The sequence below is a fragment of the Hyperolius riggenbachi genome, chromosome 7 (genome assembly GCF_040937935.1).
Source record: "Hyperolius riggenbachi isolate aHypRig1 chromosome 7, aHypRig1.pri, whole genome shotgun sequence".
Taxonomy (NCBI): domain Eukaryota; kingdom Metazoa; phylum Chordata; class Amphibia; order Anura; family Hyperoliidae; genus Hyperolius; species Hyperolius riggenbachi.
Window position 1 is genome coordinate 17,757,492 of NC_090652.1, and position 108,068 is coordinate 17,865,559.

General features: G+C 44.5%; 1 pseudogene; it reads right to left on the bottom strand.

Annotated features, from left to right (window-relative positions):
- Positions 1-23,209: 23,209 nt before the first annotated feature.
- LOC137525930 (uncharacterized) lies at positions 23,210-87,379 on the bottom strand (annotated as a pseudogene).
- Positions 87,380-108,068: the final 20,689 nt, after the last annotated feature.

A 108,068-nucleotide genomic window follows, 5' to 3' on the forward strand; every position in this document is an offset into this window, starting at 1 on the left:
TGACATCTTCTGCAGCCCTTTACAGAGAACATAGTCATGTCACAGACTGTCCTCAGAGGAGCTCACAATCTAATCCTACCATAGTCATAGTCTAATGTCCTACCATAATATTATTATGTATTTATATAGCAATGACATCTTCTGAAGGACTGTACAGAATACATAGTCATGACACTGACTGTCCTCAGAGGAGCTCACAATATAATTCTTACCATAATCAAAGTTTAATGTCCTACCATATTATTATTATGTATTTATATAGCACTAACATCATCTGCAGCACTTTACAAAGTTCAGTCATGTCACTGACTGTCCTCAGAGGAGCTAACAATCTAATCCTACCATAGTCATAGTGTAATGTCCTACCATATTATTATTATGTATTTATATAGCACTAACATCATCTGCAGCACTTTACAGAGTTCAGTCATGTCACTGACTGTCCTCAGAGGATCTAACAATCTAATCCTACCATAGTCATAGTGTAATGTCCTACCATATTATTCTTATGATGATTATTATATAGCATTGACATCTTCTACAGCACTTTTCAAGGTACATAGCCATGTCACTGACTGTCCTCAGAGGAGCTCACAATCTAATCCTACCATAATCATATCTTATATCCTACCATATTATTAATAAATATTTATATAGCACTGACATCTTCTGCAGCACTTTTCAGAATACAGTCATGTCGCTGACTGCCCTTAGAGGAGCTCACAATCTAATCCCACCATAATCTTAGTCTTATGTCCTACCGTATTATTATTAGTATTTATATAGCACTGACATCTCCTGCAGCACTTTACTGAGTACATAGTCATGTCACTGACTGTCCTCAGAGGAGCTCACAATCTAATCCTACCATAGTCATAGCCTAATGTCCTACCATATTATTATTATTCGTATTCATATATCATTTTCATCTTCTGCAGCCCTTTACAGAGTACATAGTCATGTCACTGACTGTCCTCAGAGTAGCTCAAAATCTATACCTCCCATAGTCATAGTCTAATGTCCTACCATATTATTTTTATGTTTTTATATAGCACTGACCACTTCTGCAGCACTTTACAGAGTACATAGTCATGTCACTGACTGTCCTCAGAGGAGCTCACAATCTAATCTCACCATAATCTTAGTCTTATGTCCTACCATATTATTATTATTCGTATTCATATAGCATTTTCATCTTCTGCAGCCCTTTACAGAGTACATAGTCATGTCACTGACTGTCCTCAGAGTAGCTCAAAATCTATACCTCCCATAGTCATAGTCTAATGTCCTACCATATTATTTTTATGTTTTTATATAGCACTGACCACTTCTGCAGCACTTTACAGAGTACATAGTCATGTCACTGACTGTCCTCAGAGGAGCTCACAATCTAATCTCACCATAATCTTAGTCTTATGTCCTACCATATTATTATTATTCGTATTCATATAGCATTTTCATCTTCTGCAGCCCTTTACAGAGTACATAGTCATGTCACTGACTGTCCTCAGAGTAGCTCAAAATCTATACCTCCCATAGTCATAGTCTAATGTCCTACCATATTATTTTTATGTTTTTATATAGCACTGACCTCTTCTGCAGCACTTTACAGAGTACATAGCCATATCACTGACTGTCCTCAGAGTAGCTCAAAATCTATACCTCTCATAGTCATAGTCTAATGTCCTACCATATTATTATTATTATGTATTTATATAGCACTGACATCTTCTGTAGCACTTTACAGAGTACATAATCATGTCACTGACTGTCATCAGAGTAGCTCACAATCTACTCCTACCATAGTCATAGTCTAATGTCCTACCATATTAATATTATGCATTTATATAGCACTGACACCTTCTGCAGCACTTTACAGAGTACATAGTCATGTCACTGACTGTCCACCGAGGAGCTCACAATCTAATCCTACCATTGTCATAGTGTAATATCCTACCATATTAATATTATGTATTTATATAGCACTGACATCTCCTGCAGCACTTTACAGAGTACATAGTCATGTCACTGACTGTCCTCAGAGGAGCTCACAATCTAATCCTACCATAGTCATAGTCTAATGTCCTACCATATGATTATTATGTATTTATATAGCACTGACATCTCCTGCAGCACTTTACAGAGTACATAGTCATGTCACTGACTGTCCTCAGAGGAGCTCACACTCTAATCCTACCATAGGCATAGTGTAATGTCCTACCATATTATTATTATGTATTTATATAGCACTGACATCTTCTGCAGCACATTACAGAGTACATAGACATGTCACTGACTGTAATCAGAGGAACTCCCAATCTAATCCTACCATAGTCATAATCTAATGTCCTACCATATTATCATTATTATGTATTTATATAGCACTGACATCTCCTGCAGCACTTTACAGAGTACATAGTCATGTCACTGACTGTCCTCAGAGGAGCTCCCAATCTAATCCTACCATAGCCTTATTCTACTGTCCTACCATAATATTATTATGTATTTAAGTAGCACTGCCATCCTCTGCAGCACGTTTCAGAGTATATAGTGATGTCAATGACTGTCCTCACTGAATATATTCTGTAAAGTGCTAGAAAAAATAATGATGATACCCTGGTGCTAAATGCGTCCAGCATATGTAAATGCGCATACAACTGAACACACAAAGCCTGATCAGGAGTGCCCTTTTACACTATGACTATTTCAGATATTTCATATTCTTTTCTGTCTGTCATGACAAAGGGGTGGAGCTGAATTATATGGCAATCTGGAGCTGGATAAAGACTGCCCATCTCCCCTTTCAACCTCCACCCTCCAGCAGAGGAAGGGTTAAATTGCTGGACACACAGGCTGTCAGGGAGTCTTTTCTTTTGCCAATACATATACATATTCACCTGTCTGACGTCTTCTTCAGTTGTCCCTCGGCGCCTCCCACCATGCGTTCCATGCGGTGGTCACGTGAGTACAAACACTTCCTCCTTCTGGGTTGAAGTTTCTTTGTAGTCACGTGATGTGTGTGGACCGCATCGTGGGAGGCGCTGAGGGACAACTGAAGAAGACATCAGATAGGAAAGCTTGACCCCCCCGCCCACCCCGCACAGGTATCTGGGTGATATCCGGATAGCAACTATCCGGGTTTCACCCGAATTCGGATTTGAGCAGCCCTACTTACAATTCCAAAGAACCTACGGTAATTTGACAAACTACTCAAGACATTATATTCAGTTATTGTCACGTGTATTCCTTTTATTTTAAAGAGACTCTGTAACAAATTTTTCAGCCTTAGTTCTTCTATCCTATAAGTTCCTATGCCTGTTCTAATCTCCTCTGGCTTACTGCAGTCTTTCCTAACTGCACTGTCTCTGTAATAAATCAATGTATCTTTCCTCTGTCCTGTTTGTCGGGCTAAGGCTTGATTGTGTGGAATGTGCAGGGCTGCTTGTGATTGGTAGAAGCGATACACACCCTCTGCAGGCCCCCTGCACACTCTGAATGACTCACACACTATGTTTAGCTGAGCCTATTAGAAGCTGGTTAGTTTGTTTGTAAACACTGCCTAAAACTGTTAATTACAAGCCAGGATTGCAGCAGAGAGTGGCAGAAACAGCACAGAGGGGCACAGGAGAAAATAATGAATAGAATGGTATGCTTTTTATTGTAAGAATATTAGAGTACAGATTCTCTTTAACTGTATTCATCTGTTTCAACGCCTGTATTTTAGTTTATGCATTATTTTATTATGAAATAAAGTATTAAAAATCGTTTGTGTAAGGGCTTGTTCTGAAAATCTCTGCAAAGAGTTTGCATCTCCTGAGGGAAACGTTACCATGACTGTTTTGTTATTAATGTCGTTATGTTTTGCTATCTCTAGAAAGTTTGTTCAATCTACTCTTTTTCCTACAGGATTTAGCTAGAGTTAGAATTAGCGCATTCGCACGCTTATAGCAGATTGATGGCAGCAATCTGGTCTCTATATGAGATCACAGATTGTATCTATTGTACATACAATTGAAAATGGACTGTGTGTGGACCCACCAACCAATCCAAAAGGTTACTTTGCCTGCAGTGCTGAATACCTTCAGGATTCCCTCAGGGTCTGAGGCTGAATGGTAAACTGCAGCGAAGGTAACAGGAGTTGGAGGGAATTCACATTCCGTCAAAATATTTTTTAATATATACACTTTATGCTTGACTATAAGTCTTTAGATCTGACTTACTAAATAAAGTATAGGGGTAAACTTATACACGAGTCACCAGCAACACTGAGTAATGTATGTACTATTGTATGTGCTATTTGTGATATAACCATTTGCAGAAATTTACCCAGTGATGTCACTTTCTTGATAAAGGAAATGCCAAGAAAACGCAGTTCTGAAAGTCCTGGTCACACCAATTAACAAGGAAAGGGGCAGGAGGGAAATACTGGGCTGCAAGAGGGAGAGGGTATGGTTGCTGCACATGGGGGCCTGGAGGAGGTATTGGCAGCTTTTTAGGGACACGAGGGGTTAATGGCTAAAATACTTTATGCAGTGTAGTCAAGTGCAGCTGTTGATTTTTACTGGTCCCCAAGTGCAGCCATTAACATTCTGGGTAGACTTATATTTGAGTCAATAAAAAAATTCCAGCTTAAAGGCAACCCGGGGTGAAAGGTATATGGAGGCTGCCATATTTATTTCCTTGAAAATAATGCCAGTTGCCTGGCAGCCCTGTTGATCCTCTGGCATAAGTAGTGTCTGAGTCAAAACCCTGGAACACCCTGGCATCAGAGCACCTGATCTGCTGCATGCTTGTTCAGGGTCTTTAGCTAAAAGTATTAGAGACAGAGGATCAGAAGGATAGCCCGGCAACTGGTATTGTTTATAAAGAAATAAATATGGCAGCCTCCATACCCCTCTCACCTCGGGTTCCCTTTAAGAATGTCAAATATTGGAGTCAACTTATACACAAGGTCGAATGATATTTGAGGTTATATGGTAAGTACATAATATAAAAAAAAAATTGGCAGGCTGCCTATTTTTTTTTTTTTACGAGGACACTTGACATAATTATGCTGGGGTGTACTGCACAATTCTCCTGCCATTGGAGCTCACAGCCTCTTTGCTGTAAACCCCGAAAATCCAGGAATCCCTAATATGTAAATACAGGTAGTCCCCGACTTACGAACGACCTGCCGATACAAACGGCATGGGTTGTGTGTTTCCATGGGAACAAGTCAAACATTTTTCAAATTAGACTTGTAGTTTTTGAGAAAATGGATTTTAAAAAATTCAAAGAAAAAAATGGCTTTTAAACTTGTACAAGCAGAGGTGACACAGAGGGGGACACTGGAGGCACAGGGAGGGCACAGAGGAGGTACAGAGGGCAGAGATGGCACAGTGTTCTGACTTAAGAACAGATTCAGGTTAAGAACGAACCAACAGTCCCTATCTCATTCGTTAACCTGTACTGACCTTTGTAGACCAATTTGTGTTTCAATAAGATTTCCATCTCAAGCTTTCTTATTGCTCCTACTGTCTTTCATCAGAGAGCTAGGTCAGGGCAAAGTGTTGTGATAAGCAAGCCTCTTTTTATGACTTTGTTGGGGAGAGTTGGTGATAGGCTTGCTTTGTTTTTATTTATTTATTCACAAAAACTTTACATTATTTTTACAAAAATGTACACATGTAAACAATATCGGCATTTTCGCTTATCACTGATGTATTTAGAGAGTTTAGCCTGTCTAATTTCCCCTCATCTGTGACTAATCACAAGTGTTATATGACCTCTCAGTTGTGCCGGCTCAGGAATCTCGGCAGAGCAGCTAATTTGTAAACACAAGATGAAGGCAGTAAGTAGGCATACTGCAGATTTATTGCAGGAGTTGTATCAGCTGTAACAATGAAATATTTGTCTTTAAAGAGAGCCCGAGGTGGGTTTGTTAAATCCTATTAGGACACAGAGGCACGTTCTGTATACAATGACCAGCCTCTGTGTCCTTCCATTGTGCCTCCCCCCGGTCTCTGCTGTCCCCCATTTAAAAAAGTGCCAGGCTAGCGACACGCAGATTGTCACTAGCCTGCTATTTACCTCTGCTTGTCACTCACCGGCGCTCCACCGCCTCCTCCATAGCGCGGCTCCCTGCCCATGTCCCTTCCCTCCCCGCCTGTGTCCCTTCCCTCCCCGCCTCCTGTATAGCGCCGCTCCCCGCCTGTGTCCCTTCCCTCCCCGCCTGTGTCCCTTCCCTCCCCGCCTCCTGTATAGCGCCGCTCCCCGCCTGTGTCCCTTCCCTCCCCGCCTCTGTAAGCTTCCTCCAATCGGCTTATAGAGGTGGGGAGGGACGGAACACAGGTGGGGAGCTGCACTATACAGGAGGCGGGGAAGTGGCGGTGAGTGACAGGCTGAGGTAAATAGCAGGCTAGTGACAATATGCGTGTCGCTAGCCTAACGTTTTCTTATAATGTGGGACAGCAGAGCCTGGGGGGGGCTGGAGGCACAATGGAAGGACACAGAGGCAGGTCATTGTATACAGAATGTGCCTCAGTGTCCTAATATGATTTCACAACCCCACCTCAGGCTCTCTGTAAAAGGTTATTTTGCTGTTGCTTATCTTTGAGAGCAGAGAGGAAGTTCTGAACTCAGGTCCGCTTTAACGTGTGGCGTGCACGTGCACCAGGCGGATTTACTTTAGAAAGTTTAATTTTACTTCTTATGCATGAAATGTTGCTGCCAGCTAGCACATGAAGGCAGGGGACACACATTAAGGCCTGGGACCTACTTGGAGTAATTTTGCAGCACTTGCCGGCAGGGCCGGATTTGTACTCTTTACCGCCCAAGGCCAATGCCACTAGCCGCCCCCCTTCAATATAGGTAGCAAAATGACCTCCTATCCCGTTCCCTCCAGTATAGGTAGCCAGATGACCCCTCCCTCTTTCCCTCTAGTATAAGTAGCATGATGACCAGTTCCCCTCCCGTACAGGTAGCCTGATGACTCCCTTAAGCCCTCCCTTTCCCACTCCCCCTCTTTCAGTACAGCTCGCCTCCACACTGCAGCAGCCATCAGTGTCACTCACTTTTCTGCTCATCTCCAGTGCAGAAGCTTCCTTTTCTCCTACGTCTCCAATGCTGGCCGAGTCCGTAGCTGCCGGCCACAACGCCAACGTGCACACAGAGGAAGGTGGCCGCTGCATCAGGCGCTCGCCTGATCTCCCTGCATTGTAAGCTTGCAAATGCTGGCTGCACCAGTTTAGCCTGCTGCTTTGGTGCCCCTGCTCCTGTGGTGCCCTAGGCCATGGCCTAGGAGGCCTTGGCTTAAATCCAGCCCTGCCGGTCGCCTGCGATAGGCAAAGAGCTACAACTGTTCTTCCATATGGGGGTGGTCCCACTAGCAGTGTTGCAATCGTAGAGCAACCGTGGGTGATTGCATCAGTGGCTACAGTAGCTCCGTGAATTGTAGGGAAATCGCAGGTGCTTTGCCATTGTCGCTAAGCTCCTGGACCTACAATGGTAGGATTTGCCACAAAGTGGGAAACTAGCATGTCTGTGGAAGCCCTGTGACTGTGGTACATGACATGAAAAAAGGCGCTACTGAAAATGTTATCTTACTGCCTCTTCATTATTGGTGCTTGTCTGTCTATTCATGTACTGTTTATCTAAAATATAGATTCTTATTAAGTGCAAAATATTTATAAATGAAACTGGGACTGACTGGGCCATGGAATGTGAGAAGCAATAGAGGATGTGATGTCTATACTTTGAAATACCTTTTGTTGTGGCAAAACAATACTGTGGCGTAATGGTGGTTAAGGGCTTTGCCTCTGACACAGGAGACCAGGGTTCCAATCTCGGCTCTGCCTGTTCAGTAAGCCAGCACCTATTCAGTAGGAGACCCTAGGCAAATCTCCCTAACACTGCTACTGCCTATAGAGCACGTCCTAGTGGCTGCAGGTCTGACAGTTGAAAAGCGCGATATAAATGTTATTTGTCTTGTGAGAATACTGTACTTGGCATTATTTTAGTAGAATGCCCTTTTGGTTCTTTTTAACCTGCTACAGAATTATTACAGGTAGTCCCCGGTTATTGAATGAGATAGGGACTGTAGGTTCGTTCTGGACCTGAATCTGTCCATAAGTCGCCGGTGATTGGCAAAACGCTGTTCCACCTCTGTCCCCTGTACCTCTTCTGTGTTCCCCTGTGCCTCCAGTGTCCCCCTCTTTGTCACCTCTGTTGCCCAGTGCCTTCAGTGTCCCTCTCTGTGCCACATCTGTCCCCTTGTGCCCTCAGTGTACTGCAGCAAATTGTCATTTTACTGGTTTAAAAAACATTTTTTATTTGAATTTTTTGGAAAACTCAATTTTTCAGAAAAACAAAAAAACAGCAAGGTCTTTAATAACAAAACAAAACAACCAAACATTTTTTGACTTGTTCCTGCAGAATCAAATTTCACATTTCTGGCAAGTTGTTCTCAATTTGGGTGTTCGTAAATCAGGGACTACCTGTAGTGATTTAAGATCTCCCTGACTGAAATAGGTGCCGTAAATCCTCTAATCCAGTTATTCCCACCCCTGATCCATCTCCAATCCTTTGTGCTGATACAGCCCCAATCCTTTTGAGCATTTGGTAACTAGTGTGAGAGATCCCTACTCCACCTGGAAGCACAGTTTGAAGATAGATTGGCTGTGATGGCATCTTATTCTAATTCATAGAAATGATCAGTGTAATGTAATGTCATTTTTTTTGTTTATTTGATGCAATTATAGTTTCAGTTTCAGAGTACATAATCATGTCACTGACTGTCCTCAGAAGAGCTCACACTCACACACACACCCATAGTCATAGTCAAATGTCCTACCATATTATTATTATTATTATGTACTTACGGTATATAGAACTGACATCTTCTGCAGCACTGTACAGAGTACCTAGTCATGTCACTGACTGTCCTCAGAGGAGCTCACACTCTAATTCCCCCCATAGTCATAGTCAAATGTCCTACCATATTATTATTATGTACTTATATAGAACTGACATCTTCTGCAGCACTGTACAGAGTACACAGTGGCGTCCCTACCATAGAGCGCAGGGGGGCGGGGCGCACCGGGTGACAGACCCCACGCCAGGACCCCCCACAGCAGCACAGCAGGAGGCGGAAGCAGGGCTAGAAGGAGAGGCTGTGAAGGCAGCGGTGGAGAGGGGGGACATATCCCCCCCCCCTCCCTCACCTGGGACCCCTCCTTCTGCCTCTCTCCCCCCCTCCAGAAATTAGCGGCGACAAGTGCGGGGCGGTCAGAGGCGCATGGACAATTACTCACCTGATTTCCGCGTTCCAAGCGTGGAGCGCAGCGTCATGACGTTACAAGTCTCCGTCTTCAATGCCGCCCACTGTGTTTCCTGATTAGCGGAAGCACAGTGGGCGGCATTGGAGGCGGAGACCTGTAACGTCATGACGCTGCCAGCGCTTAGAACGCAGAAATCAGATGAGTAATTCTCTGTACGCCTCCGGCCGCCCCGCACTTGTCGCCGCTATGCTGGAGAGGGGAGAGAGAGGCAGAAGGAGGGGTCCCAGGTGAGGGACCCCTCCACAGCCCCTCCATCTAGCCCTGCTTCCCACTCCTGGGGCACCTGCACTGGGGGCATCTATACTAGCTTACTGGGGGCAACTATACTAGCCATACTGGGGGCAACTATACTAGCCATACTGGGGGCAACTATACTAGCCATACTGGGGGCAACTATACTAGCCATACTGGGGGCAGCTATACTAGCTTACTGGGGGCAACTATACTAGCTATACTGGGGACAACTATACTTACAGGGGGCAACTATACTAGCTATACTGGGGGCAACTAAACTATACTAGCTATACTGGGGGCAACTAAACTATACTAGCTATACTGAGGGCAACTATACTGGCTGGGGCAACTATACTGGCTGGGGCAACTAAACTAGCTATACTGGGGGCAGCTATCCTGGCTGGGGGCAGCTATACTAGCTATACTGGCTGGGGCAACTATACTAGCTATACTGGGGGCGGCTATCCTGGCTGGAGGCAACTATACTAGCTATACTGGGGGCAACTAAACTATACTAGCTATACTGGGGGCAACTATACTGGCTGGGGCAACTATACTGGCTGGGGCAACTAAACTAGCTATACTGGGGGCAGCTAGCGTGGCTGGGGGCAACTATACTAGCTATACTGGCTGGGGCAACTATACTAGCTATACTGGGGGCAGCTATCCTGGCTGGGGGCAACTATACTAGCTATACTGGCTGGGGGCAACTATACTAACTGTACTGGCTGGGGGCAACTATACTAGCTATACTGTCTGGGGGCAACTATACTAGCTATACTGGCTGGGGGCGACCATACTAGCTATACTGGGGCAACTATACTAACTATACTGGGGCAACTATACTAACTATACTGGGGCAACTATACTAGCTATACTGTGGGCAACTGTACTAGCTATACTGTGGGCAACTGTACTAGCTATACTAGGGGCAACTATACTAGCTATACTGGTGCAACTATATTACCTACACTAAGGGCAACTATACTAGCTATATTGGGGGCAACTATACTAGCTATACTGGGGCAATGGCAGCGACATTCTCCAAGCACCCCTAAAGCACCCCCCAGCGTGAACTGACTTTCGGCGTCTAATAGACGCGGTGTCAGTTCACTGACAGCAGCAGCCCACAGCTGCGGCAGAGCAGGGCTACAGTAAAATGGCGTCTGAAGCCCTGCTCTGGAGACTTTGAGTCTGCAGTGCAGGGCTTCGGGCGCCATTTTCCCATAGCCCTGCTCTAAGCGCGGGAGTTTCAGTTGCTGGCTGGCTGCAGAGGATTGTGGGAGCTGCGCCGGACGGAGGTCGGGACAGGAGGTCTGCTGCTGCTTCTGGTGAGTATATATTTTTTTTATTATTTATATTAGCAGGTGTATCGACTGTTCAGGCCCGGTCTGCTACATGATTGAAGTGTTTTCTGGTCAAATCTTCCACATGATTGCATGTATTTTCTGGTCAGGTCTGCCACATGATTGCACGTATTTTCTGGTCAAATCTTTCACATGCTTGCATGTATTTTCTGGCCAGGTCTGCTACATGATTGAAGTGTTTTCTGGTCAGGTTGGCCACATGATTGCATGTATTTTCTGGTCAAATCTTCCACATGATTGCATGTATTTTCTGGTCAGGTCTGCCACATGATTGCATGTATTTTCTGGTCAAATCTGCCGACATGATTGCATGTATTTTCTGGCCAATCTGCTACTCGATTGAAGTATTTTCTGGTCAGGTCTGCTACATGATTGAAGTGTTTTCTGGCCAGGTCGGCCACATGATTGCATGTATTTTCTGGTCAAATCTTCCACATGATTGCATGTATTTTCTAGGCAAATCTACCGCCATGATTGCATTCATTTTCTGGGCAAATCTACTCACTTTACGTGTATTTTCTTGAGAAAACCTGCACAATTATGTGAATTTTCTGGGAAAAGGCTCACTAAAACTTGGGTCCACTGTCTTTGCGTTGCACTTTTAAAGGGAACCCGAGGTGAGAATAATATTGAGGCTGCCATATTTATCTCCTTTTAAGCAATACCAGTTGCCTGGCTGCCGTGCTGGTCCTCTGCCTCTAATTCTTTCAACCACAGACCCTGAACAAGCATGCAGCAGGTCAGGGGTTTCTGACAATATTGTCAGAACTGACGAGATTATCTGCATGCTTGTTTCTGGTGTAATTCAGTTCACTACTGCAGCCAAATAGATCAGCAGGGCTCCCTATTGTTTAAAAGGAAATAAATATGGCAGCCTCCATATCACTCTCATCCCGGGTTCACTTTAAATTAGTTATGCCCATTTTTCACCGCAGTGCGCTTCGTGCGCCGTAGGTTATAGCCACACCCATTTTTTTTTTTTTTGGGGGGGGGGGGGTGTCTTTTAATACCCAGCACCGGGTGTCAAATGCCCTAGGTACGCCACTGAAAGTACATAGTCATGTCACTGACTGTCCTCAGAGGAGCTCACACTCTAATCCCCCCCCATAGTCGTAGTCAAATGTCCTACCATATTGTTGTTATTATTATGTACTTGTATAGAACTGGCATCTTATGCAGCACTGTACAGAGTACATAGTCATGTCACTGACTGTCCTCAGCGGAGCTCACATTCTAATCCTACCACCATAGTCATAGTCTAATGTCCTACCATATCATTAATACATATTTATATAGCACTAACATCTTCTGCAGCACTTTACAAAGTACATAGTCATGTCACTGACTGTCCTCAGGGGAGCTCACAATCTAATCCTACCATAGTCTTAGTCTAATGTCCTACCATATCATTAATACATATTTATATAGCACTAACATCTTCTGCAGCACTTTACAAAGTACATAGTCATGTCACTGACTGTCCTCAGGGGAGCTCACAATCTAATCCTACCATAGTCATAGTCTAATGTCCTACCATATCATTAATACATATTTATATAGCACTAACATCTTCTGCAGCACTTTACAAAGTACATAGTCATGTCACTGACTGTCCTCAGAGGAACTCACAATCTAATTTCTACCATAGTCTAATGTCCTACCATATTATTGTGTATAAATATAGCACTGACATCTACAGCGCTTTACAGAGTACATAGTGATGTCACTGACTGTCCTCAGAGGAGCTCACAGTCTAATCCTTACCATAGTCATATGTCCATCATACTCTAAGGCCTATTTAGGGGGAAGGCAGTTAAAATTATATGTATTTTTGTGATGTGGTAGGAAACCGTAGTGCCCAGAGGAAACCCACACATGAACAGAGAGAGAGTGTACAAACTCCATGCAGATATTGCCCTGCCTGGGATTTAAACTGGGTACCCTAACGCCTCAGAGTGAGATTGTGATCTGCTATGCCACCCCCACGCATGCCTCCTCTACAGGCACATCATCGTTATGTACTATCTCTTTTCTCCATCCCTTAGACACCATTTTAGGTTTCCAAAAATAAAAGTACCACACAACCATTTTTACTGCAAACTTCTCCCACTCTCCCCAAACATCACTTATAGTCTTACAGCCACAATTATTGGCTTAATGTGACCTGCACTGTACCCAACCTGAGCTGCACCCAGCCTGTACTGTAACCAGCTGCCATGCACTTGTCAGCCCTTGCACACATCTCCTTACATCACACTTCTGTTGTCTTTAGGCTCAGTGTTACACATCTAATGTCATTCATGCTCTTGGAAGCCGGAGAGAAAGCGGGATACTGGATTGCAGAATAATCTCCCATTTCCTTTCTCTCCCCGCCGTCTTTTTTCCAGCAGTCAGTTTTGCTAACGTGTGATCCCCGCTGAAATGGAGACTGCTGATGAAGCGGTTTCTGAAGGTCAATATACGATGCAGAAGCCGTCAAGTCAGCGTCACGACGTTGCTGATTATCAGCCAAAAATGAGGGACAGCCATGCACCACTAAATGATAATTTTATAACAAGTAGTCAGAACTAATCTGCCTCTCCCCCCCCCCCCCCCCCCCCTTACACACACACACACACACACACACACACACACACACACACACACACACACACACACACACACACACACACACACACACACACACACACACACACACACACACACACACACACACACACACACACACACACACACACACACTCTGAGGAGTCTATAGAACAGGCATATACCCCCCCCCCCCCCATTTACACACACACACACACACACGATTCTAGAGCACAGGCATACACCCGCCTACCCCCGGATTAGCAGGGAATACTCCAGGGATTGCCTATAGTAACACAGCATGCGATGCCCCGGGCTCTGGCACTGCAGCCGCACAGCAGTAAATACAATCCGAGGATCACCCTGTGGTGTGATGTATCCAGGCTGTGTCTGCAGCCAGATGCTGCTGCTGCTGATCTTCCAGCATCAATCTGTGATACAATGTCTGCATGCAAATAGCAGCACATCACAAGGACACAGTGATCCCATCCCAGCAGCATGGAGTGTCATCATCATCATCATACTCACAGGCAACTGTCACCAGCAGCACCAGCAGGATCAGCAGCTCAGGGGACATTGTACCCGCACAATAGGGAGAGAGGGGCCCTGGTCCTCCCAGAGCCACTACACAATATTGTCAGTCGCAGCACACCCAGCTACATAGCATGTCTCCTCCTACTGGGGCCGGCGGAGCACATATGTGAGGTGTGAGCCCCCAGCCAGCACACTGCAGCATCGCTGGGCAGCAGAGGGAACACCATGGGTGATGCAAGTATAAAGCTCGGAGGGTCTGAGCTTCTCTTGGCAGAAGACATTTTGTAGTGCATTCTATGAGCATGGCTAAAGAACCTGTGTTACACTCACCACCAGGGATCTAGTGCTGTCCCTGTCCCACACTGGTTTACAAACCATGGACAAGGGGCTCATTTCTACCACCAGTGCCCAGCAGATGGTGGGGGTGCAGAGCCGGATCATCCACAATGCAATCCTAGGTAGTTGCCTAGGGCACAGCAAGAGTCTAGGGGCCTGGTGGGTACTAGCACCAACCAAATCTTACTTAAAAAAAGCCATTTGATCATAATCCTTCTCTGCTTCTACACTTCTGGGAGTAGAGGCCAGGGAGGGTTCATGATGGCATTTGAGGGTTAGTTTAGTTAAGCAAGCGATGGCAGCAGGGAGTGACATGTGTGCAGACGTGGGATGGGCTTACACCCGCAGGCATGGAGGCAGTTACCCCAACCTTCTCCTGGGCACTGGAGATGGGGATGACCTTCTTGGGTTAGAGGGGGAGGCTTGACTTCCTCTCTCTTCCAGAGCCCCCTTATATGGACTATGCGGGCTGGTGTAGCTCAGGGGGCGGAGCCCCACATGGTCCGGTCTTCAAATTCTTGCTATACCAGTCTGCATGGATGACAAGGGGTTACAGAGGCTTCAGTGGGGGGACCCCGCGCTGTTTTCTTAAAATGTATATAATAATTACGGTTTGTATATGTTACGGCCAGAACCCGAAGTTTGGCCACTTCTAGTTCTGGCCGGCCACTTCGGGTTCTGGCCGGCCAATTTGCGAAGTGGCCGCTGCGCTGCGGCCAATGTTAGAAATGGATTGTTTACTCTGATATTAATGTATCTTCTGGCCGCAGCGCAGCGGCCAAACGTATTAATTTGTTGCAATTAAGCCGGCGGCAATGTAACAATTCAAGCCGCCGGCTTTTTCTCTGCCTCTCTCTCCTCCCCCCCCCCCCCCCGCCTCTCTCGCTATGGGCAGCCGGGCGGGGACACGAGTGTCCCCCCAGAGTCGTTCGTCGCGGCAGGGAAGCCTGCCGTTCTTGCAGAGCGGGTGCTGGCAGAAGCAATGTCTGCAGCCTCCCCGCTCTGCTGCCCCTGCTGCGACGAACGACTCTGGGGGACTCGCGTGTCCCCCGCCGGCTGGCCATAAGAGGAGAGAGAGAGAGGCAGATAAAAAGCCGGCGGCTTGAATTGTTACATTGCCGCCGGCTTAATTGCAACAAATTAGCTAAGTGGTTCTACGTTTTGCCGCTGCGCTGCGGCCAGAAGATACATTAATATCAGAGTAAACAATCCATTTCTAACATTGGCCGCAGCGCAGCGGCCACTTCGCAAATTGGCCGGCCAGAACCCGAAGTGGCCGGCCAGAACTAGAAGTGGCCAAACTTCGGGTTCTGGCCGTAACATATATAATAATCGGACACCCATATGTATTGAAGTGTACCGCAGCAAAATGTCATTTTACAAAGCTTAAAAAATATTTTTACCTTGAACTTTTTAAAAATGGATTTACTCAAGAATTATGTGGTCTTTTTGAAAACTTTTTTTAAGTTGTTCCCACTATTCTCCCTAACAATACCATGTATGGGGGGGGGGGGGCATTTACAGCTAATATCTGTTGTATTGGCTTTAAATCTCTTTTTAACAAAATAAGAAACCATTTTTTCTTTGAACTTCCGTAACATGCTTAGAAAATGTGTTGACAGTCAGTGCCATGACTGCATACTCTATAAAGTGCTGCAGAATTTGTTAGAGCTATATACATACATAATTACTGTATACAGTTACATGGTAAGACATTAGACTATGACTATGGTAGGATTAGGACTGGAAAAAACAAAAAAACACAGGACACAGGGAGCCCGATATCACGTAATATCGTCACAATATTTGGATTGAGGTCATAAAAATTATTATACTCACAAAAGTGGGTTGCTTAAGACGGCAACCACTCTCAGCACATGTGGAGAAGTACCGTCTCCACTCGGCCTTTAAGGTCGCTGCTCCTGGAAAAAGGTGTCCTGTGTAACAGGAGCACCGCCCTAACGCATAGGGTGAAGAGATTGAGCAATAATCCTACCTTAAATGAAGAGTTTCAAACCGATATAAGATTCAATCATTTATTTAGCACTTGGACGTTTCACGACCGTAAAGCCGCTTCCTGGCGCCCAGGATACTCTGCTCTTAACTATAGCACGATTACTTGACCTGAGGAAGCGGCTTTACGGTCGCGAAACGCGTTGTCCGAGTGCTAAATAAATGATTGAATCTTATATCGGTTTGAAACTCTTCATTTAAGGTAGGATTTCATACTGTTACCTTGTGAATCCGTATTATGCGGCAAAAATTGTGCATACCTAAAGGGCGCCTCCGAGTACAGTTATTGCTCAATATGGTAGGATTAGATTGTAAGCTCCTCTGAGGACAGTCAGTGACATGACTATGTACTCTGTAAAGTGCTGCAGAAGATGACAATGCTATATAAATACTACTACTAATAATATGGTAGGACATAAGACTAAGATTATGGTGAAATTAGATTGTGAGCTCCTCTGAGGGCAGTCAGTGACATGTCTGTATTCTGAAAAGTTCTGCAGAAGATGCCAATGCTATATAAATATTTATTAATAATATGGTAGGCTATAAAATATGACTATGGTGGGATTAGATAGGGATTAGATAGTGAGCTCCTCTGAGGACAGTCAGTGACATGAGTATGTACATTGTAAAGTGCTGCAGAAGATTGCAGTGCTATATAAATACATAATAATATGGCAGGACATTAGAGTATGACTGTGGTAGGATTAGATTGTGAGCTCCTCTGAGGACAGTCAGTGACATGACTATGTACTCTGTAAAGTGCTGCAGAAGATGTCAGTGCTATATAAATACATAATAATAATATGGTAGGACATTAGGCTATGACTATGGTAGGATTAGATTGTGAGCTCCTCTGAGGACAGTCAGTGACATGACTATGTACTCTGTAATATGCTGCAGAAGATGTCAGTGCTATATAAATACATAATAATATTATGATAGGACATTAGACTGTTACTATGGTAGGATTAGATTATGAGCTCCTCTGAGGACAGTCAGTGACATGACTATGTACTCTGTAATGTGCTGCAGGAGATGTCACTGCTATATAAATTAATAATAATAATAATAGTAATAATAATAATGTGGTAGGACATTAGACTATGACCATGGTAGGGATTCGATTGTGATCTCCTATGAGGACAGTCAGTGACATGACTATGTACTCTGTAAAGTGCTGCAGAAGATGTCAGTGCTATATAAATACATAATAATAATATGGTAGGACATTAGGCTATGACTATGGTAGGATTAGATTGTGATCTCCTATGAGGACAGTCAGTGACATGACTGTGTACTCTGTAATATGCTGCTGTAATATGCTGCAGAAGATGTCAGTGCTATATAAATACATAATAATAATACGATAGGACATTAGACTGTTACTATGGTAGGATTAGATTGTGAGCTCCTCTGAGGACAGTCAGTCACATGACTGTGTACTCTGTAATGTGCTGCAGAAGATATCAGTGCTATATAAATACATAATAATAATGTGGTAGGACATTAGACTATGACTATGGAAGGATTAGATTGTGAGCTCATCTGAGGACAGTCAGTGACATGACTATGTACTCTGTAATGTGCTGCAGGAGATGTCACTGCTATATAAATACATAATAATAATAATAATAATAATAATAATAATAATAATAATAATAATAACATGGTAGTACATTAGACTATGACCATGGTATGGATTAGATTGTGACCTCCTATGAGGACAGTCAGTGACATGACTATGTACTCTGTAATGTGCTGCAGAAGTTGCCAGTGCTATATAAATACATAATAATAATATGGTAGGACATTAGACTATGACTATGGTAGGATTAGATTGTGATCTCCTATGAGGACAGTCAGTGACATGACTATGTACTCTGTAATATGCTGCTGTAACATGCTGCAGAAGATGTCAGTGCTATATAAATACATAATAATAATATGATAGGACATTAGACTGTTACTATGGTAGGATTAGATTGTGAGCTCCTCTGAGGACAGTCAGTGACATGACTATGTACTCTGTAATGTGCTGCAGGAGATGTCAGTGCTATATAAATACATAATAATGATAATATGGTAGGACATTAGACAATGACTATGGTAGGATTAGATTGGGAGCTCCTCTGAGGACAGTCAGTGACATGATTATGTACTCTGTAACCTGCTGCAGAAGATGTCAGTGCTATATAAATACATAATAATATGGTAGGACATTACACTATGACTATGGTAGGATTAGAGTGTGAGCTCCTCTGAGGACAGTCAGTGACATGACTATGTACTCTGTAATGTGCTGCAGGAGATGTCACTGCTATATAAATACATAATAATAATAATAATAACATGGTAGTACATTAGACTATGACCATGGTAGGGATTAGATTGTGATCTCCTATGAGGACAGTCAGTGACATGACTATGTACTGTGTAATGTGCTGCAGAAGTTGCCAGTGCTATATAAATACATAATAATAACTTACCAGTATGTATTTGGTACGAAACGTAAGCAAACAAGAGGTGAATATACAAACTCCAGAGAGACAGAATCCTGGCAGTAAATGATACCTGGCCCGGTAGTGAAGAGAGTGATAGCTTCACCATTAGGCTGCAGAGATGTGATACTAAAGCAGCCCATACACTCAGCCGATTTTCTGGCCGACCGATCGATTCCGATCGATCGATCGATCAATCGATTGCAAATCGGTTGGCCAATCGACCGATCGACGGCCGATTTCGATCGATTTCGATGGATTTCCATCGAACTTGCAGGGTGGAAAATTTAGGTCGATCTGATGAGATTGCTTATCAGTTTGCATTGGCCTTAATGGAAATCTGATGGCAAAAAAATGCCATCAGATCGAATTTCAATAGATTTCAAACTGAAATCTATTGGAATTCTATCCTGGTAAAAAATGTTCTAAAAACGCATCAGATAGATCATCAGATGCATTTCTTATCTATCTGCTGCCAATCTGACGAGTGTATGGGCACCTTTACACACATCACAGCCAGCTCAATGTCAACACGTGGGAACATGAAATGAGCGCTTCAGGCACATAATGAGTTCTACGCTGAGCACAGTTACTGGAAGGAAAAGCCTTTGTGTCTGTAGAGAGAGAATCACAGTTTTCATCATTTAGAAAATGAGGTGTAATGAGTCCTTTGTATGTATCTGATTATGTGTATTTACTGTCCTTTCAGTATTTCGCATGAATTGCCTAACTGGAGTGCTGTAAGAATAAGATGCTGTTCCCTGGTACAGATGTCAGGCAGCAGGCATCTGTATTTGCTGTATACAGTGTAAGGTATAATGCACAGGCAGGATTACAGTACACTGTATACACTCCAACAGTTGCAAACCAGAAATCATTGTAGAATTATTATTATTATTATTAGTAGTAGTATTTATATAGCGCCGACCGGGACTGATTTACATCACAAGAGCCTATTGGCACAGACGTCCTGGCACCCTAGACTTCGGGCTCTGGGAAGCTGGCCCTTCTACAATCGGCACAAATAAAAATTCCGTCATGCTTAGTTAGGGCTACGTTTGTGCCCATTTGTGCTGCAAAGGTTAAGATTTGTGCTGCTTTCATTTTGAAGATAATAGCACTTATTTTTTCCAAAACAATACCATCACCCAGCCCCCATACAACAACCTACAGACATGAAACCGGTACAGGTGGATAGTGCTGTGCATGTGCTCATTTGTGTGGCAAACATCATCTATTTCCATCTTTTATAGTTTTTGAGATATTCAAGTTTTTATAAACGTCAAAAGTTCACTCAGCCTCGCTTATCTTTCGATGATGTTGTAGGGGGGCTGAGTGAACTTTTGACCTTTATAAAAATGTGAAGCCAATTAAGTTATCTGTATGTTTTTGAGATGTGGGAGGAAACCAGAGTGCCCAGAGGAAAACCACACCGACACGGGGAGAACGTACAGAATCCATGCAGATAGTGCTCTGGCTGGGATTCAAACCGGTGTCCCAGCGCTGTAAGACAAGAGTAAAAACCACTACGCCCTTGTGCTGCCCACCCATGCCTTACCTCAGGTTCTACTCTTAAACCCATCTCAAATTAAAAAGAAGCAGACTCAGCGGCCATTACCTTGTTACCCACATGATGATTGGTGTCATTTGTTGGGAGTGTGTTTCTCTGACTTACCTGAGACCATGGCTGCATGGTGACCTGAGGCAGGCAGAGAGTGACTGCTGACAAGGAAATAGCATTGGCTATTGATAGGCATATTACTAACTGGCAGCTTCCATTGACTAGTAAATTCAAGTGGCAGGCAGATACTCATAACACAGATTCTACACACAGGCAGATACTATGTTAGGATTCTACAGACAGCTAGAATACTGTATCTAACCCACCTTCAATAATGTTACTCATGATTTATCTCTACTTATCTAACATACCTCATGTTTTTGTGATTTATGTGATTTATCTCCCATGGGCTTGATTCACTAACCAGCGCTATGTGTTAGCGCCGGAGTGAAAAGCCACTTAGTGCCCAAAAAGTAGCTTTGTGGGCACTAATGGCCGCGCAAAGCTACATCGCACACAGCACCGCACACTGCGCGCGCAGCACCATTCCCATGCTTTAGTGCGCACTAAGTGCGACGTTATCGTCGCACTGCGCTGCACGCGATGTGTGCAGTGCTGTGCGCGGTGCGTGGGTGCAAACCACCTAACCCCTGGTTTGCGCCCACAAAGTATTAAGGCTCACTAACTGGCTTAGCGCCGGTTAGTGAATCTAACTCCTTATATGTTAATCTCATGCATTAGGTGTCCGTGCAGTTTAGGGGAAAATAAGTCAACTGTGATTTAACCCTAACGAGTAGAACAGGGTGCAATACATTGCATGCAATCCGTTACACTCTACTCATCGTGCGGTAAGACCTTGCACACGTAATTCTGCACAATGTAGTTTATTGCAAACGCCCCTTAGCCTCTTCCACCAAACAATACTTCTCACTGCTATTACTACTCTGAATCTTGAAGGGGTTCTCTGGGCTATAGAAAAAAACAAAAAGGGCTTGATTCACAAAGCGGTGCTAAGTGTTAGCACGCTTGTGAAAAGCCCCTTTTGTTTAGGCGTGATAATTAACTCTCGCGCACAAATTCCCACGCACAAAAGTTTGCACAGCGTGGTGCACGCGCAAAGTTTTGCACGCAGGAATCTGCGCGTGAACTGATTTTAAAAACAGTGCTAACCTAGTTAGCACCCTACTTTACACGCCCAAAGTCTTTAGGCGTGCTAAATAGGTAGCACCGCTTTGTGAATCAAACCCAAAGTGTCATTTACCTGCGGCTTCTACCAGCCCCCTGCAGCTATTAAAGGGAAGGTTCAGGGTGGCTCTTAAAAAAATAAAAATGCCCATCCACTTACCTGGGGCTTCCTCCAGCCGTGGGCAGCCAGGACGTGCCCTCGGCGCCGCTCCGCAGGCTCCCGGTCCCCTCCGGTGGCCGACCCGACCTGGCCAGGCCGGCTGCGTTTTAAAATGCGCCTCACGGGGGCGCGCTGACGTCATCGGACGTCCTCCGGGCTGCACTGCGCAGGCGCAGTAGTTCTGGGGTCAATGCAGCAGGGTCAATGCAGCTAGCTATCAGGAGATTTTAGAGCACTTCATGCTTCCATCTGTTGAAAAGCTTTATGGAGATGAAGATGTCATTTTTCAGCACGACCTGGCACCTGCTCACAGTGCCAAAACCACTGGTAAATGGTTTACTGACCATGGTATTACTGTGCTCAATTGGCCTGCCAACTCTCCTGACCTGAACCCCATAGAGAATCTGTGGGATATTGTGAAGAGAATGTTGAGAGACGCAAGACCCAACACTCTGGATGAGCTTAAGGCCGTTATCGAAGCATCCTGGGCCTCCATAACACCTGAGCAGTGCCACAGGCTGATTGCCTCCATGCCACGCCGCATTGAAGCAGCCATTTCTGCAAAAGGATTCCCAACCAAGTATTGAGCGCATAACTGAACATAATTATTTGAAGGTTGACTTTTTTTGTTTTAAAAACACTTTTCTTTTATTGGTCGGATGAAATATGCTAATTTTTTGAGATAGAAAATGTGGGTTTTCATGAGCTGTATGGCAAAATCATCAATAAGAATAACAATAAAAGGCTTGAACTACTTCAGTTGTGTGTAATGAATCTAAAATATATGAAAGTCTAATGTTTATCAGTACATTACAGAAAATAATGAACTTTGTCACAATATGCTAATTTTTTGAGAAGATCCTGTATATATACACACACACATACTGTATACACACACACACATACACACACACACACACACACACACACACACACACAGAAACACACACAGCCTCCCTCTCTCCTTCCCTGGCTGTCATACACAGGCTAGCTGTAATCATCCTGGCAGCAGGAGAGGTGGAACTACCTCTTGCCAGCGTGTGCTCCTCCCTTCCTTATCTACTGCATGTAAGAATAATTATAGAGGTGATAATTTAAGGGCTGGAGTGATAAGACAACACTCTCACTGTGAAAGTTTATCACTACATGTTAATAAGGCAAGATTTTTTAGTGAATTAATACTTGAAATACTGCTTGATGTGTGGTGATAACTTTTCACCTGCCTTTTTATTACTAGCATGATCTCAGTGAGTTGTGGCCATTGGTAGGTAAGTATCCGAATACCTAATAAATGATTTGTGTATGCAAGGAAGGCTGATTGGAATTTTTGAATGTGGATATTTTTTGGGATATAGCATTGAATCAACAGGGGGCAGCTATAGATTTAGGTCATGAATCAGGTCATTTGCTCATAGTTGAAAAGTATAAAATTGTATTCATAAAAACAATAAGCAAGTAACATCACATTTAGCCATACATGGTGTATGTTATACCTAGGGAACATATAGACACATATCCAGCTCCTGTTACTGGTGCATAGTACAATATAGTAGAGGGGTTTAGTATTGTTCACTTCCTCAGGAGTGATTTCCCTGCATTCATGTATATCTCTCATAATGGATGGAACATATCCATAATGGTCATGCACACAGCTGCACATAGTTAAAATTATATAAAGTGTCCTGGAACATCACAATTGGAAACACCGTCCTGATGTGGCCACAAGGTCTAGAGGAATTGCATGTACTAAGGTGTACTAGGAGCTTGGCATCCCATGATTACTCCACTGTTAAGTGTCTTGTCATGAGGAAGTCAAGAGGCATACATTTGAAAAAGGGCGCAGGATAGCGGTAGTATAATAGTAATTTTACCAAAATTCTACAACATAAATATAGTAAAATATTTGTAATATTTACCAATATTTTACTATGACCTAACCACTCCCTACTCCCAAACAGAACGCTGTGCTGGTGGAGCATAACCCTAAACCTTTAAATCTGCCTCATTCTAACAGCCTGTGATAACGTTAAGTTGGCTTTGGGTTGCTGCTCATATATTATATCCGATCTCCTGTGTTTGGCCTTTTATATTGACCTCTCTGTGGATTACTGCCTGAACTAACCCTGGATTGCATTGATTTTGCCTACTCCCATGTACTGCAATGTATCTGATCTACGGTGTATGACCTGGACTGTCCCTGGATTCTCTCATGTCTCGCGATTTTGATACTATATCTCTTGATCTTCTGTTGCTGACCTGGACTGCCTTTTTGTGCCTGCTTCATTTAGCGTGGTTTGGTAGCACTTTGGTCTTCTCGTCCTTTGTCTCTATAGCTTGCATGCCGTTGTTGGAGATAAAGGACCTAAGTAATCTGAATGACTCTACGCAGGTTACTGTAGATACATCTATGAATGTGTGTGTGTGTGTGTGGGGGGGGGGGGGGTGGAGGAGATTTCTCCAAAGTCTACCATTATCAGCATGGACACAAGAGCATTAAGTTCTAGGTTGTTGATGCCCCGGGAGGAAAGTCGTCCCACTACATGCCTGTGTGCAGACTCGTCCGCATTTTGTGTGAGACCAACTACTGCTGTGTCATCTGCAAACTTCAGAACCCTAAGGCCCCGTTCACATTACACACGTAAATGGCCATGCGTGTGGAACGCAACGCATACGAATGCACGCCATCCGCGTTTGTGTGCGTTGCGTGGCTGATCCTATCACTGAAAAGTGAATGAGACAGCCACGCGTTTTTACAAAAACCGCACAGGTCCGGAACGCATGCAGTGTGAACATCAGACAGTGCACTCTATGCACTGTCTGATGTCGAGCGTGTCTTCCTCCTGCACGCGTTTCCAAAACGCGGCTGGAAACGCGTGCAGGGCCTAACAGATGATCCATAGATGCATGTGGAGATGCATGGATCATCTCCAAGTTAAGTGTAGCGGTCCCCCCGGTTGTATGGAACATTGGGAAGCCTCCCCGTGGCGCTCCTGGATAGTGCTATTGCAGCATGAACTAATTCCCGCAGGGCGACCGCTTTGCGGCATTGGTTTTTGACCCTGCATAAGTTGGCATGCAAAAGCGAATGCATATTTGCATGAGCATTGTCTCATGAATAGCCAAGTAGGCCAAATTTGCTTAGCCAGATATGTCAGGTGTTCACTTGGTGTTTAATGCACACATTCAATTCTTTGTGTAGTGGTAAGTGTAGCTTATTACTAATTAGGCTAAACTTGTAAAAAAAAAGAAACAAATGTATTTTAAATAGTAACTACATACATACAGTATTGCTAAAATATCTATAAAACTTTTCAGGTATGTCAGTGTGTAGTGTTTAGGGCTGTATTGAACAGTTCCACTGGGAAATATGTGTTCACTTTTCCAAATACTAGTCCTGAAAGCTCATGAGGTGAGTACGCCCCACAGCAGATGCTGTTGCTGTATAAATCCACCAATAAGAATGATTAGGTGCAGAGCATTGTGCATTACATGACTGCAGTCCACAGCATTACCACAGGAGAGATCGAGGAGGTAGGAATGAGGTTTTCTTCATAGCTCTGTACTTCGATGTGAACTGAAATTGTTTTGGTTGTTCTTTGAGTAGAATTGCCAAACTGCAAAAAGAAAAAGAAAAATAACATGAAAAGAAGAATAACAAATGCTAATAAGAAGTTTAGAATCAGGATGATATAAACTGGACAAATTCGAACAAATCCTTGTAGTGTCAGCAGTAGAGGCAGCTGGAACAGTTCCCTTGAGGCTGGATTCACTTAGTTGAGCAGAGTTGAGTCACATTGCATCCCATTAGGGCCGGTTCTAGACTTTTTGCCGGCTGACGCAAACTTGTGAGGATGCCCCTCCCCCCCTCCGATCGGTAGCCTGGAGGGGGGAGAAACCAGGAAGGGGGAGCAGCACAGCGATGGGGAGGGGAGTCAGACCCCCTCCCTCACCTGGGGTTCCCCCGTCCATGCTCCTTTTCCAGCTGTTTTTGCTATAACCCCCTTCCCACCGTTGTGCCCACTGCTCCCCCTTCCTGGCTGCTACCCCATCCAGCTCGGTGCCCCCCCCCCCCCACTCACGGCCAGACCGGTGCCGTCCCCCATCACTTCTGCCACCTGAGGAATCTGCCTCATGGGCGGCCTGGGGCTGCATCCCAGGTCATCGCTTCTTCCGAAGGCTCCCATCGGGTCAGAGATTCCGGGCCATCCCCACCAGAACATCAAGGCACAGTGGGGGACATTTATCAAGAGTGTCTGAGACTAAACATTAGTAGGTTTTTAGTAATCCATGCAGAACTGTCTCAGACATCCTAAGAAATCACTAAATAGTGTAGATTCCTTCTTATGCTGTTAGGATTAGGAAGGTTTCTCAGGCAGTGCAGTGTGTGAGAAAAATTACTGTTGCTGAAGTAACCAACACATCTGTTGTCAGTAGGCTCTGAGTGAGGGGGGGGGGGGGAGGAGGAGCCCTTCACAAATCACATCTAGCCTGCAACGTTGCACTATCTGGAGAACTGCTATGAAGCACTTCTTAATCCGCCGCAGTTTAGGGATGGATTTGAATTTTTTTAAAGGGGCACTACAGTGAAAAATGTTAAAATTTAAAATATGTAAAAAGACATAAGAAGTACGTTTTTTCCAGAGTAAAATGAGCCATAAATTACTTTTCTCCTATGTTGCTGTCACTTACAGTAGGCAGTAGAAATCTGACATAAGTGACAGATTTTGGACTAGTCCATCTCTTCATAGGGGATTCTCAGCAAGGCTTTTATTCTTTATAAAGATATTCCCTAAAAAGGATTTATACAAAGATGCTGGCCAGCTTCCCTGCTCCCTACACAGTTTTTTGGCAGTTGGACAGAGCAACTGCCATTCACTAAGTGCTTTTGAAAATATATCACTGAGAATCCCCTATAAAGAAATGGACTAGTCCAAAACCTGTCACTTCTGTCAGATTTCTACAACCTACTGTAAGTGACAGCAACATAGTAGAAAAGTAATTTATGGCTCATTTTACTGTGGAAAAAAATGTACTTCCTATTTGTATATGTTTGTAAAAATTCTAAATTTTTCAGTTTTTCGCTGTAGTGCCCCTTTAACGTTAGTGCAGCTCTAGAAATCCACGCTAAACTGGCGCTATTACGTAGGATTTGAGAAGTTTCTTACTATCATGCAGAACTGTTCCTCTGCTGGTTAGAACAGTTTTAGAAGAAAAAACTGTCAGTAATGCTTTGATAAATCTGGCCCAGTGACACTTTCTTCCCCACAGCGGTGAGACTCTTGAACTCCCCATAAGCTCCATGGCGCCCCTCCCCCCCAAACCCCCCCCCCCCCCCCCCCCCCCGGTCTTCTTGCTCTGTTATGTTTATGTCTTGCAGTGTTTGCTTTCACAGTTGTTGCTGTAGCTTATTGTTTGCGAGCTGCCCTGTGTTGCTAAAACCAATTCCGAGCATGACCCAGTCATGCTTGGCGAAATAAAGGATTCTGATTCTGAAAAAAAGCATGCGGCAACGCTACACAGCACAACACATCTAAGTTTGAATCCAGGCTGAACCAAGACTTTACTTGGACGGGGGAGGCTTTGTAGGACCTCAGATAGGAAAATAGATTACTTCTCTCCATAAAAGAATAACGGATGTACCCTTCCCCATACATTTCTCTTGGGATAATAGAGTGATAATATAGTGGAAAAGCCCTGTTTTAGTGAATTACACAGCTGGCATTCTACACCTTCCTACCATTCATTCATTTGTCATTTACCCAGTAGGAAGTATTACTACCACAAGACTATCTGTTATTTAACTGACGGACGTTGGGGTGACATTGGAAGAGCTTTTATGCTGTAATTTCCCATAATTTCCCAGAAATGCCATAAGGAGAGCTCTGGGATGGTATATTGCATGAAGACTTAAACGAGGGACTGTGGTGAAAATGGGTATATTAAGGTCTTTAATGGTCTCTAGACAGATAGGTTTGTTTTTATCTCTGTCCAAAGTGATACGTTAAATAGTGTATGTTAAAGAGGAACTTCAGCCTAAACAAACATACTGTCATTAAGTTACATTAGTTATGTTAATTAAGATAGATAAGTAATGTAATCTCTTACCCACCCTGTTTTAAAAGAACAGGCAAATGTTTGATTTCATGAGGGCAGCCATCGTTTTGGTTGACAGGAGGTGACAGGGAGCATGAGACAGTTCCCACTGTCCTGTGTGCTGATCACCCCCTCCCAGTTGCTAGGCAACGTGAATAACAACATAGGAAATCCCATCACGCTTTGCACAGCAACAGGGAAAAAAAGCCCGGGCAGTTTTCTTTGATGGGTGGAGCTTAGCTAAAAATGCAGCTAAAAATGATACTTTGGTAAGAAAAACAAAGTTCTGATGCTGTGAAACTGTGAAAGAAACACCACGCCTTTTCAGTGCTGCTGAGTAGATTTTTAGTCCGGAGGTTCACTTTAATTTTCCTATATCAGCTGTTTTTTTCCTTCTCTGTTTACATACCTTAGGACATTTCTTTAGCTTTTATTGCATGTATGCATGATTTTTCCCCTCTTATTGACTGTGTGTTTACTCACCTCTTTTTGTATCCTTTTTTATCACGAATGGTGCAGTTGCTTTACATTTCCCCTTCTTCAGACTGGGATGAGTGACTTCACAGATATACTGTGTCTCCTTTTCTGTGGGCATCGGTGTGAAGAGCAGACTGGCTGTGCAGCTGTATGTGTTGTCTGGCTGCTGACCATGTCTGGTGATGTCCATCTCATAGCTGTTATCATTGCCAAGAGGGATGCATTCACCTTTATCCCCCTCCGTATGCCAGGTCACAATCACATCATCAGGAAAGTATTTATCAATTCTACATTGTATTCTAGCTTTGCCATTGGCAGTTAGATTAGGTGCATCTGGTGTTCCAATGTGTGGGCGCCAAGGAAGATCTATGGAATAATCAGGGAAAAAATAGTTCAGTTATTTTCACGGAAATGTAATGTATGAATGCAGTATACAGGATCTTCTCAAAAAATTAGCATATTGTGATAAAGTTCATTCTTTATTGTAATGTACTGATAAACATTAGACTTTCATATATTTTAGATTCATTACACACAACTGAAGTAGTTCAAGCCTTTTATTGTTTTAATATTGATGATTTTGGCATACAGCTCATGAAAACCCAAAATTCCTATCTCAAAAAATTAGCATCCGACCAATAAAAGAAAAGTGTTTTTAAAACAAAAAAAAGTCAACCTTCAAATAATTATGTTCAGTTATGCACTCAATACTTGGTCGGGAATCCTTTTGCAGAAATGACTGCTTCAATGCGGCGTGGCATGGAGGCAATCAGCCTGTGGCACTGCTCAGGTGTTATGGAGGCCCAGGATGCTTCGATAGCGGCCTTAAGCTCATCCAGAGTGTTAGGTCTTGCGTCTCTCAACTTTCTCTTCACAATATCCCACAGATTCTCTATGGGGTTCAGGTCAGGAGAGTTGGCAGGCCAATTGAGCACAGTAATACCATGGTCAGTAAACCATTTACCAGTGGTTTTGGCACTGTGAGCAGGTGCCAGGTTATGCTGAAAAATGAAATCTTCATCTCCATAAAGCTTTTCAGCAGATGGAAGCATGAAGTGCTCCAAAATCTCCTGATAGCTAGCTGCATTGACCCTGACCTTGATAAAACACAGTGGACCAACACCAGCGGCTGACATGGCACCCCAGACCATCACTGACCGTGGGTACTTGACACTGGACTTCAGGCATTTTGGCATTTCCCTCTCCCCAGTCTTCCTCCAGACTCTGGCACCTTGATTTCCGAATGACATGCAAAAGTTGCTTTCATCCGAAAAAAGTACTTTGGACCACTGAGCAACAGTCCAGTGCTGCTTCTCTGTAGCCCAGGTCAGGCGCTTCTGCCGCTGTTTCTGGTTCAAAAGTGGGTTCATGCTTGGGATAGGTCTTGGAAAATCAGGATTTAATTGTACATATCAGGAAGTGCCGTAGATTTACGCATAGCAAATAGGATGGCTTCTTTGACATGGAAGAAAGCCATTCTGAGGATTACATCTCTGGGTATGCTGTTAGTGAGTTGCTTGGGTTTGGGGACCCTGTGGGCTCTATCAATTATTCATTCTCTGTCCGGTATTTGTGGAGCGATTGTTTTGAATAGTTTTATCAGGTAAGGCTCCTCTCCTGCGATCGCCTCCGGGATCCCTCTAATTTTCAGATTCTGTCTCCTGTTTCTATCCTTCATGTCTATTAGCTTCAGTTTTACTTGGGATATCTCATCTGAGTTAGTGTCCACAGTGTCCACCATTTTATTGTGCTCTAATGTGAAGGTTGCAACTCTGTCTTCTGTGCCGGCAATTCTATCTTATAAGTTGTATGGTCATGCAGCGAGTTGTTAAAGCTGCAGTGTGCTGAATTGTAAAAAATGACCTGGTCACTAGGGGGTGTAAGCCTGTGGTCCTCAAGTGCTTAAAAAATGTGAATAAAGCTTACAGTCAAACACATTTTCAGTAGAAAATACATATGTTTACATAGATCTGTACATCAGTCCTGAAAGAGGGACACATGAGGAAGAAAGAGGGACAGAGGGACTGAGTTCCCAAAGAGGGACTGTGCCTCCAGAAGAGGGTCAGTTGGGAGCTATGGATGAGGACATTACCTGTTACAGTCAGAACTCTGGATCCAGGCTGTTGTAGTGACGGATGTGTCCAGGCCACTCCCACAGAGGACTTGAAATATTCCCAGGGGATTACACACTCACTTGTGGCATCGAATGTGCTTTCATCATTGGTTTGTATAATTCTCTTGGTTGCAGCTAAAGGTGCATTTCCATGGCTCCATGTGATATTAATTTCTGAAGGGTAAAACCTCCTTATGCTTACAGAACACAACACTGTGTCTGATCCCTGAATGGTGAAAGCCACATCTGTCTTCTCCTGGGGAGCCACTAGGGGGGAGCAGAGAGAAGCTGATATTCTATCCACATTAATACAATACAATACAATAACATTTCTATAGCGCTTTTCTCCCATAGGACTCAAAGCGCTTCATTAGTCCTAAACCAGTGCTTACATTTTCATTAGTGCCAACAGGTAGTATAACTTCTCATAATTATCCATTTATGCAGCAGTGTGAAATACATTTTACTCGTAAGCTAGATTAAGTAGTCAGAATGCATAATTGGTTATAACAATTAGATATCATTTTTTCAAAGGTTAAATGATGTCAGTATAATACAGTATACTAACGCTGCAGTAAAGTGCTGCACTCTGCACATCGATCATCTCAGGGCCCACAGCTTACTGGACAACCGATTTATTAAAAGTGCATGAGACCTAACTCATATGTGAGATGGCGAGGACATCACTGCTTATTATCTGAGTCCTGCAGGGGAAAGGCGCTTTACAAATGTTTGTTGTTTGTTTGCTATTATCTCTTGTGGCTGTCTGAGCTTTACAGGTCAGTTACTGCAGTGCAGGGGGCTTTCCTTAGAGGTTTTTTTTTAACTTTTTATTCTGAGAGTTATTTATAGGACCACTCCAGCAAAAAAACGTAAGCAGTTATAATCTGACAGAACCAACAGGTTTTGGACTAGTCCATGTCCCCATGGGGGGATTCTCAGGGTTGTCTTTGTTTTTAAAAGCATTTCCTGAACAGCAGGTTAACTGCCAAAAGAGTAAGATATTAGCCAGCCTCCCTACTCACTTGCACACTATTTTGGCAGTTAGACTTAGCAACTGCCATTTAGGAAATGCTTTTGAAAATAAAGAAAACCCTGAGGGCCAGAGCCCACTAAGGCAGTTGTGCGCAGTTGTGTCCGCTTTTCAGCATCTGTAACATTAATGTGTAACTGAAAAGCGGACACAACTGCGCTCAACTGCGTTAATGGGCTCAGGCCCTGAGAATCCCCAATGAGGAGATGGACTAGTCCAACACCTGTTACCTCTGTCAGATTATAACTGCCTATTTTTATTTTATTTTTTTGCTGGATTGGTCCTTTAAAGAGGAACTCCAGTGAAAATAATGTAATAAAAAAAGTGCTTCATTTTTACCATAATTATGTATAAATGATTTAGTCAGTGTTTGCCCATTGTAAAATCTTTCCTCTCCCTGATTTACATTCTGACATTTATTACATGGTGACATTTTTACTGTTGGCAGGTGATGTAGCTGCTGCATGCTTTTTTGGCAGTAAACAGCTATTTCCCACAATGCAACAAGGATCACAGATAGGAAACTGCCAGGAGTACCAAGGCCCTCAGAGTTTCTTGTGGGAGGGGTTTCACCACAATATCAGTCATACAGCGCCCCCTGATGGTCTGTTTGTGAAAAGCAATAGATTTCTCATGTAAAAGGAGGTATCAGCTACTGATTAGGATAAAGTTAAATTCTTGGTTGGAGTTTCTCTTTAAATAACTCTCAGGATAAACTGTTAAATAAAAACAAAAAACCTCCCAGGATAGCCCCCTGCATTGCAGTAACTGACCTGTAAAGCTCAGACCTGTAAAACTATAAATATAGCCTGATGCCAGTGGCAGTGCGGTAGATGAGAAGAAACATTCAAACTGCAAAGTCACTGAGTACGGTGGCTCTGCAGTTAGCATGGCGGGACTGCTGCAAGCAAGCCGACAAGATTCATCAAGAAAGATGACATAAAACTCTTATCAACATGGAAAACGTGCTGGATAAAGATGGGATGTTAAAGGAAACCTGTCATTTAAAATTAAACAAAAATCTGATACTTTCCTAGGAGGGGGAAGCCTCTGGATCTTAAAGAGGCTTCCTCCATCCTATGTCACCCCAATCCAGCGCTGGCAGCTGCAAAAAAAAACCCAAACAAAGCCAGTGGCACGCCTGCGCAGGCTCAGTAGCAGCTTCCTGATGGGCTCTGGTGGAAATAGCCGAGCTGGATCGGGTCCGCTGTACTGCACAGGTGCAAGCGCTTCATGCCTGCGCAGTGCCGCAGACCAAATCAACATACATATGAAAGCGTCACCTCGCCTGTATATGGCTGATCCTGCTGCTGCACAAGTCCCGGCGGCGGTAATTACTATTCCCCCTCCAGGCCGCTATGGATGGTGGGGAATGATGTAATTCGGCTTACAGCGATTGCTGGCGGCTGAATTACAGTGTTTTAAAAGTAACTTTAGCTCCGTCTTCTGGCGGCGCCAAAGTTACTCACTGCGCGCCGCTATAGCTGTAATTCCTATTACGGTCTATGGTGGCGCCGGCTGCGGCAAATATCCTGCGCTGTTATTACAGCACTCGGCAAATCGGGCTCTGCTATTTGCACCGGAGCTCATCAGAAAGCTGCTACTGTGTCTGAGCGAGGCTCCCAATAAGCTCCCGACAAGCAAATCTTGAGGGGTGCCAACAGCGCTGTATCCTCTCTGGTGAGGAGGGGGATACCTCTTTAGGATCCAGAGCCTTCCCCCTCCCAAGGAAAGTATCAGATTTTTGTTTAATTTAAAAGTACACACAAGCAGCACTTTTCCTTTTAGGTACACTTTAATGTGAACTCTGAAGACCTCTTGCAACATTAAAAAAAAAAAATCACCAAAGCTGAACTATCTTGCTGATTATAAGTTGCTATGACCATGGGTTCAGTGTGAGTTTACAGAAAGGCCTAGTGCACACCAGAGCGTTTCGGCTGCGGTTTGTGATCCAATTGCGGGTGCGGATCCGCTTGGGTAATGTATTTCAATGGGGTGGTGCACACCAGAGCGGGAGGCGTTTTGCAGAAACGCATACTCCCTGGCTGCTGCAGATTTTGGATTTCGGATGCGTTTCTGCCTCAATGTTAAGTATAGGAAAACCGCAAACCGCTCTGAAAAACGGCACTTCAGAGCGGTTTGCCAGGCGGTTTTTGTTACAGTAGCTGTTCAGTAACAGCTTTACTGTAACAATACATGAAATCTACTACACCAAAACCGCTACACAAAACCGCAAAATGCTAGCTGAAACGCTGCAGAAAAAGAAGAAAAAAAGCGTTTCAAAATCTGCTAGCATTTTGCGGATCTGCTAGCGGTTTTGGTGTGCACCAGGCCAAACAGACAAGTATACATTTTATAGTTGATTAAATTTGTAAATTTAAATCACTTAGGGCTTGATTCACAAAGCGGTGCTAACCTACTTAGCACGTCTAAAGTCTTTAGACGCGCTAACCAGGGTGCTAAGTAAGTTAGCACCGGATTGCTCAATCAGATCGTGCGCTAACTTTGCGCGCGTAAAGTTTTACGCGCGCAAAGTTTTACGCGCGCTAAGTCCCAAAGGCTTTAATGGGCACTTTGCGCGGTGCGCCCTGTGCTCTGTGCAGTACGCGCGTAAAGTTTTACGCGCATAAAGTTTTGCGCGCGTAAAGTTTTATGCGCGAAAAGCTTGTTTAGACGTGCTAAGGGGGTTTTCACAGGCGTGCTAACAGTTAGCACCACTTTGTGAATCAAGCCCTTAATGTACTCAGACTGTTGAAATTTGATTTTTATGGTGACAATCCCGCTTTAAGCATAACTGGGAGGGCGGAGTCTCATATTAATCTACAGCAATATATAGATATAGGAAGTGTTTCTGATGCTGAAACCAGAATGCTAATGCCTGGTACACACAATAATGGCCTCAATTCACTAAGATCATGCTGGAGATAATAAGGCAAGAGAAAACTTCCGCCTAGCACTGCCGCCTCCCCTGCCACCCACCCCGGTGTTAAAGTGTCACACGTGTGCTGGCCTGGTGGGACGTGATATAGTCACTTACAGTAAAGGCGGACACAGTGGTGACGACGGAGGAGGCAAGGAATTGCGCCGACACACAGCTGGGATCTTTAAACAGTGCACACGGGCTGGGAGTCTGTCCGTTATGTCAGTCATTGCGATATCAAACACTGTTACCACCGCGCACCCGGTCAAGCACTTGCGACTGAGAATTTCCTGCATGTCTGATTGTTATTTTTGTCCAATTTTGCCCCAAAATCGATTGTACCATCGTTCAGACGGACACGTTGCGGCACAGAATTACCTCTGATTCTATAAAATGATAGTCAGTCGGCCTGCAAAATAGCTAGATGTATGGCCACTTTTACAGTTTTTACCTTTTAAAAACAATGGAATACTGTCCTGAACAGATATATATTCAGGATATCCATGTCACTGTTTTCCTGTTGTGTGCTGCAGCCCCTCTGTACTTATATATTTCTTATGGAGTCTGGGGACCTCCAGCGCTGCGTGCATGCTTTGCATAGAATTGCATAAAAAAAATTTGGTTTGTGCTGCTCACCCCTTGGTAATTTATTTATAACTTTCCCCTGTCAGCCTGCATGACCACGCCCACCTCTAGCACAGTTAAGCATATAAATGAGCGGTGCTCATAGATCAGTTAGTAGCTAGTAGAAGGTGAGGTGTTTTTAATTTCATTTCTGCCATTTAGTTGACCTTTGGGCTTTTGGTATGGTTCCCACTAGAACGCTGATTAAAACTAGCATTTTTGCCTGGTTAGAGTAGGACTCACCAGATTGGGGACACTTTGGCGCAGTTGGTGAGCTTAAGCGCGTTAAAGCGTAACCAAGAGCCCCTGTCACTGTTTTCCTGTTGTGTGCTGCAGCCCCTCTGTACTTATATATTTAGGATATCCATGCCACATGGCCTGTACTGCAATATTGGTCCCTATATGAATCAGTGGCCTTTATTCAGTTATCTTTTTCACCCACAGTTTTCCCTTTTTATTCATAGTTCACACTATGTTTTTGGTTAATTTTGTGGTTAGGCTCTCTTCCATGAGGATACCTCACTGTGGTGGAAGAGTCTAGTATGGAACACTCTGTGCGTAAACTGTTTTTTAAAGCCAACATCCTTCAATTTGTTGCATCAGTTTAAGTTTCCATATGGCTAGCTGCATCCGTGTGCTATTTCAGTTTGCATGAATCTGAGTTTAGGGTTTACTTCATAGTTTGCATCTGTTTTGAATTCAAGGTGTGTATTTAGCCTCTAGGGGGCTCTGCACACCTCTGTTGGTAGTCATTTCAGGTGCAGCCTGATTAGGAGCACTGACAATGTCTCCCCTTTCTCTTTTTCATGTTTGCTAATTAGAACTTTTTAGAATTTAGCAATTGAAAAAGCACTAAAACGCTTATTTTCTTGCTTGTTGGTGTGCTTAAAAGTTATTTTATCTGTTGTACAAATATCTCCTGGAAAAAAACTCAGAAGAAAAGTTAAGTGGATATTTGACCATTGTCCATGACACCGCCATAGGGAAAGCTTGGCTGGAGAAGCACTGGCCCTATGGCGGTGTCATGGACAATGATCAAATCATGCTGCCTCTCTCCATTTCTCTGGTACAGGCTTCAGAGGTCCTCACTGTCTATTGTAAAATGATGTTATGAGAAAAACATGGAAGAGAAAAGTAACTTTATTTTGTGTAGTTTTTATTGACTTACCTTTTACCTGCGGAGTTCCTGTACTCATTTCTATTGGCTGCTGCAGGCTGGGGTGCTCCACTCTGCAGATAAACTCCACCAGGTCCTCCATGGCTGATGTTGGTGTGAAGGATAAGCAGGGGGAGCAGGTGAAGGTGTTGTCAGCCATTCTCTCATGTTGTACAGATGATATGTTGTATTTGTCATCACTATGCAAACACTTAGGTTCTTGTTCCCCCTTCTTCTCTAGCCAAGTCACTGTTAGATTGTCTGGGAAATAGCCAGAGATTTTACATGTCACTCGGGTCTCCTGACCTGCTTGGATAATGAGTGGGCTGATTTCTTCAATGTGTGGACGCCACGGAAACCCTGTAAAATAGTTATTAATGGATATTAGGAGTTTGTATAACTGCTGAACATTTTTACATGATCATGGAACCTAAGTCTAGACTTAAAGAGGAACTTTAACCAAGAATTGAACTTCATCCCAGTCAGTAGCTGATCCCCCTTTCCCATGAGAAATCTTTTCCTTTTCTCAAACGGATCAGCAGGGGACTCTGTGTGGCTGATATTGTGGTGAAACCCCTCCCACAGTGTGATGTCAGGACCATGGCCTGAAAGTTTTCTGTTTGTGAACCTTGTTCAGTTGTGGTAAATAACATCTCCCCCCCATGCATAGAACTTTAAAGTAATGAACTTTCCATACAGATCACCTGGCAGGACTAAAGATGTCAAAACCAGTAATAAATGTAAATGAATGTAAACCAGGGAGAGGGAAGATTTTACAATGGACAAACATTGACTAAATAATCTGTAATTGAATATTGTAAAAAAAAAAAAAAAGAATTTCATTCAGAATGTTTTTTTTTCACTACAGTTAAAAGACTGACTTTAAATGACGAAAATATCACAAAAAAATCCTGACTTCTCTTACTATGGGTGAGATTTATTAAAGCAATTATGACTCTTCTTATTTCCTCCGTATTTCATCACAATTGAATCTGCATGTTTCTGAGAGTAAATTCACTACTTACAAAATAAAAAGACGTTTGCACTAGTTTTGCGGGAATTTCTAGAAAGGTCATACAGTTAGAACAGTCCAAAACCAGTGCTAATCTATTGTTGATACCACTTCTAAAACTCATGCAAAGCTTCCATACTGAGGGATAAACTGTCAGCGGGGAAAGCACGTTGGAGGCGTTCAAAAGAGTGGTGTGTAAAGAACTGGAACCACTTACAGTAAAGAGAGGGGATGGTATACCCGGAGTAGTAAAGACCTGCTCAGATGAAAATAAGCTGGTAGTTTGGCCTGCTGATAAGGGGAAGGGGGGGGGGGGGGGGGGTGGTAGTTTTTATGACTAATGAACAGGATAACCTGGAGCTGGCCTGGCTGGTCAGTAACGAAGCTACCTACAAATTACTGCAGACGGATCCTACCAAAAGATTTTATGAGGAATTGCGTGATATTTTGAAAGAAGGTCTTAAAGAAGGGTTACTTAATGACCGTGAATTTGAGTTCTTCCTTCCATCCATACCCAGAATACCTGTGATATATCAGGTACCAAAAGTGCATAAGGACCACACCCACCTGGGCGGCCGATCATAAGCGGAATTGAGTCGGTCACCCATAGATTAGGCCAATATTTAGACGACATGCTACAGCCTACTGTGGCAATGGTGCCACACCTACTCAGGAATACAAGGCACGCATTGCTGGTCTTGGAGAAGGTAGCCATTGAACCACATATGTTGTTAGCTACTGCAGACGTGTCATCCTTATATACAAACATACCTCACGAGGCAGGTGTGGAGGCCTCACGCAATTATCTAGTGAGAACAGGGATGCATGAAGTACAGATTGACTTTGCCATTAGACTTTTGCAATTTGCACTTAGGAGTAATTATTTTTGGTATTGTGGCAATTTTTATGTACAGATCAAGGGATGTGCGATGGGGGCGGGGTTCGCACCCAGCTTCGCCAATTTGTTTATGGCGGTGTGGGAGGAGGGGGTGTGGCGAGCCCCACCCCCATCGCAGTCAAGAAATGGGCCAGATATATAGATGATCTGGTATTGGTCTGGGACTCTACTGAGGATGAACTCAAAAAGTATATAGATCATCTGACTAATAATGATTTGAATATTGAATTGAATATGGAATGTGATACATCGAAGGTGCACTTCTTCGACTTGGAAATTAATAAAGGTACCACCTGGTTGTGGACACGTACTTTCTTTAAAGATACAGATAGGAACGGCTACATAGGTACCGACAGTTGCCATCACCCGAATTGGGTTAAGTCGGTCCCCAGGAGCCAATTCCTAAGAATTAGGAGAAATTGTTCTCATCAACAGGACTATTGGGAACAATCAGAAATACTGGAACAAAGGTTCCTTGATCGAGGGTATAATTATGAATACATACAGGGAGAAAGAAAAAGGGTAGCACAGCTACCAAGAGAACAAATGTTTCAGAAAAAAAATAAGGGATAATACTGGTATAGACTTCCAGTTTATCACTGAGTTCAGATGCCAAATTAGGCCCAGTAGTCCCCCATAGATCCAAATTTGTATATAGCAGGGCCAATAACTTAAAATCATTATTAGTACCTAGTTGTGTGAACCCGCCTGTGCTTACTAAAAAGCCATGGCAGTGGGATGGGTTCTAACCTTGTAGAACTTGTGGCCCATGCCAAGCTGGATTGAGCTCTTTTAGCAATGGGCGGAGCTTTAGAATTAAAGGATTTGTAACTTGTAACAGGAGGTATGTAGTCTACTGTCTAAGCTGCAGATGTGGTATGCAGTATGTAGGACGTACGGGCAGAGAACTACAAGCCCGGCTGGGAGAACATAAATACAAGATTGAGAAGGGACACAGTAATCACAGTGTACCTAGACACTTTTTGAAAAAACATAATTTAAGCTTAGTCAAATTAAAAATGTGTGGCATTGAGAAATTGAAACCTTCATGGAGGGGGGTGTAGTAAGATCCGTGAAATATCACGGCTCAAGACCAACCCCCCCCCCGAATGCAAGCCTTGGTCTAACAGACCTCTGGATCTGGTGAGTCTGTACCCGTAATGGGACTGCATTTGCCGATTGACATATGTATGCTTTAAAGGGAGAGCGCAGTGACAACTTCTATTTTGGACTATTTGCCAGTGTAACCTGGTGTATTCTGCAGCGCCTCAGCTTGTGTGACATTGATACAAAGATATTGCTGGTGGTCTTGCCAGCTGATTATTTATAAGAAGCGGAACTGGTTTTATTTGCACCCGAGGGTGCTTATACTTGTTTTTAACTTGTGAGCGCCGGTCTTGCTTGCACCCAAGGGTGCTTATATTTGTCTTATCAATCTGTAAGCGCTGAGCTGAATTGCTTTCATATCCGTATGTGTTGTTTTATTCCCCACGACTGAATTAAAGTCATGGGGAATAATGTCTTCCCAGTCACATGTCTTCCTTGTAAAGCCCAGACAGCAGCTATACTATGAGATATTTTCTGCTATACTGTGAGATATTTTCTTTATAAAGCAGGAGTATCTGGATTGGTTGACATCATTCAATCCATCCAACCCTAAGGCTAGGTCCACACTAGGCACGGTTGCAGGACGGAGTCCGTGATCCTAGCCAAGGGAACACAATCGGATCAATGCTGCCTTTTTGCAGCTTAAGTTTTTGATACGTTTGCGTTGTGTTTGTTTTTTTGTCCGAGGGGGTAGCAGCCAGGATGGGGGTGGCAGCAGTCAGCGGGGAGGGGGGACGTCTTCCCCCCCACACCTAGGTCCCCCGTCCCCGCTACCCCCTCCAGCTACATGCCGCAAAAATGTTAAGTATAGCAGTGGCGAGCAGGGAGCTTACCTCCTTCTCCTATTACTTCCTCCGCGTCACTGCCTGCAATGCCGCCCTCTATACTACGGAGGGCGGCATTGCAGGCAGTGACGCGGAGAGCGGAGGAAGATTACATTTTTGCGGCATTTCGCTGGAGGGGGTAGCGGGGACGGGGGACCTAGGTGAGGGGGGCGTCCCCGCTGAATGCTGCTACCCCGTCCTGCCTGCTATACCCCTCCAGCATGGCGGCCCCCTCTCTCCCCACAGGCTGTGACACAGAAACGGATCAGTTTCTGTGTCCAAATCTGCCTGTGTAGAGGGGGATCCATTTTCCTATGGTCTGCCACTACCCCTGTGTGTATCAGGTTCCAGATCGGTTGCGTGAAAATGCAGCAGATCCGGACCTTCTGGGACAGATTTAAAAACGGGTCCCAGCAAAAGAAGATGGATTCGTTTTTTGTTTGGGTGAAGATGGCTGCTATTTTTAACATTGCTATCCGCGGCTCCGGTTTTGATCAGGTTTTAAAAACGGAGCCATGGATATGTTTCTGGACCTAGTGCGAACTAGCTCTAACTGCTGCTGTTTTCCCATTAAAATACTATTGTGAGTCATCTTTTCCTGTGTTAAAGCTGCCACAGTACATCTTACCTCATTCAGAGGATTCTCTTATAGACTGCACTTATTCTGAGAACCCTTCATATCTCCTCCAGTTTCAGAACAGTTTAAAGAGAAACTCCAACCAAGAATTTAACTTTATCCCAATCAGTAGCTGATACCCCCTTTTACATGACAAATCTATTGCATTTCACAAACAGACCATCAGTGGGCGCTGTATGACTGATATTGTGGTGAAACCCCTCCCACAAGAAGCTCTGAGTACCGCGGTACTCTGGGCAAACTGCCACAATGTAACAATGTTCACAGACAGGAAATGGCTGTTTACAGCTCTCTCTAACAGCCAGAACAGCTAGAAACAGCTACATAACCTGCCCACAGTAACAATGTCACCATGTAATACATGTCAGAATGTGAATCTGGGAGAGGAAATATTTTACAATTAGCAAACACTGACTAAATCATTTATACATAATTATTGTAAAAATGAAGCACTTTTTTTATTACATTATTTTCACTGGAGTTCCTCTTTAAGAAGGAAACTGCACTTTCTTAAAATGTCTAAGACAGTTCTGCATGATTTCTAGAAACCTTCTAAGAATTTTCTCTCAGGCACTATTGATAAATCTGGTCCTATAACTTTTAAATTGGACGTTAACAATTTGTCATAGTTCTTCACAGGTGTGCAGAGCCTCTCAAAAGGTACGAATGCACCCAATTGCATCTGAGATAGGTGCTACGAATTTACACCAATAGAGGATGTTAGCTTCCAAAACAGTTTGCATGCAAAAAAAATGCGTACTAGACCAGGCCTGGGCAAAGTTTACATTGTGTGGACCGCGCGCCGCATTCCTTAAATTCCAACCCCACTCCCTCCCTGCAGAGTTGCAAGCGGGCACCAGGGGGGATTGAAACTCACATCACTCACCGATGTCCCATGTTGCATCTTCATGGCAACAGGACATCACATGACGTGACGTCAGGGTGTGCCAGTGTATTTCACACTAGCAGCCAGTGTGTAATACGCTGGTACGTCCTGATGTCACTTAATGTGACATCCTGTTGCCATGGAGATACTACATGGGACATCAGTGAGCGAGGTGAGTTTCAAACCCCCCAGTGCCCGCTCGCAACTCTGCAGGGAGGGAAGAGGGAGGAGAGGGATTCAGCCGACTGTCGGCAGACTGGAGGAGCAGTGCATGCGTGTCGAATGCGGCCCACAGGCCATAGTTTGCCCTGCACTGTACTAGACCCTTCCACAGCAGTAAGGTCATCCTATTGGAATGGAGTAGGTTATTGTAACAGGAGCTGGGAAAAAAGGGCGCAGGCAGCTAGTGGACAAAAAGGGCGCTGCCATTCACTCCCATAATAAATAACGTTTAATGGGCGCCGAGCAGGAAAAAAGGGCGCCGGAGCTAAATAAAGTTTACAAACGGCGCCCGGAGCTAAATAAAGTTTACAAGCGGCGCCCGGAGCTAAATAAAGTTTACAAACGGCGCCCGGAGATGTTTAATGATTTATAACTGAGCTTGTGGTGATTTACGTTTATAAAATGCACCCGTGCCGAATAACGTTTATGAAAATACTAAACATATTTATCTTATTTAAATAATCAAAACATTATTTAAAGTTTTATCCCTTACTGTTTTTAAAACATTATTCACAAAATAAAGCGATCAGTACGTAATGTAAATTGGAATATATTTTTTGGAGTCACAATTTGTAAAACATTATTATCCACATAATAAAGCGATGACTAAGGGGGGTGGTTAGGGTTAGGCATCACCAGGGGGGTCTTAGGCTTAGGCACCACCAGGGGGGTCTTAGGTTTAGGCACCACCAGGAGGGTCTTAGGTTTAGGCACCACCAGGGGGGTCTTAGGTTTAGGCACCCCCAGGGGGGTCTTAGGTTTAGGCACCAACAGGGGGTCTAGGGGTTAGGGATAGGTACAGGGAGGGCTTTGGGGTGGTTAGTTTTAAGCACCACCAGTGGGGTCTTAGGTTTAGGCACCACCAGGGGGTCTTAGGTTTAGGCACCACCAGGGGGGTCTTAGGTTTAGGCACCACCAGGGGGGTCTTAGGTTTAGGCACCACCAGGGGGGTCTTAGGTTTAGGCACCACCAGGGGGGTCTAGGCGTTAGGGATAGGTACAGGGAGGGTTCTGTGTGAGAGTAGGCTTAGGTATAGTTTTAATACAATTTTAGTAATATTTACTAATGTTTTACAACACTTATTACGAACGTAGTTATATTTATATCATCGTTATAAAGAATATTTTCAGATTTTATTATAAGAACAAACCATAAATGAAGGTTATTCACAATAAAATACAATTATAACAATTAATCATATATTATCGTTATTTTAATAAACGTAATTATAAGTTTCACTTTTGAAACAGGGAAGATTAAAGTTTTCACAATTGCCGATTTCATAAACATTTTTGAATGATTTATAAATTTGTTAAACATTATTTGTAAACGAAATATAGCACACTATTTTTATAAACGCTATTAAAGATTAATTGTTAATTAGCGTTTACACCCCGCGCCCTTTTTGTCCAGGCGCCCTTTTTGTACGTACGCATTGTAACGATTGGTGTCAGCACGCAGAGAGAATCTGATTATTGGTGATCTGCAGTATCGCCAAGAATACAGATATATACCCGATTATTGATGACCTGCAGAATCACCGATAATACAGATATATTGCTAACCTCTGGACACCTGAAGCGTGTAAGTGTTTGGTGTAACAGTAGTAATTGGACCACCGGGGTAGCAGGTGGTCCAATGAGTAGAGACAGACTCTACTGCAGTCAAGGACTCTAGGAGAAGGAGACCCTGACTGATTTTGTAGCAGTGCCCCCTCTTAGGAGCAGGGGGCCCCTGCAGGAAGGCTGAACACCCAAGGGGTGGGTGACAGCCAGAAAGGTCGGGCAGGCCGGGTCGGCAACACACAGACAGATAAAGTACAAAGACAGGAAGCTGATTCGGTATCCAAGGCAGGCAGGGTTTGGCAACAGGTAATCAGAAATGCAAGGTACCGAATCAGAAAGCAGAGGGAAAGTCAGAAAAGCAATAAGTCATAACAGATATCAAACAATGCCTAGTCTGGGTGTGAGGTCCGTGGTCTCTACACCCTGGAACTAGTCTGATATATAACAGAACGATAACACAAGTTCCCTAGTCTGGGTGTGAGGTCCGTGGTCTCTACACCCTGGAACTAGTCTGATGTATAACAGAATGATAACACAGGTTCCCTAGTCTGGGTGTGAGGTCCGTGGTCTCTACACCCTGGAACTAGTCTGATGTAAAACAGAATGATAACACAGGTTCCCTAGTCTGGGGTGTGAGGTCCGTGGTCTCTACACCCTGGAACTGGTCTAAGGAATAACACAGATGATACACAGTATTCCTAGTCTGGGGTGTGAGGTCCGTGGTCTCTACACCCTGGAACTGGTCTAAGGAATAACACAGATGATACACAGTATTCCTAGTCTGGGGTGTGAGGTCCGTGGTCTCTACACCCTGGAACTGGTCTAAGGAATAACACAGATGATACACAGTATTCCTAGTCTGGGGTGTGAGGTCCGTGGTCTCTACACCCTGGAACTGGTCTAAGGAATAACACAGATGATACACAGTAAACTGGCTAAGTGTGGATTCCCAGGTCCACCTGGTTCAACCACACTGAAGGATCTGACTAAGGTCTGAGTGCTAACACATAGGTATTCGCTACGCCAGACAACCAGCAACTGAACAGCAAGAGATATATATAGTAAAGCGCTCCACAGCGCCGCCCAGCTCCCATCAACCAATCACCTGTTGAGCTGGGATCAGCTGACCGCCTCGATCAGCTGACCCTTCTCCTATTGGCATAAAGAGCCTGTCTTGCGGCGGGCACGCGCGTAGCTCTCCATCTGTGTGCACTACTAGGTCCAGACAAACCAGAAGCATGTTGCTGCGTGGAAACCGCCGCTCTGTGCGCGGATTCCGCCGCCTCACTGTCAGAACGCGCGGCGGTTTCTCCGCAATCCGTCACAGTTATTTATTAATTAGATTACAAAGCAGCAAGTCATCTTCAAGAGAAGACCTATCATGGTCATATGGAAGCTTGTGTGTTCAGCAATGTGACCTCTGTTCTCACCTGGATCTTGAACCGATATCTCTCTATAGTCTGGCTTCTCCATGGATGGATGGTTCCACTTCACTTTGACTCCAAATTGTGGTTCTTTAAAGAGATGTCCAGGAATTATACAATTGCTAGTAACAGCAAATGTACCATCTGGATTCTCGCTGACCTCTTCTGATGACTTCTCATCCTTGCCTGCTGAATAGCTCCAAGTCACCGTTATATCTTTTGGGCGAAAGTCGAAAAGGCTGAGAGATGCCACCACATCTCCCGATTCATTAAATGTGATTTGCATTGGCTGTTGGACTTTGGGTATCTCTGAAAGATAAACACAAAAGAAGTACCTAATTAACCTCTTTCAGACCAGCACAGTTGAAATCTACACCCTGTTTATGTCTGCCTAAGCCTACCAGGGCATAGATTTTAACTTCCTCATTTCGTGTTCCTATCGTTAGCCCCGCTTTCTTGTCACTGTAGGCCACTCGTTCTGCTGTCATGCTGACAGCAAAGCTCTGTATCTTGGTCAGGAGACAATTTCATTGGTTCCTGACCTTGTGATTACTGTGAGCAAATCACAGTAATCACTGTTTACAAAGGGAAAGGACATCTCTGGTTTAAGGGGTCAGAGACATCTGGTCCTGAAGTGGTTAAACACCAGACAGTTTAAATTCGTTGCAACTTACTTGCTGGTCTACAGAGTGCACATAGAAGGCAGTGGTAGGGGGTTGTATAGGAGCTTGGATTTGGTGTTGAAGTTAATGCATACAAAAAAGAATGAGCCTGTGTTGAGGCTCTGAGGACAATCAGAATACTGGTGGACAAAAGGTGTGCTTACATAGCAAAGCAGAGTTCTCTTCACAGCTTGGCTTCTACTATTACTGAAGATACCTCAATGACTGAGCTGTGCACCACAACATAGCAAGGTGTAGGAGGGGATACATGGGGATCTGCCGGCGATCCTAGTGATCACGTGATCAGGAGCCAATCGTGATGGCTGCTGATCACTGAGGGGAGATGTCAGCTGTCATATGACAGCTTCATCTCCCCTCTCAGGTGTGCATGATCGCGTCGGGAGCAGAAATGGCATAAATCCTACGCTGCATCGGGCTTACACAACCACAAGTGCGGCGTAGGATTTATGCTCAGCGGCCCCCAGAAGGTTAAGGCTCTAGCATGTTGGCCCCTCAACAACACCCGGGCACGACCAGTCACAATGTTATTTTTTGTAAAAATGTCACAATTAGCGCTAGGTGATATATCTAATAAGCTGCACGTTATATGAGGGAATCCCTTTAACCCCCAAAGTTACAAATCATAAACCATAAAATCAATAACATGCGCTGAAGAGCAAAAATTATTTCACTATTTATTCAAATTATAAAATCTTTAAAATACAAAACACCAATTCTAGCTAGCTGAGCACATACATCACTCTTTCCATCCAAACATTCACACCATAGAAGGGCCCCTCTATCCAATCTTATTCCACCAATATTGTAGCCTTCTCAAAAAACTAACAATCCAAAAAAGGGGACAAATGTTCCATATAGACCCTCTCTCCCTGGGTCTGATCAAAATAGTTTCCACCACCCTGGCATTTTATTAACATCGCCAGGGTGACAGCGCAGCACTATTTTTTGCTTTTTTTTTTTTATCATGTAGCTAACCTAGCGCTAGCTACATGATTCCCCCCTCCCTGCGGCGTCCCTCCCTACACTTCGATCGCCGCCGGCGCATTAGCCCGTCCGGAAATCCCGTTCCTTTAGGGCTTCCCCCGTCGCCATGCCGACGATCGTGATGACGTCAGAGTCCTGGAGTCCCGATCCACCCCGCAGTGCTGCCTGGCACTGATTGGCCAGGCTGCGCACGGGGTATGCGGGGGGGGGGGGGCTCCTTTCACGTCGGGTAGCGGCGATCGAATCCCCCACGCAGCTAGCAAAATCGACCCAGCGGGGCCTGAGCGGCGCCCTCCGGCGGTAATGGACCGCTAAGGAGGTTAAAAGTTCCTTTCACAATAAGCACCTTGATCTTCGCTTAAGGATCCACGTTTTTATCACATAAAGGCTCACGTGTCCCTTGATATGAATGGTCAGCGTCCGCCTCTCATGAGGGTGTAATCATACACTTGGATTCCCCCACTCTGAACTTCCCTGCTCATACAGGGAGCCTCTTTAGCAACAATCTGCCCGCTGCCTCTCTCAGCGTCTCTGAGATTATTCCGGCGGCATACGTAGGTTCCGTCTGATAGACTCAGACCTCCGCTCAGCTGATCCGGCTAGCGTATCAAGTTGGGTGACGTCACCACACAGCCTCTGGACCTTTGTTTACAAGCGGCTGCTGCGCGCTTATGCAGCCTACTACTACTAGAATAATCTCAGAGACGCTGAGAGAGGCAGCGGGCAGATTGTTGCTAAAGAGGCTCCCTGTATGAGCAGGGAAGGTCAGAGCAGGGGAATCCAAGTGTACAACTACACCCTCATGAGAGGCGGACGCTGACCATTCATATCAAAGGACACGTGAGTCTTTATGTGATAAAAACGTGGATCCTTAAAGAGAGTCTAAAGCGAGAATAAAACTCGCTTCAACTCTTATATTCAGCAGGGGCATGTGTGCCATTGCTAAACCGCCGCTATCACGCGGCTAAACTGGGGTCCCTTACCTCCCAAATCCCCTCGTGGAGTCCCGGGGATCTCTTCCTGGTGAGGCAGGGCTAATGGCCGCAGTCCTGCCTCCATGCGCGTCTTTTAGCGCGTATCTCCGCCTCTCCCCCGCCCCTCTCAGCCTTCCTTCGCTGAGAGGGGCGGGGGGAGAGGCGGTGATGCGCCGCTGATAGATGGCGCTGAGAGGCAGGGCTGCAGCCGTTAGCCCTGCCTCAACAGCAGCAAAATCTACGACCAAGTTGGGGGGGATTTGAGAGGTAAGGGACCCCCGTTCAGCTGCGGGATAGCTGCGTTTTAGCAGGGGTACACATGCCCCTGCTGAATATAAGCTCTGAAGTGAGATTTATTCTCGCTTCAGTGTCTCTTTAAGCGAAGATCAAGGTGAAAGGAACTTTTGAGGAAACTATTTTGATCAGACCCAGGGAGAGAGGGTCTATATGGAACATTTGTCCCCTTTTTTGAATTGTTAGTTTTTTGAGAAGGCTACAATATTGGTGGAATAAGATTGGATAGAGGGGCCCTTCTATGGTGTGAATGTTTGGATGGAAAGAGTGATGTATGTTCTCAGCTAGCTAGAATTGGTGTTTTGTATTGTAAAGATTTTATAATTTGAATAAATAGTGAAATAATTTTTGCTCTTCAGCGCATGTTATTGATTTTATGGTCAATGTTGTTTTTTGCTCACCCCACCTGCTCCATTATGTTTTGTTCATTGTCCCTTCGCCCCCCTTTCATAGCAACAGAATGCATCGCTCGAACACGGTGATTAAAGCGCTGCATGAATTAGGCGCGGCTATTCTTTAAATGCAATTTTCGGCTATGTCATTTCTTGCCGGCGCAGAGTGCATAGTATGGGCGCAATGTAAATTAACGGTTAATAAACGGTTATTACCTGCTAAGGCTGGCTATCTGCTATCTCATGTTAGCGTCCTGCTCTCACTCATGTCAGCGCCTGTGAATCTGCATTATTTCTTCTAATTTTTTTTTCCATCCCGCTCCCATTCATGTCAGCGTCTGCAGGGAGGGCAGCCCGACCTCTCCCTCCCCTTCTCTCCCCGCGCCGCCCTCCGTGCTCCCATCTCGGAGTAATGCGCACATGGAAGCGATGTGATTACCTACCTCGCCTCCAATTGCACCTTACTCGCCGCCGGTCTTCTCCTTTCTGCATAGCCGCTGTACACAGCGTGTGTACAGCGGCTATGCAGAGAGGAGAAGACCGGCGGCTAGTGAGCGGCAATTGGAGGCGAGGTAGGTAATCACATCGCTTCCATGTGCGCATTACTCCGAGATGGGAGCACAGAGGGCGGCGCGGGGAGAGAAGGGGAGGGAGAGGTCGGGCTGCCCTCCCTGCGGCTCCCCCCCCTCCCCATTTTACAGCGACATAAAAAAAAATACATATTTCGCAAAATTACCTTATATTTCGGAAAATTGACATACGCACATAGCCGCTATATAGGAAGGAAGAGGTAGGGCTGCCCTCCCTGCGGCTGCTGCTCAGGCTCCCCCCACCATTCCATTGACATAACCGATAAATAGCTAAAACAAACATACACATATAGCCGCTATATAACAAACATGATAAGCGCGCCCAATTCAACAAGCGGCTAATTCAAATGTACGCTGCATCGCTAGCCTAAAGAGTGATGCGCCTGTACTGCACCGTGCCTAGATTTGTCACTGAAGGGATTCCTGATGGGTGACAGTCATTGCATGTGTTTGCTTAGCTTCAGCCTAATATTCCTACCTTTCTCTACGGCTATTTGTTTTGGGGAAGCCAGTTGATCTACCACTTTTTTTTTAAATTTGGGAGGAAACTGGAGGGTTTGGAAAAACAAAACATACAAACTCCATGCAGATTCCTCAGCGAGATTCAAACTTGGGACACTAGTGCTGCTACCCACTCAGCCCCCATACTGCCCACTAGTTACTTACGTTGTTTCCTTTTCCTAATTCGATAAATGATAGCTGCCAATACTGTCACCACCACGACAGCAGCCAATATAGAAAACATTCTATTTGAGGGCGTCAGATCTGAAACCAAAAAAGCATAAAATAGTGTTAATTGTTTGGCACACCTATAATTAGCACCGCGAGTTACTGGATATTATGCATAAAAATACAGAGTTATAGGAAAATCATCTGCGTTGCCATAACAACCATTTCCAAGGTGGCATTTTTCTTGGAGGGGTTTTTAGAATAAACAGTGATTGTTATTGTGAAGAGCCCTCGTTTACTTGGCTGCATGAATTAGCTGTTTGCAGATGTGAGAGTCAAAAGAACAGGCTGTTGGTAAAATGATAAAATAATTACACTGTGGGGGACATTTGTAGTTTGTTTGTTTTTTATGTGTCAAACATATTAATTATGTTATTAGAGGGCCAAAATCTTTTGCCTGACATGAAAGTTATTCCATTGCATTGCAAAATGCAAGTCCTAAAATTCATGCAAACAGACCTCTCCAGAGGAGTGAAGGATTCAGGCCAACCGGCAAATTTGGTCAATTTGGATTGTCTAATGTCGATGAAGTGCCGGGCACCACCAAAATGGCGGCATACATGGTGGCAGAGGGCAAAGAGAGTAGTGGCGGGGGGTAAGGTATCAGGAACATGAGAATCAGCTTTTATGTTGCTGAACCCCACATCAGTAGTGATAGTGTTAGCTTTAGATGGAAGTGGGGGTTTGTGTTAACCTCTTGCCGACCGCTCCACGCCAATTGGCGTGAACGAGGTGGCTCCCCCAGGACCTCTCAACGCCTATTGGCGTGAAGTCCTGGCAGCGTGTTTTGCTGCGGATCGCATGTGCCGATTCACACAAATCCCTGCTGAAATGATGGAGCGGAACTCCATCATCGGTCTGTCAGTGGTGATCGCCGTCTATTTACATTGTACAGCGCTGCGATCTAAGGCACTGTGACACTCGGCTGTCCCCCTGGGAGACTCAAAGAGGAATCTGCTCTCATAGGCTGATGTCTATGAGAACCAATCGCTGGGATTGGTTGCCGGGGGGAGGGAGGGGAATAATAAAATAAATAAGAAAGTACTATAATTTATATATATATATATATATATATATATATATATATATATATATATATACAATACATATATTTATAAAAAAAACAAACAAAAAAAACAAACACAAACCAATAGCCTACAGCAGCGATCAGAGCCCACCAACAGAAAGCTCTGTTGGTGGGCAGAAAAGGGGGGGTTCATTTGTGTGCACAGTTGTAAGGCCCTGCAGCAAGGCCTTAAGGCTGCATTCCCACTTGTGCGGTGGGAATCGTCTCGGTAAAAATTCGCATGCGGATGCGAATTTCGCATGCGGTTCTATGCGAATTTTCATGCGAATTCGCATGGATGACGATGTATGCAAATTTAACCATGGCAGTGCCGGTGTGATTTTCCATTGTTGAAAATTCGCATACCCAAACCGCATGCGAATTTCCTATTAAATACATTGTATGCGATTCGCATAGCGGCATGCGAATTCTGATGGCTCTGCCGTGCGAATTTTTTTCTGCACAGAAAAACGCAAAGGAATCCTGACAAGTGGAAACAGTCCCATTCACTTGTATTGCTATGCAAATTTGCATGCGAAAAACGCATGCAAATTCGCGATAGTGGAAATGGGCCCTAAAGCTGCAATGGCCTGAAGCAGGGGTCCCCAAACATTTTCGGTCAAGGGCCGGGACAACATACTTCAGACTGCTGGGGGACTGGAGTATAGATACAATAAAGTAGAAAGATATTACATTGAGCTTAGGTATTGCAGAAAGCACCATCTCTAAGTAATACATATTGTATGTGGGGGGCGGGTAAAAAAAGTCTCAGGGGGCCGCATTCGGCCCGCGGGCCTTAGTTTGAGGACCACTGGCCTGAAGTGTAAAAAATTGTCTGGTCACTAGGAGGGGTGTAAGCCTAAGTAAGTGTAAACTGTAAGAGGTTAAAGGATACCCAAGGTAACATGTGACATGATGAGATAGACATGTGCATGTACAGTGCCTAGCACACAAATACCTATGCTGTGTTTCTTTTTTTCTTTCTCTGCCTGAAAGAGTTAAACATCAGGTATGTAAGTGACTGACTCAGTCCTGACTCAGACAGGAAGTGACTACAGTGTGACCCTCACTGATAAGAAATTACCACTATAAAACACATTCCTAGCAGAAAATGGCTTCTGAGAGCAGGAAAGAGATAAAAAGGGTCAAGCGTTCATAGATTTTAGCACTGGCATACTTCAAAGAATGTGTCATTGAGCAAAAACAATAAAACAGTAAAAACTTAAAAAACAGATTTAAATATAAAATAAAACTGTGGTTTATTTTTAGGAGATGGTGAATAGATACAATTGTTTATTTCATTAGTTTATTTTCACTTCGGGTGTCCTTTTATCGTAGGTAGGGGGTGGCTAGTGTAAATGTGGCCACTAATGATCCAATCTTTTTCATCCAATTTTACCAAATCTATGAAGTAAAAGGGTTAATTGAGTATATTGAATGGATAATTTAGGCAGTTCCCTTATATTACATAGAAATGGATGAAAAAGATTAGATCATTAGTGGCCACCATTAGGCGTAGGTAGGGATAGGCTACTGTTAGACCTAGGTAAAAGTTAGGTTAGCGTTAGGTGTAGGTATAGGATAGGTAAGTGTTAGGTGTAGGTTAGTGTTAGGCATAGGTAAGGGGGAGTTTAATTTTAGAAGTGAGTTGAAGATTTTAGAGATAGACGTAGGTTAGGGGAGTTTAGTGTTAGGTATAGGGAGGAGGGGGCTAGTGTTAGGCGTAAGTAGGTTAGTGTTTGGTGTAGGTAGGGCTAGGTTAGTGTTAGGCATGGGGGGAGGGGGCTAGTGTTAGTTGAAGTTAGGGGCCAGGTTAGTGTTAGGCATAGGTAGGGGTAGGTTATTGTTAGGCATAGGGGGACAGGTGCTAATGTTAGGTGTAGGTAAGAGTAGGTTAGTGTTAGAAGTACCTATTTGGGGTAGGTTAGTGTTAGGCATGGGGGTAGGTTAGTGTTAGGAGTAGGGATGGGTTAATGTTAGGTGTAGGTAGAAGGGTAGGTTACTGTTAGGCATTGGTAGGGGTAGGTTAGTGTTAGATGTAGGCAGGGGGAGGGTTAGTGTTAGGCATAGGGAGGAGGGGGTAGTCTTTGGTGTAGGTAGGTGGTAGGTTAGTGTTAGGCATATGTGGGGGTAGGTTAGTGTTAGGAGTAGGAAGGGGTTAGTGTTAGATGTAGGGAAGGGTTAGTGTTAGGCACAGGGAGGAGGGGGTAGTCTGTGGTGTAGGTAGATGGTAGGTTAGTGTTAGGCATATGTGGGAGTAGGTTAGCGTTAGGAGTAGGAAGGGGTTAGTGTTAGGCATAGGGAGGAGAGGTAGTCTTTGGTGTCGGTAGGTGGTAGGTTAGTGTTAGGCATACGTGGGAATAGGTTAGTGTTAGGAGTAGGAAGGGGTTAGTGTTAGATGTAGGGAAGGGTTAGTGTTAGGCATATGTGGGGGTAGGTTAGTGTTAGGAGTAGGAAGGGGTTAGTGTTAGATGTAGGGAAGGGTTAGTGTTAGGCATATGTGGGGGTAGGTTAGTGTTAGGAGTAGGAAGGGGTTAGTGTTAGATGTAGGGAAGGGTTAGTGTTAGGCATAGGGAGGAGGGGATAGTCTTTGGTGTAGGTAGGTGGTAGGTTAGTGTTAGGCATATGTGGGGGTAAGTTAGAGTTAGGAGTAGGAAGGGGTTAGTGTTAGGCATAGGGAGGGTGAGGGTTAGTGTTAGATGTAGGCAGGGGGATGGTTAGTGTAAGGCATAGGTAGGAGTGGGTAGTCTTTGGTGTAGGTAGGTGGTAGGTTAGTGTTAGGCATATGTGGGGGTAGGTTAGTGTTAGGCATATGTGGGGGTAGGTTAGTGTTAGGAGTAGGAATGGGTTAGTGTTAGATGTAGGGAGAGGTTAGTGTTAGGAGAGAGAATGTTAGTGTTAGGAGTTAATGTGATAGGAAGGCATAGTACATTATCACTGGCAGGGCGGGGCTACATACCAATATACAGCAATATATAGATGTAGGAATATTAATATGAAACCAGGAATATTAACATAAAAGTGGGCATCCTGAATACGTAATTTACCACATTCCACTGTATGTCATTTATGTCACTACAGCACCTTTTTAAAGTATGCTGATGGATGTGTCGCTCACCTGGGCCAGTTACCAGCAGTCTCTCCACCCTCGGGCTGCTGAAGGTTTCATGCTCCACCTCACAGGTGATCTCCAGTCCCCAGTTCTCATTGGTCGGGAGGAACTGGTACACACACTCCACAGCTGAGCTGTTGATCCTCCGGGACTTGGTGTTCTTTACCAGGGTGCCGTTCAGAAACCACCTCACAGTAATGGGTTCTGGGTAAAAGCCAGAGACGCTGCAAACCAAACCCTGTTCCACGTTCCGTTTAAATGGCAAGGAGGAGATGTGAATGGATGGGAAAGCTGCAATTTAATATGAATTTACATCATCCTTTGTCTCATAGAGTTAAATGTACAAACAAGCATAGTACTACAAATCACTGTGACTTTGTCCCTTGAAACACCTTTATTTTTTTATGTGACATGGTGGCCTCTGTATTATCTCTGCAGGTCCTATTTTTGATCAGGTTTAGAGGTTTGTGTTTTGGGGGTATCGGGAGAAAAATGAGAGTGGGAACAACAAGAGACCCAAAAATAGTTGTTCAAACTTTGGTAGTGTGTTACCTCTGGCATGAGACTATGGCCAAATGGTGTTTCCTTCACATTCTTTTTAACCGTTCTCGGACCGACACAGTATGAATATACGTCCAGCAGGTGGTGCTGCGCCCCTGACTGGATGTAAACTCTACGTCGCATTGACTGCACGTACCTGCCATTTACCGCCGATAACGCCGCTCTGTCCCCGCTGCAATTTGCTTGCCCTGCCGTCTCTATGATGGCAGAGCACTGTGAGCCGGGCAGGAGCCGTTTTCATTGGCTCCTGGCCCTGTCATCACTGTAAGCCAATCCCGTAAGTCCTGTGAAAAAAATTGTACCATGTATGGGCAGCATTAGTCCTGTTTTCGAAAGATCTTAAACAGCCAAAAGCCAATGAGAGACAGCTTGAGATAAGGTTTTACTACAGGAAAGTTCAAAGGGTCATTGATTACTGCTTCTTATACAACTTAAATATCAAAATGTGGATTCTAAATTGTAACTGTGACAGCATGATGCAATGTTATAACGTTATATATCTGGACATCAACATGAGACTCTTTTCTATGTAGCTAATGTCCTATTTATTATAGTTATACTTTAAAGCAAACCTGTAAAATTTTGTGAAAGAAAAATTAGATACTTACCTCGGAAAGTGGAAGCTCCTCCTCCTCCACCAAGTCATTCGAGAGCAGGGACCCCTGAAGGGTGGCTACAATGTGCCTGCACAGAAACACAGACCCACTTGGGCTTTGGTGGAAAAAGCCAAAGCCTGAGCAGGTTTGTGGTATTGCATGCATGAGCCATTGACAAGCCCTTGTCAATGGTTTTGTGCAGAGGACAGCCCTGGAATGGCCAACTGGAGGATGAATAAGCCTCTGGAAGATCCAGATGCTATCCTCTCTCAAAGTAAGTACCCACTTGGGGCATTTTTCCCCATATTGGTACAATTTCAACAAAAGTAGCCAACTAGCTTTACCAGATTTAACCACTTGATGACCGCAATGTTAAACCCCCCTAAAGGCAGGCATGTTTTTTTTACTACTGGGCTGTGCAGGCTTTTCAGCCTCCTGCACAGCCCAGGTAAGGAATATGGCGATCGGACTCACCTCCTATTTTTGTCCCTAAGGGGACATGCTGCCGGAGGGGTCCGATCGCCGCTGTCACTGTGTGTTGTTTTTTTTCTTCAGCCTCATAGAGGCTCTCATGGCCGCTGTCCCCCTCCCTCTTCTTCCCTCCTCCCCTCTGCCTGTATAATTGAGCAGGACGGCGATCCGTCCTGCTCTCCGCCTCTCATAGGCATCAGCCTATGAGAGGACGGCGATCCCCGGCCAATCAGAGGCCGGGGATCACCGATCTCAAACAGCGCTGCGGCCGCCGGCAGCGCTGTACGCAGGTAAGCGAAGGGGAATTCATTCCCCTTTCGTTTACAAGCAGCCTGCTAGACGCGATCGGCGGCTAGCAGGCTGATCACGGAACTGAGTTCCGTGAACTGGCAGGGAATGATCGCGCATGTTCGCGGCCATTCCCTGGGAAACTGCAGCCCCAGGACTTGACGCCAATTGGCGTTAGGCGGTCCTGGGGCTGCCACCGCAGTCACGCCCATTGGCGTGAGGCGGTCTTCAAGTAGTTAATTTTGTAATATTTTATATACACTAGGTAATAATATTACCTCCGTACACCAGCGTGAAGTCTTCCTGGAGAGGTTGGGCGAGAGACTCATGTTGGACTCTACAGGAGAAGGTCCGCCCTCTGTCCTCCTCGGTGGGAGTTACTGTCACTGAGCTGGTCACACTGTACGTCCCATCCGGGAGTCTCTGGGGTTTCTCCACTATCACATTGTCCAGTGTCTCTCCATCCCGGAGCCATTGAATGTTGATGTCCACCGGGTAGAAGCCAGAGATGGAGCTCCGCAAGACACTCTCCTTATTTGCTAGAACTAGTTTATCTGTGATGGTGATCCTTGGAGAAGCTGTAACATACACAACGTCATCTAAAATATATTACAGAAGAATCCCTTTATACAGTAAACTCCCAGGGACCGGGAAAAGAAGTTTACTATATCAGAAGATTACTGTATCAGAAATGTTTATACTCATTGTAAACTATAGTACTGTATCTTAAATCAGTCAATAACTGGGAGTAATTTTTTCTTTTCAATGCTTCAGCAAGTGAGCACAGACAGCCTATAAGCCGAATCAAATCACACAGTGCTCAATATGCAGGAATTTACATGCAATAATCATGTAACAGCTTGCACAGGAAGCATAGGTTTTACCACTTAAAGTGGAACTGTAAATTCACCCTAAACAAACTGTTTCACTTACCTGGGGCTTCCCCAAGCCCCCAGCAGCCGTCCTGTTCTGCACCAGTCCTGCTTGATCCTCCTTTCTCCCGCTGTCGCTACGTTTCGGCATCTGCGTGCCCCGGGCTACGCAAAGTTTTCTTCGCATTCCAGCCCGTGATAACGTCCTGCTATTAGCGCAGTATGCTACTGCGGGCTGGAACACAAAGAAAGCTTCACGTAGTTTGGGGCACGCAGGCGCAGTTGCCGTTGACTTTCAAGTTGACGGTAACAAAACGGGGGGTAGGCCAGGGTAAAAAGTTGCGATTTAAGGGCCTTCCTAAAGATGTTGAAGGACGGTGCAACCCTTCATTCTCACAGTAATAAAGCCAGAGTACCCATCCTTCACACAGTTGATGAGCGAGTGGAGCATAAAACAGCCAATCACATTTCATTTTCAATAGGAAAATATAAACTGCAGCCATTCTTACACTGTTAATCGCAGAGTTTTCAAACTTGGCACACTTGGTCACCGGGTGAATGAGATTAAGTTTCAGGAAAGTGGGTGGAGCCTAGAACAGGCAATCAAAACTCAACTATTGATTTTCAAGGGAAATATTTACATATTTTACATCGTTAATGGCACAGGCATCAAACCTGCTACATTCGGTCATTAGGTGACTGAGGTACAAATTCAGGTAAGGGGTCGGAGCCACAAACAGTCAATCAGATTTCTTTGATTGATAAACAACTGCCATTCTCCCAATCTTACATTACTGATGCCAAGGACCACAAAGCTCACAAACTTGGTGCACAGCAACCTAATTTTGAAATGGGAAAACTGCAGTTATTCTTGCACTGTTAATGGCAGAGGTCTCTAACTTGGCACAGTTGGTCAGATTTGTTTGATTGATTTCAGTGGGAACATTTAAACTACTCCCATTCCCACATTATTGATGCCAAGGACCCCAAAGCTCACTTAGTCACTTAGTCACTAACTTAAACTTAGTCACTGAGGGACTGTATGTCAAGGTTAAAAAAAGTGGCCCAACACAAAAACAACCAAATACATACCCGGGCAATGCCAGGTCTTTAGCTAGTAATAACAATAACATTAGATTACATACAAAAAGTTTTAAATCAGGATGATACCATTTATTGGCTAACTACAAATGAATAAGAATAAACAAGCTTTCGGCCTTGCAGCCTTCGTCAGGTTTACATCCTGTTAGTTTGCAAGCTGGTGGTACAGACAGCTTATATACATGCAACATCAAAAGGGAAAACAGATATTTTTTTCAAGCATAAATACGTCATTAAGATGCCTTAATTCAAACAGACCATCTAAATGGGGTAAGATAAGGATCATTGTTTACTCCATTGCTCACAGACCTGGTATTAGGATTGACCCAGAGGTATCGTAAATTCTTAGTTCACAAGTTCAGCTAGAGTGGCTGAGACAGTTCAAATATCATCAATCTCATACCAATATAGAGAGTTGTTGTCCTTATTCAACCCCTTCTACACAGCTTTGAACCAATTTATAAATTTTGTTTCTGCTATTAATCGGTCATTTGACGTTTTGAAGCCACCCTTCAAGGCAGTGACACGAAGATCATCCATGCTGTGTCCGTTGGACCGAAAGTGTGTAGCAACTGGGAGTCCAGATTTGGTATCATTAATAGTGTGCCTGTGTCCATTCATACGTTTGCGCAGAGTTTGTCCAGTTTCTCCCACGTACAGAACATTGGGGCATTTAGCACACATGATCAGATATACCAGATTGGTGGACCCACAGGAAAATTTACCTTGTACTCTGTACTCCTGTTGTGAACCTGGTATCGTTACCCTGTCAGTGGAGTAAATGTGTCTGCAGGTCCCACATATTTTTTGTCGGCAGGGTGATGTTCCGTTTTGTTGAGGCCTATTCAAAGAGCTCCTGACAATCATCTGTTTTAGATTGTGTGGTTGCCGATATGACAAGAGTGGAGGTTCAGGAAATATCGTTCTCAGTCTGTGATCCTTGTGTAAAATGGGATGAAGTTCCTTAGCAATCCTCCTTAAGATTTCCAGGTGTGGGTTGTAGGTGACAACCAAAGGGACACATTCCTCTTTCTGGTTTTGCTTATATTTCAGGAGTTCAGTCCTGGGGATGTTGCTGGCTTTCCTGATTTGGGCCTCAGCCATGGGAGGACTGTAACCTTGTTTAATGAAAGTGTTCTTAAGGTGATCCAGGTGCTTGTATCTGTCCATCCTGTCAGAACAAATCCGGTTGTACCTTATAGCTTGGCTGTAAATTATAGAGTTCTTAATGTGCTTGGAATGAAAACTGTCATATCTTAGGTATGTGGGACGGCTGTAGGTTTGCGATACACAGAGGTTTGTATGTTGTTACCCCTGATGTATATGGTGGTGTCCAGAAAGTTAATCTCTGTGTGAGAGTGGGTAAGTTTCAATTTGATTGTAGGATGGAAGGCATTGAAGTTCCTGTGGAACTGGAGAAGATCATCCTCACTTGCGGACCAGATGATTAAAATATCATCAATAAGGCGGAAGTAGGCCATGGGTTTTATGCCACATGCATTGAGGTATTCCTCTTCGATTTTGGCCATGAATAGATTTGCATACTGTGGAGCGAATCGCGAACCCATTGCCATGCCCATCTGCTGTAAATAGAGGTCCTGTCCAAAAGTGAAATAATTATAAGTGAGAATGAATTTGATCAGTCCAGTAATAGGCTTTACAGGTATGCCCTGACCCTGAAGATATTTACGGCAGGCTGCAATACCATCATCATGGGGAATGTTCGTGTACAGGGACTCCACGTCCATCGTGGCCAGTATGGTTCCCTCAGGTATTGCACACAATACCCTACTGCTACTACTAGATTACATACACTACTTTTGTAGTAGATAACAGAGCATATAGTGGAGTAAATTGTAAGCACCATGCTGCATACCCAACACATTTAAACATGACTACCGATTTAGCAGCATTCAACAAATGATATAATTTTAAGGGAATATATTTAAAATTTACCAGTGGGTCCTTAATGTGGTGCCTTACAGGCAGTGAGGGCTAGACTGGGCCCCACTATTTAGGCTAAATTGGGAGATAGCTGTATGTTAATGCATGGCTAACACCAGGGCCGGGCCAAGGCAGAGGTGAGAGAGGCTCCAGCCTCAGGGTGCAGTGTAGGAGGGGGGCACAGGGCCGAGGCAGAGGCGAGAGAGGCTCCAGCCTCAGGGTGCAGTGTAGCAGGGGGGGAGCAGGGCGGGGCCGAGGCGAGATAGGCTCCAGCCTCAGGGTCGCAGTGTAGGAAGGGGCGCTGGGCGGGGCCAAGGCAGAGGCGAAAGAGGCTCCAGTCTTAGGGTGCAGTGTAGGAGGGGGCGCACAACTCACTCAGCTATCATTCCCCTATTGTGTTTGAAGCAGAGAGAAATAAGAAAAGGGGATACATGGCAGGGACTGCAAGCCAGATAACTAGAGATGAAGGTGTTGGGGGCCCTGGGGCACCTCTTACTCTACTAGCAATCAGTGTGTGACAGCAGCAGTGGGGGGGGGGGGATGGGAGGGGCACACTTTGGTTTCTCAGCCTTGGGTGCTCGAGGACCCTGTCCCAGCTCTGGCTAACACTCATGTTAGACTCTGTGTGTGATGATGTTAGGAACACTGCTTCACTTGCTGATGTCATTACCTCTATTTGCCAGCAGGTGACACTGCTCTTCATCTAACTTACCTTCAGTTTCCTATTTAACCACTGGATGAAGTTTCTCAGTTTGGACTCTGTATTTAATCTACGCTGATAAATACAATTGCTGTTATTTCATGTCTTTTATGAGGTTGCCTGACAAGGATGGGTCACTCTGCTTGTAAAATTATCTAGCTCAGTTAGCTTGGCTTGTTGCTGATTTTCTGCCCCGTACCTCACCTTATCTTGATCTGTTTGGCTATGACTTTGGCTTGTTTACTGACCTTGCTTTTGAGTATCTTGATATTGTATATTTTGTATACAGTTTGCTGGTCTGTGGACAGGCTGCTGTGTTTGTGGGAGGGGTTTGTTCTCACTCATCTGTATATAACTTATAACACATTTAATAAAGCACAATTTTAATTAATATTTGTGTCCAGACTTTTTTATATGCTGAAAAATTGGGATCACTGCATACACTATCTGTGGAGACATAACAGCCAAACTGTGTCATTAGTCTCACTTCTTTACCACCCCCCATCACACTTTTAGGGTTCAATACATTTTGCTTATGTAGGAAATGTACTTGAAGTACACCTGAGATAAAGAATAGATAACAATTTATACTTACCTGGGTCTTCCTCCAGGCCCCAGTAGACCATCTGCTCGATTGCCGTTCTCATGATCCCCTTTGTTGTCACCCCTCACAGCCCCGCTGATCTATTTGGCTGCAGTAGTATCTGAATAACATCAGGAACAAGCATGCAAATAATGTTGTTAGATCTGACAATAATGTCAGAAACACCTGATCTGCTGCATGCATGTTCAGGGTCTACGGCTGAAAGAAGAAGAGGCAGAGGATCAGCAGGACAGCCAGGCAATTTGTATTGTTTAAAAGGAAATAAATATGGCAGCCTCCATATTCTTCTCGCTTCAGTTGTTCTTTAAACTATTCATATAGCACAGAAATGTATTGATTAAACATCTTGAAACATTTAATATACTTTTCTAGTATTCCTATGACAATGTACTCTGCTTCATTTAATGTTTTTACATGACATGCTGCAGTTCTACACAATAGCACACTGGCTGTGGCTGGCTGTGAGACTGACAAACAAACTGCTCACCCTCAGCCACTCCATTCCTCCTCAGTCAGGACAAACGCTGCTGCTCTCCCACCTCCCCCCTTCTCACTCACTGTCAGACTCCTCACAGTGCACAACAAGCTGCTTTTCCCCAATGCTGCTCTCCTGCCTCCCCCCTCCTCACTCACTGTCAGACTCCTCACACTGCACAACAAGCTGCTTTTCCCCAATGCTGCTCTCCTGCCTCCCCCCTCCTCACTCACTGTCAGACTCCTCACACTGCACAACAAGCTGCTTTTCCCCAATGCTGCTCTCCCACCTCCCCCCTCCTCACTCACTGTCAGACTCCTCACACTGCACAACAAACTGCTTTTCCCCAATGACCTCTTCACCTCGCTCTCCTCTCCCCCTACTCAGACTGCATGCTGTTAGTGTAAACACAGTACAAACATGCTGCCCCTGTAATCTCTGCACCTGATGCAAGTGTTTCACCTTGCTTCATGAGAGAACCGGCCCTGCATGCCACTCACCTTGTATATCCAGTCTGACCTCCCTGTCCCCCTTGTCTGGGGTGTAGACTATGGAGCACTTATAGATTCCCCCATCCGGTATCGTTATATTTATAACAGACAGACCAGCGCTTCCATGTCCTGTGCTGCCTGTGAGGGACATGCGGGGATCTGCTGGTGTCACCGTTTCATTCACAAGTCTTAGTATTTCCTTTCCCTGGAAGTACCAGGATATTGCCACCTGTCTCTGATTGATGGGCGGGCATTGACTGTGAAGGAGCAGGGAATGGTCACATCTGTCCCCATCCTGGCTTGATGAGTAACGGGAGCCGTCACCAGGAGAGCGCCCCCTGTAGACAATAAAATACACATTATAGGTATACACAGTATGCTCTACCACTACTTCATCACATGGCTGGAGGTAGATAGAAAAGACATCAATTCATAAAGCATTACCACATTCAGCAATGCTGAAAACAGCTGACTTTACCGAGCACTTAGGAAAATGTCAATTCATCAAGGCTGAATATTGAAATTACAGAGCAGTGAGGTAAATTACCATCTCGTGTGATACCTCAACACATGTCAGTAAGTGTCAATTTATCAAGGTTACAGCATGTGGTAAAACACAGTACCATTAGTTCTCCTCTGTCGGAAACAGGGTGGGACTCACAGGGCCGTAGCGGTACTGCAGGCTGTCAGTGCGCGTCCCATGGAGTAGTCGGCTTTCCGGGCTCTCTTGTGTGTTTTCCTTTTCCCTGTTTCCTCCTGGATGAGCGGCTGGTCATTACTAAGTAGGCAGATCTACTTGTGACCTGTGGCTGTGTGACTGTCCCTAAAGAGTAAGCGTTCGCAGGTCCATGGGGTGTGGGGGGGAGGGGTGCAATTTTGACACCCTCGACCTGAGTGCAATTTAGCCTAGAAACTGCCCTGGAGTGTATTTGAACTGACAATATTTTCCAGTAGCTGTAATTTGCTCAGAATAGTAAAACTCATGCGACTTGTAAATCAGAATAGCAGGCATTGTAAAGTAGAAATCACGGGACACTATTTCCATTGATGCATTTTGCGCTTGTTAGAAACGCAATTGCATTCTTGTGAGATTCCATTACGACTAACCCTTGTGCTATCCCTTCTTATTCCTGGAATCGCTAGGGAAAATTATTTAGAGAAACACAATTGCTTGAGTCCTTCAGGTTTGCGTTTCGTCCTTTGCAGTGGAAAAGGGCCCTAACTAGAATTTGATATTCTTATTATGAAATGAAAAGGCTAAATGCAAAAGTGTACACAGCATCGGTGTCATTGTGATATAAAATCTGATTCAGTTAGCGCTACAAGAGAGAAGTAATTACCTTCTAAACTTTTCAGAACTACCCTCCTATCAGGAGTGTTTACACAATCAGATACAAGTGTTTGCACTTCTACACCAAATTCCCCAGTATCCGGAGTCGGTGGGGATCACCTGATACCAGATGCATGTGCTTGCCGGTTGCTTGAGCAGCTGGCCAAAAAAAGCACAAACCTCCCCCCCCCCCCCCCTTTCCCATGCAGCATAAAATACTCACCGAGGCTCAAGCGGCTTTCAGGCGTCCTCATTGTACAGCTCCCGCGTCGGGTCACGTGACATGCTGGGAGCCGTGCATGGACATTGAAAAGCCGCTAGGAGCTACAGGAAGCTTAGAAGATGACGCTGGAGGCTCGGTGATTCTGACATAAAAAGATATACATATTGAAGGATGCGCACCAATTCACGCATTCATCGAGATTAAAGAAAACACAACAAAGAGAAAAAGTCGGCCTATTGGTCCAAGTATAAAGCAGAACATAATCATGACTTCACCAAACATTGCAGTATACTTTATATTCCATGATATTTGGCAGGTGGTACAATTTAAAGATGGCCACTAACGGTCCAATTTCTACTGAAAAATCATTCGAGCGATCAGAAATTCTGATTGGATTGGTTGTAAATAATCTGCATTGATGGGCACAATCGATTACGAACAGTTATAAAAAAAAGTCGTCCGATTGGATTTTGGTCAAACCAAAATTTGCATTTTCTTGATGGTTGTGATAGATTAGAAGCAAAGGTTGGTTTGTTGATGGTGTAGTGAACAATTTTTCTTCTGATTAGAATTATCTGATCACTCGAACGATTTTTTGCTAGGAATTGGATCGTTAGTAGCCACCTTAAGGAGAGTTATGATTGCCTTCATCTGTGCGTCGGGGGATAGTGCTTCCCATGACCAATGAAGTCGACTGAGAGAAGGGACCGCACATATTGCTGTAATTATAGAATGGCTCCTGAAGGACAACAATGTATATATAGTACAGTGTCCCGCTGTGAAGAAAGGACACTAAGATACAAGTCTAGTATGACCCATGTGCCTATAAATTTGAGGTTTCCATTAAGGGCTATTAGTTGTGCTGAAAGGAAAGAAGAAAAGAGAGCTTAGAAATAAAAGGTAAGAAAGGCAGAAGAAGACAAATGGAAAGATTTCGTACCCCGGTGCCCCCACTACCCCACCCCATCCTGTTAATCACAACCACCCACCAGCTCTCTGCAGTCCATCTAGCCAGACCATATTTTGTCAAACTTGGCAGGACATCCCCGGCTAGCGTATGTAAGTTTATAGAGTGGTAGCGCTTTATTGATCTCAGTGATCCAGTTGTTTTTGGTTGGAGGAGCTGAACCTGACCACTTTAAAAGTATTTAAAGGGACTCCGAGCAGTGCAGAAACTATGGAAAGATGCATATCATTTTAAAGCTCTCTTTCTCCTCTTTCCAATGATATATAAACCGCCGCCATACGCCTTTTAGTTTTCGCTATTTTCGCGATTGAAATTGCCGTGGCCGCGATTTCAATCGCGAAAATAAAGAAAACTAAAAGGCATAGAGCGACGATTTAGGTGTCGCCAGAAAGAGGAGAAAGAGAGCTTTAAAATGATATCCATCTTTCCATAGTTACTTGTATTACACAGGGCGACACTTTCCCCAGTGTCAGCAGCTCCATTCAGCAGAAAAAGTCGGCCTGTGTAATACAATGTAACTATGGAAAGATGGATATCATTTTAAAGCTCTCTTTCTCCTCTTTCTGGCGACACCTAAATCGTTGTCCTACGCCTTTTAGTTTTCTTTATTTTCGCGATTGAAATTGCGGCCGCGGCAATTTCAATCGCGAAAATAGCGAAAACTAAAAGGCGTAGGGCGGTGGTTTACATATCATTGGAAAGAGGAGAAAGAGAGCTTTAAACTGATATGCATCTTTCCATAGTTTCTGCACTGCTCGGAGTCCCTTTAAAGTCTGGCACAGAAACAGAGCAATCAGAAGAGAAGAGAATTTTAATGTGTTTATTTTAATTGTTTCCTCTGTGATGCCAAGTAGTGCCATTTGGGGGTTTAATGTTATTGTTTTTTTTTAGTAGAGTGGTGAGAACTTTCTCTACCTGTGTCCAGAGATTAGTGACAAGATAGCAATTCCAAAACATGATCAGAAAGGATCCCACTTCTCTTCTGCATTTGGGACAGATAGGGTCTTTGGCAGGGTCTATTACAGCTAGTCTCTGGCTTGTATAGTACTGTATATTCTGTGGAGAAATTTAAATTGAATGAGACGATCCTTAGCAGACATTGCTGTTTGTACACACTCTTCAAGCTCCTCCCAGTTTTCATCTGTCAATAGTGGAATATCTGCCTGCCATTTTGTCTTGCATTTTTCTATTTTGTAGGTATCAGCCATAATTAATCTCACTAATATAAATGTGAAAGTTTGGATGTTTGTTACTCAATCACGCAACGATAGCTGAACGGATTTGGATGAAATTTGGCACACACATAGTACATTACCTGTAATAACATATAGGATACTTTTAATTACCATAACTAAATAGTGGGCGGAGACAAATACAAATTTCACAGGGAAAATGTAAACTGCAGCCATTCTTACACTGTTAATGGCAGGGTTCTCAAACGTCGCACACTTGGTCACTGGGTGACTGAGATTAATATTCTGAAAAGTGGGTGGGGCCTACAAAAGCCAATCAAAATTCACGTATTGATTTTGAAGGGGAATATTTAATTGCTGCCATTCTTGCACTGTTAGTCAGTACAGTTGGGTGACTGGGGTTAAAATTCAGAAAAGGGGGTGGGGCCACAGCCAATCACATTTTTTTAATTTCAATGCAAATTATTGATGCCAAAGACCACAAAGCTCACAAACTTGGTCATTGAGTATTTGTGTGTTAGGGTTAGAAAAACTGAAGCCAACACCAGCCAAATACATACCCGGGCAACGCCGGGTAATCAGTTAGTTCAAAATAAGTAGCAGATGGGTTTATCCAGAGAGTTTTGTAATAATGCATCTTCCAGCCTGTTAGTGACAACACAAAGACTGTCAGATGGGAACTGGGAGGAAAAGGCATGTCTTAGCTGTAGATATCTAAATAGCATTTTATTTGGTATATTAAATTCTGTTCTTAGTTCATTAAATGTTTTAAGCTTATTATTAATTGTAATGTGACTTAGATTTATAATTTCCTTCCTGGCCCAGATAATTGGATCAGGAATTGTAAAATGATGGGTATTTGGGTTGGCCATAAGGTGGAGTAAAGGGAGACCAAGTTCCAGGAACTACAAGACTACACCTTTATCGTTACTTTCATTAGATATGTGGAGTTTGGTTCCCGTCTTACTCCCCGAAACGGAAGATTAGTAAGTCTTTCATAAGACCGTAAAAGTGCTGCTGCCACTGCTGGGTTGTATGTGTTCTGACTGAACCACCATCTGACAGTCACCAGCTGTGCCGGCCAGAAAGTATCTCTAGTCCGGTAGTGCCAAACCTCCCTCATCAATGGGTAGTTGGAGAGTTTCACGGGCTATTCTGGGAGTAGACCCAATGCCACAGCAGCAAAACAACAATAACATTCAAATTATAAAATAATTGTGCAGGAATCCAAATAGGGGAGTTCCTATAAAAGTATAAAAACTTTGGAAGATATATCATTTTTATAATATTGACCCTTCCAATTAGGGAAAAGGGAGTCTCTTCCAAGTTTTGCATTTCTTGCGGAAGTTCTCCAAAGCTGCCAAGCTGGAGTCAGGTTTAAGGTCATATTGTCTTCCACCTTCCGAGTTACTGGAATGCCCAGGTTTAAATTGTATTGTGATTTGCAGTGGACACTTCCAAAAGAGTCAGTGATTATTTAATGCCCTGCATCACCCCCCCTTCCCCCGTAAAACTCTTTGCAGGGTGTGCTGACAAACAATTCAGATATGCACTGTGACACTATGTTATTATGACATGATATAGCCCCACCCTAATTCTGCTATCTGCAGGCCAATCCAGTTTAGAATTTCTCATAATCCCAGTTGTCACTTGTTCTGTGTAGTTTTGCTTTCAGTTGTTCGGGAATTTTGTACTGGTTTTTTTCTTTTAAGCATTATTAAGACCCCGTACAGGGTCACTTGTTGACTAAACACTGAGAGTACTTAAAAATAATTTTCAAAATGCGGTTGTTTACTCAACACCATTAACCCAGTTTGTTTAACATGTCTTGTCTTCCTCTAATAAAAATGTTTTGAAAACAGACACACACTGTGGAGAGATTCACTGGGAGACACACCCTGCTCTTCCCTCCCAGCCACAGTCACTGACAGGCAGCCTCAGCCCCTCCCATGCAGTTACTCACAAACAATCCTCACACAGCCTCTCCTGTCTCTCCCACGGCAGCTCAGGGCTCGTTCACACTAGGAGCTGATCCGTCTGTTTTGACAGACGCTCCTAGGATGCGGTAAGCGGAGTAACATGAAAGTCTATTGACTTACATGTTAACTTTCACATTAGACAAAGCCTTCCAGAGTGGTACATTGTAACACATCTGGGAGCTTAAATAGAATCTGTACTCTAATATTCTTACACTAAAAAAGCATACCATTCTATTCCTTATTTTCTCCTGGGCCCCTCTGTGCTGTTTCTGCCAGTCTCTGCTGCACACCTGGCTTGTAATTAACAGTTTTAGGCAGTGTTTACAAACAAACTAACCAGCTTGTGATAGGCTCACATAAGCAGAGTGTGTGAGTCATTCAGAGTGTGCAGGGGGCCTGCAGAGGGTGTGTATCGCTTCTAACCAATCACAAGCAGCCCTGCACATTCCACACATTCAAGCCTTAGCCGGACAGAGCCGACAGCGGAAAGGAGATAAGATTTATTACAGAGACAGTGCAATTAGGAAAGGCTGCAGTAAGCCAGAGCACATTAGAACAGGCATAGGAACTTATAGGATAGAAGAACTAAGGCTGAAAAATTTGTTACAGAGTCTCTTTAAATTGTACGACGCAGACGGTTTCCCATCAGGTACATTTGAACTGGCGCCGATGATCAGCGCCAAACCGCAACTTCCCAACAGGGTCGAGGCAGAGGCAAGAGAGGCTCCAGCTCACAAAATCACTGTTCATAGTGCTTTTAAAGCAATTTGCAATGTTTCCTATACTTTGCATTAAAGCACAATCACCCAGAAAATAGTGCATGACCCACATTTGCGATTGGAAGAAAAAAAAAGGCATCGCTCATGTGAGAACGCTCACATAGGATTTCATTACACAAGCCTGCGCTTATAGTGTGAACCAGCCCTCACTCTTACTTTTTAGCTCTCTGCAGGGCAGCACTTTCTGTCCAATGGAGAGAGGAGGGGGGGAAAACCAGCCAGGAGGAGAACTGCTGCAGGTCACAGCAGGAACTGGCAAGGGTTTACCCACTCTGTGAGTGACTGAAGTAGGGGAGGTCGCTTTTAAGCGATATATATCTAATGGGTATATAAAAGGGCGAACCGAGAGCCCAATATAGTGTAGTAAGTCAAGGCAATTTGGTATAGTGAGAGGGAGTAAGATATAAACTCACAAACCAGGGTTACCTCCAGGCAACCACTGTATAGGCAGGTGAGGAGATTAGCCTGTCCCCACTCAGGATTAAGAAGTCGCTCTCTGTAGACATGAAGAAAAAAGGGGGTATCCCCCTCCACTAAGGGTGGATATATGATGTATTGTAAACTGAACAGAGGCGCCAAAAGGATAAAAACAAAATCTAAAATATTTAAAATTGCTTAGGAGGCAGTGGTGGACTAACCTCCCTCAAGCAGACACAAGAAAGCTGTCAAAAGGGGGAGCCAGGGAAGGGAAGGGGGACAGACATTCAATTAAATTCCCAATCTTCACTTAGTACTTTCAACCCAACCTCCACAATTGTATATCAATTACAAAGCCGTGACCTAGTTGCCGTGAAAAAGGGTAATAATTTATTTGTTATATGTGACTCATCAAAGCATAAAAACAGTGTGCAGGACACATTTAATTAAAACCAACAGCGCTGTTGTCCACATATACGTCAGGGCGCCCAACAGACTCACCACATATTGTGCTAACAGTGGCGTAGCTACAAACCTCTGGGCCCCGATGCGGAATCTGGATGTGGCCCCCCCCCCCCCCGGCAACAACAGCCCCCCCTCCCCCGACAACACCCGACGGATGCACACACATATCAAAATCCCTATAGCCAGCTATAGGTACCCCCAGTATAGGTAGTCAGGCATAGGTAAGCCAGTATAGTTGCCCCCGGTATAGGTGAGATAGGCAGGCGCCGCCGGTATAAGTTAGATAGATAGGTGCCCCCAGTACAGGTTAGCTAGGTGGGTGCCTCTAATATAGGTAGCCAGAATAGTTGCCCCCAGCGTAGGTTAGATAGGTAGGTGCCCCCAGTATAGGTTAGTTAGGTAGGTGCCTCCAATATAGGTAGCCAGTTTAGTTGCCACCTGTATAGGCTAGCTAGGTGCCCCCAATACAGGTTAGATAAGTAAGTGCCCCCAGTATAGGTTAGATTAGGTAGCTGCCCCCCAGTATAGGTTAGATTAGGTAGCTGCCCCCCAGGATAGATTAGGTAGCTGCCCCCAGGATAGATTAGGTAGGTGCCCCCCAGTATAGGTTAGATGAGGTAGCTGCCCCCCAGGATAGATTAGGTAGCTTCCCCCCAGGATAAATTAGGTAGCTGCCCCCCAGGATAGATTGGGTAGCTGCCCCCCAGGATAGATTAGATAGCTGCCCCCCAGGATTAGGTTAGAATAGGTAGGTGCCCCCCAGGATAGATTAGGTAGCTGCCCCCCAGGATTAGGTTAGATTAGGTAGCTGCCCCCCAGGATAGATTAGGTAGCTGCCCCCAGGATAGATTAGGTAGGTGCCTCCCAGTATAGGTTAGATTAGGTAGCTGCCCCCCAGAATAGATTAGGTAGCTGCCCCCAGGATAGATTAGGTAGGTGCCCCCCAGTATAGGTTAGATTAGGTAGCTGCCCCCCAGGATTAGGTTAGATTAGGTAGGTGCCCCCCAGGATAGATTAGGTAGCTGCCCCCAGGATAGATTAGGTAGGTGCCCCCCAGTATAGGTTAGATTAGGTAGCTGCCCCCCAGGATTAGGTTAGATTAGGTAGGTGCCCCCCAGGATAGATTAGGTAGCTGCCCCCAGGATAGATTAGGTAGGTGCCCCCCAGTATAGGTTAGATTAGGTAGCTGCCCCCCAGGATTAGGTTAGATTAGGTAGGTGCCCCCCAGGATAGATTAGGTAGCTGCCCCCAGGATAGATTAGGTAGCTGCCCCCCAGGATAGATTAGGTAGCTGCCCCCCAGGATAGATTAGGTAGCTGCCTGTCCCCATAATGGAGGGGGGGCCGCAGCCGCGGGGAGGGCAGCCCGACCTCTCCCTCCCTTCCTCTCCCCGGGGCCCCCCCTCAGATGCAGAGTAAGCGGCTAACGGAAGCGCTATAGGCAGAACTCACCTCCGTCCCTGGTTCCAATCGCCGCTGATCTCCTCTCTGGCTGGCTCTGCATAGATGCTTACACACGCAGCTTCCTGTTTAGCCGGAAGCTGCGTGTGTAACAACATCTATGCAGAGCCAGCCAGAGAGGAGATCAGCGGCGAGTGGAACGCAGGGAGGTGAGTTCTGCCTATAGCGCTTCCGTTAGCCGCTTACTCTGCATCTGAGGGGGGGCCCCGGGGAGAGGAAGGGAGGAAGAGGTCGGGCTGCCCTCCCCGCGGCTGCGGCTCCCTCCTACCAGCGCGAACGGGCGCATGGCCCTCCAAACGGAGATGGGCCCCCCGGGCCCCTCCCCCGCCTCCTCAGGAGCCGGGCCCGGTCGCTAAGGCGACCGCTGCGACCACGGGCCCTACGCCCTTGTGTGCTAACACACACACTGGCCAACCTGAGGGCATAAAGGAGGGTTGGAATAAACTTTATGATCACCCAGGTAGAGTCACATTGGGCTCAAACATTGGAGGTTGATGTCAGTAACGTGCATTGCAACAAGTCCTGTACCATGCAGTGAAGCTTGTAAGTTGGTAAAGCATTGATATACGCAAGCGCATGCAAAGCAGTTCCGTCTCCTAAGTTGCAATTGTCAGGCCTTAATGCATACTCACGACTTCACAGTCCTAGACCAATTCCTGGGGATAAAGAGATCCCTTCCTTACAGATGCATACATCAGGGGCCCCTGTGTAGTCCGCACATTTGGTCACCTCTCTTCGGGCAACACTCACAGCAAATAGGATTCCAATCCCCGATCCATAGAGCGCACCCACACTGCCGGCTGCTTGATGATTTTAAATTTCCGGGCACAGGAGCGCACTCCGCCCCCGTACATCCATCATCCAATAACAAATGAGGATCCGGTTTGCAGCTTCACATCAGGCTTGTGGGTAAGGCATACGGGCAGGCAGGCAGGCCTATCCGCTTCTACCATCCGGCCATGTCGCAATCCATATGCTGGGAGACCCGGAGAGGGACTCGTGGCAAGTCCGAGAGGCGGCAGGACGCAGTTGAGCCGACTAGTTTCGACCGGTACTTCCGGTCTTCATCAGGGCGTGGCTTGCTTACGGGGGGCTGAGAATTAATATCCCTCTAGCTCCTCCCGTTGCACGCTGGTTACCAGAGGTGTTACTGACATATTTGTCCGGGCAAGGAACCCTGACCAAGCTTTCCTGTTCCGCTGCAGCATTATCACAAACGGCGCAGTAAATTAGCTAATAGAGGTAAGCAGTAAAGCGAGGCAATCCCCAACTAAAATCGCTGGGTGCTCACCATAAGGTTCCCTCCAGGGACACAGTTTATATAGGTCTATTGAATCATTAAGTATCTATGCACTTTACAGTTTTTGTTACCGGTAGAACAGAGGGAGGGGGGGGAGGAGAGGGGGATCTAAGGGGGGGGGGGGAGGAAAGGGACATGGGGGGGGAGGGGGGGGACAGGTTGTTGAGGAACAATGTACCATGAATTTTTTTTTAAACGTGTTTTTATTAAATTTCCAAAGAAAACAGTTTTTCCACAGTTGACTGAGTTACAGATAATTATTAACCGTGCAACAGGCACCAGCATAACTAATGTGGCAAGGATTCCCATCCCCACCCACCTCCATCTTCCCCCTTCCCTCTCCCAACACCCTTATACCACCCTCTCCCCCCCAACCACTCTCTGATCATACTAGTTTTAAACTAAAAGTTTGTTTAACTCTTTCCAATTTTAGCATTTGTTAGTTCCATATGTTTATTTATGGGTCATACACCAAAGTCTAGGCGGCCCAAAGTGCCGGATATATGCGCCTTTAAGTACCATGTGGTATATTTAAAGGGGGTTATTATATTGCATAGGTCCGTGTCCTATAAAGAGTCCAATATGAAGGGCTTCCATTTCTTGAAAAATTTCTTGGTGCCTTTTTCTTTGTGGAGGGTAGCATCCAGCTTTTCCAGTGCCATTAAGTGACTTAGTTCCTCTTGCAGGTCCCAAATGGTTGGACTGGTAGGATAAATCCATCTATTGTATATTACTTTTCTTGCTGCTATAAATATCACATGCACTAGTGTGGAGAGTCTGACTGTATCATTCTCTTTTGCAGTAGAATTAAATAATAAAATCATAGGGTCTTTTGGTAATGTGGTTTTACCTATTCTGTTGGCGTATTCTAGAACCTTATCCCAATATTTTTGGATGACTGGACAGTTCCAAATACAGTGGAACATGTCCGCTTGGTGTAAGTTACATTTCGGACAAAGATCTATATAACCTGGTTTGGGGGCTTGGTACCTAATGTTAAACGCATATTTAGCATGAAAGATCATTAATAGATGCGATTCTCTCCATTTCTCGCTGACAAATGCTTGTCTGATACAGTTATTGCCATCTAGTATTCTCTGCTCTAAATTTTGGACTGTAAAAAATTTATTCCATTTTGACATGTTTCTGATGGCTAATTTTTGTGCCTCTAAGGTTGCTAGTTCTTTTTGTATGTCTGACAACGATTTCCTTTCTCCCTCTGGTCTCAGAAACGTGTCAAAAGGGTGTATGCATGCAATAGTGGAAATTTCCCTCAGTTGAGCCCCAACAAAAGATTTGACCTGCCCGAAGGCCAAGAAGTCCGATTTAGGAATGTCATACAGCCGAGTCACTTCTGTGAATGTTAGCCATTTATGTTTTCTTAGGTCTAGTAGGTTTCCCAATTTAGTGATGCCCTTATCCGTCCATCTGATATAATTTGGTTGTAACAACCCCGGTTGAAAGCCAGGGTTTCCCTCAAAGGGAATATATTTAGATATTTTCCACGGTAGACCGAACATCTTTCTCACCTCCCTCCAGGCTATAAGGGTATCTCTATAGATGCTACTATGTTTCAAGCGCAAGGGTAGGGCCGCTCAATTAGTATGTAGAATACCTATTAAGTCCAGTGGCTCGGCTATATGTTTTTCCATGGTAGTATTAGAGAATTCTTCTGTGCCCCTTATCCAATCCCTGACATGTCGAAAAACGCATGCCAGGTTGTATCTCCTTATGTTTGGTAGGCCTAGGCCTCCCATCTCCTTCGGGAGTTGTAATCTGTCAATCTTGATACGAGCACGTCTGTTATTCCAGATAAATTTGCCAAATGCTTTGTTTAAGGCTGCTATGTCTGTATGTTTCCACAGTAGCGGCAGTACTTGCATTGGGTAGAGAAGCCTACCAAAGCTGATCATTTTCAGTAGTGCAGCTCTTCCAGCTATGCCCAAAGGAATATTATTCCAGCTCTGTAATTGTGTGATGACTGATCTGACCAATGGCGAAATATTGTGTATATACAACGAGCTCGGGTCTCTCCCTATATCAATACCCAGATATCTAATTTTATCCTTTGCGATTTTAAGTCCTAGTCCTTCAAATTCCTTTAAATCGGCGAATTTAGATAGGGGTAGGATCTCACTTTTATTGGTATTAATTTTGAACCCTGAGTGCCGCCCCACTTCCTGTATAATGCCTAACGCTCTGGGTAAGTCTGTATTTGGGTCTGCTGTAAATAAACAGTAAAAGGTCGTCTGCAAACAAGGTTTGTACTAGTTTCATCTGGCCCACTTGTATACCTCCGATCTCTTTATGCAACAGTCTTGCCAATGGCTCTAGAGAAATTTTGAATAACAGGGGGGACAGGGGACATCCCTGTCTCGTCCCTCGTTGTAATTTCACAGATTGGGAAAGGAAACCTGCAGTATATATACGAGCCCTTGGCTCCCTATATAAAATAGAAAACATGTTAAGGAAAGCCCCCTGAAAACCCATTTTCGTCAGTACCTTGGCAGTCCATGTCCAATTTACAGCGTCAAACGCTTTTTCGGCATCGAAAGTTATTATGGCATTGGATTTGCCAGTTCGTGGGTAAGCTTTTGTATGTTCCAGGGCTATCAGGACTTTTCTTATGTTAGTTACTGCTGCTCTCCCTTTTATGAAACCCACCTGCTCTTTATCTATCAACTTAGGCATTAAGTGAGCTAGCCTGTCAGCCATTATTTTAGTCATTATCTTAATATCCTGATTTATCAGAGACACCGGCCTATATGAACCGGGTTCTTGTGGATCTTTCCCTTGCTTTAATAGCAGTTTAATGTATGCCTCGTTTCCTGTATTTAGTAGTTTTTCTCCTTTCAGTGTTCTGTTAAATACTGCCGTAGTACTGGGGCCACTTCTGTTTGTAAAATTTTATAATATTCTCCTGGCAAACCATCCGGGCCCGGAGCCTTATGATTGGCCAGGGCCCGGATGGTTTGCTGGACTTCTCTCTCTGAAATAGGTGAATTTAGTTCATCTAATTCTTCTTGAGTCAGCTTAGGAAGTTGAATTATTCCTAATAAGGAATCCATCCCTGAGCTATCTTCCCCTGGTGGAGCAGCATACAAGTCCCTATAAAAGCGGGCAAAAGTTTCATTAACGTCATTGGGTTGATGTATTATTTTTCCATCTATAGTTTTAAGGGCGTGTATGGTAGTAGGTGTAAATTGCCCTTTAGCCATTAGAGCCAATAGGCGGCCTGCTTTGCTCCCATGCTTATAATATTTCAAATCCCTATAGGGCGTAAGGAGAGATTCCCTTTCTTTAAACCAGTGGTCAGATTCAGCCTTTGTTTTTTGCCAGTGCACTTTGGTATCTTCAGCTGGATTGTTTCTATAGTTTCTGTACGCCTGCTGCACCTTTGCTATCGCCTCCATGTAGCGTTGGTTTATTTGTTTTTTTTTTTGGTGGCGGTATACGCCATGATTCTCCCCCTCAGGACCGCTTTGGAGGTGTCCCAAAGGAGATGGGAGTCCCTATTATGTTCCGCATTGTCCCCTCTATATTCAAGCCACCGCCCTTTTAAAAGAGCATGAAAGTCCTCGTCCCCATAAAGGTGGGACGACAACCTCCAAATTATGTCATTTCCTCTTTGAATCCTCTCGTTCAGCTCCACAGACACCGGTGCGTGATCTGATATAACTATGTCTGCTATTTCCGCCGCCATTACACGAGTAGTAACCGAATCATTTGTAAAAATGTAGTCCAGTCGCGAAAAAGACTCGTGCACCGCCGAATAAAATGAGAATTCTCGGTCATAAGGGTGTAGGAAACGCCAGGTGTCTGTCAGCTGCAGAGTGGTGCAGAAGGATGCCAGATTTGTATTTTTAGCTTTATCCTGTCGAAGTGTTTTCCCTGAACCTCCAGACCGGTCTTCACTTAATTGCATGACATCATTCCAATCCCCTCCTACTATCAATGATTGTGTGGAGTGTTTAGATAACTGCCACTGAAGGCCCTCCAGAAATTTATTGTTATCTGTGTTCGGCCCATATGCATTATACAGTACTAACGATTCCCCTGCTAGGTGTAAATGGACGCCCAGCCATCTGCCAGCATCATCACATTGGAGTAGATCTGCTTTCGCCCGTAGTGACTTATTAATTAATGTAATGACTCCTGCTTTTCTTTCTACTGCTGGTGAGCCAACGCAATAAGCCACCCCGCTTTTCTGTAAAAACTTAAATTCCTCCGCCCTTAAGTGTGTTTCTTGTAGCATGGCGACATCCGCCTTTAACTTTTTTAAGTGGCGTAGGACCCGTGAACGTTTATTTGGGGAACGTAAACCCTTTACGTTCCATGTTACTATTTTGAGAGTCATGTTACTTCTTTCACATGGTTTAGTGGCAGATGTCTGGGCCCTTTATCAACATATGGAAGCTGTTCCAAAATATAGATCATAGTAAGTACAGAGAAAAACAATATACTACATAAATGCAGCCTAGCTAATTCCCAATCAGAGAGTGGTCCCTCCCCCCCCCCCCCCACCCCATGTCCGAACCAGTTGTTGGGCATGGTCGCCTTTCCTAGGAGCCCCAGGATGGACCAGATTAGCCCCATGGTCCAGATTCTTACCCATTCAGACTTCACTTCTTCCCTACATGGGTCAGATTCCACCTTCATCTTTCTGTAAGGTAGGGCCTCCATATGGCCTATGCACATCACGTTATTAACCTTAACGAAAAGTAAACTATAGCAGCCTTTTAACCGTAGGCAGGAAACAAAAACCAGGGGAGTATATATAACAGGGATCCTTCCAGCATGGAGGAGTTCCATCCCAGAATAATCACTCGCGGCCGGCCTGCCTCACCTCAGGTGCCCGAATCTCGTGGGCTAGTTGGGGCGCTTTCCCGGCGCTGAGGACTACCATCAATGCCTGGTCTTTGAAGAAATCTCTCGGCGTCTTCAGGGCGTTTATAGATAAAAATCTCCCCATCTTTGCAAGTGATGCGCAGCGTTGCTGGGTATAGCAGGGCAAATCGGATGTTCCTAGTCACCAGCTCTGAGCACACGTGGTTGAAGGCTTGTTGTCTTTTCGTAACCGCCAGCGAGTAGTCATTGAACAACATTATTTTCCGTTCTTCGTGCATGAGTGCTTCTTTGTGGGCCTTGACCGCCATTATCAGCTTCTGTTTATCTTTATAGTCTAAATAGCGTACCATAACCATACGTGGTGGCCTTTTGTCCCCTTCTTTCCGTGCAGGGCCTACTCGGTGCGCTCTTTCCGCCTTACATGGGCCTGGTATCCCCAGCATCTCAGGCAGGGTTAATTCGCAGAAAGCATCGATTTCTGCCATCTGAACTGTTTCTGCGAGCCCCACTATACGTAAATTGTTGCGGCGGGATCTGTTTTCCAGATCCTCGAGCCGGTCATAGAGTGCTGCATCATGTCTGCGTGTTTCATCTAGCTGCTGCCCGCTGCAAGCGTTTCTCAGTCTCTTTTAGTCTACTGCTGTGTTCCTGTAGTTGTTTATTGATAAGCCCCATAGATTTCCTTACTGCGCCCTCCACTATGGATTGCAGGTCTGGTGCGATCTGCTTAGCAACTTCTTTGGCCAGAGCTGTGAGGTCTGTGCCCCTCATACCTCTAAAACCTTCCTCCTCCACGCTGTCCGTCTCCCAGGTGCGGGTTGGTGACGGTTCATCTTGCCGCTGGGAGGCCGAGCGAGATTTCCCCGCCGCCATCTTGGATCTGGGGAGCTTCGGTGTGTCTTGCTTCCTGCGTGCTGCCCGGGTGAGGTAGCGGTCCATCCGTTCTCTCCCTGGCTTAAGAGTATCTGCCGGAGTCTGTTCGGCGGTTTCGCTGGGTTTATTTGCGGCTGCTATGTGCAGTTTTGGACGGCTGGCCGGGAGCGCCTGTTCACCACCGTCCGTCCATGCAGGCGCCGGAACCAGAAGTCGTACCATGTATTTTGAATTGTACTCTCCACATTGAAGATAAACCCAACCCGTCTGGGTTCATCACCCCAACACTATCACCTTCACTGCTTTAAATGCATCTTTGCTTACAAACACCACCATTGCAGAGTGGATACATAGATGAGGAGAACTCTAGGGAGTAGGATCTACAAGGATCTATAAGTATCTCCTAAGGGAGAAATCCACATTTAGGCCTTGCGGGTGCCTCGATCTTAATCGGTACATCCACATTGCCTCCCGTTGCAACAACATTGCTTCTGTTCGCTCTTTTCGCGTCGAAACTTCCAGGTTGTCAATACACATTGCCCTAAGTCCAACAATCGAGCTATTGTGTACTTCCTGGAAGTGTTCTGCAATTGGCGACTTATTCTCTCCGCTAGTGATGTTACCAAGATGCTCAAGAAGTCTGGTCTTGAACGCTCGTGTCGTCATGCCCACGTAATACTTATTACATGGACAGATAATTAAATATATAATCCAGGTTGAGTTACAATTGAGGAAATTCTATACTTTGTATTTTTTGGATTGGTCTTGGGATTTAAATTTGTTAGTGCGCATGACAAAGGGGCAGGCCTTACAAGACCCGCACCTGAACATTCCAGCAGGGGGTGGGACACAATTAAGCCATGTACCACCCTCTTTCCTTGGAAGTTCCGATTGAACCAGAATGTCCCGTAGATTTCTGGCCCGTCGTGCAGTGATCAAAGGCCTTGGACCCACAATCTCCCTTATCTTAGGGTCTAACTGTAGCACCCTCCAGCATCCCTTGAGGGCTTCATTCAAAGCACCCCAATGCAAATTAAATTGAGTAACAACTCTAGTGTACCCTCTACTATCACCACCAGTGGAGGGACGAGCACGGGGGCGGAGCAAAGATTCACGATCAGTATGGAGCGCACGATTATAGCTCTGACGCAAGGTTCTCTCTGAGAACCTTTTATGCATCTCCCTTGCCTCGCGCTTAAACTGCTCAATATCTGAGCAGTTACGCCGGATTCTAAGGAACTGCCCCGTGGGGATCCCCCCGACCACAGACACCGGATGATGGCTCGCCGGGTGGAGTAACGAGTTGCCTGCCGTGGGCTTCCGAAACGTCCTCGTTGTTAGCCTGTTTCCTACCTTTATTATTTCTAGATCCAAGAAGGTAATCCTCTCTGGGTCTGTCACAAAGGTCAGGGGTATATTTCGCCTATTGCGGTTTAAGGCTGACACAAAGTCTGCGAAGCCCTCCGCAGTACCCCTCCACACGACGAGCACATCATCGATGTAACGCAAACCAGAGGGACACACCCCCACGGAACCGCCCACTCGGATAGACGTCCTGCTCTTCCCATACGCCAAGATGTAGACATGCGTACGCTGGAGCACATGCCGCCCCCATGCTCGTCCCCCTCAACTGGTGGTAATATTTCCCTTCAAACATGAAATAATTATTGTGCAGGACAAAGGACATAAGGTTTACCAAATATGAATTATGTTCATCATGGAGTGGGAAATTCTCAAAAAGCGAGTACTCTAGGGCTTCTAGTCCAATGTTATGGGGAATGGAAGTATACAACCCCTCAACATCTATTGATGCCAGTATACAGCTCTCCTCCATTACGAAGCCATTAATTCTATTTAGCACTTCCATTGAGTCTCGCACGTAAGAGGGTAGCCTCCTTACGAGCGGTTGTAATTTTTGATCTAAATATCTGCCAACGGCTTCACATGGACCCGCCACAGCTGAAATAATCGGGCGGCCCGGTGGAGGCATGACACCCTTATGGATTTTTGGGAGAACGTACATAGTAGGCTTAGTGAATTCCTCCACAAACATATACCCACATTCCTCCCTATCCAGGATGCCATTCCTCAAACCCAGGAGCAACCGAAAATTCAGCTCATCAACTACATGCTGAAAAGGGTTACACTCAATTCTGGAGTAGGTAGCGTTGTCTCCTAACTGCCTATAAATTTCCCCGACATACATATCTCTGTCCATCAAAACAATGTTGCCCCCCTTATCCCTTGCTTTAATAATCAGGTCCTCTCGGCCTTTTAGATCATCTAGCGCCCACAACTCACCCAAGGTGACACCTGGCGCCTTTGTGACTCTGACATTACGCTGCTGTGTGCTCCTACTTTTACTGCCTGATGAAGCGGGTGTAAACCTGCGAAACGCGTTGTACTTAACCCCTGGAGTGTACCATTAAATTTATCTTTATTGAATTACACAGCTTTCTTGTGTCTGCTTGAGGGAAGTAAGTCCACCACTGCCTCCTAAGCAATTTTAAATATTTTAGATTTTGTTTTTATCCTTTTGGCGCCTCTGTTCAGTTTACAATATATCTAATGGGTGCACGTCTCTTATGGTGGCCATACATGGTACAATTTTTTCATACAATCTTACCATTTCTATGTAGTATAAGGGTAAATTAAGTGAATATACTGAAAGGATAATTTAGGCAGTTCCCTTATATTACATAGAAATGGTAAGATTGGATGAAAAAATTGTACCATGTATGGCCACTATTAAGGTCGCCACACACCATACAATTTTTTATATTATCTTTTCAATCTGAGAATTACAATTACATTTTTTTTTGATTGATCACAACATTTGAAAAATCTAACCAATATATCACACGTGTTACATTTTTACCCAATTATGGAAATAAATGATTAGAAACTCTGGGAAAATTGCATGGATCTGTGAATCAAGAAAGTGACAATTTATCCTATACCAGGGGTCGGCAACCCGCGGCTCCGGAGCCGCAAGCGGCTCTTTTTCACCTTTGCCGCGGCTCCTAGGCCGCGGCTCAGTCGCGGCTCCGGTGCTGCAGGGCTGCCCATTCTGACACTACACCGGTAGTGAGTGTCAGTGGCTGCGGCGCACTTGTTACATGTGCGCGTGTGACGTGTGCTGCCAGCTGGCCGGCAGCCTATCAGAGAGGCCGCCGGACCAGTGCAGGGCTTCGGGCGGCCATTTTCCCGTAGCCCTGCAGTGTAGTGCAGGCAGGACGTGACGTCGGGAAGGAAGAGGAGCCGAGGGAGTTGCGCGCCACAAGGAGGTCGGGACCGGAGGTCGGGACAGGAGGAGATCGTGACAGGAGTACTTCTGACTAGGTGAGTAAATGGGGTTTTCTTTTCAGATCTGCTGAAGGATTTGTGCATATTGGGGTCATATCTGCATATTGGGGACATATCTGCTAACGATTTGTGCATATTGGGGTCATATCTGCTAACGATTTGTGCATATTGGGGTGATATCTGCTAACGATTTGTGCATATTGGGGTTATATCTGCTAACGATTTGTGCATATTGGGGTCATATCTGCATATTGGGGACATATCTGCTAACGATTTGTGCATATTGGGGACATATCTGCTAACGATTTGTGCATATTGGGGTCATATCTGCATATTGGGGACATATCTGCTAACGATTTGTGCATATTGGGGACATATCTGCTAACGATTTGTGCATATTGGGGACATATCTGCTAACGATTTGTGCATATTGGGGACATATCTGCTAACGATTTGTGCATATTGGGGTCATATCTGCATATTGGGTACATATCTGCTAACGATTTGTGCATATTGGGGTGATATCTGCTAACGATTTGTGCATATTGGGGTCATATCTGCTAACGATTTGTGCATATTGGGGACATATCTGCTAACGATTTGTGCATATCTGCTAACGATTTGTGCATATTGGGGTCATATCTGCTAACGATTTGTGCATATTGGGGACATATCTGATAACGATTTGTGCATATCTGCTAACGATTTGTGCATATTGGGGTCATATCTGCTAACGATTTGTGCATATTGGGGTCATATCTGCTAACGATTTGTGCATATTGGGGTCATATCTGCTAACGATTTGTGCATATTGGGGTCATATCTGCTAACGATTTGTGCATATTGGGTACATATCTGCTAACGATTTGTGCATATTGGGGTCATATCTGCTAACGATTTGTGCATATTGGGGACATATCTGCTAACGATTTGTGCATATCTGCTAACGATTTGTGCATATTGGGGTCATATCTGCTAACGATTTGTGCATATTGGGGTCATATCTGCATATTGGGGACATATCTGCTAACGATTTGTGCATATTGGGGTCATATCTGCTAACGATTTGTGCATATTGGGGTTATATCTGCTAACGATTTGTGCATATTGGGGTCATATCTGCATATTGGGGACATATCTGCTAACGATTTGTGCATATTGGGGTCATATCTGCTAACGATTTGTGCATATTGGGGACATATCTGCTAACGATTTGTGCATATTGGGGTCATATCTGCATATTGGGGACATATCTGCTAACGATTTGTGCATATTGGGGACATATCTGCTAACGATTTGTGCATATTGGGGTCATATCTGCATATTGGGGACATATCTGCTAACGATTTGTGCATATTGGGGACATATCTGCTAACGATTTGTGCATATTGGGGTCATATCTGCATATTGGGGACATATCTGCTAACGATTTGTGCATATTGGGGACATATCTGCTAACGATTTGTGCATATTGGGGACATATCTGCTAACGATTTGTGCATATTGGGGACATATCTGCTAACGATTTGTGCATATTGGGGTCATATCTGCATATTGGGTACATATCTGCTAACGATTTGTGCATATTGGGGTGATATCTGCTAACGATTTGTGCATATTGGGGTCATATCTGCTAACGATTTGTGCATATTGGGGACATATCTGCTAACGATTTGTGCATATCTGCTAACGATTTGTGCATATTGGGGTCATATCTGCTAACGATTTGTGCATATTGGGGACATATCTGATAACGATTTGTGCATATCTGCTAACGATTTGTGCATATTGGGGTCATATCTGCTAACGATTTGTGCATATTGGGGTCATATCTGCTAACGATTTGTGCATATTGGGGTCATATCTGCTAACGATTTGTGCATATTGGGGTCATATCTGCTAACGATTTGTGCATATTGGGTACATATCTGCTAACGATTTGTGCATATTGGGGTCATATCTGCTAACGATTTGTGCATATTGGGGACATATCTGCTAACGATTTGTGCATATCTGCTAACGATTTGTGCATATTGGGGTCATATCTGCTAACGATTTGTGCATATTGGGGTCATATCTGCATATTGGGGACATATCTGCTAACGATTTGTGCATATTGGGGTCATATCTGCTAACGATTTGTGCATATTGGGGACATATCTGCTAACGATTTGTGCATATTGGGGTCATATCTGCATATTGGGTACATATCTGCTAACGATTTGTGCATATTGGGGTGATATCTGCTAACAATTTATGCATATTGGGGTGATATCTGCTAACGATTTGTGCATATTGGGGTCATATCTGCTAACGATTTGTGCATATTGGGGACATATCTGCTAACGATTTGTGCATATCTGCTAACGATTTGTGCATATTGGGGTCATATCTGCTAACGATTTGTGCATATTGGGGTCATATCTGCTAACGATTTGTGCATATTGGGGTCATATCTGCTAACGATTTGTGCATATTGGGGTCATATCTGCTAACGATTTGTGCATATTGGGGTCATATCTGCTAACGATTTGTGCATATTGGGTACATATCTGCTAACGATTTGTGCATATTGGGGTCATATCTGCTAACGATTTGTGCATATTGGGGACATATCTGCTAACGATTTGTGCATATCTGCTAACGATTTGTGCATATTGGGGTCATATCTGCTAACGATTTGTGCATATTGGGGTCATATCTGCTAACGATTTGTGCATATTGGGGTCATATCTGCTAACGATTTGTGCATATTGGGGTCATATCTGCTAACGATTTGTGCATATTGGGGTCATATCTGCTAACGATTTGTGCATATTGGGTACATATCTGCTAACGATTTGTGCATATTGGGGTGATATCTGCTAACGATTTGTGCATATTGGGGTCATATCTGCTAACGATTTGTGCATATTGGGGTCATATCTGCTAACGATTTGTGCATATTGGGGTCATATCTGCTAACGATTTGTGCATATTGGGGTCATATCTGCTAACGATTTGTGCATATTGGGTACATATCTGCTAACGATTTGTGCATATTGGGGTGATATCTGCTAACGATTTGTGCATATTGGGGTCATATCTGCTAACGATTTGTGCATATTGGGGTGATATCTGCTAACGATTTGTGCATATTGGGGTCATATCTGCTAACGATTTGTGCATATTGGGGTCATATCTGCTAACGATTTGTGCATATTGGGGTCATATCTGCTAACGATTTGTGCATATTGGGTACATATCTGCTAACGATTTGTGCATATTGGGGTCATATCTGCTAACGATTTGTGCATATTGGGGTCATATCTGCTAACGATTTGTGCATATTGGGGTGATATCTGCTAACGATTTGTGCATATTGGGGTGATATCTGCTAACGATTTGTGCATATTGGGGTCATATCTGCTAACGATTTGTGCATATTGGGGACATATCTGCTAACGATTTGTGCATATTGGGGTCATATCTGCTAACGATTTGTGCATATTGGGGTCATATCTGCTAACGATTTGTGCATATCTGCTAACGATTTGTGCATATTGGGGTCAAATCTGCTAACGATTTGTGCATATTGGGGTCATATCTGCTAACGATTTGTGCATATTGGCTTCATATCTGCTAACGATTTGTGCATATTGGGGTGATATCTGCTAACGATTTGTGCATATTGGGGTCATATCTGCTAACGATTTGTGCATATTGGGGTGATATCTGCTAACGATTTGTGCATATTGGGGTCATATCTGCTAACGATTTGTGCATATTGGGGACATATCTGCATATTGGGGTCATATCTGCTAACGATTTGTGCATATTGGGGACATATCTGCTAACGATTTGTGCATATTAAGGTCATATCTGTTTTATAATGGTTTTGCGGCTCCCATTTTTTTTTCTCTTTTCGGAAACGGGTCCAAGTGGCTCTTTAATTCTTAAAGGTTGCAGACCCCTGTCCTATACCATTCAATTTTTATAAAAATTAGCCACTTCTTATCGGCTTAAATATATATAAAAGAAAAACCCTAGAGACTCAATCAGGGTAGGAACACACTAGGCAGAATCACATATGCGTTTCCATAGCACATATTGTTATTATTATTTAGTATTTATATAGCGACGACAGCGCGGCGCTGTACAGAGTATATATAGTCTTGTCACTACCCGTCCCTCGGAAGAGCTCACAATCCCTAGTCATATGGCTATGTATGTATCGTGTTTGTATTATAGTCTAGGGCGTATTTCGGGGGAAGCCAATTAACTTATCTGTATGTTTTTGGGATGTGGGAGGAAACCAGAGTGTCCAGAGGAAACACACACAGACACGGGGAGAACATACAAACTCCTTGCAGATGTTGACCTGACATATGCGATTCTGACTGCTGTGTTCCTACCCTCAGATTTCGTGCTCAAACAGAAAAAAAAACGTCCAATTTTTCTGATTGATTTTTCCACTTCATTGAATAATCAGAAAAACAACAACAATGTACCAAACAAGTATGATCAATCTCTCTGAAAATATCACACATGCTATCGGATTTTTTATTGAAAACAAAAATATTGCTTTTCCTCTCTATTGAAAAACTTTTCTTTTAGATTTATTATACAATCTATTGTTTCTATAAAGAAAAAAAAAATCTATTGGTTGATTGTATCGGGTATGGCTACCTTTAACTGCATGACGCGTCACGCTAATGGGCGTGGCTGCTAGCAGGCTGTTTGTAAATGAAAGGGGAAAGAAATCCCCTTTGTTTACCACCGTACATCGCTGCGGTCTCCAGCAGCGCTGTACGAGATTGGCGATCCCTGGCCTCTGATTGGCCGGGGATTGCCGTCCTCTCATAGGCTGATGCCTATGAGAGGCGGAACAGGACGGATCGCCGTCCTGTTCAATACAGAATCTCGGAGGGAGGGAGAAAAAGCCTCATTCAGGCTGAAGGAAAAAAAAACGGCCTCAGCGATCAGACACCTACAGCGGCAAGGAGGAGAGTCCGATCGCTGGGCTCCATAGCTGGGCTGTGCAGGAGGCTGAAAAGCTGCACAGGCCAGCTTAGAAAAAAAGAGCCTGGTTGTTGGGGGGGGGGGGGGGGGGGGGTGTTAAGCCTGGGACCTTAAATGGTTAATATGCCCATTAACTGTACAATATTTTCCACAGATGTGATTATTTGATCATATTTGCGGGATTGTAAGTAATTGGAAGATAACTATCGATTGTTGCCATAAATGTGTCAATCAGGGAACTTGTCTTCAGGTACAATTGTAAAATCCAACATTCCAATCAACCAAATTTTGAATGCCAATAAGCCATAGAATCAGTTCATACATACTGCGTGGGTTTCTGTGTAATTCCATCATACAAATCTGTTCAAATGCTCACATCTGAGGAAAATATTGCCCCGTTACTGGGCATCGTATAGGCTGGAGAGCAATGCAGAATCACACATAGCCACAAGAGTAAATGAAGAAAGCAATAAAACAACTATAATTGTATAGTAATACACAAATATGCCTCTGTGCTGACATCTGCTGCATCGGAGCTCAGCCCACCATTTGTTCTATGTAATGCTGTCACACATTCAGTAAACCAGCATAATGAGAGAAACAGCAGAACAGGTTTTCTCTGACCTGGACCTCCGCCCCCAGCATAATGAGAGAAACAGCAGAACAGGTTTTCTCTGACCTGGACCTCCGCCCCCCTACCCCCCCCCCCCCCCCTGTTTCCTAGTTTGTAGACAAGTATTTCTCTAAACCAGTACAAACTCTGTGTGAGCATACAAACAAGCACAACTACACTATTAAAGTGTGCAGCAAAAAAAGAAAGCAGGAAAAATCTGACAGAACTGACAGGTTTTGGGCCATTCCATCTCCTCATAGGGGATTCTGGGGGTTTGTTTTGTTTTCAAAAGCATTTTCTGAACGGTCTAACTGACAAAATAGTGGCCTTCACTGGAATCGCGATTAAGATGGGCCGCACATGCGCAGCCATGCATGACTCCCGGACGGGTCGGGCAGGTAACAGAGCCACCAGCTGGAGAACAGAGGACACAGAGGGACCTCACGGACTATAGGGGGGCTGGAGGAAGCCCCACGTAAGTTCAGAAATACATTTTTAACATCAGTTTATGTTCACTTTAAGTAGTACAGAACTTCTGTCTCTAGACAGGGCTGCATTCTGGGCTTTCTGAAAGGCTGAATGGGCTACCTCCGTTGTACAAGACGTTGTGCTGTGAATTCACCCGTGGAGCAGTTCCTCTGAGCTCTACTCCTGAACTCCCCCTATTGGGACCCCCTGATTCAAAACTTCCTGCATGAACTACTGTCTGACACGCCACACAATAGTCTGCTGCTTCCAGACCAGGGACAGCAGAGGAATGATTTGTGTTCCTTCATCAGCAGTAGCTGCAGCCTCACCCTGCCAGCTCTGCTGCCTAATCACCTGACCCTCTGTGTGTATGTAAGATAACCTCGGACAAAGGCTTACCTGTGTGCTGCAGCCACAGAAGAAGCAGAAACCGCAGCAGCCACATCCTGCAGCCTCTGCTGCCTAAACACCTGACCCCCTGTGTGTATGTAAGATAACCCCAGATAAAGGCTTACCTGTGTGCTGCAGCCACAGAAGAAGCAGAAACCGCAGCAGCCACATCCCGCACATTTGTGTGTTCAGCACAATCACAGAAGCGCACCACATTACTTTCACTTTTACTCAGACAGTTTATCAATGACCTTTATTGTGAGTGAGTGAAATAGAGCTTCCTAACCACATGCATGTGTGTAGCCCTGTGCCTGCACTTCTAATAAGTTCAAACATCAAACAACAGTTGCCAAAATGTACATAAGTAAGCACAAACATTTTCTGAAATTAGATTCAAAATACAACTTAATTGAATAATTAACTGCTGATGGAAAAAAAAAAAACACATAAAACACAGATAAAACAGTGCTGATTATAATCAGACACACTGCTGCTCAGGGGCGTTACAATAGACCCTGCAAGGGATGCCTCCGCAGGGGGGCCCAGAAGCCACAGGGGGCCGTGTGGGGAAAAGTTTGAGAGACTGACAACTAAGGGCATGGAGAGAAAAAAAACGTATTCTGCTCTCGCACCATTGTTATATTGATTGCATGTGTCCACAACACAGATAAGGACTCATACACACTTTGGCATTTGTACACTGTCCCTGCTCCCTAGGGTTCGTAAAAAACATCTGTCTCACACTGCAGCAAAGTTCTGATGACTTCATATACAACCTTTCAAACGAAGGATTCACAGGGTGAAAAAAAGTTGCAGACTGTCCCTTAATAGCAATCATTCCAAAGAGATTCCTAGATTCTTATCACACACACAGGCTAATGACCTTATGGCCTCAGAATACTTTTACAACACAGCAGAGTGGGTAAGATTGATGTCTGACTGTCACTGCCTCATTGAGAGCTTGTTGTCTCATACTGAGTCCAAGATCCTGTAATAACCGTATCAGTCAGTGACACTCTGAATACTATATCTTATGTTCATCATGTCATTGTTGTTCCTCTATATAGCATGTGCTCTCATGTAGTCAGACGCGTATCTGGAGCCTTGCACATAGAGCTCCTGCAATAGGCTCCATTGTCTTTCACCTCCCAGGGGGGCGCATCAATTAGCAAATTACCTTTCCCTCCCAGCCAGCCCAGCTGTCTGTACAAGTAGGAAGAGGCAGAGGACTGTGTCTGTGTCCTGTCCAGGTGTCCACCTCTCTGCTGACAGCTTCTGTGTCGACCTGGCAACATCACTCACATAATAACCCTATTGATTGGCCATGGAGCCCTGCGTGCGTGCCGCTGGGGCTGATGGGGGTGAGAGAGGAGGGGAGTGTATGTGTGTAGCTGGAGCTGCTGCATGGGGACACACATGGATCAGACATGAGTGGAGTCGCTATGCTGAGGGCGGCAGGAAGAGACAGGGATCATCACACTGGTCTCTGTGTCCTTATCAGGATGATCTCCTGCGCTGATGAAAGCAAAGGACATCTGAATCTTCTGACTTGCAGCGGTGTGCTGTAAACTTCCTGAGAGCTGCTATATAGGCATTGTAAGGTTTACAGCCTCATGCTGGGAATACACGGCGCAATTCGGCGGCTCGATTAGCCGCCGGATCGACTCCCGCCGCGTCCCTGCTCGTCCCCGCGGGCGCCCGGATCGATTCCCGCTCGTCCCCGCAGGCACTTCTTATCTTCTCTTTGTTTCTCTTCCATTGTCCGTCCGCGGGGATCGAGCGCGGAATCGATCCGCCGCGTGATCGGACACATCGGAAATTATCAATCGAGCCATCAGCGGCTCGATTGGTAAGAAAAAAAATGCTGTGTATGCCCAGCATAAGCTGCCCATACATTGCTCTCAGCAGGCTCACAGTACATAGCTGCTAGTGAGAAGATTCACAGGTCCTTGACTTTTATCAGAGCTGCTGCAGGAGATCATCCTGATAAGAACACTGACCAGCAATGAGTAGATGCTGGGTAGGGGTAGGGAGGAAAGTGAACATTTAGTCAGCTCACTGTCTCAAAACTAAATACAGTACTCATTGCTGGCACAACATGTAAGTAGATGGATCCAGCAACGACGAGCGTTCTCCGATCCATCTTCCTGTGAGCAACATCACACATTTTTACACAACGTGTGCAAAAGGGAAGTTGAGCGTTTGCAGTACTTTGCATTCAGTTGTCCAGGATCTTAAAGATCCTATTCTCTGGGAATGGGGGAGGGGGTGTGCAACTTCAGTGTTTGCCATAGGCACTATTTTGCCCAGATACTCCACTGCATGTAGTAAAATAATATGGCTGTGTGTGTATGTATGTACTTGGAACAGAGCCAGGGCTGGTTTAAGCAACAATGGGGCCCCAGGGCAAAATAAACCTGGGGGGGCCCCCAACAGATACCCCGGAACAAAAATCGGCATTAACAGACCTTTTTTGCAGCTGGTATAGGCAGGGTGTGAAGCCCCAATCGGTCAGAGCTCCATATTCTGGCTACCCCAGCCTGCATGGGGGACAAGGGGTTAAAAAGTTTCAGGAGGGGGAACGCCACATAATTTAAAAAAAAAATTCCCACACTCTAAACATAAAAAAAAAAAAAAAAAAAAAAAAAAATTGGGAAAATAGGAAAAAATGCCAGGGATCTGCATACAGCCATATTGCGACTGCGTATGGACCCCCTGGAAACCCCGTCAGGAAATGTATTGCTCTTTCTTTTGATGCATGTAAAATTACACTACCGTTAGGTACTAAAAGTGACATTTACCGCATTTAAAAGTATACTATTTTCCTTCAAAACTTTACAATCAATTTTCTCAAAAACGATAAGGTATTTTTGAGAAATTGTTTTTTCCTCTTATTCCCAATGATATCCTTAACATATCCTGCAAATTTAGGGTTTCTAGCATTTAACATGGATTTGCTATTAACCGTTAAAGTCGGCGGGTTTTTAAATGTGTACTTTTTTTTCCTTTGAAGCTTTAAAATCGATTTTCTCAAAAACTATGAGGTCTTTTTGAAATATTTTTTTTACACTTGTAGCCACTGGGGGCCCTTACAGGCTCTGGGGCAATTGCCTCCTTTGCCTCTATGGTAGCGCCGGCCCTGAACAGAGCTGCAACAAGGGACTGGTCGGCTGCAAGGGGCTGGAGGAAGCCCCGGGTAAGTAGATCTGGGGGTAGCATAGATTGCCTGACGTTTCCTTTAAGTTTAAGTCTAAGTGTTTTTCTCTGCATGGGGAAAACACATTGGTCCTCAGTTTTCTTGTGCAGAAAGCGAGGAGGGTGGGGGGCCCCTACCAAAGTTTCGCAGGGGGGCCCAGTGATGTCTAGTTACACCCCTGCTGCTGCTGATACATTTGGTCACAAAATATATATAATAGTACTACCGAGGTGAGCTGCCAACTGTGATATAGAAAAATCCAAATAGTGGCTACATAGAAACACACATCATATGAGTGAAAGTTGTAGTGCCAACCAATAATTGTGCAAAAAAATACTTAAAAATATATTTAAAAAAAAAGTACAAAATCCACAGTGAAAAAAGGTTTTGTGCACACACTTGCAAAAAATATACACACAGAGTAGGAAAAATATGCCCAAAAGAGGTACAGTTATTTTGGTGTATATATATTTTTTCTCAATTCAGTTGATCTAGATTATAATAACACACACTGGCCTCGATTCATCATTGTCTTTGAGATAACTTTTTCCAGTTTGTTAAATTACCGAATTCGAAGTTTATCGATTTCTAGTTGTATTCATCAAGATTTTTCCGCTTTCGCTGTGAATTCGATAAAATATCGATATCAATTCGGTAACGTGTCGATATTTCCATTTTAAAGCGGTAATTTAACACAAGGCCATAAGATTCCTGTGGAATTGTGGGTAAAAGGCAGTCCTTTGAACACTACGTAGCAACATTCTGAATAGGGCTTAACACCTGGACCAGGATTCTGGAAGTGGCTTGGGACAATCCCACAATTTCCCCAGCTACGGCTTGATAGGAGCCTTTTGTGAAAAAATATAGTGCAGCTAGAAATTTAGTTAATCCTGGCACTGCCTGTGTTCTCTTACAAGATGATTCAAGAGAAATGCCGATGTCCTGGTATAGCAAATAAATCCATTCTCTTGCAGATTGATATGTTCTAGACCTTATTCTTGCCCTTCTGTGCCTTTCAATCACTGTCAGCTGATACAGAACCACTTCAAATGGCTCCATCTTCTCTGTCAGCAATGATCTGACAGGAATAACGACAGAGCAGTGAAGGAGATAACTAATCCTAAATGTAACGATAAACCACGCCCACTTTCATTTTCATGAATTGCACTTTCTTCCGTTTTTAACGCATCATTACCGAATAATTACCGAATTATTACCGAATGCCCGCTAACAGCTGTATATAAATTTGATGAATCCTGAAATCAACTAAACGAAATCGGTATTTTACCGAAGTGTCGTTAACCAATTCGATAAGTCATGATGAATCGAGGCCACTGTTTCTTCAGTGTAGTAAATCTTGAAGTGACAGGGATATGGAGGCTGCCATATGTATTTAATCTAACCATTTCAGCCCGCAGGTTATTTTCACCTTATGGACGAGAGGAATTTTCACATTTCAGCTGCCTCCGCCACCAATTAGGCTTTCTTTGGGCTTTCTTTGGGTGGTACATTATGCTAAGAATTATTTTATTCTAAATGCAATTTAATGGGAATAATAAGGGAAAAAAAATCATTATTTTCCAGCTTTTGGCCGTCATAGTTTTAAAATAAAATGTGCTACTGTGGGTAAAAGCCACACATTTTATTTGCCCATTTGTCCCAGTTATTGCAACGTTTATATTATATCCCTAGTACAATATATGGTGACAATATTTTATTTTGAAATAAAGGTGCATTTTTTTCAGTTTTACATCCATCACTAATCATAAGCCCAAAATTTAATAGTAATATACCCTCTTGACATACAGGTCCTTCTAAAAAAAATTAGCATATTGTAATAAAGTTCATTATTTTCTGTAATGTACTGATAAACATTAGACTTTCATATATTTTAGATTCATTACACACAACTGAAGTAGTTCAAGCCTTTTATTGTTTTAATATTGATGATTTTAGCATACAGCTCATGAAAACCCACAATTCCTATCTCAAAAAATTAGCATATTTCATCCGACCAATAAAAGAAAACAAAAAAAGTCAACCTTCAAATAATGATGTTCAGTTATGCACTCAATACTTGGTCGGGAATCCTTTTGCAGAAATGACTGCTTCAATGTGGCCTGGCATGGAGGCAATCAGCCTATGGCACTGCTCAGGTGTTATGGAGGCCCAGGATGCTTCGATAGCGGCCTTAAGCTCATCCAGAGTGTTGGGTCTTGCATCTCTCAACTTTCTCTTCACAATATCCCACAGATTCTCTATGGGGTTCAGGTCAGGAGAGTTGGCAGGCCAATTGAGCACAGTAATACCATGGTCAGTAAACCATTTACCAGTGGTTTTGGCACTGTGAGCAGGTGCCAGGTCGTGCTGAAAAATGAAATCTTCATCTCCATAAAGCTTTTCAGCAGATGGAAGCATGAAGTGCTCCAAAATCTCCTGATAGCTAGCTGCATTGACCCTGCCCTTGATAAAACACAGTGGACCAACACCAGCAGCTGACATGGCACCACAGACCATCACTGACTGTGGGTACTTGACACTGGACTTCAGGCATTTCCCTCTCCCCAGTCTTCCTCCAGACTCTGGCACCTTGATTTCTGAATGACATGCAAAAATTGCTTTCCTCTGAAAAAAGTACTTTGGACCACTGAGCAACAGTCCAGTGCTGCTTCTCTGTAGCCCAGGTCAGGCGCTTCTGCCGCTGTTTCTGGTTCAAAAGTGGCTTGACCTGGGGAATGTGGCACCTGTAGCCCATTTTCTGCACACACCTGTATATGGTGGCTCGGGATGTTTCTACTCCAGACTCAGTCCACTGCTTCCACAGGTCCCCCAAAGTCTGGAATTGTTCCTTCTCCACAATCTTCCTCAGGGTCCGGTCACCTCTTCTCGTTGGGCAGCGTTTTCTGCCTCACTTTTTCCTTCCCACAGACTTCCCACTGAGGTGCCTTGATACAGCACTCTGGGAACAGCCTATTCGTTCAGAAATGTATTTCTCTGTCTTACCCTCTTGTTTGAGGGTGTCAATGATGGCCTTCTGGACAGCATTAAGGTCGGCAGTCTTACCCATGATTGTGGTTTTGAGTAATGAACCAGGCTGGGAGTTTTTAAAAGCCTCAGGAATCTTTTGCAGGTGTTTAGAGTTAATTAGTTGATTCAGATGATTAGGTTAATAGCTCGTTTAGAGAACCTTTTCATGATGATTTTGGGTTTTCATGAGCTGTATGCCAAAATCATCAATATTAAAAGAATAAAAGGCTTGAACTACTTCAGTTGTGTGTAATGAATCTAAAATATATGAAAGTCTAATGTTTATCAGTAAATTACAAAAAATAATGAACTTTATCACAATATGCTAATTTTTTGAGAAGGACTTGTACATATTAACAATTTTTTAGTCCCTAATGTATGTAAGTACAATTTCACTATTTGGCCACAAGATGTCCTCGCGCATTACTTCCTATAAGCGTACAATAAGTACACTAGATACGAAGTTATGCGTGGCTGTGTTACTTCGGAATTGATGCAGGCAACTCATTGATTATTTATTTCTTTATTTTGAAATAAAAAAGTGTCTTTTTTTATAATTTATGTACTCCCCCCCTCCCTCCGCCCGCCAGCCAATCCTTGTGATCAGCTGTCATAGGTTTCAGCCTATGACAGCCGATCACCCCTGTGCCTCTGTAGGGGACAGCCGTGTCATACTGGATCGCAGCACTGTACATGCTAATTAGACGGCAGTTTCACCATCTAACAGTCTCCGAGCGGTGATCGCTAAGCAGGAGGTGCACGCACAGCCTGTGCGCGATCTCCTGCAAAACAAAGCCCCAGGACTTTACGCCGATCAGCGTTAGGCGGTCCTGGGGCTGCCGCCGCGCCCACGCCCATCGGCATGACGTGGTCGGCAAGCAGGTAAACACATTTTGCAGTCGAAAAATACATCTATTAACACAGATCTGTACATCAGTCCTGAAAGAGGGACAAGTGAGGGAGAAAGAGGGACTGGGCTCCCAAAGAGTGACTTCCCCTCCAAAAGTGGAACAGCTAGGAGCTATGATAATAATAATAATAATAGCTCCAGAACAAGCATGCAAATCAGATGTTTCTGACAAAAATCTGACAAGATTAGCTGCATGCAGGGGCACAACTACAAATCACGGGCCCCCAGCAAAACCTTCCCTTGCTTTCCCTTGGTGACCCTCACAGCCAGAAAAACACCTGATCTGCAGTATCAGAGAGAGGGAAGTTTAGTAGTTGCCCCCTCAACCCCCCCCCACCTCCGCCTCTGGGCCCCCCTGCTGATGCAGGGGCTGCTCATCCCTAATTATGCCACTGGCTGCATGCTTGTTTCAGGTGTGTGTTACAGACATTACTGCAAGCAAAGAGATCAATAGGACAGCCAGGCAACTGGTATTATTTAACCACTCTAAGACTGCCTAACGCAGAATTGCGGCCGCAAAGTGATTCCCCCAGGACTGCCTAACGCAGAATTGCGTCACCTCGCGATGCGTAAGATTTGCAGGGAATGAGCGTTTGCTGAAATGCTATTCCCTGCAGGGGGAGAGAGGCGGCAATAAGCCTGCCAGCGATCGCGGCTGGCAGGCTTCTTAACATAGCTAGGGGGGTTAATTAAATGTAAAGTGACAGCCTTGCCATATACATACCTGGGGCTTCCTACAGCCCCATCCGCATGGATCGCCCCCACGCCACCGTCCTCCACTGCCTCTATCGCCGGTACCGGGTCCCGTCACTTCCACTGGACGCGGCCACTTGTACGCATGCACAGGGACTCCCTCCGTCTGGCCAGCGCATGCGCAGTAGGGAGGGAGCGCACTGCGCTGGCCCTGACTGGCCGAACTGACGGGACCCGGTACCGGCGATAGAGGCAGTGGAGGACAGCGCCGTGGGAGCGATCCATGCGGATGGGGCTGGAGAAAGCCCCAGGTATGTATAAATCTATTATTATTTTCGTCTCTGAGTCTCTTTAAAGTGGATCCGAGATAAACTTTTACTTATTGCATAATTGTGTTCCTTTCATATAGTTTGTAGGGCATTCCTCAAGCCAAATACTTTTTTTGTTTTGTTTTAATACTCTAATTCCCGATAAACTAAACAAGCCTCTCCCACAGCTTCATAGAGTGCATTTTCAGATTCATGTACCAAGGGCTTATGGGAGCTCAGTCTGGGCAGGAGCAGGAGGAGGTTACTAGCCAGAGATTTCAGAGGCAGAGGGGAGGAGGAAGGAGGAGAGGAGAGTGAGCTGAGGGCTGGAGATGCAGAGCAGCTTGCCTGGGTGTAATGATGACAAACAGAACATGGCTGCCCTCATTGTATCACAGGAATAAATAATCATAAACTGTTATAGCTGTTTGCAGCTAGATTTGCTGTGCAAACTATCTAAACTTTAGATAAGATATATACACAAGTTACTTGTTATACTTAGTTTTTCATCTCTGATCCGCTTTAACTGTCTCTCAGATGCATGCACAACCTAATCCCTGCCTTGTAGGCATAGGACTGAGTGCCAATCAATCTCTAGGGACAACTTAAGGTGGCTACTAATGGTCCAATTTCTAGCAAAAAATTGTTCGAGCGATAAGAAATTGTGATCGGATTGGTTGTAAATAATCTCCGTTGATGGGCACAATGGGTTATGAATGATTATAAAAATAGTCGTCCGGTTGGATTTTTGTTGAACCAAAATTTGGATTTTCTTGTTGTAGCGTATTGTATGAGCAGTTTGTAAGCAATTTCATGAGGGTTTTAGGGAGCGATTTTAAAAAGTGTAATAATTTTGCCAGCGGTTGTGTAGCGATTAGCGTTTTAAAGTCTGATTGGTCCTTTCAATTAATTTTAATTTTGTTACAGTGTGCAGTAACTTCAAAACGCTAGCAAAATCGATCCCTGCAGGTTTTGATGAGCGATTACGCCAGCGATTACATACTTTACATTGAAGCGCAAACGCTAACAAAATGCTGCGTGTCCTGCGTTTGCGATTTTGCTAATCGCAACGCTTCTGTGGAATTTGCGCCATCCATTTACATTAGCAGAGCGTTTAGGGAAATCGCTAGCGATTGATCACGCTCCCTAAATGTTCAAAAAAAATCGCTCTAGTGGGTTCCAGCCCTTATAGTGAGGAGGGGGGATTAAAGGAAATAGTTTTTTTCTGTTAAAAAAAGGATATGTTTTATATAAATTTAAAAAAAACAAAAACAAACAATCGCAGGAGCGATCAGAGACCACCAAAAGACGGTCCTGTGTCTGACAAGAAAAGGAGGATTAATTTGTTAATTTGTAAGTTGTATGGCTGTGCAGCGAACTGATAAAGCTGCACAGCACTGAATTGTGAAAAATGGCCTGGTGGGGTGTATGCCTGTGGTCCTAAAGTGGTTAAAAGGAAAAACATATGTCAGGCTCCATATCCCTCTCACTTCAGGCTCCTTTTAAAGAACTATTATGGCAAACAATTGTAGCAGGAGTCAGGAGAAGAGGCCTTGACTTTTTCCTCCTCCACTAGTTTCCGCTCCTGTACTCCCCTGGTTGTGTCCTTTCAGCCACACTTACAGATCAGCATGGCGTTCGTGACAAGGCAAAAGACCTGTACAAACATAGCCAACCTGCATGATAGTGGGGCAGACTGATCCGCCGGTTGGATCTGTCAGAATTCTAGCGGTTTTATTTATGCAGGAAAAAGCTGTCATAAGTGTATGGTTTAAGCTTTAATGTTCTATGCAAAATTTCAATGTGAACTGTAAAGTTATAGTACTTCTTTAATATTGCTAAGTGACTGAGCATATTATTCCAGGCTGTAAAGCTTAAAAGATTTTAACTTGCAAGCTGGAAGATTGTTGATGTACTGGTTACAAGAAGCCAAAACATTTTTTGTTAATGTCAAGGTTAGACTGCACAGTATGTGTAAGACAGAATGCTGGTTTAAAATTAACATTACTGCAATAATTATTACACATGGATATTATTAATCTAAATATTAATGATCGATACAGTCCTTCTAAAGAAATAAATAGTTATTGTTAAACCCTATATAATAGAATCTATTACTCTGAAAGATATTTAAAATCTGTAGTCTACCCGTGGAAGATGAGAAAGTAAAACTTTTATAAGATTGTTTCAACTTGTAAGCTAGACAATTGTTGACATGTTCAGTGGCTTGAAGGCCATCACAGCCAGCAAGAATATAATGCCATGTTTTGACTATGATTGTCCTTTGGAATGTCAATAAGTTCCAAGGTTTTTGTATTGTCCCGTATTTAGGACAATGATGCCATCTGGCGGGTTCATACTTTTATAAAATCAACATTATTAATAGATTGTTATTTGTTATGAAATGCTGACCTCTGCCGGTAGACATTATATTTATTTTATAAGAAAGACAAAAATATAGACATTGATTTTATATTATTAAGATTTAATATGTAATTATTCCTTATATGATTCATTGTTTTAAGAAGAATTATATAATAAGCTTTATATTTAAATAAGTATATTAGAAGTCTTGTATGTTTCAATAAGCCTTACATTGCTGAAGGCTCTCACAGGTCTGGTTACAGTGTCAACCTGACCAATCTCATGTCTGGGGAAGTACCAAGACATTTCAACATAATTAGCAGCGAACACTTTATCAGAAATGCGTCATGAATTGACATTGTTTAGTCTCCATGTCTGGGTCAGCCAACAGACAAGATGGCTGTTGACGTCCATTTTTAATTACGTGCGTCAGAAATGACCTAAACAAAATGTCAAGCACTCCAATTGACGTTAATTCCCACAAGATAAAATAATTAAGAATTTATAAACAATAATATTGTGACTTAGGTAATCAAAACATGATAAAGCATTGACGCACGAAAGCTTTAGCCAGTCAGAACCTGGGATCCAGGGAAAGTCCAGATTAGGCAGCCATATTGCCTCCAGCCCCTATAAAAGTAGGGCCTGAAAGCTCATAGTTTGCAGAAGCCCAACAATCTCCTGAGAAGACACATGAGGCAAAAGCTACCTTCCCACACGTGGTTCTAGATGCTGAAGAGATGACAGAGAAGGGGTAATATGCTTAATATTCTGGTGATTTACTTTATTTATTTTTCAGCATTAAGTTTTATTAAGATGTTAGCAAGAAGTTTTTTAGAAGCTATTTTTATGCTATTTCTTTAAGAAGATTACTACAAGTTTTACACAGATATTATATACACAGCTATTGATACAGAGGAGACTACTTTTGATCTTATTCTACATAACACAACTGTTATATTACTTTTTGAATGTGCTTAGAAGATTGATGATCGCTTGGCTATAAAGCCTTGATAAGATGGAATACTGTTAGAAGGAAACACTACTTGGGACTGTTCATATTTTGTATATATGCTGTATGATAAGCAAATACAATTTTTTATATAAAATCATATACTGAGTGCTCTGATTCATTTCAAGGTACACCGTCAATCTATAATTACTGTTATAGAGGGTTCAGACCCCGCTATGCCGGATTTATATGATAGCAACGCTTTAAGGGCTGGTCCTTTACTGAGTTAGCAATCATGAAAAAGGCAAAAACTGCGCAGGTTTTTGACAGATCCGGCAAACAACCTGTTATCAGTTGGTCATCTGGTTGTTTGTCAGCTGTTCACACACCCAACTTTTCTCCCAGCAGACAAGTTTGGAAGATAGTTGGACAGATTGTTGGTAGGTGTGCAGGAGCCTTTATTATGGTATTAGAGGCAGAGGATCAGCAGGTCTGCGAGACAATGGAAGTGATATCCTTCCCTCTGCTTTACAGCAATGAACAAGTCACCTCATTACATGTCTACAAAAAAGCAGTGTACTGTCTCTAGAGCAGCGCATGTGACCCTTTCACCTGAGTTTAGCTGTACAAGGACAGCGCGGTATCAGATCATCTGAGAGGACTTTGCTCTAGTTTGTTTGTACCTGTCCTGTCTGAAGGAAGAGAGAATCCACAGGGGAGAGCCGTCACTCTGCTGTCACTTCAGGTTCTCTTTAAACAATTCCAGTTGCCTGGCATCTTGCTGATCTATCATACATCAGTATTGTGTAAAATCACACACCAGAAACAAGGATGCAGCTAATCCAGTCCGACTTCAATCAGAGCACCTGATCTGCATGCTTGTTCAGGGGCTGTGGCTGCAAGTATTAGAGGCAGAGGATCAGCAGGACAGCCAGGCAATGTGTATTGTTTACAAGGAAATAAATAGGACAGCCTCCATGTACCTCTCATTTTAGGTGTGCTTTAAAGAAACACTGAAGTCTCAGAGAATACAGCTTTTTATTGCAAAAAGCTGTTCAACACGATAACCCTAACTAAAACGCTGCATCCCCGCTGCTGAAATCGAACTAAAACCTCCCAAACTCCCCTCGCAAAATCCACAACTTTCTTGGTCGTGGATTTTGCTGCCCCGTGCGCTTCCGTGAGAGGCAGAGCTTTCAGCTGCAGCCCTGCCTCACACGCGTCTGTCAGTGGCAGATCTCCGCCTCTCCCCCGCCCCTCTGAGTGAAGGAAGACTGAGAGGGGCGGGGGAGAGGCGGAGAAATGCGCTGATAGACTCGTGTAGAGGCGGAGCTGCAGCTGAAAGCTCTGCCTCTTACGGAAGCTCTCCCCGCAGTGTGCCTCGGGGAGTTTGGGGGGATTTAGTTAGTGTGCAGCCGCGGGGATGTGACGTTTTAGTTAGGGCAATAATGCTGAACAGGTTTTTGCAATAAAAAGCTGAATTTACAGAGACTTCAGAGTCTCCTTAAAGGGACACTTAAGCCAGAGCTTCTACCAGCCCCCTGCAGCAGTCCTGTGCCCTCGTAGTCACTCACTAATCCTCTGGTCCCCCGCTGCCATCTAGTTTCGTTTTTGCCGACAGGTCCGACAGGACTGGCCATGCGTAGCTTTCTCCGCATTCCTGACTGTATTTAGCGGTATTGCGGGCCACTATGCGTACAAAAATATCTATGCGTAGGTAATGCGGCAACGCGTATCTTTCTACGCATTGCGGCCCGCAATAGCGCTAATTACAGTCAGGAATGCGGAGAAAGCTACGCGTGGCCAGTCCTGTCGGACCTGTCGGCAAAAACGAAACTAGCTGGCAGCGGGGTACCAGAGGATTAATGAGTGGCTGCAAGGGCACAGGACTGCTGCAGGGGGCTGGTAGAAGCCCCAGGGGAGTAAAACGAATTTTTTTTTTGGCTTAAGGTTCACTTTAAGTGGTCCTTTCCAACCACTAAAATGTCCTAAAGGCTAGGATAGAGTAGACTAGACTATGACTTTGCAAAATGACATGATCCCAGCGCCTGTCCCCCGTCACCTAGCAGAATGTACATGCGGCGGGTCACAGGGATGCATTCACACCCATCAGCCATAGAGAAAAAGCAGGACACAGGAGAAGGTGCGCCAGCAGGCAAGTGAGACTGCAACACTCACCATCAACCCTGGAAGTACAAACAACAAAAACACTGCTAAGACCGCTGGGGCCCAGGCTTACAGATAAGCTGGTGTTTTGCACACAAACAAGGAAAAGCTTGTGACTTTTTAGAAAGGTAGCATTCTATAACACAGAGTATCAAGGAAAGGAGGACATCATTGCACAGCACGGGCCTTTGATTGGCTGAGACGTCCTTTTCCTGCAGCCCTATATAGACAGCTGCTGATTGGTCTCACAGCTCTTACCATTTTACTCTCCATGTTTTATACCTATCTTAGCTGCTATCTAACCAGCTTTAGAAAGGTTGTTAATGAAAATGTTTGCATCACCGCAATGCTGGAAACTTGCTGTAAGGAACTGCTAACACACTGCAGAAAACGAGGAGGGCAATACAATAGCATTTTCCCCCATAGGACTCAAAGCGCATAGATTTGTCTCAGACCAATACAGGGTTGCAGGCTGGACTGTGTTATAAAGGAAATAGGTGTTCATAAATTCCAGACTAAACATGTCTTGATTGAATGTGGCAGGGAGTTCCAAAGTGTAGGGGCAGCATGACAGAAGGCTCTGTTTCCAAAGGATTTGAGGTGGACTCTGGGGGTGACCAAGTTATCAGATCCTTTTGATCTAAGGCATACCTCCCAACATTTGAATGCTAGAAAGTGGGACACTTAGGCCACAACCCTGGCCAAACCCCCAACCCCCTAGTCACACCAACCAAAACGGTTTCTTTAAATAAATATTTTTAATTAATAATGTTAATTACTCCCGAAAGGGGAGGCGCGTGAAGGTGCCAGTGGGTGGGGAGGAGGGTGAGGGTGGCCGTGGGTGGGCAGAGAGGGGGAAAAAAACGATCGAGGCACCAGCCCGGGGATGCGTATGCGGCAAGGATGACCGCCGCCATTAAACTTCTCCCTCCTTCCCTCCTAATATGCCCCCCCAGTGTCCCCTTCCCCCCGCAGAGTAAAATGCACAGCGGAGCAGGCTGTAAATCTTACCATTGCCTCTCCGCACCGGGATCTCATCTGGTCTTCTCGCTTCCTGCGACGTCACAGGAAGCAGGAAGCCTAGAAGAGCCAGATGAGATCCCGCTGCGGAGAGGCAATGGTAAGATTTACAGCACGCTCCGCTGCGCATTTTACTCTGCGGGGGGAAGGGGACACTGGGGGGGCATATTAGGAGGGAGAAGTTTAATGGCGGTGGCCATCCATGCCGCATACGCATCCCCGGGCTGGTGCCTCGATCGTTTTTTTCCCCTCTCTCCCCAGCGGCCGGGACCAAGGGCGGGCAGCGCAGGATAGCGGGAGGGCCCCCCAAAATCGGGACCGTCCCGATGAAATCGGGATGGTTGGGGGCCCTGTCTAAGGTTGTGGGGAGTGTGATTCAGTTGCAACAAGTCCTTCAGGTATCCAGGGCCCAGATTGTGCAAGCACTTGAATGCCAATAAGTTATTTTATGGGTAGCCAGCGGCGTTAGCAAAGGGTTGGTGATATGTGGCAATGGCGGGGTTGGCTTGATAACAGCCCTGCAGCTGCATTCTGTACTAATTGCAGGCGGTGCAGTTTGAATGATAAATATAGCTGAGTGTCATCAGCACAGCAATGATATGTCAGGGTACCCAGGATATGAATGTTATTCCTGTAAATGGAGCCGATACTCTCTCCCTCTGCTTTACAGCATTGAGCAAGTCACATCATTACATTTCTACAAAAAGCTTGACAGTCCACTGTCTCTAGAGCAGCGTATGTGACCCCCTCACCTCTCAGTGTGAGTTCAGCTGTACAAGGACAGCGCAGTGTCAGATCAGCTCAGAGGACTTTGCTCCAGTTTGTCTGTACCTGTCAGAAGGAAAAGAGATTCCACAGGGGAGAGCTGTAACTCTGCTGTCATTGCCTCATTTCCTTTCAGTTCCCAAAAATAGAAAGTAGTGACTTTTCACAGAGACACAATGCTGAAAAGATTAGTGTCCAGTCACCCCTCTTCCCTCTATTGCCACTGTGCTGCTCACAGGCATGTTTCTGTATAACTTGTACTGTGGTGGGTTGGTTTTTTTCATGTATTTTAGATGTTTTTGTAGCGTTTTTCATTAAAATAAAAATGTATTATAGGATCCTTGCTGGAGATTTTGTGTGCCTGCTAATATATAGATCAGGGGTCAGGAACCTCTTTGGCTGAGAGAGCCATAAACGCCACATATTTTAAAATGTAATTCCGCGAGAGCCATACAATATGTTTCAAACTGGCACAGTAGGGCTCACGTCCCTGTTGCCATGGTGATGTGTATACAGTTGATCCGCTGGGCAGCGGAAGAGTCAGACACATCTTCAGCTTCTCTAGGGTTTCAGCAACATCAGCAATTTCCCGAGAGCCAGACAGGAGAAATACCGACTAACAGCTTGTACAATTAGCTAGCTGACTTGGGGGTTGATTCACTTTGTAGGACGAGATCCCCCCACTTTGGCCCAATAGGCTGCCTGACAAGTGACAGGCAGCCTATTGGGCCAATCAAAGTACGGGGATCTCATTATACAAAGTCACTGGACATGACAGGGTCCAGAGTGGGACAATTGGAGCAGCCGTTAATTTAGGGGTAGCACAAGTAAGTTCGTAGTGCATGCTAGAGCAGTAGCGTGCACTATTTTCAAAATGTTACTTGTGCTGCTGTCACACTAAGCTGTGCTGCTTGAGCAATGTAGCTTAGTGAATCAACCCCTACTGGTTTGTCTTGTGAGCCAGATGTAGGCATCAAAAGAGCCACAGGTTCCCTACCCCTCCCCTGATATAGAGAGTAGTGTACAGTTTTGTCAGTTGTAGACAATCTATATGTGCTGCTTTAGTGGTAGGAATACATAATACAGCAGTGTAAGTGGGTCATCCTTCAGAGCCTAGACTCACTACCCAGCCAGTAATACCAGTTACTAACTAGGCACGGTTCCCATTCCTCCCTTTGGGCAATCATTTAAAAACTGGCATTTCTTTGTATGCGTGGTATGAGACCCAGCATTTCTTCTTTACTCTAAAAGATTATTTACAGCATATAATATACTACCTCAAGTTTTTTTTATTTTTTTTATTTTTTTTGCAGAACAGCATTCAAACAGTTAAACACCAGGCTTACTTTTTCAATAAAAAGCACCCTTTTTCAGATTTGCATCTGAAGAGGTGATAACATTATCTGGTGTTTACTTAATTGTAGCAAGAGAGGAATGTAGACATTCCCTGGCAGTGCTGAAAATCCTTCTAATGTGTGCAGATCAGACACAGCTCAGGAATAGTTTCTCCAACAAAATGGTCTTGACATCAATCCCAAAACAAATGTGAGCAGCAATAGGGATGTCATGTATGTACTGTCTACAATAGTATGTTTATCCAGTAACTATTTACAGGTATACTGTGTTGTGACATTACACACATCCCTATCCATCTCACAAAATAAAAAACGGGTGTGGCAGAGAGTTCCAAAGTGTAGGGGCAGCATGGCAGAAGTCTCTGGGCTCGATTCACAAAGTGGTGCTAACCCAGTTAGAGACTTTAGGCGTGATAACCATTGCACCACGCTGGTGAAAAGCCAGTTTAGGCGTGATAAGTTTAGGGGTGATAAGTTTAGGCATGATAAGTTTAGGCATGCTAAGTTTAGATAAGTTTAGATCGCACGCAAAGTCCCGCACGCAAAGCAGCACCATTAAACTCTATGCGAAGTACACCAGACTTTGCTAGCGCAAAACTTTTGATCAGCTGTGCACTGCGGTGTTTACCCAGTTAGTGCTTAAACTTATCATGCCTAAACTTATTGCACCTAAACTTAACATGCCTAAACTTATCACACCTAAACTTATCACACCTAAACTTATCATGCCTAAACTGAGTTTAGGCATGATAAAGGGCTTTTCACCAGCGTGCTAACTGTTAGCACCGCTTTGTGAATCAGGCCCTCTGTCTCCAAAGATTTTAAGGTGGACACTGGGGGTGACCAAGTTATCAGATCCTTTTGATCTAAGGTTGTGAGGGGTGTGATGCAGTTGCAACAAGTTCTTCAGGTATCCAGGGCCCAGATTGTGCAAGGATTTGCATGCCAATAAGTTATTTTATGGGTAGCCAGTGGCGTTATGTGGCAATGGCGGGGATGGCTTGATAACAGCCCTGCAGCTGCATTCTGTACTAATTGCTGGCGGTGCAGTTTGAATGATAAATATAGCTGAGTGTCATCAGCACAGCAATGATATGTCAGGGTACCCAGGATATGAATGTTATTCCTGTGGATACTCTGGAGCCGATACTCTCTCCCTCTGCTTTGCAGGTTTGAACAAGTCACATCATTACATTTCTACAAAAAGCTTGGCAGTCTAGTGTCTCTAGAACAGCGTATGTGACCCCCCTCACCTCTCAGTGTGAGTTTAGCTGTACAAGGACAGCTCGGTATCAGATCAGCTCAGAGGACTTTGCTCCAGTTTGTTTGTACCTGTCAGAAGGGAAAGATAATCCACAGGGGGGAGCTGTTACTCTGCTGTCATTGCCTTAGTCCCTTTCAGTTCCCAAAAATAGAAAGTATAGCAAGTAGTGACAGTTTTCATAGAGACACAATGCTGAAAGGATTAGTGTCCAGTCACCTCTCTTCCCTCTATTGCCACTGTGCTGCTCACAGGCATGTTTCTGTATAACTTGTACTGTGGTGGGTTGTTTTTTTTTCATGTATTTTAGATGTTATTGTAGCGTTTTTCATTAAAATAAAAATGTATTATAGGATCCTTGCTGGAGATTTTGTGTGCCTGCTAATATATAGATCAGGGGTCAGGAACCTCTTTGGCTGAGAGAGCCATAAACGCCACATATTTTAAAATGTAATTATGCGAGAGCCATACAATATGTTTCAAACTGGCACAGTAGGGCTCACGTCCCTGTTGCCATGGTGATGTGTATACAGTTGATCCGCTGGGCAGCGGAAGAGTCAGACACATCTTCAGCTTCTCTTGGGTTTCAGCAACATCAGCAATTTCCCGAGAGCCAGACAGGAGAAATACCAACTAACAGCTTGTACAATTACAAGGGGGAGCCGCACTTTCCCTGCATGGGACGCCACGCCGTCCCGATCCCCACCCAGCCAGCGACCACAGCTTTGTCCGGCGGCCACCTGGCTATGCATGCCACCCGGGTGAGCTTACCATCAACCACACTGCCTGGACCCTGAGTACTGCCGAGTTCTTGCCATCTCAGGTAACATATGTGGATCATCCTTACCATCCAGCATTGACATATGGCTATCATCAGGAGCTTTCCCAATCCATGAGATCGAGATGAACTGACAGTCGTTTCACAGCGGGCCTCCATGGTTTTGGTGAGACAAGCCTGGCTTGACATTTATCACGTTGTTTGTCTGTTGCGCGTACACAGTGTGTGAGCTGCTGCTACAGGTGCTTGCTTCTTGTGCTACATGTGCTGATACCACTGTTGTCTTAACACCATTGCCTGCTAGTGACGTTTGTTCGTCCTCCATTAGCCTGCATGGCTTTGTCAGTCTTTTACTTCCTTCTGATGGCAACCATTACCGGAGTCCTTTGACCACATGAAAACTCTTGCCTTTCTCTAATGCTGATGCTTATTGGATTACTACTCCTATTCTAGAGTTAGATGCCGGCGTACGGATGTGATTGCATGTGGACTGCCTGGATGGATGAGTTGTGACGGGGTGGCCATCCCATGTGCTTTTAATAATATTTTCAGTTATTCTTTTCAATAAATTTTGATATGATATTTGGCATATGATTGTATTAATTAGTGTTTATTATTTTTTATAACTTAACGATCTGTCCGGATAACATATATCCTGCTTTTCCTATTATCACTGCCACTTTATTGATTATTAGCTTGTACAATTAGCTAGCTGACTTGGGGGTTGATTCACTTTATAGGACGAGATCCCCCCACTTTGGCCCAATAGGCTACCTGACAAGTGACAGGCAGCCTATTGGGCCAATCAAAGTATGGGGATCTCATTATACAAAGTCACTGGACCTGACAGGGTCCAGAGTGGGACAATTGGAGCAGCCGTTAATTTAGGGGTAGCGCAAGTAAGTTCGTAGTGCATACTACAGCAGTAGCGTGCACTACTTTCAAAATGTTACTTGTGCTGCTGTCACATTAAGCTGTGCTGCTTGAGCAGTGTAGCTTAGTGAATCAACCCCTACTGGTTTGTCTTGTGAGCCAGATGTAGGCATCAAAAGAGCCACAGGTTCCCTACCCCTCCCCTGATATAGAGAGTAGTGTACAGTTTTGTCAGTTGTAGACAATCTCTTGTGTGTGCTCTTCAGGGCTAGGAATACATAATACAGCAGTGTAAGTGGGTCATCCTTCAGAGCCTAAACTCACTACCCAGCCAGTGATACAAGTTACTAACTAGGCACGGTTCCCATTCCTCCCTTTGGGAAATCATTTAAAAACTGGCATTTCTTTGTATGTGTGGTATGAGACCCAGCATTTCTTCTTTACTCTAAAAGATTATTTACAGCATATAATATACTACCACAAGTTTTTTTTTTTTTTTTTGCAGAACAGCATTCAAACAGTTAAACACCAGTCTTATGCTTAGTACACACCATACACTTTTCTGTTAGATTTTCTGTAAGATTTTCTGTAATTAGATTATTTTCTGGTAAAGGGAACCTTAACTGAACGGGGGGTAAAGAGTTTCACTTACCTGGGGCTATTACCAGCCCCCTGCAGCAGTCCTGTGCCCTCGGCGCCGCTCTGGAATCCCCTGGTCACCCGCTGTCACTTAGTTTCGTTTTTGACGACTCACCAGTCGCCGGCCGCCATGCGTATTATTGGACGCATTCACCAATGCAATTAGCGCTATTGCGGACCGCAACGCGTACAAAAATACGCGTTGCCGCATATCTACGCGTGCGGAATGCGGCAACGCGTATTTTTGTACGCGTTGCAGTCCGCAATAGCGCTAATTGCATTGGTGAATGCGTCCATTAATACGCATGGCGGCCGGCGACTGGTGAGTCGCCAAAAACGAAACTAAGTGACAGCGGGTGACCAGGGGATTCCAGAGCGGCGCCGAGGGCACAGGACTGCTGCAGGGGGCTGGTAATAGCCCCAGGTAAGTGAAACTC